Source organism: Crinia signifera, chromosome 7 (genome assembly GCF_055691185.1).
Source record: "Crinia signifera chromosome 7, ASM5569118v1, whole genome shotgun sequence".
NCBI classification, from domain to species: domain Eukaryota; kingdom Metazoa; phylum Chordata; class Amphibia; order Anura; family Myobatrachidae; genus Crinia; species Crinia signifera.
Window position 1 is genome coordinate 18,162,295 of NC_139223.1, and position 140,352 is coordinate 18,302,646.

A 140,352-nucleotide genomic window follows, 5' to 3' on the forward strand; every position below is an offset into this window, starting at 1 on the left:
TAGCGCAGCAGATTCCGTTACAGCGTCTTATATAGCGCAGCAGATTCCGTTACAGCGTCTTATATAGCGCAGCAGATTCCGTTACAGCGTCTTATATAGCGCAGCAGATTCCGTTACAGCGTCTTATATAGCGCAGCAGATTCCGTTACAGCGTCTTATATAGCGCAGCAGATTCCGTTACAGCGTCTTATATAGCGCAGCAGATTCCGTTACAGCGTCTTATATAGCGCAGCAGATTCCGTTACAGTGTCTTATATAGTGCAGCAGATTCCGTTACAGTGTCTTATATAGCGCAGCAGATTCCGTTACAGTGTCTTATATAGCGCAGCAGATTCCGTTACAGTGTCTTATATAGCGCAGCAGATTCCGTTACAATGTCTTATATAGCGCAGCAGACTCCGTTACAGCGTCTTATATAGCGCAGCAGATTCCGTTACAGTGTCTTATATAGCGCAGCAGACTCCGTTACAGCGTCTTATATAGCGCAGCAGATTCCGTTACAGTGTCTTATATAGCGCAGCAGATTCTGTTACAGTGTCTTATATAGCGCAGCAGATTCCGTTACAGTGTCTTATATAGTGCAGCAGATTCCGTTACAGCGTCTTATATAGCGCAGCAGATTCCGTTACAATGTCTTATATAGCGCAGCAGATTCCGTTACAGTTTCTTATATAGCGCAGCAGATTCCGTTACAGCGTCTTATATAGCGCAGCAGATTCCGTTACAGTGTCTTATATAGCGCAGCAGATTCCGTTACAGTGTCTTATATAGCGCAGCAGATTCCGTTACAGTATTTTATATAGCGCAGCAGATTCCGTTACAGCGTCTTATATAGCGGCAGCAGATTCCGTTACAGTTTCTTATAAAGTGCAGCAGATTCCGTTGCGCTTTACAATTGGAAACAACAGTGATTAAACAAACTGGGTAGAAACAAACCGACATGGAGGTAGGAGGGCCCTGCTCACAAGCTTACAATCTATAGGGATAATAGGAGGGATACATAAGGATAGAATTCCATAGCATGGCAGTCCCACCAGGTTACAGGACAGTCCTGATGGGATGCAGGTAGATATGAATGTTACTGGAGGGTTTGTGGGGGTCCTGAATATAATATGCTTGCCTGAGGAGGTGAGTTTTCAGGGAACGCTTGAAACTTTGGAGGCTAGAGGACAGTCTTAGTGTGCGTGGAAGGGCATTCCACACTGTGGGAGCTGCCCAACAAAAATCCTGCAAGTGTAAGTGGGAGCGAGTAATGAGTTATGTGTATATCCACATCGGCCGCATCCCCCCTCCCAGACTAGGGAGGTGGAGGACCATGGTTGCCTACCCTCCCACCTTCATGAGAGGTGCCGGTACCATACAGGGAGATGTCAGCCAGGATGGACGGAGCCCCACACTAACCCCCGTGCTGTTCTCAGCATACACAGGAAGTGCGTTTATTCTCACTGACTGCCAGAGTTTGAGCTGCTGGAGACAGACAGAGCAGCAGCTGCAGGAACTGCCCCAGCCAGCACACACACAGCAACACGGTAAGTGTTGGGGGAGGTGGCAGAGAAACATGGGGAGTGGTGACTCTGAGGACTAATAACACTGCTATAGGGGGCACAGAGACTTGGGGGGGGGGGGGGACCATGGGGGCTGATAAGGGGACTGCCCCATGTTCTCACTGGCCCAATCCGCCTTTTTTCTTCTTTGATATTTTTTTTTTCTAATAGGACACCTTATCTGTGATGGTGCGTACACACTTGACGCAGTCTGATCGCAGTTTGATTGACAGGAGACAGTTTTTGGGTGGAAACTTGCTGTTTTCTGGGTGTGTTTGAAAAAAAAATGCAGGTGTGCTCTGGCAATTTAAGGGTGGGTTTGTTACATCTGCAGTGACCACTTCCACCCTGCCTCAGTCACAGATTAGTGGAAGGGTCAGACTTAAGGCCCATACACACGAGTCGATTTTGAGCTCAAATTACCTGCTTAATGTTATTCCTGACGACTGTTATTGAAGATCCTGGAATGGGAAAAGAAGAAAGATTTGTGAGTTGTATCTATATATGTTAATTAATGTTTAATTGCATTATTGTCACATATATATATACATTTCCCGTTACAGTTCTTGCCCCATTCCTGGTCTTTCAGTGTTCCCATCAGTATCCTGCAGCCCAGTGTACTGTACATACCTACTTTGTACGTCCCCAGGAGAAGCCCAGAGAGGACACACTGCAGTGCACTTCAAGGGGCGGGGCCAAATAGTCTCATGATCAGGCCCCACCCCCAACATAGGGTAACACCCTTGATTTATTGGGCTGCAGGGAGGGGTGGAGCTAAATGACATAATGAAGTCTTTATCACTGCCCCCTTCTCATGGCTACTGCGATTGCTGGTGAGTAACATACAATCCTGCCCACTTCTCTTCTGGGGTTGCGGGGGGACTATCCCCAAAACCGGGAGCCTCACACAGATTCCGGGAGGGTAGGCAAGTATGTTCCTTCAGTATTCCATGCAGGCATATTCCACTTTCTGCTCCAGTGCATACCAACCCCCAGACAGCTTGCCATGACCTGTGTGTTGAGTACAGCTTGTGCTGTATTTCCCACTAGGCCCATGAGCAGGGATGGACTGCACTGAATCGGTCCTGACATTTGTGCACGCTATGAAGGAGTGAAGAGAATAGCTGTATGTGATGCCCCCTCTCTACTGGACCCGATCGGCACACAGAGAGAGAGCCACCGGACCAGCCACAAGTCTGTGTGCCAATTGGGAGGCGGTGCTACCTTCCTGGATTATCACATCGGCCCACCTGGTCATTGGCTCCTCTGGCATTTGCCAGATGGCCAGTTCAGCCCTGCATGTGAGGCACCAGCTTATGGGTGGCACCTGCTGGGGGCAGCACAGCATTTACACCATTTGCATGGATGCTGCCTCACATGGCATCTTCTGAGCTCTTCTCCTCCACTGTCGGGCTGCCTATTCGGCCTTGCACAGGCTAATATTAGCCAATGGAAAAAGGCAGGGCGATGACATGGTGAGCCATGATTGGTTCGCTGCAGCGCCAGTTCTGAAAATCTAAGATTGCTCCTGAAGATACAAGACGCCATGGAAGTCCCCGATTTGCAGCGCCATGCAAAAGAGCTTATAGGCCACTGCCCACCAGATGAAAAACAAAGAATATGCTGTGGAAGTCTCGTACGAGGTGGCACCCCCCAATTATTAACCATTATTTATTATCTCCTCATATGAACAGACTCATGGTTAGGAGGCGTCGGCTACAATGGAGAGATCCAGGACATATACAGGATTCCTTCTGCTTCTGTCACTGCACCACACATGTAAGTATTGTGTCTATGTGGACTCGGAGGGGCTGTGTATATAACTAGACATACAGGGGGACATGTATCAAGTCTTCAGTAGAGATAGAGATAGAAGTTCCAACCTATCAGCTCCTAGCTTATCTAGCACAGCCTGCAAAATGACAGCCAACGTCACCACTAAAGGGGGCGGGCCCGACCAGCACCATCACGAAAGGAGGCGAGCCTGGCCCCGCCAAAGTCACTGCTGGGGAAGCGCAGGGAATTAACGGCGACACTGGGCTGCCCCATGCACACCAGCGGGGACAGGCAGCAGGCTGCTTTAGAGAGGCAGGGCGTATTTTGCCCTTTAAAAATCGGGCAGGGTACAGCGCCCCGCTAAAACAGCCTAGCGGGAACACGCTATTCTCTGCAAATCCATATGCAATTCACTCATCATAGAATGATTTTCCCATGTGAGGGTTAATGACCGTGCATACAGGATTTTTCTGAACCCGGACTGGAGCTTATGGTATCAGCTGTATTAGAGGCTCTAAATTTTAATTGGAGGAGCCCATGCAATGGAGCCTGCAGGTTTTAGGGTGGAAAATGTCAGCATATCATGCCGGAGGAGGCAGCGGACACCAGGAACTCGGCAAAAGCCAGGAGAGACAGTGTAGAGGTACTGTAAGTATAAGGGAATGGAACCCCAGAGCGTGATATATAAACATGGACATATTATAAACAAGAGCATTAGATTATAAATAATGACATCAGAACTCATTAGAAACTCATTAGTTACATTAGAAACAATTAACTCACAAATTCTAAGAAGTTTTAGGTACTTGTTTCCTAGCACGGCGCCACCGATTTTGATCGGGTCGGAAAAATCGGGTCGGTCGCATCGCATGACCGACCTGATTTTTACATTGGATCCAATGTGAAATGGTCCCTGGGACCCTATTTTACATTGGATTCAATGTAAAATTGTCCCCAGACCCCAATTTGAACCCCCCTGATGGGTCAAATGCCCCCATTGTGAACGGCACCCCACGATTGACGCCAACCTGAAGTGTGGCGAGCGTAGCGAGCGTAGCGAGCCCGTGAGGTGCGGCGGTACGCGTCCTCCGACCTTTTCATACCCCCACTATCCACGTCGGCGTGGAGTTGAGAATAGATTAGTGTGGTGAGCGCAGCGAGCCACCGAGCCCGAAGCGTGGCGAGCGCACACGCATAACTTCACAGGTATACGCGTGCGCTCGCCACGCTTCAGGCTCGGTGGCTCGCTGCGCTCGCCACACTAATCTATTCTCAACTCCACGCCGACGTGGATAGTGGGGGTATGAAAAGGTCGGAGGACGCGTACCGCCGCCGCTCGCCACGCTTTGGGTTGGCGTCAATAGTGGGGTGGCGTTCACAATGGGGGGCATTAATTAATACCCATGATGGGGGCATATACAATGAGAAATGGGCCATATTGGCCCATTTCCCATTGTTTCCTATGTAAAATATGGTTAATCGCGTCCATCGCATCTTGTGCCATTATAATGGCACACGATCAACGCGATTACAACGTTAAAAATAATTTAACATTGAACCCTATGGCAAAATCGCGTTGATCGCGTCTTGTACCATGTTAATGCACGCGACCAACGCGATCAACGCGATTTTGCCTTTGCCGGCAAAATGGACCTGATTTCAAAGGAAATCGGGTCCATCGCGTTGGTCGTGTACCTTAACTTAAGGTACACGACCTGTAACGACGGGCGCCGTGCTAGGAAACAAGTACCAAGTTTTACTATATTATAACTTTCTGTTTATGTATATATTATTTACAGCAGTTTATACTTCCATTGTCAATTATATAGTGATACGAGAGTCAAAAATGATCCGCACTCCGGCTGTAGAATTTAATTAATTAATTTTCAGAAAAGACCAAGACATTATTTAGCGACATAATCTCCCTGCTTTTCAATATACTTTGTCCATCTACCAACAAGCTTTTGTATTCCCTCACTAAAACATGTTTTGGGCTGAGCTGCGAGCCACGAATGCATCCAAGTCTGTCATGGATTATTGCATAGTCAGAGCCGTAGCTGATTGGCAAATGATTTGCAACATAATCAACTGTCAATCGTGTTTCCAACAGAATCGTTTCATGAGCATGCTCAGTGTTCTCATCAGTTGTGGATGTGGATGGGCATCCGGCTCCTTCTTTATGGCTGACACTTGTGCAACCTTCTTTGAACTTCACCATTCATTGATATACACTTCTTCCTGACAAAAAACTTTTTCCATACTGTGCACACAGTCTTTGATAAAAATTGGCACCGGGCACACCACCAGACCACAAAAAAATGTCACTGCACACAGTGGCGTAACAATAGCCCCGCAGATGGCGGGGAGGCACTGTGTAGGTGTGGACGCCAGGGCTATTGTAAATGCTGCTGCAGGGACCTCACCTGCCGCTAAGTAGCAGGTTCCCGCACCTTGCCTGCGGTCCCGGCTCCCCTGTCCCCTCCTGGCTTCTGCTTCGTTGTAATGTAAACAGACCATCGCAAAATGTCCGCCCCCATACAGCAGACGGTTTTTCAGTATGTCTCAAAAACTGTCTGCTGTATGGGGGTGGACATTTTATGGTGGTCCGTTTTTATTAGAGGCTGGAGTCGGGACCGCAGCCAAGGTGCGGGAACCTACAGAATCGGTGCTTTTGGAGGGGTAAGGCGGGGGGGGGGGGGGGGGGGGTTAACTTTACTAGGGGGGGGGAGCAAAACCTGTAGTTACGCCACTGACTGCACACTGCTATTGTTTTGTGCAAATCACAAGTGGGGCAGACATATATTATTGTATGCATTCACAAATGAACTGATGTAACATGTTCAAACCTGCACAGCAGTGACTGGGGAGACAGCAGCCTAGTACGGGAAGTGTTGATAAAACACGGCCAACAGAAGTTTTAATATAACTGGAGTTAATTTAATTTAATTTTGACTCACCTACATATTTTGACTCTTTTAGCTGCTCCAGTGCTAAGAGGACTCTGCTTGAAAGTAACAAAACTAGTTTGCTGTGTTGTGTATACATTTTATATTAATATTTATATACTGGTTATTATTATTATTATAATTTTATTTATAAGGCGCCACAAGTGTTTTGCAGCGCCGTACAAAGGAAAAGTACAGGGAGACAAAACTTGGCATAACATTGAATAACTAACAAAAAGAGAAGTTGGACTTGGCATATGCTGGGTCACCCCAGCCTTAACCTCCTTTCTCCATCCCACCCTGTGTCTGGCCCCATCTTACGCCCCAGGCCCCCACAGCTCTGTTCCTCCTGCTCCCATGCTTACCACATTTCCAGCAGCTGATCCTCATCTTACAGTATCTCCATTGCTGTAGTAGTCATGTGGTGTATGTGCCATGGTATCCACTGCCCTGGCATTCACACGCATTGAGAAGACAAGGACGGTTCTTATGCAATTATTATATAGATTTCAAATCACTACAGATATTATATCTTTGGTTCTTGTACTTTAATACATAATATATATTTTCAGCTGGAAAATGACTGTAAAGTGACCTCTTCTCTCTGTCTAGTGGCACCTACGTTTAAACTCCGCTCTTATCACCATGGTGACGAACAAACATTTGTATGTGAAGCTCTGGGTTTTGCACCTAATGCAGTGAAAATCAGCTGGTTACTGGATGGGAAAGAGGCGGGGCCATCCAGGAGGAATACAGATGGCAGTCACGATAATTGGCAGTGTTACGGGATAGATGGAGATCAGGTGGAAGTAGGAAAAAATATCTCCTGTTCTCTTATTGAGACACAGGCCGTGAATGGAACAGTGGATTGTAAGTAATGCTCATTAAAATCATTATTATCGATAAATGTAAATGTATATATGTATCACAGCCAACCATTTATCTGACACAGCTAAGAGTTAATATGAAAAAATAAAAAGAGCACTAATTAATGTGTAATGAGTAGACACCTGAAAATAAAATATGGGTTAAATAAAAATGTGCATTTTAAAAAAACAATGTTTACACTCCTTTTAGGAGATCAGTATGAAAAGTTCCCGTTTCCAGCACTGTCCCTAGTCTTACCCTATGCAGGCAGCGGTATTCCTCAGCCAGGAGGCGGCTGTTCGCTGTGCCGATCTTGAGTTCTGAGTGGCTAACGGGAATTGCCCTGAATCGGCTTGATGATGTCACAGCTAGATCCATGGAGCAGGCGGGTGCAGAGACTGACGGGCAGCTGTGTCCTTGAAAAAATGGGGGGGGGGGGGGACAGGTGTCACTCATTATCATACCAATATGTGTTTATGAAGAATAAAATAAATTTTTTGTATAAAAATTAAAGTTTATATCTTTAATTCTATGTCTATATTCAGACCCAGTTGTTCCAATGTTTTCAGTTCAAATATCCATCTTCATAAACACATATTAGTATGAAAATGGGTGACACCTGCCCCCCCCCCCCTTTTTTTTGTTTTGATAATATTTGTATCAGTCTCTGTACCTGCCCACTCCCCGGATTTAGCGGTGATGTCATCAAGCCGATTCGCAGCAATTCCCGCTAGCCGCTCAGAGCTCAAGATTGGCACAGAGGACAGCCGTCTCTTGGAGGAATACAGCTGCCTGCATAGGGTAAGACTAGGGACAGTGCTGTAAATGGGAACTTTTCATACTAATCTTCTAAAAGGAGTGTAAACATTGGTGATTTTTTTTTAAACACATTTATTTAACCCATATTTTATTTTCAGGTGTCTACTCATTACACATTAATTAGAGGGTATGCTCTTTTTACTTTTTCATAGTAACCCTTTACTATGAGCTGCATACCCTCCTAGCATGGAGCATATACATTTTAACAGCTGAGAATTAGCTATTGTTAGTTTTTCAACTGATGCATTATGTTTAGAAAACAACCATAAATTCCACCCAAATACATTTTGTAAATTTTGGCAAAGTGGGACCGTAATGGGCTCCTGTCATATGCCACAATGTAATAAAATAAAAGGAAAAATTTAGTGTTTTCCGATCTGCGCAGAGAGCAGCCTGGTTGCCCCTGTCAAATATGAGATTAACACCTAAACCTCTACAAATTGAATACACAACAGCAGTTTAGCAATAGAGAAAATGGAACTCTATGGAGGTCATTCTAGTTGATTCACCCCATTGTGAATTCCTGGGCATACCCACGAAAATGCTGGGTGCACCCAGGAAAATGCTGGGTGCGAACGGGTGCAGCTTCCTGCCTTCCGTGGGTGGGCAGCTGACGTCGCCGGATGTCAGCTGACTACCCTGTTCACGTAGCAGGGCGATGCAAATCTGAGTCACCGGAGAGTGATTTATATTTGCAAGTGCTACAGAAATCAGTGAATGATTTCGGGCCCACATGCAAGGCTGCGAATGGATGTTTATGCAAAAAAATCCATACACATGCTTGCGGGGACATATGCCCTTCAGCGGGGGAACAGGCGTTTGTGCAGGCAGCGGGGGCGACATTAGTTGGCTCACAAAGCAGCAAAATTTGCTGTAACGTGCGCCGGTGTGAGCATGCAGTGGTGGTGGGCAGAGCCCTCAGCCGGGACCAATGTTTAGAATGGCCACGGATAAACCCTACTCTCACTCTATTGGCCGCCCCGGGCTGGTGACCATAGGCTGCAAGGTGCTAGGCTTCTCCTTTAGTCGCCACGTTCGAAGGAGCGAGTTAAGCCCTCTCCAACCCCAATGCAACCAGGTTTTAGGATGGGACAAACCTACGGCGACCATCAGGGACAGGACCAAGAGGACGATCTAACTAACAGGGCCAATCTGGAAAGAACACCCTGGCTAACGGCACCGGGCCAAGGACGGGGAGTGTGACCGAGTCACAGGCACAGGAACCAGAAATATAATCTTCAGCTCTTCTCCATACTTCTTTCTGGACAATTTATTCACGTCTTCTCCATAAACTTGAATTGAATTCAGTTATCTCTACATCACCACCATTCTTCTACCAGGATCCATTCACCTCCCATCATCACCATTCTTCCAGTTACAACCATCTACTCGTCATCTTCATTCCCTAAACAAAGTCAATCATCTTCGCTAGAACTTTATGCAAGACATTATTGCTGTCCTATTTAATTTAAAGAATTTCCTCAAAGATGTTATTTCAGATCATCCTATTGTTTCCTATTTATGAAACCATCTATCATTAAACCTGCTCGTTTTAATCCTGCAACCTCTGATCCAAGTGTAGTTCCTGAACACCACACCTACGCCTGTGAAAATTTGCACTGACCCCATGGATTGAAGTGGAAATCAGGGAATACCGATGGATCTGCTGCAGGGAATCATGAACCTTTTAAAACAACTAGAGACATCCCAGTGACAAGTGACCCAATATGTACAGAACCAATCACCTCCTCAACCTAATGTCTCTGCACCACCACCCTAATTAGGGGGAGACCTCTACCTCGGTCCCATCAGTTTCTGCTCCACCCCAGCAGTACCGGGGCATCTTAATTTACCCACGCCAAATCAATTTGACGGTTCACCCAAGGCCTGTCATGGGTTTCTAAACCACTGTGATGTACACTTTACCCTCCAACCATTCAACTTTCCCACTCCTAAATCACAAGTCCCCTATATTGTATCTCTCCTTGCTGCCCTAGATTGGGTGTCTCCATTGTGGGAACAATCTGACCCTTTGCTGTCTGACTATCTGGCTTTGATCACCACCTTCCAACAGATCTTCGATGACTGGGGAAAGTCTCTTCCGCTGCTTCTGAAATTCTAAGAATTTGTCAAGGCAGTCATCCAGTGAGCCATTATATCATACAATTCCAGATGTTGGCCTCAGAATTGAGATGGAACGAGGAAACTCTCCTATCGGCCTTCTGGAATGGTCTCTCTAGTCATTTGAAAGACGAGCTTGCCACGCAGCATATGCATTACACCTTGGATGAGCTTATATCATTGTGCAATAAAGTGGATCTCCGATACCAAGAACAGCAATTGAAGAGAAATAGGGCAGACCATCTCAAGTCTTGAACCCTTGTTAATCCAACTCCAGCTCCAAAACCAAATTCCTCACTAAGTCTTCCACCAGAGGAACCTATGTAGGTTAACCGATTCTGATTATCTCCAGAGGAGAGAGTCCAGAGAAAGAAGAAGAACTTGCACTTACTGTGGGGCTCCTTCCCACCTAGCATCCTCTTGCCCTCGTCGACCAGGAAATTATCTCTCCTAATCAGCGAGGGAGAGGCCAGATTGGGAGTTCTATCCACCTCTCCTACCCCTCCTGAATCTTTAATGTAAGTCACTCTCACCGTCTCTGAAGGCCCAGTCTGGTTAAAAGCCTTGTTGGACTCGGGGGCAACTTGGAACTTTCTGTCTTCTAAATTTGTCACCCAATTTTCACTCACGTTTTCACCCTTGGGCCAACTGTTATATTATCAGTCGATGGCAGCCATATTCCTTATGGTCAAGTCTACTTATGGAAGTGTCCTCTGGAACTTCAAATTGAAGCTCCTCACCAAGAGACTATTGAGATCCTGATCATCTCAAGATCCTCTCACGACTTAGTTTTAGGAATGCCCTGGTTGACTAAGCATAATCCTCATATCAATTGGTTCACCATGGAGATCAAGGCCTGGGGCACAAACTGCTTTTCTACTTGTCTGCCCTGAGTAATCTCTCCCTGATGATCCTGCTTCATCTCTGCCTCCTCAATTTTCTTCATTCACAGACGTCTTCAGCAAAGGGGTGTGGATGTTCTCCCTCCTCATCGTAAATGGGACTATCCCATCGAGCTAATTCACTGGCAAGACTCCTCCCCAAGGCTGCATGTACCCGAAGTCCATCCAGGAGACAGAGGCCATGACCAGTTATATCCAAGAGAACTTAAAGAATGGGTTCATCTGACCTTCAACCACCCCCGGAAGTGCAGCCTTCTTTTTTGTAAAGAAGAAGGATGTTTTACTTCGACCCTGCATAGACTATCGGGATCTGATGACATCACGATAAAAAAAAAAAGTTACCCACTTCCATTAATCACGGAGATGTTCAATAAAGTTTAAAGTTAAAGGTGCTACAGTGTTGTCCAAACTAGATCTGCAGGGAGCCAACAATCTGATTCACATTAGACCCGGGGACGAGTGGAAGATGGCATTTAATACCCGTGACGGACACTACGAGTATCTAGTAATGCCATTAGGGTTATGTAATGCTCCAGCTGTCTTTCAACAATTCATCAGTGATATCTTCGGGGGCATGATTTACAACTCTATCGTAGTCTATTTAGATTACATTCTTTTCCCCCGAACTTCTGACCCACCGGCAGACGTTAAGGGACACACAGGGATTTGGGTAGTGGTCGACAGATTCTCCAAGATGGCCCACATCTTTCCATTAAAGACCCTTCCATCCACTTCCGTACTAGCGCATCTCTTCATCTCCACTATCTTGAAGCTACACGATCTACCATCTGAAATAGTGTCAGATCGGGGAGTTCAATTCTTAGCCAAGTTCTGGAGATGTTCCACGATGCAGATCAAACTTCAAAGTTCTCTTCAGCATACCATCCACAAACGAATGGCCAGACGGAGCGGGTCAACCAGGACTTAGAAGCCTTCTTACGTCTTTTTATCTCTTTTTCACAATTGGGTGGACTAACTGGTGTGGAAATTGTATCTTACCATTTGTTATGTATTTCCCATTACTATTTTGATTGTGTGTGGGGAGGGGGGGGCGGGATAAGTTTACTAAGAGCCTGATTTAGACCTGATCACTGGGCAGCAATCAGTTAGCTGCGGCCCCACCACTGTGAAATTCCTCCCATGTGAGCAGCTGTGAATGTCATCGCAGCATGAATACCCCCCCCCCCCATGTGCAGCACCGAATAATTCAAGACTTACTCAGCACTGCAATGGCTGTGGGGAGATCGGGGCTACTGCTTATGCCAGCGCCCTTCCCTCCTAATGGCCGGGATCCACCTGCGTTTTTCAGTGGCACGCCCAGAGAATGCTGGGGTGCCGCCCACAATCATCTTGCGAACTGCCAGCTTTGTTTGCAGGGGGACCCCGAGCATGTGCACAGCTTACTGTGTGTATGCGCGGTCTATCCATAATCGACACGGCTGTTGTGTTCTAACCTGAATCGGCCCTTAAGCTCTGTGTTTGGTCAAGAGAGAAGTTTCATCTCTTGGTCTACCGAAGGCTAGCACGAGTTTTACATTTACAAACCCAAATGAAAAATGACGACCAAATACACTATTGGCCAAACTCACGAGTACTTTTCACTAAAAACTTACAACACAGAGATTTACTCAGAATTGTGATTTCTTTTTCACGGGTGTAAAATCACAACATCCGGGAATAAATTGACCCTTTTATATTGATGAAAATCAGAAGTAAATAGAGCTGTCTAAAGTCAACACTTTAAAGAGGAAAATCACTCCCCGAACTGTAATGTTTTCTCCTACTCACATAGATTCCTACTGTATTTCCAGGTGATAAAGACTCCAGAGCAGGCAGCCTGGCGACGGCCATAATTCTCACCATGTTACTAACACTTGGTGCGGCTGCCGCAACATTGTGGTTCCTCGTCTATAAGAGAAAATGTAAGTAACAAATCATTGTCTTCTACTGATATATTTAGCACTGGAAAGCCATTAGAGTACAGAAATGGACTGGTTTATACAAAAAAAAACATTTAGAGAACAACAATGACTTTATCATTGCCTACTACTGTAGCCCTCACTCTCTATGCACCTTGTGATCACAGACAAGGTTCTGGCCAATAGGTGTTTCCCTCTTATTGTCAATAACAGCTTGTTACTGACTCCACCCACTGCGCAGTGGGTGGGTATAATGCTACCACCACCGGGCTCCTCCCACATGTGACCTGGAACCACATTTATCGATCGGCCGCCTACCCCGCCTGGCAATACCGCTTGGTGCTTTGTATGCATCGACATGCTGATGACACACCTCCTTCGCAGCTTACCGAGCAGATCAGAAGTTGTTGCGCCGCCCCATTACCCTGCCGAATCTTCCCTGCGAGCAGTTGCTGCGCCGCCCCGAGCAGTTGTTGCACCGCCCCGTTACCCTGCTGAATCTCCCCCCGCTGCCATATCCCCTCTGCTGGAGAAATCATTCGATGGTTCTTGATCATCGAATGATTTCGCCAGGGCTCGCAAATATAAGTCAGTGGAGACTGACTTATATTTGCGTGCTTTGGACCGAAGACAGGGCGGGCAGCTGACGTCATGTGACATTAGCCACCCGCCCCCGGCACACCATGTCACTTCCATATTTACATGGGAATGCCCAGACTTTGTATAGGAATGTCCATGAAACTCTGGGCATTCCCATGTCGGAACCCCGCCATTGCCCCTGTCTGCACCCATCCGCCATACCCCCACACCCCCTGTGCAAGTGCAACACTGACAGTGCAGGTCGACGAGGGTGCACGCGCAGTAGCCATGCACTTGCGCATTACTGATTATGCACATGGCACAACCATCGGTCCCCCGTGCGAACGCGCGATTAATCGAAAGGATTCGAATCAGGGCCTAAGTGTATGATGAAGACAAGGTGAGAGTGGGCTGGAAAGACACAGAGAGGTGGGGAAGCTGCTGGAGTGACAGAGACAGATATGTGTATATGGGCACTACTATGGGCATTATGTGTATAAGGGGCACTAATTATGTGGGCATTATACCTGTAAGGGGCACTACTGTGGGCTGTATGTGTAAGGACCACAATTACTGTGGACATTGTGTAAGAGGTGTCATGCTGGGCTTGGTTTGGGGAACTGGCAGAAGATGTGTAGCTGAGGGAGCGGTAGCTAAACTAGGCTGGAATCTAGGTGGACGTATATAATGATTTCTCATGGAGTGGTAGAATGAGGTATTCCAAAGGAAGTATCACTTGTAAGAAGATGGAGGACACTAAAATTGTTTAGTAGATTTAATGAAGATTTGGAAATACAGTTCATTCAAGGAATGCAATACGGGATCAAGCATATATGGAATACGGAATGAACATAGGCACTTGGTAACTGTAAAGACTAGATATAACAGAAAGTCCAAACTGAGAATAACTGTAGTTAACTGATGAACCTGAAGAAGACTGAAGAGCAGTTGAAGACTGTAGCTGGGGACTGTAACTTTGATACTGGAAAAAGTAGAACTGTAGTTAAATATTATAGGAATGAAGATGGTAGCTTTAGGGTTGAGGAAACAAGAGCTGTAGCTTTTAAGACTGTAGAAACAGGAACTGTGGCTTTAAGGCAGGGGTGGGGAACCTTTTTTGAGCCAAGGGCCGTTTGTAAAAAATCCTTTCGGGCCATTTGTAAAAATGTCTTACAAATTGTCCTGCTGCAGCCGTCACACGCTCCGGCGGCTGCCGCTGAATAGGACTGACAGTATCCGGCTGCTGTTTACTAAGAGGAATCTTGCGAGAGCTACTGACCTCTCGCGAGAATTCCCCTGTACTTGACTCCCGGCAAAGCCACCGGGCGGGTGGATGGGCCACTCAGACGGCCATGGAGAACTGCCCTGAGCAGCAATTGGACAATCCTGGTCTCCAACATGACAGCTCAATGTACCACCATACTACCCAGCCTCCCAGTGTAGCGCTCCCCTGCTCAACCAGACTCCACAATGGCAGCTGCGACATGCTGAAACCCGGCACCTGGAATCTGCCTCCTAGCAAGCATCGTACCCCGGCACCACAACCACACCACGGGGAGACCACCGGACCCAGATACGGAGGTAAGCCTCCTTATACTGACAAGAGGTACTACTGCTGTGGGCATTATGTAAAAGGGGCTCTACTGTGGGCATTGTGTATAAGCAACACTACTGTATGGCATACGTGTATAAGGAGTACTATTCTGTAGTGTAATAACAATAAGGGGCACTACTGAGGGATGTAATTTGAATAATGGGCACTACTGTGTGTCATAACGTAAATAAGGGGCACTACTTAACAGTTTCATATATAGCACAGCATATTCCATTACGCTTTATATGAATCATGGACAATAAATGTGGGGGAAATATGAAATTGGGTACTTGTGAGTTATCCGGGCGTCCGATTTTTAAATCGGGTCGGATCGGGACATCGCATCGCATCGCATGCGACCATCGGATGCGATGCGATGCGATGCGATGACCCGATTTTTCCATAGGAATCAATGTTAAAATGGACTGAGTCCATTTTAACATGGAATTCAATGGGAAAAAGGGTCCTTTTCATACCCCTACTATCCAAGTGGGCATGGAGTTGGATATAAACCTGTGGCGAGCGTAGCGAGCCACCGAGCCCGAAGCGTGGCGAGCGTAGCGAGCCCCGCGAGGGGACACAGAATACCGTCCCCTCGCGGGGCTCGCTTCGCTCGCCACGCTTCGGGCTCGGTGGCTCGCTACGCTCGCCACAGGTTTATATCCAACTCCATGCCCACTTGGATAGTAGGGGTATGAAAAGGACCCCTTTTTCCATAGGAATCATTTTAACATTGATTCCTATGGAAAAATCGGGTCATCGCATCCGATGATCGCATGCGATGCGATGCGATGCGATATCGCATCGCATCGCATCTGATTGTATGCCTTAACTTAAGGCATACAATGCTACTGTGTTAAGTTATTTGAATTGGGTGATCTATTGTGTAACCATTGTACCTTTATAAAGTATGGGAGAATTTTATAGTTTGCAGGGGTTGCCAATACCCTGGAACTAGCCCAGTCCCGTCTGATGGGTTGGGGGCGGGGCCTGGTAGAATGGAGTTCCACCGCCTCTCCAGCACTAGTTTAAGCCCTGGCTCTCCCTCGGGTGAGTTAACAGTGCTGTTGGGGCTGGAGCTGCGCATAGTATGCACAGAGTGACACCATCGGCCGCAGGGGAGGGTTACCGCTTTTCTCTTAGTGCAGCCTGCCCATAATGAGATAATTATCTACAGAAAAGAGAATTTCTGGTCATTGCACATTAGAGGTCACCAAGAGCCACAAATTTTCATTGTCTCCGTAGAAGCATTTTCATCTCCTTGTCCCCACAGATTTCCAGGAGTTCCATGTGAGCCCCATCTACAGGACACAGAGGTGGATTAATGACGAAAAGCTGACCCTGTGTTGTGTGGCCTCCAACTGCAGGAAGGAGGTCCATTCGACCTGGTGGAGAGTGGTAGAGAATGATGGCAGTGTGTGGTTCCCAGTCCAGAACAATAAGATATTCAATGATGGAGAAAGTGGGCAGTTCCTCAATGCTTACACTGTGATAACCGACCAATCACAGGAGGACGGGTTACACAACACTATCAGCAGACTGAGCTTCATGCCGACCCGATCCAAACACAAGAGTATGGAGATCACCTGCACGTTCCGCTGCGATGGGAGGTCCAAGGAGAGACGTATACAGTGGGGATTTTTCCCATGTAAGTGTACATACAGGTCAGGTATACATGCTATTTATTCACAAGTCCACCGTCCTATAAGCTATGGAGAGAGGGAGAAATAGGCATCTTTCATGCTGCTTAGGGATAATGGACCCTGGCTCTGGGTCGGATGCAATGGAGAGATGTTTTTGCCTGCGCACGTGTTTGAGTTGCCCCACCTCTCAGTTTTGTATGTTCAGTCGCAGTACATATTTGGGGACAGGAAGTAAAATGCATGGTCCTTTCCTGGCCGGCGACTTGAAGGTAGCAGGGTGCTGGCTAAAAAAAGAGATGTTGGGGTAAATTTACTAAGATGGGATGTTGCCCATAGAAACCACGTATCCATGGTGCGACAGATGGTGGCAGTCTAAAGACGCACCAAGTGGCATATATATGTCAAAGTCTCTTCCAGCCAAGAGGACAGACAAGAGGAGTTCTGTCCTATGCAATGTACAGTAGGAGCCCTAAACAATCAGATGGGTCAGGGTTGGGTGCACGTAACAGATGATACTGGTGACCGTTGAATCTGCCCCCCCCCCCCCCCCCCCGTGACCTCACATGCCGTTTCATCTTTTCAACTGCAAATCTAATGTATACGAATTCTTTGTGGGGATAAATAGTTACTAGAACATGTCATTATTTTTTCCCCACTTTTTATTTTATACTACTTCACTAATACTGTAAGTGTAAAGTGTTTTCTCGGTACTTGTTTCCTAGCACGGAGCCCCCGATATAGATCGTATGGCATCGGGTCGTCAAAATCGACCCGATTTTTAATTGTATACCCCAGGGAGCCCCAGGCGAGTCGGGGTGGGGGCAACCCGGTGCCGGGGGGAGGGAGGGGGCAGGGGGGGTGGTACCTGTATAAAAAATTGCTGCCCCGGCGTCCCTGCAGTGCTGAGGCGGTCAGGGGTGTCCGTGCCATAGGGGTACCTGCAGCGCCGTCATGTGTATAAAGCTGGCTGCGGCCGGCAGGGTCCCTGTAGTGAATAGCAAATAACTAGCGCTTCCGGCGCCGCCGCGTGCATAGCGCTAGTTATTTGCTATTCACTACAGGGACCCCGCCGGCCGCAGCCAGCTTTATACACATGACGGCGCCGCAGGTACCCCTACGGCACGGACACCCCTGACCACCCCAGCACTGCAGGGACGCCGGGGGCAGCAATTTTTTTACACAGTTCGCTGGGGGTGAGGGGTGAACTGCCGCCCTCCAGGTGCCGGCGCCCTAGGCAAATGCCTAGAGCTGCCTAGTGGTGGCGCCGGCCCTGGTATACCCACCCTGATGGGTAATTAATATGTAAAATGCCCCCCCATACTTAACGCCACCCCAATATCAACGCCAACCCGAAGCGTGGCGAGGTGCGGCGGTACGCGTCCTCCGCCCTTTTCATACCCCCACTATCCACGTCGGCGTGGAATTGATCTTACATAGTGTGGCGAGCCCCGCGAGGGGACGCGCATTACTTCACATGTATTCCGCGTCCGCTCGCCACGCTTCGGGCTCGGTGGCTTGCTGCACTGCAGTGTAAGAACACTGATGAAGTCCGTCAGTAATATATTGTATAGATGGTGGAGAAAGGCTGGTGCAGTGTCATGACACTGAGGAAGTCCAGAGCAATATATATATATATATATATATATATATATATATACACATATACAGTTATATATATATATATATATATATATATATATATACTCACCAAGCAGCAGTAAGGCAATGCTTTTTTATTCCATTCCAAACAGATAAGCCAACGTTTCGGACCTAACAAGGCCCTTAATCATGGCGTCCTGAGTCCCACAACAGAGCAACTGATCTCATGCTACATGCTGCTCACTTTTATATGGTCTTAATCAAATTAACCCACCTCACCTGTGTGGGCAGGAAGTCACCGAGTTTTATATACATATTATGTCTGTAACCAAACTCCCATATGGGATCCCATTCAAAATCCCAACGCCGGAATCCTGACAAGGGGGGGGGGGGGCGTGGATTGCCCTCACCACGCAGCGGGCCCGGTGCCTCGCTATGCTCAGCACACTAATTTATTCTCCCTCTATGGGTGTCGTGGACACCCATAGAGGGAGAAAAAGTGTTGGGATTTCGGCGGTCGGGATTCCGGCGTTGGGATTTTGAACGCTGGGATTCCGAACTCCGGGATTATAACTGCATCCCTATTGATCATACCATAAAACTGGAGAAGTTGCCCAAAGCAACCAATGTACATCACACTTTTTGATGCAGAATACGCACATTTTGACCTGTCGGGTTTTTTTTTATCACACTCCAATTAGCATCCAGATGTTTTCCAATTATAAAGTATACAATTCGCGGTACTTGTGTAGTTTCACGGCGCCAGCATGGCTACTTCCGGGTTCTACGCTCGCCACGAAATATGTCAAAAATAGTAACTTAACTCCATGCCAACATGGATAGTTCATATCCCCACTATCCATGTTGGCATGGAGTTGATTTTAAATAGCGTGGCGAGCGTAGCGAGCCACCGAGCCCGCAGCGCGGGCGAGCGAAGCGAGCCCCGCAAGGGGACTCAGACGCACGGCGCCAAACTTGCGCCGTGAAACTACACAAGTACCCAATTCGCAAATGTAATAGGGTTTGATTTGTGTAAAACGTTACCAAAATGTGCACATTCAATAGACCAAGTTCAGTCTGCGAATATGACTGAGATCTGCGCATGGTTCTGTCCCAAAAAATGTGTTAAAGTACAAAAACATTTAAAAAAAAACTGCGTGGGGTCCCCACCCTGAGCATAAACAGCCCTGGGCTCATTGAACCGGTCCTGGTTTCATAAATTTAGGGGATAAAAAACATAGGGGATCCCTGTCATTTCTCAGAACCAGCATCAGGCTTAAGGGCTGTTCCTGGTTACCAAAATACGGGGGACAAAATGAGTAGGGGTCCCCCATTTTTGGCAACCAGCACCGAGCCCAAACAGCCAGCAGTGTAATGCTATAGCCGGTGGAAACTTTATATGCAAGTTCCCCCGGCCAAAGCATTAATCCCTGTGATTTCTGTTTCTACCCGAAAATACTCATTCTATTACATTTGCAAATTATTAAAAAAATTGCGAATTTTTTAAAATGCGATATGATGCGATTTCGGAACCTTAATAAAAATCTCATCCTATTAGATCTCTTCCCCTGCTTTTTATGTGTCATTGTGATTGGCTAATATAAGCAACTAAATCCCTCTAAATGTTCTATTATTTTCAGCGAAACCACAGCTGTCACCTGGTATAAAGTTGTCCCTGTGTGACTCCGGGGAAATTCTGTTCTCTGTCACTCTACAGAAGTTTTATCCAAGAGATATCCAGATAACATGGAGCTGCGGAGTTGGAGATTACCAGCAGCTGGAGAAGACTGCAGAAAAAATGATTAAATCGTTTGGCGACTACACGTATAATTGTGTTAGCGAATGCAGAGTTGCCGCACATCGTTTCAGTGATCCAGGATTCAGAATCCGTGTGACGTGGAGACATGAATCTATGGATGAGGCAAAGTTCTGGGAAATGTCTGGAACACGTAAGATCACTGAGTGTTTGACATTGGGCCTATTGTAATTCATTTTTGCACACAATGGCCGATGTTCAAGCGATAATCATCATACTGCACAAGTGTTGCGATCACAATTCTTATGTGTCAAAGTGCAGCTGCGATCCTGCTCACAATGAGAGTTTCCTGGAAATGCGATTGACAGTAAGTGGCCGTTTGGAGGTGGTAATGGGGAGTTATCGGGGAGTGGTTGGGAAAATGTAGGGTATCATGGCCACTTTCGGTGTGGGAATCTGAGATCGGCTTCGAGCTTGTACAAACATATACATGGCTGCTGCTTTGCTACTGCTGTATCCAGACTATATAGCCATAGGGCAACCCTTAACCTTGATGTTCCCCGGCATTGCGAATAGGCTGCCAATGTGTACGCAATTGTGAATGAGTTTGTGATGGATCCAGTGGACATCTTTTTTCATCATCAGCATCAGCTTCCCTTGCTAACATTAGCAGCATTGTAGCCTAGAAAATCACAATTGCAGCATACTTACCTACTTTTTCTGTCTCCTCTCTGGGAAAAGCCTGGAAAGGAGACTGTCGGCTGCACTTCAGGGGGCTGGGACTGATCTCAATGTCAAGCACCACGCCCAGTACAGCACATAGCCTTATTCGTGGTTCTGTGATGAGGGGCAGAGCTAAAATGATGCAATTTGTGTAATTTTTGCCCTGCACCCTCCCGCGAATGATGGAAATTTGAACAGCTCAGCAGGGGAGATACGCAGGGTTTCAGGGAGCATTCGGGAGGCTTGCCCGCTTTTCCAGGAGGGTAGGCAAGTATGAATTGCATTTGCATGTAAACCTAGGTCAGTGTGGCAGAATTGAATGAAGTCCGAGTTCAGGGGGCCGAACTCAGATGTTTTTTTAAAAGGGGCAATACTTTATAAGGCAAAACCATGTCTTGCAAATGATTGCCCCTTTAAAAAAATTCTGAGGTAGTTCAGCATCTCGGACAGTCACCAAACTCAGACTTCATTACATCCTGCCCAATGTCTTCCATTATACTACTTTGTTTTACAGGCCTTGTTTGGGGCCCATTGATGGGTGATATCATAATACCACCATTAGTAAATGGTACAGAGGCCAAACTGCAGTGCACAATCTCGAAGTTCTACCCAGGTGACCTGGGGGTGACGTGGATGAGGAGAGAAGCTGGGAAGCAGGAACTGTACGAGGTGTCTCCCAGTGACAGATACAAGATCCCAGTAATGGAGATCACACAGCAGCCTGATCACACGTACACCTGCATAGCCAGCCTGATCGTAGGTGTGTCTGCGGTAACAGAGCATGGGTCAGAGTTCATCTGCCGGGTGACGCACCTCACTCAGGAGACCCAGGAGATGAGGACGGGAGAGCTCAGGGTGACAGTTGAGGGTGAGTGGGACATAGTAACTTTATAAGACAATTTCTGCAGTACTGTATACTTAATTTGAAACATTCCAACCCCATAATGTTTCTGTATTTAATTATGATAATTTCATTTTATAATTTCTTGTTCTGGTATATATTCTTAGACAGCTCAACTTTATTGGTATGTTATAAGAGATACATATCTATGTTATGGAGTCTTCAATTTAAAATACCGAACAATATTAAGTAAAGCAAAAAATATCAAATCAAATCTATAAGATCATGGAATAATAATAGTAATAAGAATAATAATACTAATCATCATTTATCATCATAATAATACTAATAATAACAACAACAACACAAATCCTAATAATACTACTACTACAATAATAATAATAATAATAAGAATAATAATAAGAATAATAATAATTTTAAGATAAAAAAGCAAGTTGAAGTAGGAAAAAAAGCAATTGAAATATTATTTTACTTACTTTATTTGATTTACTTACTAGGTTTACTCCATACATTATCTACAAGATCAGGGAATAATAATAATAATAATAATAATAATAATAATAATTATTATTATAATAATAATACTAATCATCATTATCATCAACAATCATAACAACAACAATAATAATAATAATAAGGTACTTGTTTCCTATCTGGGCGCCCGTCGCGGGCATCGCGGGTACATTTATGTATGGCCGCGACGCGACCGACGCGATGCCCGCGATTTCCCATTGAAACCAATGTTAAACTTGGAAATCGTGTCGGTCGCGTCGCGGCCGGCCATAAATGTACCCGCGATGCCCGCGACGCGATGCTCCCGATTTCCCATAGGAATCAATGTTAAAAGCCGCGATGGACCCGATTTTACTGTTAAATGCCTCAACCCACCCGATTTGGCCATAGGAATCAATGTTAAATGGGCCACAGAGCCCATTAACCCTTAAATGTCCCCCCCAATTTTTGACGCCACCCCACGATCGACGCCAACCCGAAGCGTGGCGAGCGCAGCGAGCCCGCGAGGGGCGGCGGTACGCGTCCTCCGACCTTTTCATGCCCTACTATCCACTAGGGCGTGGTGTGAGAATATAATAGTGTGGCGAGCGCAGCGAGCCACCGAGCCCGAAGCGTGGCGAGCGCAGCGAGCCCCGCGAGGGGACGCGGATACCTTCACAGTTATGCGCGTCCCCTCGCGGGCTTCACAGTGAAGGTATCCGCGTCCCCTCGCGGGGCTCGCTGCGCTCGCCACGCTTCGGGCTCGGTGGCTCGCTGCGCTCGCCACACTATTATATTCTCACACCACGCCCTAGTGGATAGTAGGGCATGAAAAGGTCGGAGGACGCGTACCGCCGCCCCTCGCGGGCTCGCTGCGCTCGCCACGCTTCGGGTTGGCGTCGATCGTGGGGTGGCGTCAAAAATTGGGGGGGACATTTAAGGGTTAATTTGCCCTATTTTGCCCCAAATCGGGTCCATTGAGGCATTTAACAGTAAAATCGCGGTCAATCAGGATTTTTAACATTGTTCCCTATGGGAAAATCGCGGTCATCGCGGGCATCGCGGCCATCCCAATTTACCCGCGATGCCCGCGATGCCCGCGATGACCGCGATTTTTACCCCCGATGACCGCGATTTTGATCGTGGGCGCCCAGATAGGAAACAAGTACCAATAATAATAACAACAACAAAAACACTAATACTAATCATCAATCATAATAATATTATTAATAATAATAATAATAATCATTATCAAAAATCATAATAATGATAATAATAAGTAATCATTATCAATCATAATATTAATAATAATATTATTGTTATTATTATTAACAACAATAATAATAATAATAATAATAACACTAATGCTAATCAACAATCATATTAATAACAATTGTAATACCTAATCATTATCATCAATCATAATATTAATAATACTATTATTGTTATTATTATTAACAACAACAACAACAATAATAATAATAATAATAATAATAATAATAATAATAATAATAATAACAACACTAATGCTAATCAACAATCATATTAATAACAATTATAATACCTAATCATTATCATCAATCATAATATTAATAATAATAATATTATTGTTATTATTATTAACAACAACAACAACGATAACACTAATACTAATCATCATCAATCATAATCATTTTAATACTAATAATAATTTTAAGATAAAAAAGCAAGTTGAAGTAGGAAAAAAAGCAATTGAAATATTATTTTACTTACTTTATTTGATTTACTTACTAGGTTTACTCCATACATTATCTACAAGATCAGGGAATAATTATAATAATAATAACAATAACTACTCTAACACTAATCATCATTATCATCAACAATCATAATAATAATAATAATAATAATAATAATAAATCATCAATCCTAATAATAATATTAATAATAATATTCATAATAATAATAATAAAAATAACAATAAAAATAATATTAATAATAATAAAAACACTAATACTAAACATCAATCATAATATTACTACTAATATTAATAATAATAATAATAATAATAATAATAATAATAATAATAATAATAATAATTTTAAGATAAAAAGCAAGTAGGTAAAATAGCAATTGAAATATTTTACTTGCTTTACATGCTAAGTTTACTCCATACATTATTATAATGATTTGTTGCCACATTGTAAAACATTTTTAACACAAATTAATAGTTAATTCACCAATACATAGTAATACAATTGATATAACTTTAATGATAATTAATACAATGAATATAATTTATTAATATGACAAATTATTTTGTAATATATTCATTGGAGCATGGTGGGAGTGACGGTGCAGCCCCTGTATATTCACATTTGGAAGAACACACAGCAGTAATCTAATAAATGATTCTAGTCAGTTGTATATCACAATCATACGTGAAACCTCCCACAGCCTAAGTGTGGGATGTATCATGTATGGCAATTGTTGTGTAACTGGTATGCATGAATACATACCTGCCATGGCAGCTGGTAGGGTATAGAGCTTTCCAGGATTTCTGGTTTATAACCCAGCAGTCAGACAGTCATTTGTGGGAATAAGCCCATTGGTTTCAATAGGTAACTGCATACACAAATGGCAGAAGCTCTGGAAAGTTACACTTTCCTCACATTTATTATGAGGTAAAGTAACGCCAGTGACCACTAGAGGCCAATTAATGGTATACATTACTTCTTTGTGTGCTAAAAAAATTCATAACAGAAAGGCAAAGCATGCTTTGCAGGGACACTGATCTGTTTCAAACTTCCTGGATATGTAGAGAGGGAGCTGTGAAGACAGAGATTGGAGGTAGGAGCAGATAGGGACTGGGGGAGGGGTGGAGAGTTTTAGGGCTAAAAACTGTCGCAGCTCAAAGTGAAAGAAAAACTGTCACAGTTCAGAGTGAAAGTACATTGAATGAGCCATCATTTTGATGGGCTTTTAACGATTATATTAATAACTAACACAAACATTTCAGGGGTTCCGGCTGTGGGGAACGTTCTCCAGGATGACAGATGCATTATACTGGAAGTTGACAGTTATTACCCAGAAGACCTTGGAGTGACCTGGGAGATATATAACCATGAATCACGTGTATTTACAAGGATCCCAGATTCTGATATTGAAAATAGTTCATGTGAAAACAGCGACGGCACGTTCCGGCTCATCAGCACCTGTGAGGCCGTCAAGCTGGCTGATAAGAGGGATCCAAGTGGCTGGTTATACAGGGCCACTGTGGAACACGGAGGCCTGAATTCTCCGGAAGTGCTCGTCTTCCTGCGCTACGGAGGTACAGTAGTGTATTGTTTGCTGTATGTTACACTCATACACTGAAATACCCCAGATTTATAGGGTTCCAATGTTTAACTCAACCCTTTCTGGCTAGACAGTCAATAGCTCAGCACCATAAGGAAGACTTCAGGTCAACAGGTTAACTTGACAATGGTCAACATACATATGGTCGACACATGTTTTTTCATGTTTTTGTTTTTTTACTTTGATTTGATTTACTATTACACATGGACTACCATTGGAAACAGTAACCTGTGGCAACGGACCTTGACCAAAGACCTTGGGGAAAAAACCCACACCTGTGTTGACCATTTCCATGTCAACACTTTGTGGGTGGGATGTACCAAACTTGCCCTGTACATACCACCAGTTACCCTTCCCGATACTAATTGCTGTGGAATTCTATGATTTAGCAAACCGATAGACGATAAGTCAGTCACACGGTTTACATAGTGCTACGTAAACCTATTACCCTTTTTTCTATAGTTATGCTATAGTCAGGGCCGGCGCCACCACTAGGCAGCTTTAGGCATTTGCCTAGGGCGCCGGCCACTAGAGGGCGGCACTGAGTTGCAGGAAACAAAGAAGCCACCCTCTGCGCGAGGAGCAGGAAAACAGCTGCCAGCGCACTATCTTCAATAATTTGGAAGGTCTCCTGCCCCCAGCCAAGTAGAATCCCCCCACCCACATGGAGCATGTCATTGACGGCAACAAAATAGGTCAGTGTCGGCAGCTTGTAACACCCTCCCCCCTTGGTGGAGCAGGTCGTTGCCAACTGTTTGCTTGCAGCACCCCCCCCCCTACAGTCAACGGTGGCCGCGGGTAGTACCTGCACCCCCATTGGTGGAGCATGTCAGTGGTGGCCGCTTGCAGCACCCCTTTCCCCCCGGACAGTATGTCAGCAAAGGACGCAGGTAGCGCCCGCATTCCCCGCCCGCATGGAGCAGGTCGGCGGCGGACACTTGTAACACACACACACACACCCCCTGGGTGGAGCAGGTCGGCGGCACCCCCCTTCCCCGTACAGCATGTCAGCGGTGGCCGCTGGTGGGGCAGGTCGGCGGCAGAGCGGCTTGTAGCCCCCCGTGGAGCAGGTCAGTTACGGCCGCTGGTAGCACCCCCTCCCCTACACTACAGCAGTGGCAGTAGTAATGTACATGTCCCAGCATGGGTTCCCCGATTCAGCTCCTGGGCAGAGCCTGTAAGATCAGACCTGGCCTAAATGGGAAAGGAGACTGCTGAAAAGGAGAATTATGGCAGCCAGAAAACGTGTATGTATGCTGTAGACTGTGATGTCACAGCTACACTTAAGCACTTGTCCCCACTCTGTACATAAGGTTCTTGATGATATAGTCATATTAACCTGCATCCTGCAATATTGTTTAAAATAGATTATAGTGTGCACGCACCTTGAGTATGCAGGAGATTGGTGAAACGGCTACTGTAACTCATTTATCAGGCAATGGAGGGGGAACTTATAGAATGCAGCATCTGCCCTTGTTCTCCTGAGGTGCTGGGTATGGGGTATGGGGGGGAGTTAAGCTGAAAATTTGCCTAGGGCCCTGAGAGCCCTTGCACCGGCCCTGGCTATAGTAATGCCCTTATTGCAGTATCTTTATCAATAATAATGTGCTCACACAGACCTTAGTATATACTTTCTGGGAGCATCTCCAATGCTCCGTCAGCTCTCAGTAATAACTTAGACCAGGCATTCCCAACCACGGTCCTCAAGGCACACCAACATTGCAGGATTTAGTGATATCCAGGCTTCAGCACAGATGGTTTAATCAATCACTCAGGTACTAATTAAGTCACCTGTGCTCAAGCCTGGATATCTACAAAACCTGCACTGTTGGTGTGCCTTGAGGACCGTGGTTGGGAAAGCCTGACTTAGATGTTCAATTTAGATTAAGGGTCCAAACCCCTAACCATATGTATTTGTCCCTAGCGGACACAAAGAGATAAATTAAATCACAAAATATACATTACAGATACAGGGCGAGATGCACAAACCAAAAAAATGCAGTAAAAAACCCTGTTTTATGAGTTTTTACTACATTTTCATATGCAGGAAAGCCCCACCGCTGGAACTTTGCCGCGGGGGGGTGGGGTGGTGGGTGTTACACCAGTTCTAGCTGATGTAACCCCATAGAAGCCTATGGGCTTCCCTGTGCGTCCCCCCGCGACTCGCACCACCCCCCTGACTTCTGTCCAGGCAGCCTCCTGCTGTGCAACCTGGAGGAGGCGGAGCCCTGGCCGAGCAGCAGCAGCTGGGTAAGGATCCAGGGAGGGAGGAGGGACCCGCCGCACAGCGGTGTAGCTAGGTGCCATGGTGCCCGGAGCAAGGGCATATTTTGCGCCCCCCCGGGAATTAATTGGGGGAGTGGCTAACATGTGTTGGCATGTTACATTTGAAATATATAAGACACTGTAACGGAATCTGCTGTTCTATATAAGACACTGTAACAGAATCTGCTGCACTATATAAGACGCTGTAACGGAATCTGCTGTGCTATATAAGACCCTGTAACGGAATCTGCTGCGCTATATAAGACCCTGTAACGGAATCTGCTGCGCTATATAAGACAGTGTGACGGAATCTTCTGCGCTATATAAGACACTGTAACGGAATCTGCTGCGCTATATAAGACACTAATGGAATCTGCTGCACTATATAAGACACTGTAACGGAATCTGCTGCGCTATATAAGACACTGTAACGGAATCTGCCGCGCTATATAAGACACTGTAACGGAATCTGCTGCGCTATATAATACACTGTAACGGAATCTGCTGCGCTATATAAGACACTGTAACGGAATCTGCTGCGCTATATAAGACACTGTAACGGAATCTGCTGCGCTATATAAGACACTGTAACGGAATCTGCTGCACTATATAAGACACTGTAACGGAATCTGCCGCGCTATATAAGACACTGTAACGGAATCTGCTGCGCTATATAAGACGCTGTAACAAAATCGGCTGCGCTATATAAGACACTGTAACGGAATCTGCTGCGCTATATAAGACGCTGTAACTGAATCTGCTGCGCTATATAAGACGCTGTAACGGAATCTGCTGCGCTATATAAGACACTGTTATGGAATCTGCTGCACTATATAAGACACTGTAACGGAATCTGCTGCGCTATATAAGACGCTGTAACGGAATCTGCTGCGCTATATCAGTAACTGTAATGGAATCTGATGCACTATATAAGACACTGTAACGGAATCTGCTGCGCTATATAAGACACTGTAATGGAATCTGCTGCACTATATAAGACACTGTAACGGAATCTGCTGCGCTATATAAGACACTGTAACGGAATCTGCTGCGCTATATAAGACACTGTAATGGAATCTGCTGCACTATATAAGACACTGTGACGGAATCTGCTGCGCTATATAAGACACTGTAACGGAATCTGCTGCGCTATATAAGACACTGTAACGGAATCTGCTGCGCTATATAAGACACTGTAACGGAATCTGCTGCGCTATATAAGACACTGTAATGGAATCTGCTGCACTATATAAGACACTGTAACGGAATCTGCTGCGCTATATAAGACGATGTAACGGAATCTGCTGCGCTATATAAGACACTGACGAAACCTGCTGCGCTATATAAGATGCTGACAGCTGTAAATAAATAAATATATATACAGATAAAAATATATACAGCACAGCAGGGCAGCAGCAGAAGCCAGAGAGATTCACCCTCTCCCCCCCCCCTCCCATGTGCCCCACGAATCCCCCAAACCCCAAGTTTATTACTATGTTCATTATTAACAACATTTAGCTGTAAAAAAAAAAATAATAACACCTTGAATAATGGGTTAACAGGGCGTCACGCAGTGGCGTAAATTCGTCCCAGGCACCCGGAGGCAAGATCAACGTTGGTGCCCCCCACTTTAATATGTAGGGTTGCCCCCCTTTCCGAGGGGCCGGCCATTCCGGGAGGGTTGGCAACCCTGTTTAATTTCCTGCAGTGACAGAATGGGAATGAGCTGGGTTTTGGGTTACTCACACTGCTGTGTGCCCCCCAGTCCAGTGCACTGTAGCTTGGCTGTGAGTCTCCAATCAGGGAAAAGCTGCTGGTGTTGAGCCTCAGTTCCATTCTGATGAGGAGCGGGGTGTGCTGCTAGCGTAACATCCAGCACAGCAGATGCCCGGCACAGTAGCCAGCCACAGCACAGCCAGGATCCTGCATGGCTGACTGCTCGTGCGGCACTGTGTGTAACGTAAACACACAGCGCTGGAGCCGGCATTTGAGCAGCAGCAGAGAGAGATGAGATGAGGAGCGGGGCGTGCTGCAATGTAACATCCAGCGCAGCAGAAACGACCCGGCTATAGGTACTACAGTGGTGAGCTTGTTGGATTGGGGCACTGGGCTGGCGGCACATTAAGTACGTTCCCTAAGCCACCCATCAGCCGGGATGTTCCGCCACTGGCGTCACGGGCGGCAGCAGCACAACTTCTAGCAGACTCAGGCAGGTGACTCTGGGAGGAGTCAATAGAGCTACTACGCTGCGCTGCCCGGAAGCCGGACCGAGCAGCAGCAGCAAGGAGAGAGGACATAGCAGTGTCAGCCCACCGCCCGGCCTCACCGTCCGTGATGCTTGGCGGCAGGGACCGGGCGAGCAGGGCAGGAGGCAGGCGCCGGCGCACGCTGCCCGTTAGTAGTGATACTTTAACTTACTTGTTAAGGGATCATTTGCGGAGGGGGGGCGGGCCGGCGGCGCCAGTCGACCGATCTGCGCCCGGAGCATGAGCTCCGGTGGCTCCGCCCTCCCTACGCCTCTGCCGCCGCACATCGCCGGCCACAATGCAAAGGACAGCTCTTAACGCAAGAGCTGTCCTTTGCAATAATTATCGCATATGTTAGTGCGGGTTGGGATCATTTGGTCTATTGCATTATGGTAGAAAGTCATTAGGTCGAATCCATTAGGTCGACATGCTAAAAGGTCGACATGATTCTAGGTCGACATGGGAAAAGGTCGACATGATTCTAGGTCGAAAGGTCATTAGTTCGACAGGTCATTAGTTCGACAAGGTCATTAGTTCGACATTGTCTATGTCGACATTCACAAGGTCGACATGGGTTTTTCACTGTTTTTTTACCTGAATGTCAACACAGTCGACATGGACACAGTTTAAAGTGCACTGCATCCCCTCGCATCGCTCGCTGCGCTCGCTATGCGTCGGGCACGGTGCCTCGCTACGCTCGGCACACTATTTTATTCTCCCACCACGCCCTAGTGGATGGTAGGGCATGAAATACCGCCTGTCGGCACATGTTGGCTCAAAAAACAGTGAAAAACTCCATGTCGACCTTGTGAATAGACAATGTCGAACTAATGACCTTGTCGAACTAATGACCTGTCGAACTAATGACCTTTCGAACTAGAATCATGTCGACCTTTTCCCATGTCGACCTAGAGTCATGTCGACCTTTTAGCATGTCGACCTAATGGATTCGACCTAATGACTTTCTACCATAATGCAGTAGACCAAATGACCGCATCCCGTTAGTGCATATGCAATAATTATTGCTGTGGTAGCCGGTGATGTGCGGTAGAAAGGGGCCGCGGATGTTAGTGCATCACGCCAATTATATTATATTATCAACTAACAAGGGAATTCGAATGTAAGTACAAACAGCTACAATACAACCACACTAATACAAAGCATAGCAGTTCCTTTGCAGCGCCGTCCTGGACCAGGAAACTTTAGTCAAAGATTGAACACAGACCACTGAGCTCCTGGCCCAAGGAACAGCAATTTAAAGGGACTAAATAATAGGTTCCGGAAGGTCTTCCATTGGTCAGGAAGTCAGTTTTCACTTCTTCTGGCTCCAGCTGGGTCTTTTTTCAACGCTCGTCATCATGTCCTAGGGTCCCGCTTTGCAGCTGGAACTGGTCACCATATGTCCCCTTTCCACGTGGCAATATCTTTATTTGTTATATCTAAAGTTCATAACTTGTGAATGATACATGTTGCGGTTTCCAATCAAACACCGGAGCGCTGCGAGTGAGACGCTAATCACACAGATGCCAAACACGATGGGGAAAGAATGTGTAGTGCATTAAATTATGTGTAGTGCATCTTTAAGCTAAATGACTATATCTTATTATTATGTGGGTATGGGCATGAAACTATGGCCCTTATTCTGGTCCACTCGCAAAGGCAGATTGCTTCTCAAATGGACGAAACCATGTGCACTGGGGGGGGGGGCAGATGTAAAATGTGCAGAGAGAATTAGATTTGGGTGAGTTATTTTGTTTCTGTGCAGGGAAAATACTGGCTGCTTTATTTTTACACTGCAATGTAGATCTCACTTTGCCGTAAACCCCCCCCCCCCAGTTCTATTTCTCTCTGCACAAGTTACATCTGCCCCCCTGCAGTGCACATGTTTTGTCCATTTCAGAAGGAATTTGCCTTTGTGAGTGAACCAGAATAAGGGCCTATGTGTAACTTTATGACTGCAATTAGCAATTGCATATTCTCTTGCACTCCTCAGTGCGCAAATGGCAGCCATAATGCGCCAATATTTTGTATATGTGATTCAACTTCAACATTGCATAACATGTGATAAGCATCTCAATTGCCGGCTATATTGATACGAGCTGCCCTTTGCGATGGCCGCTGGACTTAAGGGTTCATGACCCAGAAGTTGACCTGCACATGTGCAAAAGGACAGAGGCCGCGGGGGATGCTGGGAGGAATCCAAACAGATCCCGCTGACCGCACCAATGTAGAAAGAAACCCATAGGCTTCTATAGGGTAACTTTTCCTGGCATTATCCTCCAAATTGGAAGCCAGCGTCAGGGGTTTTACCGAATGTTAGAACATCCCGCTCTGTCTGGTTCATTTATATCTTCTATACTACACTGTCATGGCTATGAGTTTTGTGATGTCTGTGCGAGAGGGTGGAACAGGTGAGGACAGAGAACAATCCCTGACCGGGAATCGAACCAGGGCTTCAGCAGAGAGCTGTATCCTGACCACTGGATCACCAGGGCTTCGGCAGAGAGAGCCGTATACTGACCACTGGATCACCAGGGCTTTGTTAGCAGGGTGGAAAAGTAAAGCTGAATGTCTGAGGTGATCAGGTTGTCAGGTCGCTGTGGATAAGACCGTGTTGATGCTATCACCCGGAGCTGGATACTGAATACTAAAGGAGCAGACTAAGTTCTGGGTGCTACTGGTGTAGACTGGATGCAGGATATGACTGACATAGGATACAAGATGTGACTGAATACCAGATATGGCTGTACCGGACAGTACTGGTGGATACTGGAAGCAACTGCTGTAGACTGGATACTGAAGCTGGGCTGGTCTGCGCTGGCGGACCCTGGAACCAAACTGCAGCGGTGGACTCTGAGGCTGGGCTGCGTCGGCGGACACTGGACCAAACTGCACCGGCGAACACTGGAGCTGGATACCGGATAGAGGCTTTGGAACAGCTGGATAACCAAAGCAGGAATTCACAAGAGCTAGGGTAGCCAATATATTCACCTAGAACAGGCATGTCCATACTATGGCCCTCTAGCTGTTGTGAAACTACACATCCCAGCATGCCTTGCCATAGTTTTAGCATTTCCTAATAGCAAAACTGTGGCAAAGAATGATGGGACTTGTAGTTCCACAACAGCTGGAGGGCCACAGTTTGGACATGCCTGACCTAGAAGATCAGATGCTAAGCTCACACTTAGCTGTGTGACTAGAGGAATGGACAGCCTTGGAGTCCCAGGTCTCTATTTATAGCTATGTGATTGATGACTGGAGACAGGTGATTCTGAGAGACCCAGGCTGACACATGATTGGATGATTCATGGTCAGATGATCAGACCCTGTGATGTCAGTACTCCAGGCAGGCTTGAATTGGAGAGAGGCCTAGTAGGCCGTAAAACATTGAAGCCTAACTCCTAATATACACAGGGAATGCTGGCTTTCAGATCTGGATACTACTGTAAGTGCTGATTTGCAGAGGTTTATCAAGGGCTGCACCAAGGCTGTAATAGTTACTTATAGAGAGCTCAGCCAATCAGGAGAGCACTACTACATGGTGTTCCCGGATTGGCTCATGGAATCCAAGTAACTCAAGTCACTTGGTGGCCCTAGAAGCCATGTGCACACATGGATTCTCATTGTCTTTAGTCCATTGGCTTCAGAATTATTATTTTTTAATAATGCCAACTTGGACCGAAGAGGACCGATCTACACTGGATAACGTGAGTTATTTTTTACAGGTACCTTATGTATTGCTGCAAAAGAGGACGAATTGGGATGTACTGTTGGTAAGTTTTTATGTGGTTCACCAAGTACCAGCATGTGGGAGAGGTTTGCTGGGACTTGTAGTTCCACATGTGAAACAATATTAATTCTTACTTTTACACTTAATGCTATAAACTCTACCCCCACCGCCCAGGGGTGCCAGGCATAGCACCAAGCTTCAGCCCTTTGGTGCCCTGGAGGGGACGGGGTTGGGGGGCCTTTATTGGTAGGATCCTCTCTTCAGTAACCAGTACATTTCCAAGATGCAATCTCGAGTGCACACAATGAAAGTTCATTCACCTCTTAGAGAACACAATAAAGATGATAACGCTGAAAAATGTTTTTAAAAAACCCCATTAATCTCGCTGTTTGTTCAGTATATGTTGTTATTCTGTATTAAATTATACTATCAGTAATAAGTAATAATGACTCCTGTGTATGAGTGCTCTATAAGGGACAGTTAATTGGCAACATTAAAGGTATAATATATAAAAACCATCTGTAAGACATGTAGACTTTTCAAACCCAATGTAAGCACTGTTTGATACTAATAAGTTAAGTAAATGTATCTTTTAAACTTAATCTTTATTCTAAGCCTGCAATATGTTTTCTAACTCATTTTGGAACTACAGGAAAGGCCCATACACACTGGGTGCATGGGTGAATTTAGGGGTCAGGCCACCCCTAGGAACAACATTTTTGTGTCCCCCCTGTTTCAGATGTAATCATATATGTATATACATTGTTATTTTTATATTTCATTAAAATTTAACTGTAGCCCACCTTAATATTTTTTTAAGCACTCTGGGCTGCTCACTGTACAGATGACCCGGAGGGAGGCACTTATCAGTACAGAGTGATTATCAGTGTCTCCGTCAGTCTCTCTCACACTGTGACTGACTGAGTGCAGGGAGGATCTGCGCGCCGCTCAGCTGCTGGATACGCGACCAATAGACTGTGTGTGTGTAGAGTAGCCAATGGGCGGGCGCCGGCAGCAGTGAGCCTGAGCCATTTCCGGATACACAGGGGGACCGTAGGACCCAGCCACTAAGCGGTGATGTAATGTGTATGGCAGAATGGGTGGGCAGTGACGGGTGATGAGCGGCGCTGTTGCCAACATATAATAATTCATGTCTGCGGCGGCGCTCGCCGCTGCCCACCCGCTGTGCCATGCTGCTATTTAACAGAATGTCAGCCTGCCTGCCGCCCTTAAATGGTGCTGCCCTGAGGCCGGTGCCTCATGGGCCTAGGCACAAATCCGGCCCTGACTGGGTGACTATCACCTGAAAGCAGATCCGTTTACTTGTTTGAGCTGCTTTCAGCTGGAAAGCCGCCCAGCGTGTACGGGGCAGCGATGAGCGGTGATCGCTGATATGGGCTCCCGCATCATCGATGGCCTGGCCGTTCATTTGCTGGTATTACCAGCAGATGAGCGGTGGAGTGGGACAGCTTCCCATAGCGTCCTGTAATGGAAAGTCATCCACCCCTGTAGAAAATTGCTAAAATGGGCGAAAAACTTGCACTTAACTTTTTTTTTTTTTTTTTTATACAGGAACATTTTATTTAACATCAAAAGAAAAACCAAGAGAATTGCAGAGAGTTAATGGAAAGTCGGTGGTCTATGCCACCTCCAACCAGCCTCACAAATCAGGGGAAGGCACTGAAGAAGAGGAGTCTAATAAGAACTCAGTCTGATATATTACTACATTATTACTAATACAGGACTAATAATGGATACTCACAACATATACGAGGGGAGCTGTTTATAACTATCCAGCCACTGCTGTCCCTGTGTGTAGGGTATTAGCGGGATGTAGGGTGCTGCACTGGACAGAAGACTGGCTCTGGAAATACTGACCCGGCTACATTTTAATTGAAGAGCTCTTCAAAAAAACCTTGTTGATGGGGAGATTATGGGCACACATGGGGAGGTAAGAAGCAGAGGCACTCATGGGGAGAGGGGCAGAGGCATGCTGGGTCAGGCAGGGGGAAGAGGCACTCATCTATATTACCGCTGAGCCATGGAAGGAGGAGCATTGGAGAGGGCTGGGGATGGTAAAAATATTTGATGGATGAGCTGTGATGTGTCCAGAAGCCTGAAGCCTTTTATGAGAGCACAGCTACTGCAATACCACTCTTGGCCACTGTGTGCACTGTAGAGCACAACCATTTACTGTTACGGAAATTGTCACTATGAAGTCCAGCCCAATTTCGGGCATAAGAGGCAAAACGCGTTGAAGCACTTTACACTGCACCAGCACTTCTTCTATCTGCATATCGGATGTAAGCTGCTTTTTACTTTACTCTTGTTTGTTTTGTTTCACATAATAAAGTATTGATATATTATTTTATATTGGAGTAATTGCCTTCTTATGCCTACATAGTGGATCATATCACTAAGCGATTGACCAATGGGAAGTGCCTTATTCAGAGCTGATCGCTGTTGTACAAATTTGCAGATCGAGTGGTTATCAAATGACTGTGTATGCATGAGGCCCAATAACGACAACAATAGCGTATGCATCCTAATCGCAATACCCTCGCAGACTGACAGGAAGTTGGTGTATAGGGATGGTAACTGGAATTTTTGGGGAAAAGTCAGGCATTCTGTGACGTCAGCGTTGGCCGCAATCGACCTGTCCCTGTCGCAGATGACCAGTAGGATCAGACATAAGGCCCATACACACTGGGAGATTTTCATTTCAAAAGACTTTGCCAAAATCTCTACTAGATATATCTGTCACCAGTGTAGTGCGTACACACTGAGCTATCTCCGCTAGATATATCTGTCGCCAGTGTAGTGCGTACACACTGAGCTATCTCCGCTAGATATATCTGTCAGCAGTGTAGTGCATACACACTGAGCTATCTCCGCTAGATATATCTGTCAGCAGTGTAGTGCATACACACTGAGCTATCTCCTGCTAGATATATCGGTCACCAGTGTAGTGTGTACACACTGAGCTATCTCCGCTAGATATATCGGTCACCAGTGTAGTGCGTCCACACTGAGCTATCTCCGCTAGATATATCTGTCTCCAGTGTGGTTCGTACACACTGAGCTATCTCCGCTAGATATAACTGTCACCAGTGTGGTGCGCACACACTGAGCTATCTCCGCTAGATATATCGGTCACCAGTGTAGTGCATCCACACTGAGCTATCTCCGCTAGATATAACTGTAACCAGTGTAGTGCGCACACACTGAGCTATCTCCGCTAGATATAACTGTCACCAGTGTGGTGCGCACACACTGAGCTATCTCCGCTAGATATATCTGTCAGCAGTGTAGTGTGTACACACTAAGCTATCTCCGATAGATATATCTGTCAGCAGTGTAGTGCATACACACTGAGCTATCTCCGCTAGATATATCGGTCACCAGTGTAGTGCGTACACACTGAGCTATCTCCGCTAGATATATCGGTCACCAGTGTAGTGAGTACACACAGAGCTATCTCTGCTAGATATATCTGTCACCAGTGTAGTGCGTACACACTGAGCTATCTCCGCTAGATATATCTGTCACCAATGTAGTGCACACACACTGAGCTATATCTGATAGATATATCTGTGGCCTGCTCCTTGACCCGCCCCAAGCCTATTGTGCTTTCAGAAGGGTTGCTTTGTTGTTAAAGGCGTTTGTGTGGTAAAGGGGATTATTCCATTGGGTGCAAGGAGCTGCCCGCATTAAATATGCAGACATCACAACCATTTTACCGTGGGTAAGTGCACTTGGTCACAGGATGTTTCATGGGACCAAGCACCTGCGAAACGTACGTCGGGATTCTGCCGGTTCACGTGGTGCACACATGTAACCGGCGTCTACAGGCAGGGACAGACTAGGAGACAGCACAGCGAGGACGGCGGCTCACAGCAACGAGTCCTCACACCACACCCAGCCTGGTTACAAGGATCCCCTGTACTTTGCAATACTAGTTGTGCTGTGACTATTTGGCCGCAAGCCTCCTTCTGATATGGTAATAAACCATCCTTGCTCTCACTATCCAGCGTCTCCCTGAAAAGTGCTCACACACAATTAGTTTGATTTTTTATAAGTATATTAGCATAATGTTATTTCTAATATCACTTGCAGCACCTGTCCTTGGAGATCAAAAAAGCTTTTATATACAAAAAAGTGACCTATGATTAAATCCTTATACTATTATCCGCATCCTGGGATAAATTAGGACTAATGAGGATCACACTTCAACCACACTTTAATAAAACTCTCTCCGAAGCCTTTTCCACTCACAAGATGCCTGATACCATTATTTCGCATATTTATGCTATACATAATTTGTGTGTTGTGACAAGGTAGCTATCTCATGGGGGGATGTTCTAACATCCGCCCCCTAGCTCCCCCTATCACTGCCCATCGCATTCATAATTATAGCATATGCACTAACATATGCGATAATTATGGGAAAGGACAGCTCTTGCATTAAGAGCTGTCCTTTGCGATAGAGTCAGTGGGTCCCAGTGGCGGAACTCCCGGAGTCAATGGAGTCATCTGCCGCCGGGCGCCAGCCTTAAAGGGGGCACTGGCTCCATTGCCTCCTGGGAGTCCGGCCAGAGATTCCACAGCCCCTGTGAGGAAAAGTGCCCCACTCAATAGGTATGATGGTGGGTTGAACTGAAGTCGGAGACGCGGCCGTCAGGCAGTGTTACACGGAGCTAGCCCCGGCGCTAGAATAAGAATTTCAGGGGGTGGGAGGGGGCGGCTACAGCGGCGGGGAGTGTGTGACAGCCGAGTGCCTATACCTGCTGAGGGGAGAGGGATGGATGGATGGTTAGTAGCGCTGCGGAGGACCCGCTCATTCATTATGCACTTCTCCGGTCCCCATCCCCCGCAGCGCTACTAACCATCCGTCCATCCCTCTCCCCTCAGCAGGTATCGGCACTCGGCTGTCACACACTCCCCGCCGCTGTAGCCGCCCCCCCCCCCCCCCACCCCCTGAAATTCTTATTCTAGCGCCGGGGCTAGCTCAGTGTAACACTGCCCCACGTTCGCGTCTCCGACTTCAGTGCGTGGCGGCAGCGGGAGCAGGGGAACGCTGCAGGGAGAGGGTGCCCAGAAGCAGCCCAGCATCTGTGGGTGTTCAGCCCCTGAAGGCCGTGCTATATCTGCAGCGCCGGCAGCTGTCTATCACCGCCTAAGCGGACTGCAGCTTGGCTCCATGATGGGACGGCGTGCAGGCCATGAGGCCTTGAAGGCAGCAGAGGCACGGGAGGTCATGCAAATTCCGGCAACGCGGCTCTAGCGGTGTCACTAAGGTCAGGGGGCTGCTGGTGGCCGGGAGCTATACATGCATGTTACCTAACTGACCCGCCTCTCTCACCCCCCTTGTTCTCTGCCTCACCACCCTCTCTATATGCCTGACCCCTCATCCCTCTCTCTCTACCTTAACCCCCTCTCTTTCTCTCTCTGTCTCTGCCTGACTCCCCTCTCTCTACCTTACACCCCTCTGTCTCTGCCTGAACCCTCTCTGCCTGACACCCCTCTCTCTGCCTGAACCCCCTCTCTCAACTCCCTCTCTCTGCCTGACCCCCTTCATTCTTTGCCTCACCCCCTCGCTATATATATCACCCTCTGTCACCCCTCTTTATTTAACCATTTCTCTCCTCCCATGCTCTCACCCACCAATTTCTCTATCCATGACGCTGTATCTCACCACCCTCTTCTCTTTCCCTCTCAAACTCAGGCACCCTCTCCTCTGACCCACTCTCTTTCTAGCCCTGACACTCTCTCGCTTTACCCTTTCATTTCCTCACTTTCCCTGACTCCCCCTCCCTCCCTGACATTCTCTCTCTCACTCTGACACTTGTTTCAATCTTTCTCCATGATTCCCTATCTATCATTCTCCTCCTCTCTCTCTCCATTGCTCTCCCTCTCTATATGGGGGGGGCACCAGCTTATATCTTGCCTCCGGGCTATATGGATGAACTTACGCCACTGGTGGGTCCCATGGGGACCCGGCGGCTCTCCCCTCCCTCTCTTACCCGGCACTGCTGCTGCACCGGGCTCTCCTCCTCCCTGTACCCGGAAGAGGATTAGTGCAGGGAGGAGGAGGTCACAGGTCCGGGAAGCACTGCTGGCACACAGGTGAGGGGGGGCGGTGCGGCGGGGGTCCGTGCGGGGCGGTGGGGGATCGGTTTGGGGGGCGGCAGAGGGTTGTGGTAGAAGCCCATAGGCTTCTATGGGGCATCGCCAAAATGTGGTAAAAACCCAGATAACAGGGTTTTTACTGCATTTTTAGCTTAGAGAATCTCCCCCCCAATCCATTTTAAATATACCCAATAAAAATAAATAAAAAATTCGAAACTGCATTAAGAAGCTTTATATTCATTGTCTGCACTCAGCTCACCATTTGAACCCTCAACGGCGGGTAATGCCCAGCAACCGCCTCAAGGGGACGATGCTCCCCTTACACTGGGACTGATGAAGCAACTACTGGCTTTGTTTAAAACGGACATGTCAGCAGAATTCAAATCCGACTTCACTCTTGCCAGCAAGATATAGAGGCGGTCGGACATCGCACAGACCAACTTGAAAATAAGATGGATGAAGTAGTCAAATCACATAATGAACTACTTGTTCTCCACGAGGGCGTTCAGGCTGAAGTGAAGGTCTTGCAGGCTAAGATTTGCCATTTGGAGGACAGATCAAGACGCAATAACATTAAAATAAGAGGAATTCCGGAAACCGTTACCAACTCGGACCTAACGAAATATGTGACTGATCTCTTTACAAAATTGATGCCGACCACACAGATCACAGATTTCCTTATAGACCGTATCCACCGCTTACCAAAGGCACGGAATGCTCCACAAGACGCTCCTCGAGACACACTAATGCGTCTCCACTATTTCCACATCAAGGACTCGATCCTCAAGGCCGCTAGACCACCAAGCCGCTCCGCCTCTATCCTGGGAGACCTCCAGATTTTTGGTGATTTATCTGCAGCTACCCTCGCTCTCCGCAGGTCATTCTACCCGGTTACGAAGGCTCTCCGAGAAGCCGATATTCCATACAGATGGGGATTCCCTACAAAACTGCTCATCCGGAAAAACGGCTCCACACTGGTGGCTTCTACACCTGCTGTGGGCTCAAGACTCTTGGCCTCCTGGAAGTTGGAGGGAGCCACTTCGAGGAGCACGGATGAGTTGCACCTTTCCCGGGATTGGTTGGTGGCAGGCAAGCCCGATTAAGGCTTTGCCGTTTTCGAGGCTCTGGACTTTATCTCTCAACGCATATTCAGGTCCCACTCATAATCCATTGTTCGTTGTGTTCTTTATAGTTCCTCATGTTCCATTTTACTTAGAATTGCATTATACTAATTTAGCACTGCAACCATTTACAGGGCCTTTACAGTCCAATTGGCATGTTCTCTACTCTCCCACACGCGAGTGCCCTATGGTAACTTTTACTATATCCTGTGTTCAAATTTAGTTTATAATATAGTACAGGTTAATTTTAGTGTGGATGTTCATTATTGTTACCCTGTAATAATAATAGCTGTAATTTCCCCTGATTAATGGGGACTATGAGGACCACAAGTTATGTCCTTTTTTTATATAGCCCTTTTTTCTTTCAGCCCTCTCAGGAGTGAGGGTGTTTTCAGCTATTCCCCCACGCTCTCATTGTGTCACCTAGGTCAGTGGCCCACAGTAGCCCCTTTATGGAGCTATTCCTTTCTCTTTTTTCCTTTTATTTTTCTTCAGGCCCCTACGTTCTCCTGTATATTTTGCTGTATTCTATTTCCTTTTTTCTGTTGTTTTTACTCCCCTTTAGTTTTATTTTGGATGATAATGGCACGCACACATTTATTTTTATATGCATGTTTAGAATTAACTATGAAGCTTTGAGCTTCACCAACTGTTTAGATGGTTAAATTGTTATCACTGAATGTCAAAGGCCTTAATTCACCTAATAAGAGACGTTTAGCACTGAGATATTTTGGTAAGCTGAAAGCCCAAATAGTTGCTCTACAAGAAACTCATTTCCTCCAGTCCTCTCCTCCCCAATTTTCCAACCCCTCATACCCTCATTGTTACCAATCCAATGGCCCCAGTAAGAAGGCGGGTGTCGCCCTATTATTTTCCAGGTCTTGCAACTTCGCATTAGTACAACAGATCTCCGATCGGGAGGGAAGATACCTAATTTTAATTGGAAAATTAGAAGGCAAACAAGTAGTAACGCTGGCAATCCTCTATGCCCCAAACTCTAAGCAGCTTCCCTTTATAAGGAAATTCTGTAACGCCCTCAATACATGCCGTAAGGGCTTAATTATGGTACTGGGAGATTTTAATTTGGTATTGGACCCTTCTTTAGACAAAACCGTTAAACCCAATAGTAATGGTAATAGCTATGCTCCTACCCAGTCCTCCGCTTTCCGGAGAATCACTCATGAATATGAACTTAACGATGTCTAGAGGGCTAAAAATCTTCTCCCCAGTCCACGGAACTTACTCCCGCATTGACCTCGCCTTTTCTGATAAATGGGCTTTGCAGCAAATTACAAAGGCCTCCATCCTGCCAGTAACTTGGTCCGATCACGCTACACTATGCATCCATTGGAACCTATCTTCCATTCAGACTCCCCCTAGCCCCTGGCGCCTAGGCGAGTACCTTCTATCTTACCTGGAAGCACAGCAATCGATCTCTGAGACTCTGTCTCTATATCTAGAAACTTACTCACCAGAGGATACATCACCATTTACCTTCTGGTGTGCGTTAAAAGCAGTCATTTGGGGCTCCGCAATTCAGGCGGCTGCACGCATCCACAAAAGAGCAGTAGCTCACCAAGCGGATATTGAATCTCGTATGGTAGATTTAGAAGCTAGTCATAAACAGTCCCCATCCGATTGTAAGATTTATCGCAACCTCTTACGGGTCCGAGAGGAATGGAATGCCTTAGCTCTACAAGATGTTCATAGATCCTTAGCTAAGCTGAAACAGAAATTCTATATACAAGGAGATAGAGCGGGTAGACTCCTCGCTAGAAAGCTGAGAGGTAAACTCTCAAAAGATCGTATATGATCAATTGCGAACGCCCGAGGCATTAAGGTGTCTAACCCTGCAGATATTGCAAACGCCTTTGCTGCATACTATTCTAATCTTTACAACCTGGCGGATGACCCAGCAACCACACAGCCCTCAGATTCTGCCATAGACCAATTTCTGAATCAGATTAACTTACCCTCTCTTAGCGAGACTGCCCTTCACATGCTACCGCAGGCCTGGTCTCCAGAGGAGATTATCTCAATTATTGACTCACTTCCAGCCGAAAAAGCTCCCGGCCCAGATGGCTATATTAACAGGTTTTATTCCTGCTTTAAAGATGCCCTTGCCCCTATTCTGTCTCAAATGTTCAATGAAGCATCTACTTTAGGGAGTTTTCCAAAAGAAATGCTAGAAGCTAGGATAGTTGCTTTACCTAAACCAGGGAAGAACCCTACCATCATAACGAACTACCGTCCCATAGCATTGCTTAACTCGGATGTTAAAATATACGCAAAACTAATAGCTAACAGACTCAACCCTCTGCTCCCCACTCTCATTAATCATGACCAAGTAGGATTTGTGCAGGGTAGACAGTCGCTGTCACAGATCTGCTTAGTCAAGCTTACCTGACTGGTGATTCTGCTCTGTGTCTCAGTCTGACTCAGTTCTGTCTCCATTTATGCTGCCAGACAGTCTGTGCATTGCTGGTTCATTGATTGGTGCACCTGATAGAAATCCAGGCTGAAGCTGGAATCACCTGTAACCCTTTGCTCTCCTGTTCCATGTGGCTCACCTGTTTAGTTCAGACTGAAGTATTCTGGATTCATGCTTCAGATTGCAGATTGCCCTCTGTCATTTCCTCCAATCAATACAAGGCAGGGGGGATAAATATCTTGCTCACAGAGGCAGAACTGGCTTCAGCAACTTGTCTTCCTGCTGCTTGCTGGGGCGTTCTCGCATGTCACCCAGCGTCCTGTGTCCTGAAGTCCTGTCCTCTGGGCCAGCGTCCAGGAACCTTCCAGGATATTTCTGTGTCCACTACAAGCCAAGTCGGCATCCTGAGTTCCATTATTCCTGTGTCCACTACAAGCCAAGTCGGCATCCTGAGTTTAAGTTATTCCTGTGTTCACTACAAGCCAAGTCGGCATCCTGAGTTCCATTATTCCCGTGTCCACTACAAGCCAAGTCGGCATCCTGAGTTTAAGTTATTCCTGTGTTCATTACAAGTCAAGTCGGCATCCTGAGTTCTGTTATTCCTGTGATCACTACAAGCCAAGTCGGCATCCTGAGTTCAGCTATTCCTGTGTCCATTGCAAGCCAAGTCAGCATCCTGAGTTACAGTTGTCATTCAGTCCTCCTGCATCTGCCAAGGCTGCTACCAAGGTTTGCTGTTATTCAGTTCCTGTGAGTGCACAGTCGCTCTACCCGTACGCCTGCTTCAGGAACCCTAACCTCCAGGGAAACTTCCATCGGAGGGCCGCGACCTGCTGGGTAGAAGCAGCGAAATCCAAATTCCCTTGCGGGAATCCCTGGCGAAGACCGCTGCCCAGTTAGACTCCGCGCCTCCGTTCGGAAGTCTAGCCAACTTCCCTGGGGTGTCACTTAACGTGAAGGCAGTGTACCCGGCCAGCTATCCTCTCTCCTCCCAGTCCTGTCGTGTGGGTCCACGGTATCCGAGAGTGACAGTTAGCACCAGCCACCAGACCACCAAGGTCACGACTGAGTCCACAAACTCCTAGTCGTGACAGTCGCCTGATAACACTAGGAGAATAATCAACCTGGTTGAAGCCTTCTCTGGGTCGGGGGAACCGTTACTGCTGCTGTCCTTAGATGCAGAGAAGGCTTTTGATCGGCTCCACTGGGGCTACTTATACGCAGTCCTAGCAAATTTCTGATAACGGGCCGTGCACTGATGTCCATATCTGCCTTGTATTCTTCTCCATCAGCCAGAGTATTTGTGAGTGGTCTACTTTCCTCCTCCTTTACGATCTCCAATGGAACTCGCCAGGGCTGTCCCTTGTCCCCCTTAGTTTTTGCACTGGCCATCGAACCATTGGCCGAAACTATAAGATCCTCTGATGCTGTTGTGGGCCCGAGGATATCGGACGTGGCTTACAAAATTTGCCTATTTGCGGATGACGTTTTGCTATCTCTCACTGACTCAGAGGGTTCCCTTCCTAACTTGCATAGGATATTAGATGATTACTCAGCAGTGTCTTACTATAAATTAAATGGGGCCAAGACTGAAGCTCTCCCCATTAATTTCCACACTGCCCTTCTCCAATCGCTACAAACTAAATATCAATACTCCTGGCAAATTAATAGTCTTAAATATCTGGGAATTCACATTACCCCCACCATTGACTAACTAATCCTAATTAACTATGTCCCTCTTCTCCTCAAGATCTCACTGCTGTCCACTGATTGGATGATGTTGCAAACCTCATGGCTTGGCAGAATTGCAGCTTTGAAGATGATGATACTACCTAAGATTTTATACCTATTTAGAACCATCCCCCTTTTACTCCCTACATACATGTTAAATAAATTCCATTCAGCATTTATTAAATACGTGTGGAAAGGAGCTAAACCTAGATTAGCCCAGAAGATCCTTTCATTATCAAAACAGGAGGGGGGGGGGGGATGGGGGTGTGGCGTTCCCAGACCTGCACAATTACCAAATTGCGAGTATTCTCGCCCAGGTTGGGGCTTGGTTTGAGATAGATGTTCCTAAAGTGTGGGTGACCTTGGAACGTAATTTAATCTCCCCATTCCCAATCACGGACAGTCTGTGGCTCCCCATATCGATTGATATACGCCCATTGATTCCGGTCTCCTTGGTCCTACATACCCGTAAGGCTTGGCTGGAGGTGGTAAGGACATCTTCAGATATTTCATTACCCTGTACACAGCTGTCACTCTTAGCCATTGCCTCCCTGATACCAAATCTTCCTTTCACATCATGGGTCTCACAAGGGGTGTTATCACTCACAGAAGTTACATCCTCAGGCTCTTTATTAATATATTCACAACTCCATTCTCAATACTCCCTCTCCCACAAGGACTTCTTTAAGTTCCTACAACTTAGACATTGGTTGTTTGATGTAACCCCAACACCTCATGCTGTGTCCATACTCCCTTTATATTTACTCAATAAAGTGACCAGAGCTAATAGTAGAGGTGGTATCACCTGGTGGTACAACCTATTGATAGAACCATCGGCCTTTATTAAATTCCCCACCTTACTGAAATGGGAACAGGACTTGTCCGAAACTATCAGTGAAGAAGAGTGGCATCAAATCTTCCAAATCTGCTTCTAGTGTCTAAATGTATTTCCCATACCGAACAATACTTTAAATTACTCCACCGTCTTTATATAACTCCAGTATTACTGCATTAATTCAGCCCAGCCAACCCTGATCTATGTTGGTGAGGATGCGGGTATGTTGGCTCCCTATTCCACATATTCTGGGATTGTCCATATATTTCCGGGTTCTGGAAAGCGGTGTTTGTATTAATATCCACAGTCTTGAAAATCCCTATTTCCCGACTCCAAAATTGGCTATTTTTCATTTATATAATGGAGGCCTTTCTAGTAATGACAGATATGTTATAGGTCACATCCTGATCGCATCTAAAACCCTGATCGCACAGTATTGGCGCTCCACCCGAATCCCAACCATCCCTCAAATTGAACAAGCAGTTCACCACCACTGCGAATTTGAACTGGAGTGCGTTACTCTTCTTCGACCTCCAACCCATTAATAAGATGGCTTGGCTGGACTGAATATTGGACCACTAAATCTTAACTCATACTCAACTGTTCTGGAATGGGCGGTCGATCTCACCCAATAGACCAGTCTCTCCATGCCACATTCTCTTCCTAAGCGCCTTCTGACTGACGTTTATATACGTAATTATGGTTGTTTCATATATATGTACTTGTGACAGTACCAATGTGTGCCTTTCTTTGTGTTGTTTTTTCCCCTGTTTTGCCTTGCCTTTCTGTATCTTATTATTTTGTTTGCTATTATATAAAACCAATAAAAACTAATGTTTAAAATAAGTGGCTCTAGAGCCCTAAATATACACAATGCTTAATATCCCCACTATCCACGTCATACCCCCAGTATCCACGTCGGCATGGAGTTGATTTTATAAAGTGTGGCGAGTGCAGCGTTCAACCGAGCCCGAAGCCCGACCTCACCAGGCGCACTGGAAAAGACTATGGCAGCCCGGGATGGTATCCGCCAGATGAGCAGAGTGAGTGCGGTTGTGTGCACCTCTCTACTGCCTGCACTGCACATCTCTATCTGTGCCGTGCCCCGGGATAGTGCGGATGGCACTGTTCGCATGTGGGGGCGGGGGGAGGATGTTGGGGACATCCGAGGCAGCCGGTGGCACTTATTGATCTGTGTGAGCCCGGCATTTGCGCTCCGCAGGCAGGAGGTTGTCACATTCAGGGATGTGGGAAGATGGTGCGGCTGGCCCGGCACTGTTTGCAGAGGGGGCATTTGACAGGCAGTGACGCCTGGCGATCCTTGGGTCCCCTGGAGAGATTAGTTCACTATGATTCACCTGGAAGAAGCGGCCACTGTACAGTCCTGGCGATCCACAAGGGCCTTGCTGCGCACCATATGGGAGTCTCAGGTAGCAGAGCAGAACCCATCGCCTAGTACTGGTGGTCTATGTAAATATTTGTTATTATTTGTATATCAGTGTGTTGTAGTTTTTGTATGTCAGGGGTGTACAGTGCTATGTGTGTATCGGCATGCTTCTGGAAATTTCCTGTGTCGCTTTTCTATTTTTATCTGTCCCTGTATCCATCTAGATAAGATAAGATAATATTTATTGTCATTGCAACACAATAAAAAAATTGTAAAACAACAAAATTATAATCTTGGACACAACAAGAGCAAATTAACAATTTTGGTTAAAATCGGTAACTGCAGCTGAGAAAAAGCTTTTTTTCAAACGTGAGATTCTGGACCTAATGCACCTTAACCGTTTATTAGATGGTAAGAAAGAGAAAGTATGATTGTAAGGGTGGTGGCTATCCTGCATTATACTGTTCCTTTTACGCCTAATATTCTTTTACGCCTAATATTAGGCACCATGCACCAATGTTTCTCTTTAGATCAGGGTTGCCTACCCTCCCGGAATGGCCGGGAGGGTCCCGGAAATCTGGTCCCCCTCCCGGTCCCCCGGAAAGGGTGGCAATCCTCCCGCATATCCCCCCAGCTCCCGCGATGTGTCCCTCGGCGGGGTGTCCAAAGGTAAAATGCCGCGATCGCGGCATTTTAGCCCCGCCCCCCGCAGTGCAATGACTGAAATGCCATGACGCTGTAGACATGCCCCCAACAGGGCATCATCTTTGTGGCCACGCCCCGGACCGCCTCTTTTTCCAGTCCTGGAAATGGCCCCGCCCCCCTGCCTGACAGAGCTGGCTGCCCTCTCCCGGAGAGGGCAGCTCAAAAGTCGGCAACTATGCTTTAGATACCAAACCCACTTTTAGAATAGGCCACACCCACTTTATGAGACTACGCCCACTTCTCCGGGAGCGTGCGCATTAGGGTGAGTGGGGGTGGGGGAGGGATTCTCCAGGAATCGATTCTGAGTGAGGTGGCAACCCTATATGTGCCCCCCTCCCCTCATGAAATTCAGTCCTGACGTGGACTATTTCCTCTTGTAGCCACGCCCCCATCTCTGTAACAGGCTCAGCTACTCCTTCCTTCTCCACCCTTCAGTTACAGTTACTGCATTGTGTAATAGCACTTCTTAATTATCCCAGCTAGTTCCTCCACCTTGCTGATCAGATACTAAAGCTGAAGTGGATTTAGCCAATTTAATATAATGTGTCTAGAATCACTTCTGTTTATGTAAATTTTAGCCCCCCTGCTGGTCAGATACTAAATTTGAAAGGTATTTAGCTCAATTTATATAATGGTCGACATGGGGTTTTCACTGTTTTTTTTTTTACCCGAATGTCGACACCGTCGACATGGACACAGGATTAAGTGCTGCACTCACCATGGTTCGGGCACACTATTTTATTATCCCACCATGCCCTAGTGGATGGTAGGGCATGACATGCCGCCTGTCGGCACATGTTGTGTCAACATAGCCACCGAAACGTACCACTGCGTGCGCTCGCCATTCTTCGGGCACACTATTTTATTCTCCCACCACGCCCTAGTGGATGGTAGGGCATCAAAAAAGGCCTGTCAGCACATGTCGGCTCAACAAACAGCGGAAAACCCCATTGTGACGAAACCAGGCCACGCCCCTTTCCGTCATATGTTGTTCTCCCGCCTCTTTCTGCGCTTCAGCAAAGAGAATTGCCGGCGATAACCGGATATTATCACTGACTGTATTCATATCTGAGCTGTGTTCCCCAGACTGCTGTATACAGGGGACATCACAGGGCGGTATGTCGGACAATAATAGGATGTTATACTGAATAATCCAAACAGGTTATTCCATTAGGCTGAGTATGTGTGCCACTGGAGGGAAATATTCCCTCATGTTATGTAAATGACTGTAATATGTTCCCAAATCTTTGTGTACTGTATCCCATACTGTTACATATGCATATGAAAGCAAGAAGATAGTTTTCTGGGCACATGAGAAACTGGTAGGGAGGATCAGCGTTGCACGTGGTTACGTCACTGCCTCCAGGTAATGTTCTTAGTAAACTGCGATGGTATCATGAATAAGGGATTTGTGACTATGAAGTTAATTATGGCAGTCTTCCCAAATGTGTATTACTTAAATAATGTAACTGTATATGTGGAGACAAATGGTCTGGCTAGAATGGACCAAATGCTTAGATTAGAATCTGGTCAGTTTGTGTATAGTTTTTGGTTCAGGGATCAAAGGGCCTCTTTATAGGCTGTTTAGTAACAGAGACAACAGGTAGTGGCAGAGACATACACTTCCCCCCCAAATAACAAGAAGCTAAAGGATGGATAACACCAGGGTCAGTCTCCAGAGAAGAGATCTGTTTACATGAAGGTGTAAAATCCCTCACATACACAAGCTTCAAAGCCAGATGAAGGGAGCGAGTTAATCAGCCCCTGGACAGGTAATAGGAGACCCTGTTACATTCATGCAACTGCACCCAGCATAGGAAGGGTTAAGAATTCCTGAGGGAGGGGGAGAGGGGTGCCTTTGGGATGTATGTGGGTGTTTGCAGGGAGAGAGAGGAGAGAAGTGACTGAGCGTCAGCGCTGGGAGTCGTGGACTAGCGTGTCCTGTCCATCTGAGCTTAATCTGAAGGTAACGTGGTAAGGTTCTGATAACGTGACTAATACTGATGGCCTTTCTGTATATAATGTATATAGACTGTAATTGCTGATTTTACATGTATAACCCGTGTGTAAAATAAAGGTAATACTTTTGTACCTTTGCTATTGTGTATTCCTGTGCGATCTCTGGAACTCGGAGTGACCCTGGGGCTCTGCGTGAGGCATAAGTCGCGCTGCACTGCTGCATGACCCCGGGATCTTCACACCCATGTCAACCTAGACCATGTCGACCTAATGCTTGTGTCGAGCTAATGACCTGTCGACCTTGTCCCCATGTGCCCCCCCACTGTGTAGCCTCCTCCCCATGTGCACCCTGCTCCCCATGTGCTCCCCCCCTGCAGCCTGCTCCCCATGTGCTCCCCCTGCAGCCGGCTCCCCATGTGCTCCCCCCTGCAGCCGGCTCCCCATGTGCTCTCCCCTGCAGCCGGCTCCCCATGTGCCCCCCACTGTGCAGCCTGCTCCCCATGTGCTCCCCCCTGTGCAGCCTGCTCCCCATGTGCTCCCCCCTGTGAAGCCCTGCTCCCCATGTGCCCCCCACTGTGCAGCCTGCTCCCCATGTGCTCCCCCCTGTGCAGCCCTGCTCCCCATGTGCCCCCCCCTGTGCAGCCTGCTCCCCATGTGCTCCCCCCTGTGCAGCCCTGCTCCCCATGTGCTATCTCCTGCAGCCTGCTCCCCATGTGCTATCCCGCTGCCACGGGAAGAAGTCAGCAGCAGAATGGCAGATCAGCTAGCAAACTGACTTCGTGGCTCAAAATGATGGTCACTAGAGATGGCTAGTGAATCGCTGCCTCGACTCAGTGACTCGAACCATTAAACTGAATACATGATTCGAGTTAAAAGACACTTTGTAATGGCAGGCAAAACAAAGTAATGTGAAAATAGCTATGTCCAGCGTTCAGCAGGTATAAACCAAGCCTCACTAGTAACAAAGCAGAAATACACTGGTTTAAAATGGCTGCTGCTATTCCTATCCCCCTCTGCTAGTCCAGCCCCTTCATTTAAATTTCAAAGGCCAATCTGACGACGGTCGCACGTGTTCTTGCAAAAAAACAAAAACCAGCGATCCGACCGTCTTAACGACCATCGCGGGCGCATCGGTATCGGATCGAGATCGTTCCGCAAAAAAAACACAATTTTTGCTAATCGTTTGCTGGGGACTGCCTGGGAGCTCCCGGGAAGTCCAAGGGAAAACGTTCCATGGTCGTCTATTGGTCGTGGACGACGGTGGTCGTCCTGGTGTGTACCCTACATTAGTCACTGTGGCAAGAGCTGAGACAGCAGCAGCAGCATTATAGCATAGTAAGCTCAGCCCCTCCTCTCTGAATCGTCAGGCTCTGCAGGAGAAAGGAGAGTGCAGTAACAGCTGAGTCCAAGTAAAGTCTATGCTGGGAGCCGTGCACTGTCTCCCTGTGCCTGCAATTCCACACTACTCATGAGCCCAGCCACTGACTAACTTCCTGTCTGCCGGCACACAGCACACACTGAGGGACAGAGCCTCTGCTACTCCCTGAGTGTGCTGTGAGCCGTGCACGGTCTCCCTGTGCCTGCAATTCCACACTACTCATGAGCTCAGCCACTGACTAACTTCCTGTCTGCCGGCACACAGCACACACTGAGGGACAGAGCCTCTGCTACTCCCTGAGTGTGCTGTGAGCCGTGCACGGTCTCCCTGTGCCTGCAATTCCACACTACTCATGAGCTCAGCCACTGACTAACTTCCTGTCTGCCGACACACAGCACACACTGAGGGACAGAGCCTCTGCTACTCCCTGAGTGTGCTGTGAGCCGTGCACGGTCTCCCTGTGCCTGCAATTCCACACTACTCATGAGCCCAGCCACTGACTAACTTCCTGTCTGCCGGCACACAGCACACACTGAGGGACAGAGCCTCTGCTACTCCCTGAGTGTGCTGTGAGCCGTGCACGGTCTCCCTGTGCCTGTAATTCCACACTACTCATGAGCTCAGCCACTGACTAACTTCCTGTCTGCCGGCACACAGCACACACTGAGGGACAGAGCCTCTGCTACTCCCTGAGTGTGCTGTGAGCCGTGCACGGTCTCCCTGTGCCTGCAATTCCACACTACTCATGAGCTCAGCCACTGACTAACTTCCTGTCTGCCGGCACACAGCACACACTGAGGGACAGCCTCTGCTACTCCCTGAGTGTGCTGTGAGCCGTGCACTGTCTCCCTGTGCCTGTAATTACATATGAGTAGTGACTCGAGAGCCGAGCTGATCCATGCGGCTCAACTCATTCCAATGAATCGTCTTGCCCATAACTAATGGTCACATGGTGTGGTCACATGGCATGTGATATCTATTGTTAGGAGTAAAGAGAAGGAAGTGGAAGTACAGTAGACACTACCCATGGGCCGACAGTGACTGAGAGGTACAGTACGAGTCAGAACTTTAGAAGGCAGGCTTCGCCTGTGCCTTTGTTCATTACCCCCACCCTCTGGCAGCCCCTTACCCTTCATTTCATGTCTAATATGAGTATATAATGTATATTTGTGTTTTTTGTGTGTGTGTATACATTGTGAAAATAAGCTACAGTCCTAGAGTGTGTGTGTATATATATATATATATCCATAGCTATGTATGGTACTTGTATGGACCACATCGCATGCAAATCGTATGCAAATATCGCATACAATTTGCGTACAATTCGATCCGCGATGTGATTTAGCACACCCCCACTATCCACGTCAGCCTAAAGCGTGGCGAGCGAATGTGTAAAACGAGCCTCGTGAGGGGACAGGGATTACTTCACGTGTATTCTGCGTCCCCTTGCGGGACTCGCTGCGCTCGCCACACTTTATAATATCAACTCCACACTGAAGTGGATAGTGGGGGTATAAACAGGTCAGGAGGACGCGTACTGCATCCCCTCGTGGGGCTCGCCACGCTTCGGGCTGACGTGGATAGTGGGGGTGTGCTAAATCGCATCACAGATCGAATCGTATGCATATATTGCATGTGATTTGCATATGATCCGCTGTGAAGTGCTGCCGTGAAACTACACAAGTACCCCTATGTATAAATCCCCTTTTTTTTCCTCTCATATATTTTTGATTGATATTTCCCTATCATCTACTTTTATTTCTTTAACCAGTCCTAACATTGTTCTAGAGAGCCTTTCACTCCCGTTCACCCTATCATCCATATTAATTTCATATAAAACATGTATGTATATAATTAGGCATCAAACCTATACAATATTTATGCCAAGATTTGATAAAATACTTCCTATGGATTCAATAGGATACGAGAGTGATGTAACTCTCCCGGAACCCCGGCTTCCCTGTTTCATTCTCATATGTTATAAATTATTATTACACCTTTGACTTAATGTCCACATAATTTAGATTTTCGTCTCCAGACATTGTAACACGCAGAGACCCACTTCCGGGTTCTCATGCGTGTCAGATGCGGTTCACCGAGGCACGGACTTCCTGTCCACATATATCTGCGTCTCCAGACACTGAAACACGCTGTGACCCACTTCTGGGTTCCCATGCGTGTCGGATGCGGCTTACTGAGGCACGGACTTCCTGTCTCCAAAACAGGAAGTCCGACGCTGACGTGCATGTCAGATGCGGCCCATGACTACCGGAACTTCCGGCTTTTTGAAATCGGAAGTCCAACGCAGACGCTCGTGGCGGGAGAAATCCCGTGCCACATGACCAATTAGTGTACACACACAGGGTATATAAGCCGGGCCCGGGCAGGTATGTCTATGCTGTCCTCCTGTCCAAGGAGGTATCTTCATCACTTCCATGTTGCCACGCTGTATATCCCTATGAGTTCATTTGACCTATGTAAGTGATTTTTTGTGTATATATCTTATTGTGTATTATGTATTTAAGGGGGATTGTGCACTCACTATATGTTTGCATGTTTGCCCCTTATATTGCAGGCTCCTTGATAAAGGTCCGATACTGATGGACCGAAACGTCGGGGCTATAATGAACACAATCTATTTATGAATTTGATGATCTGAAATAAATGATGAATTGAATTTTAAACACATATCTTTATGATTACAAAGGAGAGTGCTTACTTCTCTTTGGAGAATTCTGGACTACAATTTGGTGTTCATTCCTGAGGGCATGAACTCTATGTAAGCACCCCAATATCTGTCTCCACATACCAGTGAGAGTGCGGTCCTCCACAAAATATATATATATATATATATATATATATATATATATATATATATATATATGTGTGTGTGTGTATCTCTTATATATTTAGCCAGATCTGTCACTCATCCCCTGTGTAGCTAACGTTCCTGTGTTTAACATTTTCATGTGTATAACGTTCCACCCCCTTGACATCACCTCCCCCCCGCCCAGCCAGGCCTACAGTACACGCCCACCATCCACCATTACTCCACAGCCACCATCCACCATTACTCCAGCACCCCCCTACCCTCTGCTAGCACCCCCCCTGATCCCCCCTCCTGTGATTTGCGGGACCCCCGTGGCCCCTCCTGCGATTCGCGGGACCCCGCGACCCCCCCCCTCCCGCGATTCGTGGGACTGCCGCGACCTCCCGCGATTCGCGGGACCCCTGTGCCCCCGCGCAATTCGCGGGACTCCCGCGATTCACGGGACCCCCGCGACCCCCCCTCCTGCGATTTGCGTGACCCCCCTCCCGCGATTCGCGGGCCCCCTGCGACCCCCCCCTCCCGTGATTTGCGGACCACCGCCCCCTCCCGCGATTCACGGCACCCCCCCTACTGCGATTTGCGACCCCCCCTCCCACAATTCGCGCCCCCCCTCCCCACGATTTGCGGACCCCCCCATACCGCCCCCCCCTCCCGCAATTTGCGGACCCCCTCGGCACCTCCCGCGCCCCCTCCTGCGATTCGCGGACCCCCCCGCGATTCACACCCCACCTCCAGCGCCCCCTCCCGCAAATTGCAGACCCCCTCCCGCGATTCACGCCCCCCCTCACGCAATTCACGGCACCCCCCACACCCCCCTCCTGCGATTCGCAGCCCCCCACGACCCCCCCTCCCGCGATTCATGCCCCCTCCCGCGATTCACGGACCGCCGCACCACCCCCCCTGTGCCCCCACCTCCCTTGATTCACGGCATCCCCCGCGCCCCTCCCGCAATTCACGGACCTCTACAACCCCCCCTCCCGCAATTCACTAGCCCGACAACCCCCCTCCCGCAATTTGCGGACCCCCCTTCCCACGATTCCAGCCCCCCTGCGCCCCCTACCACGATTTGCTGACCTCCTCCCGCTAATCGCGGATCCCCGCACCCCCCCCCTCCCGCAATTTGCAGACCCCCTGACCCCCTTCCGGCAATTCCACCCCCCAGCGGACCCCCGCTACCCCGCTCCCGCATTTCACGTACCCCAGTGACAATGGGGGATCCTGTACCGCCACAAGCAGGTGCCGACCCTAGGTGGGAAATCCGGCCCTGGCTGCCGCACTGCAGGTGCACTGCCAGAAGTGTCCCCACAGTCCTCTGCACCAGCGCCACAACTTTTATCAATGTCCTGCTCTCATGCACGCTCACTCCCTCCCAGTGGGAGGAGACGCTCACCCACTGCTGGGAGCTGCATACTGTCCCCCACCCTCCTCCAGTTCTAGGGATGCCCATCGACCATCAATGATTTCAAATAATCGATGGTTTATGGCCGATGTTGAATACTTTTGCCATCAATGTGGGAGGACCAGATGGTTTCCCTACAACGATGGCAAAGGAGAACCGATCAAGTTTCAAATTTTTTGAAGGTGCCGGGACACGGAGCATAGCTACACACTATCCACACCCGGAAGTCCCGCCACCAAGTCCTGCTCTCCTGAACTGTAACTTCCACCACTGGGGAGTCGCTGACGCTGTGTTGCCCACATACCCCTATCATGCCTCATAGCCCAGCCTCCTGCTCTCATGCACCCTAACTCCCACCCATTAGGAGGAGACACTGGGCGGTATTCAATGAGGCTGATTCGCCATGTTTTTATGGCGATTTTGTGCTGTAAGGCGAATTTTTGACTAAAACGGTGAATCACCCTATTCAATGACCAGATGGCGAATACATTTCAAGGTTTTTTTCGCCATGATTCACCGAGTAGCAATCGCTATCTTTTTATGGTGAAGTGGAATGTGAACTTTTAAAATAAAGTATTTTGTTTTTTACATTTGGTGTAAAAAAATCAGGAATTTTATTCTGAGGAGGGGCATGCTATTTTTATTCATGTGCTGTAAGGGGGCCGGGAGCCGAGCCGCTCATTAGATATTCATATATTCACTGCACCCGATCCTTACATATGCATGATCGGGTGTAGTGAATATACCCGTCCCCTGCTGGCACCCCGGGGGGGGCAGCCTGTGCTGCCTGGCACCCGGGGAGCCCACCTCTCCCCCACAAACGTTCTGGGGCAGGCAGGGAGACTTCCATCTCCCTGCCTGCCGCCGTCCACAGGCTCGCCACGCAGGACCCTCACCAACTGGCAGAAGCTGCACAGTGTCCCCCACCCTCCTCTTTAGTCCCCCTTATGCCCACACACCCCTATCACATACCTCCCAACTGTCCCACTAAACGCGGGAACGTCCTGATTTTTGGGGACGTTCCCGCGTCCCTCCCACAGCCGGCAGTGTCCCGCTGCGGGGGGGGGGGCAGTTGGGATTCCCCCCCAATCTCACAGAATAGACGCTGTGTCTAATAGCGGCCGAAAACGAGGGTGCGGCTAATTTGCCTAAGCCGTGCCCTCATTTGCATACACCACGCCCCCTTTTCGCCGCGTGAGTGTCCCTATTCTGAACGTCAGAACGTTGGGAGGTATGCTATCACTATCACTATCCAGCCTCCTGTTTTCCTGTGTCGTGACCTCCGCAAGTGTGGAGCCGCTGACTCAAAACCACCCTACTATACTATTGCACACACACACACACACACACACCTAAACAACACGCACACACAGCCCCCCCACACCCACAAATGTCACTGTACCATCCACACTATCAATGTACATCTTACTCTGTAACCACTTTTTAATTAAACAAAACAATACACGCCCCCTTCCACATCATATGCTCTCTATATAACACATTTCACCTATAACTCAAGTTGCAATACAGGCATCTTACATACAATTCTAACCATATTTCTCACAATACAAAAGTTCACAAATTAAGGGGGCGCAGCCCCTTACGCCGGTGTGAAGGGCGCGATGAATCACCTAGTATATATATATATATATATATATATATATATATATATATATATAGATAGATAGATAGATAGATAGATAGATATAACATAATTCTACAATTTTAAATAAATGAATTGTGACTGTGCCACCCTTGTCAGACCCAGCATGTCTAGTGCCCCAGCTCCCACAGCACATGCACATTATTTGTGATGTACAGGCAGTGGTGGTTATTATCTAAGGGCTGAAGCCCCCCCAGGTAAAATCTATCACTGTTCTCTGCCTAAGTGAAGCCAGATTAGGGATAACCATCGACCATTGATGATTGGAAAACATCGATGGTTCATGGCCGATGTTGAATACTTTTGCCATCGATGGGTAGAACCAGATGGTTTCCCTCCATCAATGGAACAGCATGTTTTGCTGGTTTTTTTTTCTTTAACCCCTTACCGCCGCAGCCTGTTTTTGCCTTCCTGACAGAGCCCTTTTTTTCAAATCTGACAGGTATCACTTTATGTGGGGATAACTTTTTATTGCTTTTACTTATCCCAGTGATTTTGAGATTGTTTTCTCGTGACACATTGTACTTTAAGTTAGTGGTAAATTTTGGTCGATACAGTCTGTGTTTATTTGTGAAAAATACCAAAATGTCGTAAAAAAATTGAAAATTTGCAAAATGTTAAATTTTCTGCTTGTGAGACACATAATCATACCACTCAAAATAGTTAATAACTAACAAAGACCATATGTCTACTTTATGTTGCCATCATTATTTCAACCTCCTTTTAATTTTTTTGGACACTAGGAGGCTTAAAATATGAATAGCAAATTCAAAAATTTTCAAGAAAATTTCAAACACTGATTTTTTTAGGGACCAGTTCAGTTCTGATGTGACTTTGAGGGACTTGTATGTGAGACACCCCCATAAATGATGCCATTTCAAAAACTGCACCCCTCACAGTATTCAAAACAGCATTTTGGAAGTTTGTTAACCCTTTAGGTGTTTCACAGGAATTAAAACAAAGTGTAGGTGAAATTTCAAAATTTCATTTTTTTAGCAGATTTTCAATTTGAATACATTTTTCTAAAGAACACAGTAGATTTTACTAGAGAAATGTGACTAAAAATTGATTCCCCCAATTCTTTTGTTTTCATAAATATCCTATATGTGGCCCTAGTGTGCACGTTGACCAAACCACAGGCTTCATAATAGAAGGAGCACCTACTTGATTTTGGAGCCTCCTTTTTATGAGATTATTCTTTAGGCACCATGTAGGTTTCTAGGCACCATAAGATGCTAAAAGTTAGGAACCTCCCCCACAAGTGACCCCATTTTGCAAACTACACCCCTCAGGGAATTCATCTAGGGGTATAGTGTACATTTCAAACCCCCAGGGGTTTCACCAATTTTGGTACAACTGGGCTGTGAAAATGATGCAGTTCTGGCTCAAAATTTTTCATTTTCACAAGAAATGAAGGAGACAAAGCACCCCAAAATCTGTGCCGCAATTTCTCCTGAGTACGGCAATGCCTCATATGTGACCAAAAATACCATTTGGGTGCATGGCAGGACTCAGAAGGGAAGGAGTGATATTTGGATTTTGCAGCACAGATTCTGGTGGAATGAATGGTGGGTGCTATGTCGCATTAGCAAGACCCCCGAAGCACCAATACAGTGGAACCCCCCCACAAGTGACACCATTTTGCAAACTACACCCCTCAGGGAATTCATCTAGGGGTATAGTGTACATTTCAAACCCCCAGGGGTGTCACCAATTTTGGTACAACTGGGCTGTGAAAATGAAAAATTACATTTTTTTACACAAAAATGCAGTTCTGGCTCAAAATTTTTCATTTTCACAAGGAATGAAGGAGACAAAGCACCCCAAAATCTGTGCCGCAATTTCTCCCGAGTACGGCAATGCCTCATATGTGACCAAAAAATACCATTTGGGTGCATGGCAGGACTCAGAAGGGAAGGAGTGATATTTGGATTTTGCAGCACAGATTCTGGTGGAATGAATGGTGGGTGCTATGTCGCATTAGCAAGACCCCCGAAGCACCAATACAGTGGAACCCCCCCACAAGTGACCCCATTTTGCAAACTACACCCCTCAGGGAATTCATCTAGGGGTATAGTGTACATTTCAAACCCCCAGGGGTTTCACCAATTTTGGTACAACTGGGCTGTGAAAATGAAAAATTACATTTTTTTACACAAAAATGCAGTTCTGGCTCAAAATTTTTCATTTTCACAAGGAATGAAGGAAACAAAGCACCCCAACATCTGTGCCGCAATTTCTCCTGAGTACGGCAATGCCTCATATGTGACCAAAAAATACCATTTGGGTGCATGGCAGGACTCAGAAGGGAAGGAGTGATATTTGGATTTTGCAGCACAGATTCTGGTGGAATGAATGGTGGGTGCTATGTCGCATTAGCAAGACCCCCGAAGCACGGTGAAATGATGAACCTAATAATCCATAGATGTGTGGTATATTTTAAAACACTCCTTCATACATAGGCCGGGTTTGTCGGGGCAAGTTTCACAGTGGAAAATAGTTTGCTTTCTTATTCCCTTTTTATAGCAAACTTTGCACCTTTTTTGTGTCCTGCCCTTTTTTCCAGTGGAGGGGATTTCGTTAGGAAAATGCTGCCCTGATACAATACGGGGGCCAGTACTAGAAGTACTGGGGCCAGTACTAGAAGTACTGGGGCCCTCTGCCTGCTGGTTCCCAAATATTAGGCCCTTTATGACTTCCTCTTGAAAGTGCATAAATGTCCCCGTCTGGCTGGTAGAACGGAATAGTACGTAAGCGTTATACAGTGCCATCTGGATGATATACACGGCCAGCTTCTTATACCATATTTTTGTTTTCCGCAGGGCACTGTACGGCTTCAGTACCTGATCTGAAAGATCCACTCCGCCCATGTACTTATTGTAATCTAGGATACAAATAGGTTTTGAGGTGTGGGTACTGGTACCTCGTACAGGGACGGAGGTGGTACTGTCTCCGTGAATTGTTGTCAGTATAAGGACATCCCTCTTGTCCTTATATTTGACCAACAACATATTTTCGGTGGATTGTGCCCTGCTTTCACCCTTTCTCAGTAATTGGGCAACGTGCGTTTTTGGGAGGCCTCTTTGGTTCTTGCGCACAGTACCGCAAGCTGCTGTACCTCTTGAACCAAGGGCCTTAAACAGGGGGATGCTGGTGTAAAAGTTATCCACATAGAGGTGATAACCCTTATCCAGGAAGGGGTGCACTAAATCCCAGACAATCTTTCCACTAACACCTACGAGGGAGGGGGGGCATTCTGGCGGTTCAATTCTTGTGTCCTTCCCTTCATATACCCTAAACCTGTGGGTGTACCCTGAGGTACTTTCGCACAGCTTATACATTTTTATGCCATACCTTGCCCTCTTATTGGGAAGGTACTGGCGGAATTTAACACTTCCTTTAAAATGTATAAGTGACTCGTCTACACAAATGAATTTTTCAGGGATGTACATCTCAGCAAATTTGGCGCTGAAATGATCAATGACCGGCCTGACTTTGAATAGCCGGTCGAAGGTGGGATCATCTCTGGGTGGGCACTGTGCATTATCGTTGTAATGCAAAAATTTAAGGATCGTCTCAAAACGAGTCCGGGTCATGGCCATACGATGAAGTGGGGTGCTGTACAGAACATCTGTACTCCAATATTGTCTAATTTCTGGCTTTTTAACTATGCCCATATGTAACACCAGACCCCAAAACGTCATCATCTCTACTGCATCTACAGGGGTCCACCTAGCAAATGATGACGTGGGGTTTTGAGCAATAAACTGCTGGGCATATAAATTACTTTGGTCCACCATTAAATTTATAAAATCATCAGAGAAAAATACGTTGAAAAAGTCAATTTCTTTGAGGCCTGTAGTATCAAATTGGATTCCTGGGTTGGCCAAAAACTCAGGAACCTGGGGCTCAAAATTGTCTGGTGGTGGGGTCCATACGGGATCAATCATTTGGGAGGGGGGTCTCCGCTGCTCTACGGGGGCGTCTTTGAGGGGGTCCCTCATCACTAGAGGAGGAAGAGGAGCTTAAGACGAATGCAAATTCATCGCTTACATCACTGGCTGTGTCAGTGTCAGAGGCAATAAGGGCATATGCCTCCTCCACTGAAAACAGTCTTTGGGATGATTGGGACATTTTTATTATTTTTGTGTTTGTGTAAGTGTAGTGTTTCAACACGTGTATAGTGTAGGGGGGGTACAAACTTTATTTCAACACGGGGGGTATGTAGTGTGTATGTAGTGCAGCAGCTTCAAGGCAGCTTTTGGTACTACCTTGAAGGGGTTAAAAGAAAAAAAAATGCTCCTGCGCCAAAAATTGAGCACAGATGTTGGTCAGTAACGTCCGTCACTGATCAGCACCCAAAGGCAACAGGAATTTGATCCCAAAAAAAAAAAAATTAAAAAAATTGCTGATCAGTGATGCGACACTGATTAGCAGTGAGGGGCAGCAGGCGCACAACTTTTGGTGCAACCTGACATGGTATAAATATGAAAAAAAAAACCTGCACCCCCAAAAAGTTGCTGATCAGTTAATTTATACTGATCAGCACAAAAGGGGGGCAGCAGGGGGCAGCAGAGACAAAATTATATTACACAATGACGCTGCAGCAGCAGCAGCACAACAACCGGGAAGCACCAACAACCAGGAAGCACCAGCAGCAGGCAGCACGGATGCCACCACACCACCAACGCTGATCAGGTCAGTATAAGAGGACAGATGGGCACGGAGACCGCTCTGCACGCTGTTCCTGACCGGAATGGCGGCTGCATGGCTGTCTCCGTTATTTTCTCTGAGGTGTAATGGCTGTGATTGGTCCGTCGGTCCGACGGACCAATCACAGCCTTGGGGGCAGGTGGGGTGAGGTGGGGTGACCACCAGTGACCCCTTTACACCCGGTGGTGATTGGTGCTGTACTTAACAGCACCAATCACCACCGATCCTTGTGTTACCGAGCGCCGTTATTCGCCGGTACACAGAAAACGCTGCAATTGGCTGTTCACATTTGAACAGCCAATCGCAGCGATCGCCGATGGGGGGGGGGCATCGCTGCCCCCCCTGGGCAATGAGGGAAGATGTCTGCTGTCAGGGACAGCAGCCATCTCCCCTCTGTCACCGCGTCTATAGACGCGGTGACACTTTAAATGCATGACGTACATTTACGCCATGCGTCGGGAAGTACATCCCGACCATGACGTAAATGTACGTCAAATGTCGGGAAGGGGTTAAAGTGCCAGGACACGGAGCATAGCTCTGCCCCTGACACCCGCGAAGCCCCGCCCCCGTGTAAGCCCGATCAATCAAACACAATGGATGACCATCAATATGTAAAAATATCGATGGTCATCCATTGCATAGTTAAGCACTATCGATGGCCAGTTGCAGAATTGCTATTGATGGCAACGGCAACGATGGCCATCCCTAAGCCAGATGTAGTCCGTGAGACTGCTCTGGCTTCACTGTGACCGGCAGTGACTTCCTATTGGAAGTCCGACCTGCCAGTCACCCAAGGCAGTCCCATTGAGAGGTGTTCCCTCCTTCCAAGACGCCCTTACATGGGCTACTGTGCGGCAGCCCATAAAAACCGGGTCCTGCGCATGCGCCGTATGAGGACGATACTGCGCATGCCCCGGACCCGGGACCCTGAATATACCTATGTGGGCTGCTGCAAAAATGCAGCCCATAGAGGTTGATGACCAGCGCATGCGTAGTACCAAAGCAGCTACTGTGCCATGTGCTGGCCCCACAGCGGGGATCAAGACCGGTGGTGAGGACTGGGACCAGGAGCACTGCACCGTGGCAGCCCCCCTCCTCCGCAGAGGGGACAGTTGGGTACTTGTTTCCTAGCATGGCCACATCGATTTGCATCGGGGTGATTGTGTCGGAAAAATCGCGTCGGTCGCATCGATTTTTACATTGAATCAAATGTGAATAGGGCCCCTGGGACCCTATTTTACATTGGATTCAATGTAAAGTATTCCCCAGACCCCCAATTTTACCCCCTCAACGCCACCCCACGATTGACGCCAACCCGAAGCGTGGCGAGCGTAGCGAGCCCGCGAGGGGCGGCGGTGCGCGTCCTCCGACCTTTTCATACCCCTACTATCCATGTCGGTGTGGAGTTGAGAAAATAAATAAATAACTTCACAGGTATACGCGTCCCCTCGCGGGGCTCGTTGCGCTCGCCACGCTTCGGACTCGGTGGCTCGCTGCGCTCGCCACACTTTATATTCTCGACTCCACGCCGACGTGGATAGTAGGGGTATGAAAAGGTCGGAGGACGCGCACCGCCGCCCCTCGCGGGCTTGCTGCGCTCGCCACACTTCAGGTTGGCTTCAATCGTGGGGTGACTCTCACAATGGGGTTGCGTAACCCATGACGGGGCCATATACAATGTGAAATTATTGGCCCATTTCACATTGTTTCCTATGTAAAATGGACTTAATCAAGTCCATCTCATCTTGTGCCATTATAATGGCTATACAGGGGTGGGGTCCTGGGGTGCACACCAATTGAGAGGACCCCACCCCTGTATATCTAATGCCGTGTATTTCCATACACATTAGAAGGCCAGAGACCCCTTCTGTGCCTGGTGGTAGCACCCACGCCCACCTGTCCTATATATTGGTTTTAATTAGGTTCCTGACATTTCTTAGACTGCATGCAGAGCAAGGTGAGACCTGCACAAATGTTTAATGGATTATCAGATGGGGGGGTGCATTTCTGGGTTGTGGGCCCCCCTGGACTGGTGTGGCTGTTTGGCCTCAGGAGCAACACAAATTAACACTTATTTTCATTTTCACTTTCATCCCTATTGTGTGTTTTATTTCAATGTAATTCATTTCTAACCTTTACCTCTCACTACTTCACCTCTCACTACTTTGTAATAACTCATAATTTATGTTGTACATAAGGTGTAATAAGTAGGCAAATGTACTGTGATCCCTCATAGAGGGAATATGATATCACATAGGAGACTTTTCACAGAAAAGTATTGAAGCTTTGACAGATACTGTTAAGGCAATGATAAACCCCTCAGATGGGGCATATTGAACTAGCCCAACTGGAAAAGCCAGTGCAGAAGGGCTCCGGACTACACCAATCCCCCTTCACTGCAGGGGGAAACCTCAAAGGGACGTTATGAAGGTTTTTCAAGTGTAAATAAAGTTGGGGTGCTCGAGCCCCAGATCCGGGTGCCCTTCATATAGCTGGTGGGCGCGTGGAAAAGATAATAAAAACAGCAGCCGTTAGGCGGGTGGGGGGTTAAACTGACACCGGGGAGGAAGAGAAAAGCTGCGCAGCAAGACAGGAAGGTTTAGGGTGGCGAGAGACGGCTCTGACGGGGTACCTCAGTGCGGAGGGAGCCAGGTCCCGGGGCGTCATCGTCGGCAGAGCCCGCCAGTGTTAACGGTGGCGATAGGATCCAGAGGTGTCGGATCCAGCAGGCTGTTCCCGGTGACCGAGTGTCCAGGCTGAGACATTTCGGTCCGCCTGGAGGCGTGACCCCGCTTGTCGGGCGATCCCGGGACTAGCCAGCAACAAGCATACAGAGGCGGCGCCAAGCTACTGAGGTACAGCTGCAGGAACTCCCATCAAGGCGGCGCCGAGTAGAGGAGGTGCAGTCTGCATACAATTCGCCCTACGGTAGGACAGCCCTGTTGAAGGGACCTAGCGGTGACGCACTTAGGCCCTCCCCCCTGATGATAGACGGCTGGGTACAATCACATAGTGAGAGACAAGCTGTTGGAGAGCGGGGAGGCGAGACTGAAACGCCGTCAGTATATTAGGTACAGCTGCACAGCAAGAGGGTGTCACGGAGGCGTGGCCTAACTCATCAGAGAGGAGAGACTGCTGAAGCCATTAACCCCTAGTAAACCCTGAGGATACTCTAGCTGATTAGAAAGGAAATTAGAGACGATGCTGCAGATGAGAAAGGACCCTTAGTCAGAGGGATAATGCAATGAGTCTAACAAAGTAACCTTTTACTAATTGCAGGGAGTAAGGGAGCCAGTTTACATACTGAAGTGGATACAAAGACTTGTTACTAGCACAGCTTATATACTTAAGTGGATATAAAGACTTGTTATCAGCACATTACACTTACCTAGAAAGGGAATGCCATTATTCTTCAGGAATCACCACGGTAGTTTCTACGGTTAAAAAACAGACAGGATCAAGCAAATCCTCTTCATGGTTACAGAGATTAGGTACAGCAAGGGATCGTTATTACCAGTGGCATTAATAAAGTCGAGACGTCTAATCCACTAAAACACAGGATTACACCTTGTAGTAAAAGTGTTGATACCTCGAAAGAGAAAGTTGCTGTCAGAAATAGACAGTTTATTACAAGGAAACAGTGAAAGGCGCTGTGGGTGATGAAGCGCAGTGTATATTCAGGATTTTGTAGCTCAACAAGACAATCCGTAGATTGACGGGAAATCCTTTGGGACATAAATTGAGCTGTCAGTATAAAAGTTAAACGTGCATTTAAAAGGGTAAAGTTGTCGTTAATCTATGCATGGTATATGAGTATAGTAGTTGAATTGTTAGAAGAACAACGCTGAATTTTGTCGTTTGTACTGCAATTTAGCTAATTGAAATAGGCAAGTTTATTGCATTGTTGACAAATTGATATTGTTTTGCTGTTATATCTGCTATACGTTGTTATACATTGTCTCATATCCTGTGAAAAGTGAGAAGTTATATACATATTTAATATAATATCAAAAAGTATAAATAAACACCTTATTATAAAAGAAATTGCTTATACTTACCGACAAGAGAAGATCCTTGGCATCGGAGAGGAGAAGTGTACAGAACCTACAAAAGATAAAAGTAGAAGAAAATTGAAGTAAAAATTCCGGTACATTACAAGGAATTTTCGTTGCCTCCCCCCTAGAACTTTGCGTGTCCCCACGCACTCTTACATAAAACATTACACCTCAGAAAACACGTATATAACGATTTTATACTAAGCTACTCTCGATAACGTAAAGGCAATTTACCTCTATTACTTCTCTCTGACCTTCTTAACTCTGGTACAGACATGTCTATCTTTGACAAAGCAATACTATTCACATCATCAATTACAATTTCATGACGACTATCACATGAACTTTGTGAGCGTGGGCAACCAGTCCCCATAATAACAGGCCCAGTCATAAGCATTAACATTGCCATGGGATCAGTAAGAGGATTGCCCCTTCCTTCTTCAGGGAATCGGATCCCCCTTTCAATTTCCTCTTTCATAGTAGACGGCAACAGCTCAGTTGTGCACAATTTTAGTTGATTCCGATGCACCACACTAGTGTATCCATCAGTTTGTCTCTCTATCCGATACGTGAATACATTGTCATCCGGAACCCCTACAATTTGATAGGGCTCTTCTTCCCATCTGTCGTCTAACTTTCCAGAACGGTGATTTTTCCTTTTCCACACGCGACTTCCCAGCGGTAAGGGAATCGCTCGGGCGTCTAAGTTATAATTTTGCTCTTGTCGCTGATGCACTGTCTCCATCTTTTGTAGCACAATTTCTTTAGCAAGTTTCATCCGATTTTGGTGCTCTTGTACCCAATCTGTTTCGGGGGGAAAAGAGTCATTTAATGCAGGTAACAGTTCCACATCTTTAGGGAGCTTGCCCCTTCTGCCAAACAGTAGATAATACGGTGTGAATCCCGTGGAGCAGTGTTCGATGTTATTATATAAATAGGTAAGCTCTGGAAGAATGCTTGGCCATCGGGATCTCTTTTCAACCGGAAGACTTCTGATCATCCCAATCAGGGTCTGATTAACCCTCTCACACAATCCGTTAGTTTGAGGATGGTAGGCAGTGGTCCTTAACTTCTTGCACTCATACAGCTGACAGAGTTCCTTGAACAATTGTGACTCAAAAGCAGCACCTTGATCTGTTAGGATGCGGTCTGGATATCCGTAAGGGCGAACAAACTTATTTAGAAAGACCGTTGCTGTGGTCTTTGCGGTCATGTCTTTCACTGGGACAGCCACTATAAACTTGCTGTAATGGTCGGTTATAGTGAGCATGTATTGGTATCCTTGCGAACTCGTATCCAACTTTACGTGATCCAGAGCCACTAGTTCAAGAGGATATTGGCTGGTGATAGGATGTAAAGGGGCCTTCTGTGTGGGACCAGTACTTCTTTTTCTGGAACAGACAGCACAATTCTGACACCATTTTTCTACGTCTGATTTTAACCCTATCCAGAAATATCGATTTCTCAACACAGCCTCAGTCTTTTGCATCCCAAAATGTCCAGATTCATTATGATATGCTGTCAACAGATGTTCGACTTGTGCTCTGGGCACGACTATCTGCTGGAGGCTTTGATGCGTTCCGGGGTCAACAATGCTCCTAACCATTACCCCTTTTCTAAAAAGGATCTTATCACGATGCCTCAACAATTTTATTAACTCTGGGTCGGCGGTTTTCCTCTGTTCCTTGGTCAACCAGACGTCATTCTGTATCATACGCCAGACCTCTTGTAAGATAGGGCTTTGAGTTTGAACTTTACTCCAGTCTATTCCTGGAATCTCCTGATCCTCCTCTGTCGTGTTGACTTGAATGACATTCTGCCTGACTCTAGAACGACTAAATGGCGGAGTCTCTATATCTTCCAATTCATCCTCTTTCTCCGTTAACTCATCCGTGGGTAAGCGGGATAAAGCATCTGCAGCGTTGTTGGTTTTACCGCTACCATACTGGATAGTATAATTAAAGTTTGCCAACCTCGATACCCATCTCTGTTCCAAGGCATTCAGGTGGGCTGACGGAAGGTGGGCCAAAGGGTTGTTATCGGTGGTTATTATTACTTTGGCTGCGGCTAAATAATTTTTAAACTTTTCTGTGATTGCCCACACTACAGCGAGGAATTCCAATTTAAAGGTACTGTAATTTTCACCGTTCCTCTCAGTTTTCCTTAAACCTCTACTGGCGTAGGCGATTACTCTATTATTTCCATTTTCTTTCTGGTACAGGACGGCCCCCAGTCCCTGATGGCTAGCGTCTGTACTGACATAAAAGGGCTGTTCATAGTCTGGGTAAGCCAATAACGGGGCTCTCAGTAATGAAGATTTCAGTTGTTCAAACGCTTCTTGATGCACTTCAACCCATCGCACAGGGATATTGCTTTTCTTATCCGCACCTGACTTTCCGCGTAAAAGTTCATGTAGTGGCGTGGCGATTTTGGCAAACCCTTGGATGAATCGTCTGTAGTATCCTACAAACCCTAGGAAACTCCTAACTTCTTTAAGGGTTTTAGGAATCGGCCAATCTTCCACAACACGGGTCTTTTCAGGATCTGTTTCAATTCCATTGGCGCTAACTATATGGCCCAGATACTGTACACGAGGCTTTAGCAGATGGCATTTCGCTGGTTTTAACTTGAGTCCGTACTTTGTCAACTGGGAGAGGACGTCATCAAGATGTTGCAGATGATCAGAATATGATTTAGAAAAAATGATGATGTCATCTAAATATAAGAGGACCATATCATAATTCCGGTGCCCAAGACAGTGCTCCATTACGCGTTGGAATGTCGCAGGTGCATTACACAGCCCAAATGGCATTCTGTCCCATTCGAAAAGACCCATCGGGGTGGTGAATGCGGTCTTTTCTTGATCCTCGATGGCCATTGGGATTTGCCAGTATCCGCTTGTTAAGTCTAACGTAGAGAAAAACTTGGCAGTTTTTAATGCGGTTAACGTTTCTTCAATACGCGGTAAAGGATAGGCATCCTTATGGGTTACCGCATTGAGCTTTCTATAGTCGACACAACACCGGAGACTTCCATCTTTTTTCTTCACTATCACTAACGGTGCTGCCCATGGACTACAGCTATCCCTGATCACTCCGGACTCTTTCATTTCCTCCAACATTGTGCGTACTGGCTGGTACAGAGCAGGGGGCAAAGGACGATGCCGTTCTTTAATAGGATGAGCTGTTCCAGTAGGAATATGGTGACAAGCTCCTAGAGCCCTGCCGAAATCGGATGCATGTTTACTAAATGCGGCACTATTTTTCAACACAACCTGGATTACTCCTTGTCTTCGTTCTTCTGAAGTGCCCTCATCACCAATCTTTACATCTTTCAACCAGGAACATTCAGTTGAGTGAGATTCCTGCTCCTCGGAGGTTGCCCCCTGTTGTGCTACCGTTAATACTTCTCCTAATACTTCTTGAAACGTTACTTGTGAGATCTTGGCAACAGGACAATACCGAAACATCCGCACCGGATAAGACTGGGGATTTAGTATCCGAACTGGCACTCTCCCTTGATGTACTGAGACTAGAGACCGGGCAGCCACAAATGGATTCTGGCCTTCATTGTCACATGGTTCAATCAATGCTTCATAGTCGAGCCCTCCTGGTCCCATTCGAGCCTTGCACCATACAACCGTTTCAGAATTTGGTTGAAGGATAACAGGATTCCGGTCCGCAATTCGGGCTTTTCCTATTTCCCCAAGCTTGTTAGCGAAATTCCTTTGGCCTTGTAGAAAACGAATGGTCTGTTGTAAGATTCTCCTTTCACCTGGTGGGACTAAAGATATCTTGGTCCTCAGGGCGTAAATAATCTCGTCCGGACAGTTGCGTAGAACATTCATCCCAATGATGACAGGTGGGAAATACTCGTTCTTATCAGTGGAGATTAGACAGCCCTGCGCCGGTAACTTGGTGTTTCCAATTTCTATCTCTGCTTCCCAATAACCACTACATGGGATGGGTTGGCCGTTACTTGCCACTAAATTCATCCAGTTAGTAGGGGGTGTGTTGATTTCATCTTTCTTCCAGTGTTTCATAAATTCGTCTAATTGAATTGTTGTCACTTGGGAGCCCGTGTCCAATAACGCAGGGACTTTCACTCCCCTTATCGAAATCTCCAATGAAAGACACTCTCCCACGTAGTGTGGCCACCATTCCTCTGACGATGGACCTATTGCCTGGTCTCCTCCCGAGGGTTGGTCCCCTGCCTCGGGACCTCCGTGTTTAAAGCTTCCTGTTGACAATTGCGAGCAATATGTCCGCTCCTCTGGCACTTCCTGCAAATGGGCCTACCTTGAGAGTCAAACTGATCCGTAGGTAGCCTTCCTGTAAATCTAGGAACATCCCATCTTCGAGGCGGCATCCTTCGATCTGAACGCCACTCTTGCGGTCTGTTAGGCATCTGGTGTTGCTTAAGTTCTCTCAATTCTTGACAGACCAGGTCAAGGCTCCTGGTAAGCTGTGTCATTTGTCCCTCTAAGACCCCTACTCTGTCGGGTTGAACAGGGGCTTGCACTTGTTGGAGGACAGGAAACTCTTTGGTCTTTGGCAAGTCGGTTTTATATACGGAGTGTTTTTTGTGTGGAACATCTGGCTCACTCATATCGTCTGAATCGGAACTCTCATCCTCATCCGGCTGTTCGTCCTCCAAAATTTTCAGTACCGCTTCCTTAAACTCCAAAAATGAAGCATCTGGATTCTGTGATCGATACATCCGAAGCTGTTTTCTCACATCTTTACACCTGGCCCCCTCTACAAACACATTTATCAGTGTCTCGTTCTCTTGTTGCTTTTCACGAGGGTCCAAAGCCTGTAACGTCTTGAGTGACTCTTGGAGACTCAACGCAAAATCTCTTAGTGTTTCATTGGGTAGTTGCTGTCTTGCATAAAGTCGTTTCTTCAATGCCGCCACGGTTCGAGATTCAAACATGGCGACTAATTTTTCGAAAATCCCATCGACGGTCTTAATTTGTTGGTCTGGCCATGACTTGACCTCCCTCTTGGCCGCACCCCTTAACTGTCCAATAAGCATTTGGACTTTCTGCTCCTCCTTCAATGGGTGGATGGTAAACATCGCTTGTAATTGTGATTTGAAGTCCTTAAAGGTGGTGGTGCCAGATAGTCGCACTTTGCCTGAATATGTGGGCATCCACGGAGCTCCATAATAGTAGGGCTTTGTGATGGGTGAAGTTATCATCGTCGGGCCAGCCACATTTTCATTAGGTACGCCTTCTCCTTGTGCTCCAGAAGCTGACGCTTGTTCCTGAGACATTTTTTTTTTCTTTTTTGTTTTCCCCTCGCGCACAATTAACTATTCGAATCCTGTTCGTGACGCCACGAAAATTCCTTGTAATGTACCGGAATTTTTACTTCAATTTTCTTCTACTTTTATCTTTTGTAGGTTCTGTACACTTCTCCTCTCCGATGCCAAGGATCTTCTCTTGTCGGTAAGTATAAGCAATTTCTTTTATAATAAGGTGTTTATTTATACTTTTTGATATTATATTAAATATGTATATAACTTCTCACTTTTCACAGGATATGAGACAATGTATAACAACGTATAGCAGATATAACAGCAAAACAATATCAATTTGTCAACAATGCAATAAACTTGCCTATTTCAATTAGCTAAATTGCAGTACAAACGACAAAATTCAGCGTTGTTCTTCTAACAATTCAACTACTATACTCATATACCATGCATAGATTAACGACAACTTTACCCTTTTAAATGCACGTTTAACTTTTATACTGACAGCTCAATTTATGTCCCAAAGGATTTCCCGTCAATCTACGGATTGTCTTGTTGAGCTACAAAATCCTGAATATACACTGCGCTTCATCACCCACAGCGCCTTTCACTGTTTCCTTGTAATAAACTGTCTATTTCTGACAGCAACTTTCTCTTTCGAGGTATCAACACTTTTACTACAAGGTGTAATCCTGTGTTTTAGTGGATTAGACGTCTCGACTTTATTAATGCCACTGGTAATAACGATCCCTTGCTGTACCTAATCTCTGTAACCATGAAGAGGATTTGCTTGATCCTGTCTGTTTTTTAACCGTAGAAACTACCGTGGTGATTCCTGAAGAATAATGGCATTCCCTTTCTAGGTAAGTGTAATGTGCTGATAACAAGTCTTTATATCCACTTAAGTATATAAGCTGTGCTAGTAACAAGTCTTTGTATCCACTTCAGTATGTAAACTGGCTCCCTTACTCCCTGCAATTAGTAAAAGGTTACTTTGTTAGACTCATTGCATTATCCCTCTGACTAAGGGTCCTTTCTCATCTGCAGCATCGTCTCTAATTTCCTTTCTAATCAGCTAGAGTATCCTCAGGGTTTACTAGGGGTTAATGGCTTCAGCAGTCTCTCCTCTCTGATGAGTTAGGCCACGCCTCCGTGACACCCTCTTGCTGTGCAGCTGTACCTAATATACTGACGGCGTTTCAGTCTCGCCTCCCCGCTCTCCAACAGCTTGTCTCTCACTATGTGATTGTACCCAGCCGTCTATCATCAGGGGGGAGGGCCTAAGTGCGTCACCGCTAGGTCCCTTCAACAGGGCTGTCCTACCGTAGGGCGAATTGTATGCAGACCGCACCTCCTCTACTCGGCGCCGCCTTGATGGGAGTTCCTGCAGCTGTACCTCAGTAGCTTGGCGCCGCCTCTGTATGCTTGTTGCTGGCTAGTCCCGGGATCGCCCGACAAGCGGGGTCACGCCTCCAGGCGGACCGAAATGTCTCAGCCTGGACACTCGGTCACCGGGAACAGCCTGCTGGATCCGACACCTCTGGATCCTATCGCCACCGTTAACACTGGCGGGCTCTGCCGACGATGAAGCCCCGGGACCTGGCTCCCTCCGCACTGAGGTACCCCGTCAGAGCCGTCTCTCGCCACCCTAAACCTTCCTGTCTTGCTGCGCAGCTTTTCTCTTCCTCCCCGGTGTCAGTTTAACCCCCCACCCGCCTAACGGCTGCTGTTTTTATTATCTTTTCCACGCGCCCACCAGCTATATGAAGGGCACCCGGATCTGGGGCTCGAGCACCCCAACTTTATTTACACTTGAAAAACCTTCATAACGTCCCTTTGAGGTTTCCCCCTGCAGTGAAGGGGGATTGGTGTAGTCCGGAGCCCTTCTGCACTGGCTTTTCCAGTTGGGCTAGTTCAATATGCCCCATCTGAGGGGTTTATCATTGCCTTAACAGTATCTGTCAAAGCTTCAATACTTTTCTGTGAAAAGTCTCCTATGTGATATCATATTCCCTCTATGAGGGATCACAGTACATTTGCCTACTTATTACACCTTATGTACAACATAAATTATGAGTTATTACAACTTTATCTCTCATTTTTTTACCTCTCACTTACTTACCCCTGCTATCTTTTAGCAGCCTCTCTCACTAACCTATCCTCACTTTGTTTCACTATATATTTCTTTCAGTCTTGTGTTGCCCTGGGGTCACTCAGCTGCACCATTTTGGGGTGCCCTGAGCCCTAGATTTGTACCCCCCAAAATGTTAGGGACTTGCCCGACTAATGAGGTCACCTGGTCGCGGTGGGCAAGCCGTTACTTATGGCCATAACTAAGCGAAGAACCTCGCTAAAAATGCAAAATTTTATTGCAAAAATTTTGAAATTGGGAGTTTAATTTGTGCACCTGCACCTTTGACTTTGTATGCCATTATAATGGCACAAGACCGACGCAATGCTCCCGATTTCAATGTTAAAAATATTTTAACATTGAAGCATATGGCAAAATCGCATCTGTCGCGTCGGGGGCCATGTTAATGCACGCGACCGACACGATGCCCCCGATTTTGCCTTTGATTGGACCTGATTTCAAAGGAAATCCATTAACTTTAAGGTACACGATGCCCGCGATTGTGGCCGTGCTAGGAAACAAGTACCGACAGTTGTTCCCCATAGCAACAGAAATGAAGAGGACAGGGGGAATGAGGGGGGTAAGTATAACAGGACAGGAGGGAGCAGGGAAGAGGAAGCAGGGAGTGGACTTGCAGACACTTGGTCCATTTAAAAACACACACAGTAGGTATATCTGTGATATATAAAGGCCTAATTGAGTGCATATGTGAAGGTCAGACATGCATGCAAAGGACATGTGTGATGTCTGGGGAGAATCTGGTGCATGCCAGGGCCCCAAGGAATGCTGTAGCATTCACTGGGTGAGTGGCAAGGAGTGAGGTGGTCTTGGAGTGGGGCCCTGTCTTTCATTTGTCCTGGGTGCAAGGATACCATTGCTATTCGACGCCAGCCTACTGCCAGGGCTCTGTATTCCCGGCACTCCTGTCATGTCACTGAGCAGTGAAAATCTAGAGACGGAACCCAGCAGAGATGAAACTTACGTGTGTTAGCATGACAGCAGGAGACCTGTCACTAGATACTGAGCGGGTACCACAGAAAGCGCTCGGCAATTACACAATGTAACGCTGCCCCTTGGTTTCAAAATTGCTGCATCCTGGAAGCTACATAGGATAATAGTATCGGAGGGTCTCTGTAGTTCAATGAAAAAGTTGATTAGGTGTGTGGAGCACTACTTTAAAAAGTTAAGGTCCATACACACTGGGCGATTATACCCAGCGTGTATGGACAGCGATGACCGCTGTCATCGCTGGGGGGGAAAGCCGCTCAGTGCATACACAGTGCATTTCCCTGCCCAACGCTGTCAGTGGGGGGGCGAACGGCTTTGCGTGCATAACTGCTCATTGCCGGACCATACACACTGGGCGGCTTTGAGCTGAAAGCCACTCAAACTTGCCGTTTTGAACGGCTTTCAGCTCAAAGTCGCCCAGTGTGTATGGGCCTTTAGTCAGTTGGAGGAAAGTTTTGGGGTATGGTCACCTTAAGCCTTCTCTATCACCAATGTCCCCAGGTAAATCGATGTACTAATCCAATCCTGGCTATTTGGCCCCAAAGTAACCGGGATTGGAGTTTCCAATCACGGGTGTATGGCATTAGACCAGGGGTGCTCAAACTGTTTTGCTCTGGGTCTCTGTCAGAATATAAAAATGATTACAGGACCCCAGCAAGTTACTACTGAATGGGCCGCCACATGTGTAGTGTCAGTGTAGGAGTCAAATCCTAATAGTGTGCTGAGCGCAGCGAGGCACCGTGCCCGAAGCATGGTGAGCGCAGGGAGGCACCGCACCCAAAGCATGGTGAGCGCAGGGAGGCACCGTGCCCGAAGCATGGTGAGCGCAGGGAGGCACCGCGCCCAAAGCATGGTGAGCGCAGTGAGGCACCATGTCCGAAGCATGGTGAGCGCAGTGAGGCACCGTGCCCGAAGCATGGTGAGCGCAGGGAGGCACCGCGTCCAAAGCATGGTGAGCGCAGGGAGGCACCGCGCCCAAAGCATGGCAAGCGCAGCGAGGCACCGTGCCCGAAGCATGGCGAGCGCAGGGAGGCACCGCACCCAAAGCATGGTGAGCGCAGCGAGGCACCGTGCCCGAAGCATGGTGAGCGCAGGGAGGCACCGCGCCCAAAGCATGGTGAGCGCAGTGAGGCACCATGCCCGAAGCATGGTGAGCGCAGTGAGGCACCGTGCCCGAAGCATGGCGAGCGCAGGGAGGCACCGCGTCCAAAGCATGGTGAGCGCAGGGAGGCACCGCGCCCAAAGCATGGCAAGCGCAGCGAGGCACCGTGCTTGAAGCATGGTGAGCGCAGGGAGGCACCGTGCTTGAAGCATGGTGAGCGCAGCGAGGCACCGTGCCCGAAGCATGGTGAGCGCAGGGAGGCACCGCGCCTGAAGCATGGTGAGCGCAGCGAGGCACCGTGCCCGAAGCATGGTGAGCGCAGGGAGGCACCGCGCCCAAAGCATGGTGAGCGCAGTGAGGCACCGTGCCCGAAGCATGGTGAGCGCAGTGAGGCACCGTGCCCGAAGCATGGCGAGCGCAGGGAGGCACCGCGTCCAAAGCATGGTGAGCGCAGGGAGGCACCGCGCCCAAAGCATGGTGAGCGCAGTGAGGCACCGCGCCCAAAGCATGGCGAGCACAGCGAGGCACAGCGCCAGAAGCATGGTGAGCGCAGCGAGGCACAGCGCCAGAAGCATGGTGAGCGCAGCGAGGCACAGCGCCAGAAGCATGGTGAGCGCAGCGAGGCACATCGCCCGAAGCATGGTGAGCGCAGCGGTACACTTATACAGGGTCCATGTGTACATAGACACCCCAAAAATGTTTCGACGTTTTTCATATCAAACTTTTGATTGGGCCGACCTTTTGTCCATGTCGACCTACTATGTGTTGACTTTCTGAATGTCAGCCTTTTGGCCTAGAAGCTGTAGACATTATAGAGCATAGCCCTGTACTGTGCTGTACTTTGTATGGGATACATGCTGATGACTGGTGGTGGGGATGCCGGCAGTCAGATTACCGACATTGGCATCCCGTATCCCGACAGGGGTCAAGTATGTATACCCCCTCCCAAGTTCCTAACTTTCCCTTCCTACAGCCTAACCCTAAACACCCCCACCCCCCCAAGAGCCTAACCCTAATCTTCCCCCACCCCCCAAGAGCCTAACCATAAACACCCCCCACCCCCCCAAGAGCCTAACCCTAATCTTCCCCCACCCCCCCAAGAGCTTAACCCTAATCTTCCCCCACCGCCCCAAGGGCCTAACCCTAATCTTCCCTCACCCCCCCAAGAGCCTAACCATAAACACCCCCACCCCCCAAGAGCCTAACCCTAATCTTCCCCCACCCCCCAAGAGCCTAACCCTAATCTTCCCCCACCCCCCAAGAGCCTAACCCTAATCTTCCCCCACCACCCAAGAGCCTAACCATAAACACCCCCACCCCCCCAAGAGCCTAACCCTAATCTTCCCCCACCCCCCAAGAGCCTAACCATAAACACCCCCCACCCCCCCAAGAGCCTAACCCTAATCTTCCCCCACCCCCCCAAGAGCTTAACCCTAATCTTCCCCCACCGCCCCAAGGGCCTAACCCTAATCTTCCCTCACCCCCCCAAGAGCCTAACCATAAACACCCCCACCCCCCAAGAGCCTAACCCTAATCTTCCCCCACCCCCCAAGAGCCTAACCCTAATCTTCCCCCACCCCCCAAGAGCCTAACCCTAATCTTCCCCCACCTCCCCAAGAGCTTAACCCTAATCTTCCCCCACCCCCCCAAGAGCCTAACCCTAATCTTCCCCCACCCCCCCAAGAGCTTAACCCTAATCTTCCCCCACCCCCCAAGAGCCTAACCATAAACACCCCCCACCCCCCCAAGAGCCTAACCCTAATCTTCCCCCACCCCCCCAAGAGCCTAACCCTAATCTTCCCCCACCCCCCCAAGAGCCTAACTGTAAACAACCCCACCCCCCCAAGAGCCTAACCCTAATCTTCCCCCACCCCCCCAAGAGCCTAACCCTAATCTTCCCCCACCCCCCAAGAGCCTAACCCTAATCTTCCCCCACCCCCCAAGAGCCTAACCCTAATCTTCCCCCACCCCCCAAGAGCCTAACTGTAAACAACCCCACCCCCCCAAGAGCCTAATCCTAATCTTCCCCCACCCCCCAAGAGCATAACCCTAATCTTCCCCCACCCCCCCAAGAGCCTAACCGTAAACACCCCCACCCCCGGCATTATTACATTCGGTGACCAGGCAGTTGGGATACTAGGCATCCTCACTTATGTCTGGAATCTCGTGCTGTCTATGGTGGTAGCTATGATGCCAGTGTCGTTATACTGAGTGCCGACCTAATGACATAAGCCGACATGGACACTATCATTATGGTTGATCTATCAACCACATGCCCCTCCCAGACTAGGGAGGTGGAGGACTATAGTTGCCTACCCTCCTGCCTTTATGAGAGGTGCCGGCTGACTAGGGCAGGCGTCAAGGGGGACAAGTGTGATGGGCCCCAGCATGGCCACTGCCTGTACTAGCTGGCCTGTCAGTGACCCTCGCGACCCGGCCGTCTACTGTGCACCATCTGTGTGTGGCTGAGTCTGACTGACTCACTGTCCGACTGACTGACTGACTCACTGTCCGACTGACTGACTGACTCGCTGTCTGGCTGACTCACTGTGTGCCACTGCCGTCTACTGTGTGTGCGCCCTGCCGCTTGTCGCTCAGAGACGTCTACTCTGTGTGTGCGCAGGGCCTGGGGCCGCAGGCTCACAGCCGTACCATGCTGGTACTGTGGCCTCAGTCTCTGGCTCATGTACTTTTACTGCGCATGTGCGGGTCATCTGTTCTGCGCTCTGCGAATGACCTACCCTGCCTGCTCATTGTGCTTGGTGTTCTATTGTGAAAGTGACAGGCCAGCAGGAAGCAGCAGCCGGGAGCCAGGCCAGCAGGAAGCAGCAGCCGGGAGCCAGCAGGAAGCAGCACCCGGGAGCCAGGCCAGCAGGAAGCAGCAGCCGGGAGCCAGCAGGAAGCAGCAGCTGGGAGCCAGGCCAGCAGGAAGCAGCAGCCGGGAGCCAGGCCAGCAGGAAGCAGCAGCCGGGAGCCAGCAGGAAGCAGCAGCCAGGAGCCAGGCCAGCAGGAAGCAGCAGCCAGGAGCCAGCAGGAAGCAGCAGCCGGGAGCCAGGCCAGCAGGACTTAAGCCCTGTACACAAGGGGGAGATACTATTGCTCAGTGTCTCCATTTCATCACCGACCAGAGATGGTCACTGATGAAACGGCGGTGCCGCAGAGGTAATCAGCTGGTCGCAGGAGCTTGCAATTAGAATGGGGCAGAAAACGGGAGCGCGATTCCCCGGGGCACACTCCCATCGCTGGCAATATGGTCGCCAGCGACCATATTGCCAGCGATTTCAGCCCCTATCGCCCCCGTGTGTACACAGCTTTAGAAAGAGAGAAGTCCACACCTGATGGATTTGGGATTGTACAGGGCCCCAAGATTTCTGTTGCCGGCCTTGGATATGACAGGGAGATGTCTAGGGTGACCACCTCATCCCTTTAATTCTGGACACATATTAATTACACAGGATCTGTGGCTGGCTGCCTTCAAATCTCCATTTCACCTGGTTTTAAACTGCCACAGATCCTGTGTAATTAATACGTGTCCAGAATTAAAGGGATGAGGTGGTAACCCTAGAGATGTCAGCCAGGATGAACGGATCCCCACACTAACCCCCATGCTGTCAGCAGCCTAGTCATGACGTGCGTTTATTCTCACTGAGTGCCAGAGGCTGAGATGCTGGAGACAGACAGAGCTGCCCTGGCCCCAGCCAGCTCACATAAATGTAATGCCTAATCAGGGGGTTCGGGAGAGAACCAGGTTGGGAACCACTGATTTAAAAGCATTAGATGTGTTCTATTGGGGGATATTCAGACCTGATCAGCCGACCTGTGAATTCAGCTCCGCCCCCGATCAGCCTGATTCTATCACAGCCGCTGAGTAAGTCCTGGGCTACGCACAGACTGTACACACTGGGGAATCATTACATGGTGAGCGGCTGTTATCTGGGAGTGTCAGGTAATATCAATAGTGGGGAGAGGACGGGTAGGGAAATTGTCTGCACACTCTAGATGGGTCACTAGTATTATTTGGACCCGTATTGCCCGCTATTTTAGTATCACTTGCGGGGGTGCCACTCAAGGTAACTGGGGTATACAGAAAAACTGTGGTAGCACAAGAAGTTGTGCAGAAAAAGATGTTACGCTGTATGAGTGCACACTGTAACGAGATTTTTGTTTTTGTTCAATGTATTGAAATAATGAATTCAATAAAATTTACCTTTTAATAAACATTCTTTAAAAAATTCCCCTTTGTCTTGATTCCTTTTTATTCTTATAGGAACAAAAGAGGATTGATTCTTTATAGGTGAAATAAAGGGTTTAAAATCATATACATATAGACATGGTGCTCATACAAGGAAATGAGAGAGTGTAAAGAATAAAGTGTTAAAAAAGATGTCAGAGCCCGTTGTCTGCTGCACTGTATTTGATTATTTTGAAGTGTCTCTTGGGTCTGTTGTGTCTATGCACTGTTGCCTAAGTTGGCTTGCAGCCCAAATTTCCACCTTCAGTGTATCTTATGTAGGGATAGATGCTAGTTAACAATTTTTAATTTTCAATAATTGGCATCCAACATAGCATTATCCTCTCTTAGGGCCTTATTTTGGTTCACTCTTTCTGACAAAATCCTTCTTAGATGGACAAAACCATGTGCACTGCAGGGGAGCATATGCAAAATGTGCAGAGAGAGTTAGATTTGGGTGGGGTTTTATTTCAAAGTGAGATCTATATTGAAGTGTAAAAATAAAGCAGTCAGTATTTTCCCTGCACAGAAACAAAATTACTCACCAAAATCTAATTCTCTCTGCACATGTTACATCTGCCCCCCTGCAGTGCACATGGTTTTGTCCATCTAAGAAGTATTTTGTCAGAAAGAGTGAACCAAAATAAGGCCCAGAGAGGTGTGTGTTGGATTCTAATTTCAATTTTAGCTCGCTCAGAGCTTGAAATTGTGTTGCCCAAGTTGGTGATTTTTAGGGGAGGAGATTCTAATAGTTTACAATTTCTGTGTGTAGTTTTTACTAGCACATGTCACTTTAAGAATTCCTTTGTATTTACTTTAAAGGTTTCTTGCCAGTAGTGACTTACACTCCCCCGTCTGGGTGGGTGCTAGTGTTGACTTTGCTTAGGTACTTTAGTTGCAGGTTTTATATATGACAACCTGTATTGTTGGATATTTTCCCTTGTTTATTTTAGGGTTATTTTTCCTTTAAGCAGAGATTTGCACTTCCCTGTCTGGGTAAATGCAGACACCGATCTCCTATATATACACACTGATTTATGTTTTCATCATATTCCAAAAGTATGTTTTTATTTTCACACTTATTTGTATATGGGTTCACAGGTTGATTCTCTCACCTTGATTAGTTCACAACGTATATATTTGTGTCATTTTTGTAACTAGGATGCAATTCTGATATTTTTCCGTTTCTGTGTGTAGTTTTTACTAGTACATGTCACTTATTTGGGGATGGGGGGGGGGTTCAGTGTTTTTGCCCGTAATGGCTTGCACTCCCCTGTCTGCGTGAGTGCTAATGCTTAAATAGCTTTTATTGCAAGCTTGTTTCTATGTAGTTTATATATTATGACCTGTGCGGCTGGATATATTTTCCCTTATTTATTTTAGGGTTTTTTTCCAGCAAAAGTTTGCACTTCCCTATTTGGGTAAATGCTGACACTGATTCCCTATATGTGCACACAGATTTGATTTTTTTCAATAACACACTAATTTATATATACGTTCACTAATTGATTCTCCCAGCTCAAGTGAGCATCAACACTATTTTCCTCCACACACACCTTAAATACTCTCTTAATTTACATTGTATACATTTGTATCATTTTTAGCAGCTAGAGGTCGGGCTCTGATAGCTCGATGCGCGTTTCACCTAATGAGGCTTTTTCAAGACCAACCTTGTCTGTGCCATGGGGGGAACTGGCAGCCTTCAAATGATACCAGGCTGGTCCATATCGGTCAATCGGTTCCAGAGATATTGCGTGTAAACCGATTTTTTTATTTTTGAAATGTAATTTCATGGCTGTTCATGTTCTTTGAGGGAATATTACTCTGGAACCAAACGTTCCAGTTTCATTGGACCAAAAACATTCAAAGCCCACTCAAAAGTTCTTCAATATGACACTTGTTTCATGTAAATGGGTCAGTTGGTTCCGAAGATATGGCCGGTTAAATGAGATAACTGGTTAAGGGGGGGGGGGGGGGTGGTTTTCTCTCCCCCTCACACCAGAAAATGCAGGGACTAGGCTGGTGTAAAAGGGGCCAACCTGGGAATGCATTTTCTGGTGTGAAAGGGGTATTATTTCAAATAGCCGGGACCTGCAGTGCTCTGAATACAGCCAGGCTCTGCCATTGTCAGTGGCTATCCCTTCTGCCTGGCGGCGGCTGTCCCCCATTTACCGCGATCATGTATTCCCCCTTGGCAATGAGCATGGAACCTCTGGCAATGAGCATGGAACCCTTGGCAATGAGCATGTAGATAAGCAGCACTTATGTAGCATAATTTTTTATAGGCATTATGGTGTTTGGCATAATACATAATGGACATAATGGCGTGTAACTTAACGTGTAATGGACATTATGGTGTAAATGTTTAATGCACGCCTTTGGTGGACAATGTCCCTGTTTATGAAGCGTATTGTGAATTTTGGCTTAATCTGTGTGGCATTATGTGAATTCTGGCTCAATCCGTGTGGCATTATGTAAATTTTGGCTCAATCCATGTGGCAATATGTGAATTCTGGCTCAATCTGTGTGGCATTATGTGAATTTTGGGTCGATCCGTGTGGCATTATGTGTATTTTGTCTCAATCCATGTGGCATTATGTGAATTTTGACTCTTTCCATTGGGCATCATGTGTAAGGGGCAAGTATATTGGGGTCTAGTATTTTGTTGCATAATGTGTAGAAGTTGTATATGGTGTTGTACACTACACTCAAAGACACGCCCCCTGTTGAGTGGCCCCTTTTCCGGAGCGTGCCTTCGGCGTGCACACAACTACATCCTTCACTTTTCTCGCCATGGTGGGCCTGCATACTTTAAATGCCAGGGCCTATTTTTAATCCCATTCCCACCCTCTCTCTGCCGCTCTCTTAGTATGTACACTGGCACCACTAACACCGCCCCTCCCCCACCTAAACCCTCTTTTATCATGGTGCCCCCCTGTCATTTTATCCTGGATCCGCCCCTGGGTGTGGCCAGGTGTATGAGGGGAAGTCATGTGGGGTCAGCTCCGCCCCCGATCAGCCTGATTCTATCGCAGCCGCTGAGTAAGTCCTGGGCTACGCACAGACTGCACACACTGGGGAATCATTACATGGTAAGCGGCTTGCATACAGTCAAAATTGAGCTGCATGTACAGGCACATATTGATTACAACACCTGTCAGGTTAGCCGTTATCAGCCTGTGTACAGATTAACTATAGTTTATTATCTCCTCAGACTCGTGGTTAGGAGGTGTCGGCTACAATGGAGAGATCCGGGACATATACAGGATTACTTCTGCTTCTGTCACTGCACCATACATGTAAGTGTTGTGTCTATGTGGACTCGGAGGGGCTGTTTATATAACTGGACCTACAGGGGGACATGTACAGTATCAAGTCCTCAGTAGGGACAGAGTGGAGATGTTCCAACCTATCAGCTCCTATCTATAATTTATCCGGCACAGCCTGCAAAATGACAGCTAGAAGCTGATTGGGTTAGGCTGTGAGGCTGACGGTGGTTAGGGTCAGGCTGACGGTGGTCAATTAGAGTTAGTATGCAGGTGACGGTGGTTAGGGTGTGGCTGCGGGAGAGGAGGTGTTATGATTACGGGTAGCAGTATGGTTTGAATACTTACCGGGATCCGTTGAGACTTTAACTGTCGGCATCCTGATTGTCAGGATTCTCACTGCCAGGATTTTGTACCAAACCCATACACGGAGCACAATGCAACAGGTATTTGATAATGGCTGCAGCTGTTACATTGTAGCACTTTGTGTAAAGATTTTGGGGCCCATTTACCATGATCGCATTTATAATGCGATCTGGGCGGAATATCACTGCACAGGATCGCATTGTAAAATGCGATCACACAGGCTGGATGTATCAAGCTTAAGGGGATAGGGCTTCGAAAGGAGCCCATCCCTGCGATGCGCTCAGCTGGAAGCCGGGGGTTCTGCGCATTCCCCAGCAGCAGAACCCCCGGCAGCAGTGCGATCCCTGAGCCATATGCTACAATGGGCTGTCGCCATCTGAGAATGGCGGTAGACCAGGGATCCAAAACCATTATTATGGAATCTTATTAACCCCTTCATTGGCAATCCCGATAATTTTCCGGGCTGTGCCTCAGTGCCCAGTCTGGCAAGCCCAGAAAATTCTCGGGATTGCCACTGTTTACAGCCGGGCAGCATGAACTCAGGCAGCTTCAGCGCTGCTGCCTTCCTCCCCTCCACCGCACCTCCTCCTCCCCCCCTCCCCTCCACCGCACCTCCTCCTCCCCCCTCCCCTCCACCGCACCTCCTCCTCCCCCCCTCCCCTCCACCGCACCTCCTCCTCCCCCCCTCCCCTCCAGCCTTTCTATTGAACTTTCCGGCACCGGCTTATGACAAGCTGGCTGCGGGGGGCAGGGACGGGGCACAGGGGCGCAGGGCCGGGCAGCGGCTGATTGACAGTTTAGCGGTGCTGCCCCGACCCAGGGAGGCAGTGGCAGGGTTTTTTTAGGGAGCACTCCCCATAAAAACTCGCCCAGTGAGGAACGCTCCCTAAAAAAAAAACACCACTGAAGAGTTAAACTGCCTCAGCCCTATGATATAAGAATGATACTGAAGTCAACGGATTTCCATTTTCCAATTCATTTGTGAGCTTTGCATTAGTAACTGGGATACTATAGAACTATCTAAGAACAGAAACGCAGAATTTGAAACTTTGTTTTTTATTTTAGTTCAAATTTTTTTTATTTTATTTTTGTGTGTGTGTGTGCAGGTGCGACTGTGGTGGTGGTGGTCCCATCTTCTCACACGGCTTTGATTGGATCACCTGCTCTCCTCCCATGCACCTTCACTGTAGACAAGTCCACCCTGCAGCTTACATTTCTCGCCATCTTGTGGTACCATGGAGACCAGATGCTGCTGAAGTATGACAACAAAGGCATGCTTCCTGGTGCCAGAGTGTCCTTGGATGAGCAGGAGGTCACGCGCGGCAACGCCTCGCTGTCCATTCACAATTTGACCATCTCTGACCAGGGGACGTACAAGTGTATAGTCATTTACAGCCCGGACAGACAGGAGAAGGAGATCGTACTAAAGGCTCAAGGTGAATTAATAACTTCTAATTATCTATTTACGCAACACTAAAGAATATCATCAACACTCACAGATCATAGGCAGTGACATCAGAGCTCTCTGATTATAATGTCAGAATGGTGGATCTTTCCTAACCCAGACAGGAGCTTACCGTAGGAACTTGCGAATTCGCAGCCTTGCGAATCAACCAGAATATCCCCCGATATACTGTACAAACACTGACATCAACACCCTTCAATTACAAACAATAGCATCAGAACATTCAGATTATAAAGAATGACATCAGAGCTCTCAGATTTGGACAAATTACACTCTCTGGTGATAAAACAGTGACATCATAAATTACCTATTAGACATAATTACATTCTAGCTCGCAAAATACGCTGTATCATAACTTTCTGTTTATGCATATATTATTTACAGCGGTTTATGCGTGCATTGTCCATTATATAGTAATATGAGGGTGAGTCAAAAATTATCCGCACTCCGGCTGTAGAATTTAATTTCATCAGATTTCAGAAATAACCAATACATTGTTCAGCGACATAACCTCCCAGTTTTCCAATGCACTTCATCCATTCATCAGCAAGCCTTTGTATTCCCTTATTAAACAATGTTTTAGGCTGAGCCGTGAGCCACGAATGTGCCACTGTTTTCCCCTATTATTATACCATAAGCGGAGCCATGGCTGATTTGTAAATGATTTACAACATAATCCACAGTCACTCTTCTATCCAACAAAACCAGTTCACACGCACGCTCAATGTTCTGATTAGTTGTAGACATTTCCGGGCATCTGGCTCCTTCTTCATGGCTGACACTTGTGTAAACTTCATACATTCATACACACTTCTCTGCAACAAAATAATTTCTCCAGACTCACCCTCACCAAATCAAAATCCGTGAATCACTGCGCAGTGATCCCCTTTTGTGCAAATTGCACTGCTGTCACAAATGAAATAACATCACACAGTCAGACCGTACAGCAGTGACTGGGAAGACAGCCCACCTAGTTTGACTCGTCCTCTTATTTTTCATCATTTTGTGTATAATTCCAGCTGCTCCGGTGGTAAAGATACATAAGAGGACTCTGCTTAAAAATAATACCACCAGATTGCAGTGCTCGATCATGGATTTCTACCCTAGAGATGTTAACGTGACCTGGCTCTTGAACAGCCGGACTCTGACAGGATCAGTAATGGAAAAATATCAGGAGAATGCAGATGGAACCTACAATGTAAACAGCTCAGTGTCCATTAGTTCCACTGAGACTCCTGACAATACTGTTATAGTCTGTCAGGTGGAACACGAGTCTCTCCGCGAGCCTGTCCAAGATGATCTGAAAGTGGAGTACGGAAGTGAGTGCAGTTTAATGTTGTTTTTACATATCATATTTATATTTTAGCTTATTGGACCTGTCATATGTTGGGATATCTCAGCTCTTCCTCCCCGGTTCTCAACCATTCCTGTGTCTGGCCCAGATCCCACCCCCACAGCTCTGTTGCCACCTGTAGTGCCTTCTGCTCCCATACCTACCCCCATTTCCGGCAGGTGGATCTCCTCTTGTAAGTCTATCTTATCTCCCTTGCTGTAGGAACCATCGGGGAGTGTGCGCTGATGTCCACTGCGCACACATTGTGTATATGTATATATCTATGTGTGTGTATGTGTGTGTGTGTATATATATATATATATATATATATATATATATATATATATATATATGTATATATATATATATATATGTATATATATATATATGTATGGTGTCTGGCACTCCTCGGCTGAATGAGGAATTTCTGACCCAATGCCTTCCAAATAGGATTTTGCAGCTCTTTGTAGAGATGTGTATATAAGGTGGCAGTCACAGAATTCATATGAAAAAACTTGTGCAAACTTTTATTGATAAAAGATCAATCAAACATGTTTTGGGCTTGTGCCCGTCCTCAGCGCCGATTCCCGAGGACAGACACAAGCCCGAAACATGTTGGATTGAAAATCTGTGAATGCTGCCTTCTCTCTCTCTCTCTCTCTCTCTCTCTCTCTCTCTCTCTCTCTCTCTCTCTCTCTCTCTCTCTTTACAGGATATATATTATATATTTATTTCTATTTCTTTTATAGTGCAGCAAATTCCGTTGCACTTTACAATACAATATATATATATTTTCAGCTGGAAAATTATTGAAAAGTGACTTCTTATCCCGGTCTAGTGGCACCTACAGTTAAACTCAGCTCTTTTCACAATGACGATGAAAAGACATTTGTGTGTGAAGCTCTGGGTTTTGACCCTGAAACAGTGAAACTCAGCTGGCTGCTGGATGGGAAAGAGGCTGGGCCATCCAGGAGGAATGCAGATGGCAGTTATGATAATTGCCAATGTTACCGGATCAATGGAAATCAGTTGAAAGGAAGAAAAAATATCTCCTGTTCGGTGGAGCATGAGACTCTACAATATCGTCTTATTGAGACACAGGCTGTGAATGCAAGAGTGGATAGTAAGTAATGCTCATTTTTTAAATCATTACTGATAAATGTAAATGTATGTAACACAATCAACCATTCATCTGACACAGCTGAGAGTTAGTTATTGTTAGTTTAGATAAATAGCACAATAAGTTTCACCAAAAGTGGGACCGCAATGGGCTCCTCTCTTATGCAACTCTGTAATAATATAGTTGATTGTTATTTTTTTACCTTGGCATTCATTCTTTTACATGCCCTCTCCAAAATAGAGGATGTTTTCTCACCAGCTCCCAGCTATGTATTTAAATAATTTGTCAGAGTTATTTCATTTCATCATCCTGGAGTACCATGGGTGGGAGGTAATGAGGTTCAAGTTCGATGGCTGTGCTGGATGCTGTACAAAAATTGGATGTTTTTTTTTTAAAGGGGCAATCATTTATAAGTCAAGGTATTGCCTTGTAAATGATTGCCCCTTTAAAAAAAAAAGAGTTCGGCTGGCATCCTGCATGTTCCCTAAAATTGCGTTGCACTTGACCTGGCTCCTTAAAAATCAATTTAAGGTTGTGTATAGAAGAAAGTAATCTGTCACCTTTCTATGGGGTAGGTTAATCTTATGGTGTTGTTCCAGAGGCAATGCACTAATGTTTCAGTCTGATCTTTGAGATTTATTGCACAAAAACATCATCAGCGAAACTCGCAAGCACTTTTCTCTAAAAACATACAACCAGTGGCGGATCCAGAGGAGGAGCTGCAGCACAGTCCAACATTCAAAAAGGGGAGCAACACCAACTGCCAGTAAGTTAGTTTGGATTGGCACTTGGTGACAGTTGATGGGCTGCCCCTATCTGAATTTTTAACTGCAGACACCCCCCCCCCCTACCTTCCTTGGAGCATCCCCTGCATATAATGCAGATATTTACCAAGGACTGTGATTTTGATCATGGGTGTAAAATCACAACAGGCATAAATCTCTCGGATCAAACATTCTCCTCTGTGAGATCCGTGCAGTACTGCTGAGCGTAAATGTGTAGAAAGTTTTTAAAAAAAGAAAAAAAAAGTTAGGGTAGCCCCCCCACCTAAGCAAAACCAGCCCCGGGCTCTTGGCCCTGGTTCAAAAAATACAGGGGGGAAATGTGGGAGGACTCCCTGTATTTAAAGAACCAACAAAAATATGGAGCAAAAAAGACTGGGGGTCCCCTGTATTTTTAAATCCGCATTGGTCACCACTAGCCAGGTATAGTGCCACAGCTAGGGGACATGTTTATATTGGTCCCTGTGCCTGTAGCACTATCCCCCCCAACTGCCAGAACCTGTGCTGTTGGCTTCTGCATTTGATCGAATTGCCTCATAGTACTACTGTATATACTGTAAGTATTAGTGGCCAAGATGGGCAGCCTCTTCAAATACTGTAGGATATTCGAGGTAGTGCAGTAAGTTGCATATGTTGTTCTCTCCTCCTGGCTGTTGTTATGGGTAACTTTAATATATGAAAAAATTCCAGTTATGTTTTCAACAGATATTTATCTGTATACAATTCCCAGGGGACAAAAGGGAGAAGAAAAGACTCTATTTTTTGTTGGGGCACTCTTGATTAGAGATTAATTTCAGTAATCTCAATGATGACAATTTATAGGACATATGGGTGGTAAATAAGGAAAAAGCCAAACAGGGATATTCAGGAGACACCCCTAATATAACAATTGATTCTAGTAAGACAAGTAAAAAGGAGAGGAGGTGTAGAAATTGTCAATAACGTGTTTAAAAATTAACCTTTATTAAAGAATTTTCTAAAATAAATACTAGACACACATATACCTGTAGGGTTTAACACACCAAACAATTCGGAATGTGGCACGTTTTATAATTCGGATGAGTCACATATATGGGAGTACTCACAGTTGTGGTAACTTGCCGTCCCCTGCTCACTATTTTTAGCCAGCGAATGGAACCACGGTCTGAGATAGAATCTTCTGGAAAATCTGTGACAAATTACATTTAAACTGTCCTATAAATTGTCATAATTGAGATTACTGAAATTAATCTCCAATCAAGAGTGCCCCAACAAAAAAGAGTCTTTTCCTCTCCCTTTTCACTCTATTTTACTCTCTAGGGCGCACCTCCACTACTCTAAATTATTTAAGAGAACATCACTCTCTTATCTTTTACACTTGTGGACTCAAGAATACATTACTGATACTCCATTCGTATCTACCTGTGCACTGGTCTACCTTCCCATTCCCTTTACAACCATCATTTCACAGGGGACGTCTGTCCTACTATTCAATCTCATTCATAATTTTTCACCCATGTGAACTTTTAGCCATTTAACTTTTCAAAGTATCATACAGTATTTTAGGAGATGTGTTTGCTGACATTGTGGAAAGCATTGTCCTATGTTTTCATGTCAAAGAGCTGCATGTGACAGGGGCAGTGATATGATGTGATGAGGGGAATGGAGGCAGCAGGAAGCCAGACTGAGAGTTATATAGTGGGAGGAGCAGGGTCCACAGGAGCACAGAGTATATCAGGAGAGGATTGATGTGTCAGTGAGGACAGGGCGGCATGTGACAGGGGCAGTGACATGATGTAAGGAGGGGAATGGAGGCAGCAGGAAGCCACAGACTGAGTGTTATATAGTGGGAGGAGAAGGGTCCCCAGCAGCACAGAGTATATCAGGAGATGAGTGATGTGTCAGTGAGGACAGGGCTGCATGTGACAGGGGCAGTGATATGATGTGATGAGGGGAATGGAGGCAGCAGGAAGCCAGACTGAGAGTTATATAGTGGGAGGAGCAGGGCCCCCAGCAGCACAGAGTATATCAGGAGAGGAGTGATGTGTCAGTGAGGACAGGGCTGCATGTGACAGGGGCAGTGATATGATGTGATGAGGGGAATGGAGGCAGCAGGAAGCCAGACTGAGAGTTATATAGTGGGAGGAGCAGGGCCCCCAGCAGCACAGAGTATATCAGGAGAGGAGTGATGTGTCAGTGAGGACAGGGCTGCATGTGACAGGGGCAGTAACATGATGTGAGGAGGGAAATGGAGGCAGCAGGAAGCCACAGACTGAGAGTTATATAGTGGGAGGAGCAGATCACCCAGCAGCACAGAGTATATCAGGAGATGAGTGATGTGTCAGTGAGGGCAGGGCTGCATGTGACAGGAGCAGTGATATGATGTGATGAGGGGAATGGAGGCAGCAGGAAGCCAGACTGAGAGTTATATAGTGGGAGGAGCAGGGCCCCCAGCAGCACAGAGTATATCAGGAGAGGAGTGATGTGTCAGTGAGGACAGGGCTGCATGTGACAGGGGCAGTAACATGATGTGAGGAGGGAAATGGAGGCAGCAGGAAGCCACAGACTGAGAGTTATATAGTGGGAGGAGCAGATCACCCAGCAGCACAGAGTATATCAGGAGATGAGTGATGTGTCAGTGAGGGCAGGGCTGCATGTGACAGGAGCAGTGACATGATGTGAGGAGGGGAATGGAGGCAGCAGGAAGCCACAGACTGAGAGTTATATAGTGGGAGGAGAAGGGTCCCCAGCAGCACAGAGTATATCAGGAGATTAGTGATGTGTCAGTGAGGACAGGGCTGCATGTGACAGGGGCAGTGACATGATGTGAGGAGGGGAATGGGGGCAGCAGGAAGCCACAGACTTAGTGTTATATAGTGGGAGGAGCAGGGTCCCCAGCAGCACAGAGTATATCAGGAGATGGGGGATGTGTCAGTGAGGACAGGGCTGCATGTGACAGGGGCAGTGACATGATGTGAGGGGGGAATAGAGGAAGCTGCAAGCCACAGATTGCGAGTTATATAGTGGGAGAAGCAGGGTCCCCAGCAGCACAGAGTATATCAGGAGATGAGTGATATGTCAGTGAGGACATGGCTGCATGTGACAGGGGCAGTGACATGATGTGAGGAGAGGAATGGAGGCAGCAGGAAGCCACAGACTGAGAGTTATATAGTGGGAGGAGCAGGGTCCCCAGCAGCACAGAGTATATCAGGAGATGAGTGATATGTCTGTGAGGACATGGCTGCATGTGACAGGGGCAGTGACATGATGTGAGGAGGGGAATGGAGGCAGCTGGAAGCCTCAGACTGAGAGTTATATAGTGGGAGGAGCACGGTCCCAGCAGCACAGAGTATATCAGGAGATGAGTGATGTGTCAGTGAGGACAGGGCTGCATGTGACAGGGGCAGTGACATGATGTGAGGAGGGGAATGGGGGCAGCAGGAAGCCACAGGCTGAGAGTTATATAGTGGGAGGAGCAGAGTCCCCAGCAGCACGGAGTATATCAGGAGATGAGTGATGTGTCAGTGAGGACAGGGCTGCATGTGACAGGGGCAGTGACATGACGTGAGGAGGGGAATGGAGGCAGCAGGAAGCCTCAGACTGAGAGTTAAATAGTGGGAGGAGCACGGTCCCAGCAGCACAGAGTATATCAGGAGATGAGTGATATGTCTGTGAGGACATGGCTGCATGTGACAGGGGCAGTGACATGATGTGAGGAGGGGAATGGAGGCAGCTGGAAGCCTCAGACTGAGAGTTATATAGTGGGAGGAGCACGGTCCCAGCAGCACAGAGTATATCAGGAGATGAGTGATGTGTCAGTGAGGACAGGGCTGCATGTGACAGGGGCAGTGACATGATGTGAGGAGGGGAATGGGGGCAGCAGGAAGCCACAGGCTGAGAGTTATATAGTGGGAGGAGCAGAGTCCCCAGCAGCACGGAGTATATCAGGAGATGAGTGATGTGTCAGTGAGGACAGGGCTGCATGTGACAGGGGCAGTGACATGATGTGAGGAGGGGAATGGAGGCAGCAGGAAGCCACAGACTGAGAGTTATATAGTGGGAGGAGCAGGGTCCCCAGCAGCACAGAGTATATCAGGAGATGAGTGATATGTCTGTGAGGACATGGCTGCATGTGACAGGGGCAGTGACATGATGTGAGGAGGGGAATGGAGGCAGCAGGAAGCCACAGATTGAGAGTTATATAGTGGGAGGAGCAGGGTCCTCAGCAGCACAGAGTATATCAGGAGATGAGTTATGTGTCAGTGAGGACAGGGCTGCATGTGACAGGGGCAGTGACATAATGTGAGGAGGGGAATGGGGGCAGCAGGAAGCCACAGATAGAGTTATTTAGTGGGAGGAGCAGAGTCCCCAGCAGCACGGAGTATATCAGGAGATGAGTGATGTGTCAGTGAGGACAGGGCTGCATGTGACAGGGGCAGTGACATGATGTGAGGAGGGGAATGGAGGCAGCAGGAAGCCACAGACTGAGAGTTATATAGTGGGAGGAGCAGGGTCCCCAGCAGCACAGAGTATATCAGGAGATGAGGGATGTGTCAGTGAGGACAGGGCTGCATGTGACAGGGGCAGTGACATGATGTGAGGAGGGGAATGGAGGCAGCAGGAAGCCGCAGACTGAGAGTTCTATAGTGGGAGGAGCAGGGTCCCCCAGCAGCACAGAGTATATCAGGAGATGAGTTATGTGTCAGTGAGGACAGGGCTGCATGTGACAGGGGCAGTGACATAATGTGAGGAGGGGAATGGGGGCAGCAGGAAGCCACAGACAAAGTTATATAGTGGGAGGAGCACGGTCCCAGCAGCACAGAGTATATCAGGAGATGAGTGAGGTGTCAGTGAGGACAGGGCTGCATGTGACAGGGGCAGTGACATGATGTGAGGAGGGGAATGGAGGCAGCTGGAAGCCTCAGACTGAGAGTTAAATAGTGGGAGGAGCACGGTCCCAGCAGCACAGAGTATATCAGGAGATGAGTGAGGTGTCAGTGAGGACAGGGCTGCATGTGACAGGGGCAGTGACATGATGTGAGGAGGGGAATGGAGGCAGCAGGAAGCCACAGACTGAGAGTTATATAGTGAGAGGAGCAGGGTCCCCAGCAGCACAGAGTATCTCAGGAGATGAGTAAGGTGTCAGTGAGGACAGGGCTGCATGTGACAGGGGCAGTGACATGATGTGAGGAGGGGAATAGAGGAAGCTGCAAGCCACATACTGTAAATAATATCGTAAAAGGGGCAAAGTTCAGGCCAATCCCTACTCTAACCCAATACTTGTAAGGCACAAAACAAATACAGTGTTATAATAAAACAGATAACACCTTTAGTATACTGTATGTATTATGCTCCTTTTCCTTGCAGAAAGTGCACATTTATACATTAAAGGGCTATTTAGCAGTAGCCTACAGTAAAGCACACAGTAACCAACAGTGAACGTGGCAGATTCAAGCCCCCATGGGCCAAATGTAATAGGGTGTGAGTGATTTGGGGAGAAATATTGCTGCTTTAAAGAAATGGGAAAACCCTCCCAAAATCTCTCACTGATTCTCGCACCCTATTACCTTTGGCCCCATATTTCTTAATGGGAACTGTAATCTTACCCTATTTTTAAGCTCTAATGGTTGTACAGGAGATGGCATCGGCCACTTTCTCCCTATCTCAGAGCCGGCCTTAGGCATAGGCCAACTAGGCAATTGCCTAGGGCATTTGGAATGCCTAGGGGCATCAGCAGCTTCTGCTGATTAAAATGATATGCAGCATGCCTATTTTGTGTGTGTGAGTGAGGCTGTTAGCGGCTGTGCGAGTCCTGTCTGCGGGTGGGTGGGTTGTGCAATAGTGTTCGGCATATGTGTAAGGGGCATTATGTGTGTCATGTATAAATGCATTAATAATGTGTGACATGTGTAAGGGGCATAATGTGTGTCATGTGTATAAGGGCATTAATAATGTGTGACATATGTGTAAGGGCCATTATTTGTGTCATTATGTGTATGAAGGGCATTAATAAAGGTTGGCATAATGTGTAAGGGGCATTATGGTTATAAGGACATTAATAATGTGTGTCATGTGTAAGGGGCATTACTGTGTGGTATTATCAGGGGTGCCTAGAGAATGGGGTAGGGGGTACAAATTACCCAGGCCAAAGTCTGATGAAAGGGCCCAGTGGGGGCCCCGTCCCCTTAAGTGACAGCAGCAGCTGCAGCTCTTCTCCTCTATCCAGCACACACAGGGCCTTATTTTGGTTCATTCTTTCTGACAAAATCCTTCTTAGATGGAAAAAACCATGTGCACTGCAGGGGGGCAGATGTAACATGTGCAGAGAGAATTAGATTTGGGTGAGTAATTTTGTTTCTGTGCAGGGAAAATACTGACTGCTTTATTTTTACACTGCAATATAGATCTCACTTTGAAGTAAAACCCCAACCAAATCTAATTCTCTCTGCACAAGTAACACCTGCCCCACCTGCAGTGGACATGGTTTTGCCCATCTAAGAAGGATTTTGTCAGAAAGAATGAACCAAAATAAGGCCCACTGTTTTATGCTGGGTTGCAGTGTGGCCATGGAGGTGCTTAAAATACAATATTTTCTCAGGATTTTTTTCGAAGGGTATAATGTGAATAATATGAGGAGTAATGTACATAAGGTAAAGTGGTGCTACTGTGTGATGTAACGTGAATTAGGGACACCATCGCATGATATAATGTGAATAAAGTTGCACTACTGTGTGGCATAATTTGAATTGGGGGTACTATTGTGTGGCCATGCCCCTTCCCAGCAAGAACACACCCCTGTTTGGGCCGTGCACCGAATGTGTGCGCTGTTTCTATTTAAAATATTGCGGGTAGGAGCACCAAAATGATGACTGCAATGATGAGGGTTGATGATGCTGGGAAAGGGGAGCAGGATCAGAGACGGAACTAGTGGCGGTGCTAGGGGGCAACAGTCAAAATCTTGCCTAGGGCATAATTTAGGCTAGGGCCGGCTCTGCCCTATCTGTCGATCCGTCCCCAGCAGCCTCTGCCCACGACCGTGGCACAAAGCAGAGCTGCAGGTGTCTGACCCTATGGCTGCCCAGGTGCATTGTCAGGAAATGCAGGGAAGTTCTGCGTTAATGTGGAGCTCTACCTGGCTCCCGTAGCCAATAGTCCCATGTACATGGACTGAGACATGAGGAGTAAGCAGAGCTGTCCCTGGGGAATATTACACCCTGACCTGCAATGTGCCACATGTGTTCTCTCCTACTCACAGTCTACTCTCATTGGCAGGTGGGAACGACTCCTCCGGAGCAGGCAGCATGGTGGCGGCCATATTTCTCACCATGCTACTAACACTTGGTGCGGCCGCTGCAATATTGTGGTTCCTCGTCTATAAGAAAAAATGTAAGTGACCAAAATGATTTTCTTATACTGATGTATTAGTGAGAACCCAGGCATGCAGGGCCGCCGAGAGGGGGTGGGGGGGGCGAGTACTAATTACCTAGGCTTGGGCTTGCTGGAGGGGCATGGAAGGGGCCCTGGTCCGTCCCCCTCCCCATACTATCCCCCTCAGTCCCTCCTGGGCAGCAGCAGCACACACTTACAGCATGTGCTGTGCTGACTGCGTGAGACACTCTGTGTGTGCTGCTGCTGGGGGGGGGGGGGGGGACAATAACACTCCCCCCCCCTCGACTTTAGAGGTTTTTTTTCACCCACCTGAAACAAGTTGGGGGTGTGGCCTAATCGCAGGAAGTAGCCATGCCTCCCGCAGTTAGACCACTCCTCCAAAAGGCCCTGCAGGCATGGACTTTGTTATACAACCTACCAGGAACCTGGGTATTCTTCCCTAAGTACAAACGTTATTCCAAGAATACTGAATGACTTCTACATATTACCCATGTCATACAGCCCAACTGGCGCGATATTTGTGGGACTGTCCCACTCACGTGCAGTGAGGGGCAGTTGGGAGACCCCCTGTCAATCAGCTGCTCTGCGCATGACCCCTAGTGAGGGTAAACCACGCCCTATTTTACAGAGGTCACGCCCCTTTCTGGACTCAATTCAAATGTTGGGAGTATGCCCATCTCATATGCCCCTCTACCTACTCTTCTTTAGTGTGTTTAGCAGTGCTCCTCGCAGTGACTGCATTATGATTATATAGGTATCTATGACCTTTTCACCTATAATGGATCATTGCTTTATATTAGTTTTATACTGAACTTGGGTGTAATGTTGTTTCATTTCTACAACGCTCTTATTCCTTATTAACCCTTTAAGTGCCAGCTTTTCTGTGAGAAATGTGCAAAATATCTGCTGAAAATTCCTGGGGTCGAAGTCGAGGAATATGAATCACTTTAGTTATTGCCGGCAAATGACCTGAAGTCAAATAATTGACGTTTTGTTAAACATTGCAGCAAAAAAAGAACCTGTGAGCGACCCTGGCATTTTTAGCGGATGTTTCGCACAGCTCTCCGCAACGTTGGCGCGCAAAGGGTTAATACTATAGACAAGATGGAGAATGTCTACCTCAATCAGTAAGGTGTCAGTCTCCAGTGTGACAGGTCCTGGGTTCTAATACCGGAGTCACACTTGCAAAATGAATGTTTATAATAAAAAGGGTATGCGCAGGGACTAGAGGGGGAGCCACATGAATGCAATAGCCCCTATCAATTCACTAATAGAATCAGTCAATTAAATGGTGGAGGAGAGGTGCCCACTTTGGAGCAGGAGCCCAGCGGTTGGTGACTCTGTTGCCTCCCAGACTTCCGCCCCTCTGTGTGTACCGAGGGATAGTGTGGTGAAAGGGGGCTTCTGTATGTATACTGTGTCATTTGGGGGCTGTGTGTACTGATGGGTAGATTGGGGGGCATATACTGTATATGGCACTGTAATATGGCTGTGCTGTGTGTACTGAGGGGTATTATTATGAAGGGGGGGGGCTTCTGCAACGGGCATGGGGCAGAGACTGGACGCATTTCCGCGGCATACCCCATAACCTGTGTGTTTTCACACAGTTTTAACTTTTTTTTACTTCTGGAGATCTAATTGGATACCTAGTAGAAAAAAATATAGGTGAACCATTATAAAATCATGAAGAACTTTCCATTTATCGCATTAAACTGGCTACCCCCTTGGTGTCCATTCTCTGTACTCTCATTATGAGCAATCAGTGGTGACCGCCTGTGAAGGACGTACAGTATAGTGCACATGTATCAATATTTACTGTACAATTGAATCTGAAACTTTCTAACCAGCAACATTACTCTCCTTGTGAGCTGGTGGATTTGCTGTTTTATAACGGAATATTGGTAGGATAACTATAATGTATGCACGATACATAGACGGAGACGGCATATTGGAAGAGTATATTTCAGGCATGTCCAAACTGTGGCCCTCCAGCTGTTGTGAAACTACAAGTCCCATCATGCCTTGCCACAGTTTTGCTATTAGAGAATGCTAAAACTATGGCAAGGCATGCTGGGGTGTCTAGTTCCACAACAGGTGGAGGGCCACAGTTTGGACATGCCTGGTATATTTAATAAAAATCCATTGTAATAATAGAACAATAAAAACCACCACCACAGCCTAACAATGCTATTATACTGTCAGTCGCTGATGTGTGAGGCACAGGTTTATTGTTAAGTTTACATCTTCCCTACCTCCATGGAGAGAACACACAAACTAAACACAGATAGTGCCTTCATCTGGATTTGATCTCCAGGCCATCATATTTATGATGCAGTGCTATAGTATTTTTATTGTGTCAATCTCTGGGACAAATTCCGTGGATGGCTCCTAGGGTTTTTTATAGGAACAGGGGGAAGAAAAAAAGGGGCTAACCGGGCCTGGGCTGCGATATCACCAAAGTGGGCATCCCCTGATGCTGATGTCACCAAAGGGGGCAGGCCTGGGCTGCGACGTCACCAAAGTGAGTGGGCCAGCCCACCACGTCACCAAAGGGGGTGGGGGCCGGCCCACCACGTCACCAAAGGGGGCGGGCCAGGCCTGGATGAAGTAACTGCTGGGGAAGCGCGGGCTTCAACATGGGCTCTGGGCTGTTCTAGCAGGGTGCTGCTAGAGGGGAAGGGTGCATTTTGCCTTTAAAAATTGGGCAAGCACGACGCCCTGCTAAAGCAGCCTAGCAGGAACACTAGTTCTACCAATGGTGAAATAGAAGAATGCACCAATCAGTATTACTAAAGGTGATGCCTCAGCCCCGCACCTTCAGCTGCCCGCCAATAGACGCTCCTGTGCGCTCTTTTGCCTGTGATCCAGAATTAGGTCCAATAAAGACAATATTTACAAATGATTATTTGCTCATTAGACACTTTCACATCACCTTATTCCCACAGATTTCCAGGAGTTCCAGGTGAGTCCCATCCACAAGACACAGAGGTGGACGGATGATGACAAGGAGACGATGTGTTGTATGGCCACCAACTGCAGGAAAGACATTGAGGTGACGTGGATGGTGACAGAGGATGGTGGAGAGGTGGTCACAGTCCGGGACAGTCAGACACAGAGTGATGGAGAAAGTGGGAAGTTACTCAGCCCTTACACTGTGATAACCGACCAATCACAGGAGGACGGGTTACACAGCGCTATCAGCAGACTGAGCTTTACACCGACGCTATCCAAGCACAAGAGGATGGAGATCGCCTGCAGGTTCCTCTGCGATGGGAGGTCCAAGGAGAGTCGTATGAAATGGGGATTTATTATATGTAAGTGTACATATAGGTATGCATGCTCTTATCTGGGAATCCAGTATCCAGTAAGCTATAGAGATACATGCATGTGTACATTCCATTTTGAAGTTTGTTTTCTAATCATGGCAGAACACACAAGTACAAATCAATAGACCATCGGCCAAACTGGGCAGGACTTTCCATAAGCACCACTACAACAGCCGCCATTACTACCATTCATATAAGCAAATTCTGCTTCCGAGTTCAGCTGACAAATAACTTCTTTTGGCTGCCAAGTTTACACAGACCAGATCCAGGGTTACATTTGTTTTTTTTAATTTGTTTAAAAAAAACCCACAAAATATCATTTTTTAATATTACTTTACTGCTTAACTGTGAAGTGTATTTTATTTACTATAATAATGACCTTAAAGTGTCCAGCTCCTGTCTGTTCTTTCACTGCTAAAGGAGAGATTTCTCAAAACTTGGACTGCGATAAAGTTGTCCATAGCAACCAGTCAATGTCTGATTATTTTTTTAGTCATTTATGAAATATTTTTGCTCCCTACTTTTATCTCTTTACAAAGTTTGCTACATCTCCACTGAATGTTCCCTTATTTCCTACCAGTGTGACCGCGACTGTCAGCCCCTATAGCGCTGTCCCTGTGTGTTCTATAACTGCTAAATGTTCCCTTATTTCCTACCAGTGAGACCCCAGCTGTCAGACCCTATAGCGCCGTCCATGTGTGTTCTATAACTGCTAAATGTTCCCTTATTTTCTACCAGTCAGTCCCCGGCTGTCAGCCCCTATAGCGCTGTCCCTGTGTGTTCTATAACTGCTAAATGTTCCCTTATTTCCTACCAGTGAGACCCCGGCTGTCAGCCCCTATAGCGCTGTCCCTGTGTGTTCTATAACTGCTAAATGTTCCCGTATTTCCTACCAGTGAGACCCTGGCTGTCAGCCCTTATAGCGCTGTCCCTGTGTGTTATATAACTGCTAAATGTTCCCTTTTTTCCTACCAGTAAGACCCCGGCTGTCAGCCCCTATAGCGCTGTCCCTGTGTGTTCTATAACTGCTAAATGTTCTCTTATTTCCTACCAGTCAGACCCCGGCTGTCAGCCCCTATAGCGGTGTCCCTGTGTGTTCTATAACTGCTAAATGTTCCCTTATTTCCTACCAGTCAGACCCCGGCTGTCAGCCCCTATAGTGCTGTCCCTGTGTGTTCTATAACTGCTAAATGTTCCCTTATTTCCTACCAGTGAGACCCCGGCTGTCAGCCCCTATAGCGCTGTCCCTGTGTTGTCTATAACTGCTAAATGTTCCCTTATTTCCTACCAGTGAGACCCTGGCTGTCAGCCCCTATAGCGCTGTCCCTGTGTGTTCTATAACTGCTAAATGTTCTCTTATTTCCTACCAGTGAGACCCCGGCTGTCAGCCCCTATAGCGCTGTCCCTGTGTGTTCTATAACTGCTAAATGTACCCTTATTTCCTACCAGTCAGACCCCGGCTGTCAGCCCCTATAGTGCTGTCCCTGTGTGTTCTATAACTGCTAAATGTTCCCTTATTTCCTACCAGTCAGACCCCGGCTGTCAGCCCCTATAGCGATGTCAGTGTGTTCTATAACTGCTAAATGTTCCCTTATTTCCTACCAGTGAGACCCTGGATGTCAGCCCCTATAGCGCTGTCCCTGTGTGTTCTATAACTGCTAAATGTTCTCTTATTTCCTACCAGTGAGACCCCGGCTGTCAGCCCCTATAGCGCTGTCCCTGTGTGTTCTATAACTGCTAAATGTTCCCTTATTTCCTACCAGTCAGACCCCGGCTGTCAGCCCCTATCGTGCTGTCCCTGTGTGTTCTATAACTGCTAAATGTTCCCTTATTTCCTACCAGCGAGACCCCGGCTGTCAGCCCCTATAGTGCTGTCGCTGTGTGTTCTATAACTGCTAAATGTTCTCTTATTTCCTACCAGTCAGACCCCGGGTGTCAGCCCCTATAGTGCTGTCCCTGTGTGCTCTATAACTGCTAAATGTTCCCTTATTTAATACCAGTGAGACTCCAGCTGTCAGCCCCTATAGCGCTGTCCCTGTGTGTTCTATAACTGCTAAATGTTCCATTATTTCCTACCAGTCAGACCCCAGCTGTCAGCCCCTATAGCGCTGTCCCTGTGTGTTCTATAACTGCTAAATGTTCCCTTATTTCCTACTAGTGAGACCCCGGCTGTCAGCCCCTATAGTGCTGTCCCTGTGTGTTCTATAACTGCTAAATGTTCTCTTATTTCCTACCAGTCAGACCCCGGCTGTCAGCCCCTATAGCGCTGTCCCTCTGTGTTCTATAACTGCTAAATGTTCCCTTATTTCCTGCCAGTGAGACCCCGGCTGTCAGCCCCTATAGCGCTGTCCCTGTGTGCTCTATAACTGCTAAATGTTCCCTTATTTCCTACCAGTCAGACCCCGGCTGTCAGCCCCTATAGCACTGTCCCTGTGTGTTCTATAACTGCTAAATGTTCCCTTATTTCCTACCAGTCAGACCCCGGCTGTCAGCCCCTATAGCGCTGTCCCTGTGTGTTCTATAACTGCTAAATGTTCCCTTATTACCTACCAGTCAGACCCCGGCTGTCAGCCCCGATAGTGCTGTCCCTGTGTGTTCTATAACTGCTAAATGTTCCCTTATTTCCTACCAGTGAAACTCCGGCTGTCAGCCCCTATAGCGATGTCCCTGTGTGTTCTATAACTGCTAAATGTTCCCTTATTTCCTACCAGTGAGACCCCGGCTGTCAGCCCCTATAGCGCTGTTCCTGTGTGCTCTATAACTGCTAAATGTTCCCTTATTTCCTACCAGTGAGACCCCGGCTGTCAGCCCCTATAGCGCTGTCCCTGTGTGTTCTATAACTGCTAAATGTTCCCTTATTTCCTACCAGTCAGACCCCAGCTGTCAGCCCCTATAGCGCTGTCCCTGTGTGTTCTATAACTGCTAAATGTTCCCTTATTTCCTACCAGTGAGACCCCGGCTGTCAGCCCCTATAGTGCTGTCCCTGTGTGTTCTATAACTGCTAAATGTTCTCTTATTTCCTACCAGTCAGACCCCGGCTGTCAGCCCCTATAGCGCTGTCCCTGTGTGCTCTATAACTGCTAAATGTTCCCTTATTTCCTACCAGTCAGACCCTGGCTGTCAGCCCCTATAGCGCTGTCCCTGTGTGTTCTATAACTGCTAAATGTTCCCTTATTTCCTACCAGTCAGAACCCGGCTGTCAGCCCCTATAGCGCTGTCCCTGTGTGTTCTATAACTGCTAAATGTTCCCTTATTACCTACCAGTCAGACCCCGGCTGTCAGCCCCGATAGTGCTGTCCCTGTGTGTTCTATAACTGCTAAATGTTCCCTTATTTCCTACCAGTGAAACCCCGGCTGTCAGCCCCTATAGCGATGTCCCTGTGTGTTCTATAACTGCTAAATGTTCCCTTATTTCCTACCAGTGAGACCCCGGCTGTCAGCCCCTATAGCGCTGTTCCTGTGTGCTCTATAACTGCTAAATGTTCCCTTATTTCCTACCAGTGAGACCCCGGCTGTCAGCCCCTATAGCGCTGTCCCTGTGTGTTCTATAACTGCTAAATGTTCCCTTATTTCCAACCAGTCAGACCCCGGCTGTCAGCCCCTATAGCGCTGTCCTGTGTGTTCTATAACAGCTAAATGTTCCCTTATTTCCTACCAGTGAGACCCCGGCTGTCAGCCCCTATAGCGCTGTCCTGTGTGTTCTCTAACTGCTAAATGTTCCCTTATTTCCTACCAGTGAGATCCCGGCTGCCAGTCCCTATAGCGCTGTCCCTCTGTGCTCTATAACTGCTAAATGTTCCCTTATTTCCTACCAGTCAGACCCCGGCTGTCAGCCGCTATAGCGCTGTCCCTGTGTGCTCTATAACTGCTAAATGTTCCCTTATTTCCTACCAGTGAGACCCCGGCTGTCAGCCCCTATTGCGCTGTCCCTGTGTGTTCTATAACTGCTAAATGTTCCCTTATTTCCAACCAGTCAGACCCCGGCTGTCAGCCTTTATAGCGCTGTCCCTGTGTGTTCTATAACTGCTAAATGTTCCCGTATTTCCTACCAGTGAGACCCTGGCTGTCAGCCCCTATAGCGCTGTCCCTGTGTGTTCTATAACTGCTAAATGTTCCCTTATTTCCTACCAATTAGACCCCGGCTGTCAGCCCCTATAGCGATGTCAGTGTGTTCTATAACTGTTAAATGTTCCCTTATTTCCTACCAGTGAGACCCCGGCTGTCAGCCCCTATAGCGCTGTCCCTGTGTGTTCTATAACTGCTAAATGTTCCCTTATTTCCTACCAGTGAGACCCCGGTTGTCAGCCCCTATAGCGCTGTCTCTGTGTGTTCTATAACTGCTAAACGTTCCCTTATTTCCTACCAGTCAGACCCTGGCTGTCAGCCCCTATAGCGCTGTCCCTGTGTGTTCTATAACTGCTAAATGTTCCCTTATTTCCTACCAGTCAGACCACGGCTGTCAGCCCCTATAGCGCTGTCCCTGTGTGTTCTATAACTGGTAAATGTTCCCTTATTTCCTACCAGTGAGACCCCGGCTGTCATCCCCTTTAGCGCCGTCCCTGTGTGTTCTATAACTGCTAAATGTTCCCTTATTTCCTACCAGTCAGACCCCGGCTGTCAGCCCCTATTGCGCTGTCTCTGTTTGTTCTATAACTGCTAAATGTTCCCTTATTTCCTACCAGTCAGACCCCGGCTGTCAGCCCCTATAGCGCTCTCCCTGTGTGTTCTGTAACTGCTAAATGTTCCCTTATTTCCTACCAGTGAGACCCCGGCTGTCAGCCCCTATAGTGCTGTCCCTGTGTGTTCTGTAACTGGTAAATGTTCCCTTATTTCCTACCAGTGAGACCCCGGCTGTCAGCCGCTATAGCGCCATCCCTGTGTGTTCTATAACTGCTAAATGTTCCCTTATTTCCTACAGTTGAGACCCCGGCTTTCAGCCCCTATAGCGCTGTCCCTGTGTGTTCTGTAACTGCTAAATGTTCCCTTATTTCCTACCAGTGAAACCTCAGCTGTCAGCCCCTATAGCGCTGTCCCTGTGTGTTCTATAACTGCTAAATGTTCCCTTATTTCCTACCAGTCAGACCCCGGCTGTCAGCCCCTATAGCGTTGTCCCCGTGTGTTCTATAACTGCTAAATGTTCCCTTATTTCCTACCAGTGAAACCTCAGCTGTCAGCCCCTATAGCGCTGTCCCTGTGTGTTCTATAACTGCTAAATGTTCCCTTATTTCCTACCAGTGAGACCCCAGCTGTCAGCCCCTATAGCGCTGTCCCTGTGTGTTCTATAACTGCTAAATGTTCCCTTATTTCCTACCAGTGAGACCCCAGCTGTCAGCCCCTATAGCGCTGTCCCTGTGTGTTCTATAACTGCTAAATGTTCCCTTATTTCCTACCAGTGAGACCCCAGCTGTCAGCCCCTATAGCGCTGTCCCTGTGTGTTCTATAACTGCTAAATGTTCCCTTATTTCCTTCCAGTGAGACCCCGGCTGTCAGCCCCTATAGCGCCGTCCCTGTGTGTTCTATAACTGCTAAATGTTCCCTTATTTCCTAATAGTGAGGCCCCGGCTGTCAGCCCCTATAGCGCTGTCCCTGTGTGTTCTGTAACTGCTAAATGTTCCCTTATTTCCTACCAGTGAGGCCCCGGCTGTCAGTCCCTATAGCGCTGTCCCTGTGTGTTCTATAACTGCTAAATGTTCCCTTATTTCCTACCAGTGAGACCCCGGCTGTCAGCCCCTATAGCGCTGTCCCTGTGTGTTCTATAACTGCTAAATGTTCCCTTATTTCCTACCAGTGAGACCCCAGCTGTCAGCCCTTATAGCACTGTCCCTGTGTGTTCTATAACTGCTAAATGTTCCCTTATTTTCTACCAGTGAGACCCCGGCTGTCAGCCCCTATAGCGCTGTCCCTGTGTGTTCTATAACTTCTAAATGTTCCCTTACATCCTACCGGTGAGACCCCGGCTGTCAGCCCCTATAGCGCCGTCCCTGTGTGCTCTATAACTGGTAAATGTTCCCTTACATCCTACCAGTCAGAACCTGGCTGTCAGCCCCTATAGCGCTGTCCCTGTGTGTTCTATAACTGCTAAATGTTCCCTTATTTCCTATCAGTGAGACCCCGGCTGTCAGCCCCTATAGCGCTGTCCCTGTGTGTTCTGTAACTGCTAAATGTTCCCTTATTTCCTACCAGTGAGACCCCGGCTGTCAGCCCCTATAGCGCTGTCCCTGTGTGTTCTATAACTTCTAAATGTTCCCTTACATCCTACCGGTGAGACCCCGGCTGTCAGCCCCTATAGCGCCGTCCCTGTGTGCTCTATAACTGGTAAATGTTCCCTTACATCCTACCAGTCAGAACCTGGCTGTCAGCCCCTATAGCGCTGTCCCTGTGTGTTCTATAACTGCTAAATGTTCCCTTATTTCCTATCAGTGAGACCCCGGCTGTCAGCCCCTATAGCGCTGTCCCTGTGTGTTCTGTAACTGCTAAATGTTCCCTTATTTCCTACCAGTGAGACCCCGGCTGTCAGCCCCTATAGCGCTGTCCCTGTGTGTTCTATAACTGGTAAATGTTCCCTTATTTCCTACCAGTGAAACCTCAGCTGTCAGCCCCTATAGCGCTGTCCTGTGTGTTCTATAACTGCTAAATGTTCCCTTATTACCTACCAGTCAGACCCCGGCTGTCAGCCCCTATAGCGCTGTCCCTGTGTGTTCTATAACTGCTAAATGTTCCCTTATTACCTACCAGTCAGACCCCGGCTGTCAGCCCCTATAGCGCTGTCCCTGTGTGTTCTATTACTGCTAAATGTTCCCTTATTTCCTACCTGTGAGACCCCGGCTGTCAGCCCCTATAGCGCTGTCCCTGTGTGTTCTATAACTGCTAAATGTTCCCTTATTTCCTACCAGTGAGACCCCGGCTGTCAGCCCCTATATCGCTGTCCCTGTGTGTTCTATAACTGCTAAATGTTCCCTTATTTCCTACCAGTGAGACCCCGGCTGTCAGCCCCTATAGCGCTGTCCCTGTGTGTTCTATAACTTCTAAATGTTCCCTTACATCCTACCGGTGAGACCCCGGCTGTCAGCCCCTATAGCGCTGTCCCTGTGTGTTCAATACCTGCTAAATGTTCCCTTATTTCCTACCAGTGAGGCCCCGGCTGTCAGTCCCTATAGCGCTGTCCCTGTGTGTTCTATAACTGCTAAATGTTCCCTTATTTCCTACCAGTCAGACCCCGGCTGTCAGCCCCTATAGCGCTGTCCCTGTGTGTTCTATAACTGCTAAATGTTCCCTTATTTCCTACCAGTCAGACCCCGGCTGTCAGCCCCTATAGCGCCGTCCCTGTGTGCTCTGTAACTGCTAAATGTTCCCTTATTTCCTACCAGTGAGACCCCGGCTGTCAGCCCCTATAGCGCCGTCCCTGTGTGCTCTATAACTGGTAAATGTTCCCTTACATCCTACCAGTCAGACCCTGGCTGTCAGCCCCTATAGCGCTGTCCCTGTGTGTTCTATAACTGCTAAATGTCCCCTTATTTCCTACCAGTGAGACCCCGGCTGTCAGCCCCTATAGCGCTGTCCCTGTGTGTTCAGTAACTGCTAAATGTTCCCTTATTTCCTACCAGTGAGACCCCGGCAGTCAGCCCCTATAGCACTGTCCCTGTGTGTTCTATAACTGCTAAATGTTTCCTTATTTCCTACCAGTGAGACCCCGTCTGTCAGCCCCTATAGCGCTGTCCCTGTGTGTTCTATAACTGCTAAATGTTTCCTTATTTCCTACCAGTCAGACCCCGGCTGTCAGCCCCTATAGCGCTGTCCCTGTGTGTTCTATAACTGCTAAATGTTCCCTTATTTCCTACCAGTCAGACCCCGGCTGTCAGCCCCTATAGCGCTGTCCCTGTGTGTTCTATAACTGCTAAATGTTTCCTTATTTCCTACCAGTCAGACCCCGGCTGTCAGCCCCTATAGCGCTGTCCCCGTGTGCTCTATAACTGGTAAATGTTCCCTTACATCCTACCAGTCAGACCCCGGCTGTCAGCCCCTATAGCGCTGTCCCTGTGTGTTCTATAACTGCTTAATGTTCCCTTATTTCCTACCAGTGAGACCCCGGCTGTCAGCCCCTATAGCGCTGTCCCTGTGTGCTCTATAACTGCTAAATGTTTCCTTATTTCCTACCAGTGAGACCCCGTCTGTCAGCCCCTATAGCGCTGTCCCTGTGTGTTCTATAACTGCTAAATGTTTCCTTATTTCCTACCAGTCAGACCCCGGCTGTCAGCCCCTATAGCGCTGTCCCTGTGTGTTCTATAACTGCTAAATGTTCCCTTATTTCCTACCAGTCAGACCCCGGCTGTCAGCCCCTATAGCGCTGTCCCTGTGTGTTCTATAACTGCTAAATGTTTCCTTATTTCCTACCAGTCAGACCCCGGCTGTCAGCCCCTATAGCGCTGTCCCCGTGTGCTCTATAACTGGTAAATGTTCCCTTACATCCTACCAGTCAGACCCCGGCTGTCAGCCCCTATAGCGCTGTCCCTGTGTGTTCTATAACTGCTTAATGTTCCCTTATTTCCTACCAGTGAGACCCCGGCTGTCAGCCCCTATAGCGCTGTCCCTGTGTGCTCTATAACTGCTAAATGTTCCCTTATTTCCTACCAGTGAGACCCCGGCTGTCAGCCCCTATAGCGCTGTCCCTGTGTGACTCCGGGGATATCCTGTGCTCTGCGGCTCTGGAGAAGTTTTATCCGAGGGATATCCAGATAACATGGAGCTGCGGGGTTGGACATTACCAGGAGCTGGATACAGCTAAGCACATTATTATAAAACATACTGACTACACCTTCAATGCTGGGAGTAAATGCAGAGTCCCCGGACAACTCTTCAGAGACCCAGGATTCAGAGTCCGTGTGACGTGGAGACTTGAGTCTATGGAGGAGGCAGATTCCCGGGAAGTGTCAGTAACAGGTAACGTCACTGAGTGTTGAATTCTGCTTTATTACTATTTAGGATGGAATCCAATACGTGACAACATTTTTGCCACTTGAAAAATCATCAATTTTCACCTGATTTTAGACAAATTAGATTCACCGTATTCAATCGTGCCGATCTTACTTCTGGGGTAAAAATCTGTCACCGGTAATAACCACATGGATCGGCAAATCTGCCACCGATCCACTTGTTTTGTCAGATTCGTCAGCATTTTTTGCCCAATTTTGGGTCCATTTTTAGCCATGCCAATCCGACCCCAAAAAAAGCTAAAAGGTATTGGTGAAATGTACTAAAAAATGGGCAAAAAATGCCTTTGGTTAAATTCGGGTCGGCGAGTCATTTGCCTGTTTTTTTCTCCTAACGAAAAATTTGCACGGATTCTATACACTCTTCATAGCTACACAAATGCATGGCATTGGGCCTGATTCAGTATTCGCAGCCCAAGTGGTTATCAAATGACCGTGAGCGGTCCATCCGAACACAGCTGGTGAAGGTGGCCTTCGCTGGCTGCTCGCAGGGTGTTTGACTGGCTGTTTGGTGTCGGTAACCATGAGTTTCCTCAGAGTGCCCCAGAGAATGCAGGTATTCCCTGCTGACATCACCAGTGGCCTCCTTCTCCCCATGGCCATCGCAGCACTTAGTCTGGACTTAACGCTTGCGAGCAGGGGAATAATCATTTCAGTGATCTTTCCCCCCTGTGTTCGCAGCCATGCACGGGGGTGGGGGGGTTGAGGGACATGGAAGGGCGTGGTTTACCTGCTCGCGGGGCTCTGAATACTAGCAGCCGAGGAGTTCTGAATCAGGCCCCTTGTCTCCCATTATACCACTCTGTGTTACAGACCTTCCTTGGCGCCCAGTGATGGAAGATATCATAACACCCCCATTACGACACAGCACAGAGGCCAAACTGCAGTGCACAATCTCGGGGTTCTACCCGCCGGGTGACCTGGGGGTTACATGGATGAGGAGAGAAGCTGGGAAGCAGGAACTGTACGAGGTGTCTCCCAGTGACAGATACAAGATCCCAGTATTGGATATCACACAGCAGCCTGATCACACGTACACCTGCACAGCCAGCCTGATCGTAGCTGTGTCTGCGGTCACAGACCAAGGGTCAGAGTTCATCTGCCGGGTGACGCACCCCACTCAGGAGACCCCACTGGAGAAGAGGACGGGAGAGCTCAGGGTGACAGGTGAGTGACATACAGTAACCATATAACAAGACAGCACCCGTTATCTAATCATGATAATGTAATATATATTCTGGGTACACACCTATAGATATACCTGATTGGGCAGCGGGTGCTGTATACACACCGCCGTATCAGTCATGACTGACATCACAACTGGGCGGGCATTTACATGTGCCGGCCCATGTGCGCTGTCAATCACTGCCAGCTTGTGCAGTAGGGATGGGACATCGAAAGAAAACATTGGTCAAATGATGTTTTTCAACATTGGTTGCAAAACATCATTTAGACCTAAGCATTGCATTGCATCGGTGAACCCGATGTTAACCGATGTTTCGATATTTTTATAAATAAACTGGTTACCAAAGCATATAATACACTAATAAGCTTCTGAAATGATAAATAATCCCTCTATTAAGTTTATCTTGTTGGAGGCTTACAGTTTATACACACACAATGGATATATGATTCATGTTTTGTGGTAAATCAAATTTGTTACGAAAGGAAAAAAACATGAAGCATTAACTAGCCAAACTTTATTGCAACAACTCACAATAAAAAAACATGACAATGCTGGCATTTGTAATAGCAAGCTATTGCTAATTCATAAAAAAAAATACTTTAATTTAAATACATTTATCACGATTGTTTAAATATGGAAAAACATTGGGCCTAATTCAGAGGTGCATGCAGTTGCACTTTAAAATCCACCACTTAAGTATAAAAGATGCAACATTGCCAACATCAAACATCTGAGCAACCCTATTGTTGCTTAGAATAACCATCAGAACAAAGACGCTGGAGCCAGTGCAACTGCAAATTAATGTTTGAAACACGTCTGCATTTGACAAACCAGCCCCCATCCCCTCCCTCAAATAGAAACTACTGTACCTGTCACTCAGTATCTGCAGCCGCTGTTACTAATAAATCACTGCACAGAAATAAACTGTGCAAATGTCTGCATCCACAACTGAATCAGGCCCTTTGTAAGGTGCTGTGATATGCTTGCTGCATAATAATAAATCAATTGATAGATTGTAAGCTTGCGAGCAGGGCCCTCATACCTTTGACTGACTGTAAATACCCAGTTTGTTGTATCACTGTCTCCTATTGTAAAGCACAAGTGAATATGCTGCGCTATATAAGAAACTATTAATAAATAAATATGAAGGGAGTTCACCACAATGTCACTACTAGTGACTATCGTATTATACTGTTCATTCTAGCACCCGCTATCTTTGAAAACCCATGCAGTTCCTCTTCCCTGCCTGGAGTGTCGCTGTCTGCTGTAGTGCTTCTAGCACAGTGTGGTCTGTATATCAGCACTGATATGCAAACCAGACCTTTGCGACAGTGACTCACTAACAGCACCAGTTGCAGTGAGGCAGGGGTGGGGCTGTCCTGTGTGCTGCTGCTGAATGGCTGGCCAGACTGTCTTTCACTGTCAGCTACCACCCACAGCAGCAGCACACAGCCACACACACATATGAAAGCCCAGCCAGCAGTGATACTGTCATGTTTGTTAATGTTTTTTTTTATCAGTCTCTTAAGTTTTTAATGAATATAAATCAAGGAGAGAGTGAGCTGGCTGCAAAGCATTGAAAGCAGCACACATTGACACACAAAACAAAAAACATTGGAAGATTGAGAAAAACATCGGGGGAGAAATCTAGCGATGTAGATGAAACATTGGATCCTCAACATTGCAGGGTTAAACATCGAACATTGGAACCATAAATCCGATGTTACCGATGAAACATCATATGATTACCCATCCCTATTGTGCAGATCATACGTCCACACAGTGCGCTGCATGATGTGCCGATATATCTATATCAGTCAGCGGCTGTGCTACTACAGCCCACGCGATATGTCCGTGACTTACGTCATTTACAGACATACCTGGTACACTCCAACATGGGGCACAACATGAGCAGCACACACACGTGGAGCATACCTCCCAACTGTCACGATTCCGTCGGGACAGTCACGATTTTCGGGTCCTGTCCCGACGTCCCACCCGCGGCAGGCATTGTCCCGCTGCGGGGGGTGGCAGTTGGGAGACCCCCCAATCTAGTAGAATAGACGCTGTGCGCATGCGCACAGCGTTTATTCTCGTATGAAAATGAGGCCGCGGCTAATTAGCATAAGCCGCGCCCTCATTTGCATACGCCCCGCCCCCTTTTCGGACGCTCGTGCGGCTTCGCCGCGCGAGTGTCCCTATTTCCTCCGGCCAGAAGTTGGGAGGTATGCGTGGAGCCATAAGTAGTGCGTACGTTTCAGGCCTGGTGCCTCACTCCGTTACTGATCCATCCATTATTACCGCTCACAATCCGCTTGGATGGTAAAGCTTGGGAAAAATATTTAAATTTGTCAACCTCTATAACATGTCGACGTGTGGTGTGTCGACCTTTAGTCGCCATTGTCCTAAGGCATGTTGACTTTTTGGTGTTGGTGTTTGCCTGGTGATTTATTATTGACAAACTGCGCATGTGTACGGCCGTAGTACATATGGATTCAGTACTGAATCCCGGCGTTCAGAATCCCGCCGCCGGAATCGCGACAGCCGAAATGCCGACAGGGGGGGGACGTGGATCGCCCCCCCTTGCGTGCTTGCTGTGCTCGCCACGCAGCGGGCCCGGTGCCTCGCTACGCTCGCCACACTAATTTATTCTCCCTCCAGGGGTGTCGTGGACACCCACGGAGGGAGAATGTGTCGGCATTTCGGTGGTCGGGATTCAGGCGTCGGGATTCTGAACGCCGGGATCCCGACCGCCGGGATTTTAACTGCATCCCGTACGTACGCATGCGTGAAGTCATCCTGTGATAAAATCCCACTACTTATTTAAGTGCTGGCTGTATGCATGGTGATTGACGTGAAGCCGGCATTTGAGGGTGGTAAACGGACGTTTTCTGGGAGTGTCACGGAAAATGCAGGCGTGGCCAGAGGGGAAGTCATGTGACATCAGCTCCGCCCCAGTCAGCCTGTTTCACACACTGCGCACACTGGGGAATCATTACATGGTGCGCGGCTGTATAGGCCCTTATTATTCTCTGCCACTGAAATGACAATAACATTTCCTCAGCTTATAGGGGAGTATTCAATGCCATGGCGAGCGCATGGCAGCGAATCCTGTTTTTGATTCGCAGTGCGCTCGCCATGATTTTTCACTCCCCTTCACTTCGCTGCCAGACGCCAGCCCACACTATTCAATGCGTCAGGGAGTGACGAATCCCCCTGCGCAGATGCTCCATGCCTGTCTGGAGTCTGCAGGGGGATGGGAGGGACGTGTGTCGCGGCGGGGGGGGGGCGCGCTGATGCAGGCGGGAGCCTCCGCACAGCCTGGGGACAGGTCCAGCAGCAGCAGAGCCTCCGGCTCAAGCAGTCCCAGCGCTGACATCACCGTGCTGTGGCTGCCGGAGTCAGAGGTCTGCTACTGCTGGAGCCGTCCCTGTCAGCTTGTCCCCCGCATATCTCTCCCCCCTCCCGTCCCCTCACCCCCAGCAGAAGGGCTTGCAGGGTGCTGCTGGGGTCGGAGCCGCTGCACTCACTGGTCCCGATCGATCGGGATCAGTGTGCAGTGAATATATGAATATTAATGAGCGGCTCCGGCTCCCAGCCCCCTGCTGGCGAATGTGTAAAAAAAAAATATATATATTGTTTCAAAAAAAATATATATATATTAAAAATATATTCATGTGCTGCAAGTATATGAATAAAAATAGCATGCCCCTTCATAGGAAAAATATTCTGATTTTTTAACACCCAAAAAAAAATTAAACACGCTTTAATTTAAAAGATCACATTACAGTTCACCTAAAAAAGATGACGAATGCTAAACGGAGAATCATGGCGAAAATCAATGGAGAAAGCAGTTTTCCATTTGAGCATTGAATACACTGTCGGCGAATTCCACTAAAAACCCCATTGAAAATCACAGGCGAATTGTGGAGAATAATTTACGGCGAATCGGCAGACATTCGCTGTTCATTTGTGGCGAATTGCCTCCATTGAATAGGGAGAATTGTTTTTTCTAACAGAAAATTTGCCGTAAACCCAGCGAATTGCCAGATTCACTGAAAAAAAACGGCGAATCTGAGGCATTGAATACTGGCCATAGTGTGTAAGATGATTTCCTGTAAGGTTTCCTCATATTCTCATCACATTTTATATATATATTGCCAAAATGAACCATTTCAGGGGTTCCAGCTGTGAGGAACGTTCTCCAGGATGATGGATATATTATACTGGAAGTTGACGGTTATTACCCAGAAGACCTTGGAGTAAAATGGGGACGAGCTGACCGTGAATCAGGCCCATATAAAAGGATCCCAGACTATGATATTGACAATAGTTCATGTGAAAGCAGCGACGGCACGTTCCGGATCATCAGCACCTGTGAGGCCATGATGCTGGCTGATAAGTTGGATCCGACTGACCGGTATTTCAAGGCCTTTGTGGAACATGGAGCGCTGAAGTCTCCGGAAGAGCTCTTCTTCTTACGCCACAAAGGTAATAGAGTTTTTCTACATTTATTAACACACTCATCCATCGCATACACACAGAAGCACATTATTATATATAACATATGGTGTAATCAGCTGCAACACTGGTGGTCTGTATATCCGTGTTCTCACAGCACAAACTATGGTGTAATATAGAGTTCATTCTAGCACCCACTATCTTCGAAAGCCCATGCAGTTCCTCTTCCCTGCCTGGGGTGTCGCTGTTTGCTGTGGTGTTTCTAGCACAGGTCTGGTTTGCATATCAGTGCTGATATACAGACCACACTGTGCTAGAAGCACTACAGCAGACAGCGACACTCCAGGCAGGGAAGTGGAACTGCATGTGCTTTAAAAGATAGCGGGTGCTAGAATGAACTCTATATTACACAGCTGCTCAGGCTGGTCTGCAGGAGACTTAGTAACACTACACTGTGTGTACAGGTGTTTAGGTTGTGTCTACACACTGGTGTCCCAGTCTCTGATGTTAGACAATCTGTGCATGCACGGGACCCTTACTGCACATGTGCCAATCCATGGATCGCAGTACCCCCGAAGCTGCAGCTTGACTGGTATACTTCGGCTGTTTGGAGCAGGGTGGCACCAGTAGGCGTTCGCTTACCATACAACAGCAGCCAATGCACCTGTCTCTGAATCAGGCCCATTGTAGATATTACTTCTGTGTGCATGTAATATGTGTATAACATGAGAACGTATCAAATCCTTACAAACAGGGGTCTATGACATCACACTGTACGTGGCTTGGCAGCTAGCTTATAACAAGTAGCATTCCCCCAGAATGGAACGGCAGCTCACAGGCTATTGGCTGGTAGTGGGACAGGGCCTTGAGGAAAGTCTACACTAGTTGTATTTATCATCTATATATGTCTAGTGTCTGTGTGACTCTGAAACACTGCCATCTGTTGGCAGCAAGTGAAACTACATCTGCTTCGAGCGGGCTTACTAGTTGTTAATGTGTGTACAGGCTGAGGACGTCGCAGAGTTACTGTACACACCAGCAGATGCCTTACACCTAGCAACAGCCCAAATACTTAACCCATGGAGTGGTTTCATTGAAGATAAAGCAGATACAGCCGTACTCACTGTTATATACACTGGTAGATGAAGCAGCTGCGTAAAGCTAATGTGCACAATGTAAAATGTCCCGACTGAGCGCTCAGATGGGTCACTTTCCGCTAATTACAGCTTACCACCCCCGGGGATAGCGCACTGAAATGCTGATGTGATAACAATTCCCCCCATTAACCCTTTGGGTGCCAACATTGCTGGGAGAGATTCTCAAAATATCTGCTAAAAATGCCAGCGCCGTTCACAGCGACTGTTCATTTAGTATAAATACAGATACAGCAGAGTAAGTAATGCACCCAAAAAAGAGCAGTCGCTGTGAGCGGCGCTGGCATATTTAACAATTATTATGACGATCTCTCATCAAGATGAATCTGCAGTTACAGTAGACTAGATGACGTTCCCTGTGGTCACGGCTGGTGCACCAGTAGAATGCTGGGATTCGGGGTGATAGCTGGATGTGTCTATCATATACAGTAGCGCACCTCGCCGATGGAAGGACGGAAGGATCCTGTAGGCTCCCACTTACTGGGAATCTCCTTCATCCTCTCTGTGGTATTATCCTGTTTGTGACTTTCTACTTTTCTTTTCTTTTTTAAACAGGAACATTTTATCTACTATCAGAACTATTAGAACAAGGACGAAGGCCATTAGACAAGGGAGATAGGAAGAAAATGGCCAATGTCCCCTCCAGCCTCCATCACAACTCAGTGAAAGATACTGAAGCAGAGGATCAGAGAAACCAGCCTGACTGATCGTCATTATAACTACATCGTTATTACTACAGTACTAATATGACACAACATATGTACGCAGGCTGCCGGTACCAGGCATCCAGCCGCCGGCCACTGTCCCCGGTGTGCAAAGAGTATACCTGACGGACCATGCCACACATGTGCTGTACTTTACTGACTGGACGCCAGTTACCACTATATGGAATAAATAAAAGAACCAGGAATTACTCTCAGATGTACAAACAGCACCACTACAATACAGCGCGGTTCTGATTGGGTAACCACTGTAACGGCCCAGACCCTGGACGCCAGCTCATAGTGCACGTCCCCATCCCAGGGGGTATCTTGTCCTGGGGGGCAGGAGGGTAGGGGCGGGGGGGAGCTGTGACATCTGTCATTGGGCTGACAGGGAAGTAAATATTATGGTTATGGTATAAAAAGTCAACTGTGCATTCAACAGCCAATAGGTTGACACTAAGGGCCTTATTCTGGTTCACTCTCACAGACAAATTCCTTCTCAAATGGACAAAACCATGTGCACTGCAGGTGGGGCAGATGTTATTTGTGCAGAGAGAGTTAGATTTGGGTGGGGGTTTTACTTCAAAGTGAGATCTATATTGCAGTGTAAAAATAAAGCAGCCAGTATTTACCCTGCACAGAAACAAAATAACTCACCCAAATCTAATTCTCTCTGCACATGTTACATCTGTCCCACTGCAATGCACATGGTTGAGAAGGAATTTGCTACTGAGAGTGAACCAGAATAAGGCCCCCAGTGGGTGGTCGACACGTGAAAAAGTCAACATGCTATTTCCCCCAAAAAATGATCAGAGATTACAGCCTCCCTATATTGTGAGGACATTCCAATTTTTACCCCATCCCCGGACCATAGGGGTAGGTAGAATAATCTCTCCCTCCCTGCTGACAGCTGTTACACACACACACACACATATACACATGCGCGCACACACACTGGGGCAGAATACCCACTACAAGCTCCACATTGGCAGAGGTGACTGCACGGAGCCGGTCAGGCATTCTGGAGTCCAAACATTTCCAATTTTTACCCAATCCCCGAACCATAGGGGTAGGATAATCTCTCCCTCCCTGGTGACAGCTGTCACACACACACACACACGCACACACACTCGGATGGGGCAGAATACCCCCGGACAGAGTCATGCACTAGAAGCTCCGCAGTGGCAGAGGTGACCGCAGGGATCCGGTCAGGCATTCTGGAGTCCAAACATTTCCAATTTTTACCCAATCCCGGCCGGCAGTGTGTCTCCATCCCATGGATTCCAGAATCCCCCCTCCCCAACACACACACACACACCTAATGCTGTGTACACATGGTACAATCAGCATGAGATTTTGACTATATAGTCAAAATTGCATCGGGATCGTATGCAGATTGCACAGGTTTTTTACCTTGCGCTCCCGATGCGTGCTCCCGGGACAGCACAAATCGAAACCCAGATAGACAGGGCAGCAATGACTGTATAGTGCAAATCTAATGCAGATTGTATGAATTGTATGTAAATAGTACAGAGATAGCAAAGATTGCATAGTAAGTATAATAGCAAAGGAATCTCACCGTGTGTACACACCATAAGCCGGGTACGCACAGTCCGATCCGGCCGTGTGTACCCGCTATGTCCCTGACGATATGCGTTTCCACATGTTCTCAGAGATATCCTTCATCTGCATGAGGGCCACCAGAAGACCTCACTAACGAGGGCGGTGCAGCCGAATGGAGCATGTCCCCCCAATGTTGTTTCAATGCTGCCGGCACTGGCAAGTGTGTATCACAAGAGATGTCGTGCTGGATACGCATCGGATATTGTGGACAGTGTACCCAACTTTACTGCCAGAACCTGCAGAAAACCTGGTGGCAGAATGTCCACAAACGGACTGTGCCTTCACCACCACCAGTGTACAGACTGTGCCTTCTCCACTACCAGTGTACAGACTGTGCCTTCACCACCACCAGTGTACAGACTGTGCCTTCACCACCACCAGTGTGCAGACTGTGCCTTCACCACCACCAGTGTACAGACTGTGCCTTCACACCACCAGTGTGCAGTCTGTGCCTTCACCACCACCAGTGTGCAGACTGTGCCTTCACCACCACCAGTGTACAGACTGTGCCTTCTCCACCACCAGTGTGCAGACTGTGCCTTCACCACCACCAGTGTGTAGACTGTGCCTTCACCACCACCAGTGTACAGACTGTGCCTTCTCCACCACCAGTGTGCAGACTGTGCCTTCACCACCACCAGTGTGCAGACTGTGCCTTCACCACCACCAGTGTGCAGACTGTGCCTTCACCACCACTGTACAGACTGTGCCTTCACCACCACCAGTGTGCAGACTGTGCCTTCACACACCACTGTACAGACTATGCCTTCTCCACCACCAGTGTACAGACTGTGCCTTCTCCACCACCAGTGTACAGACTGTGCCTTCACCACCACCAATGTGCAGACTGTGCCTTCACCACCACCAGTGTACACACTGTGCCTTCACCACCACCAGTGTACAGAGACTGTGCCTTCACCACCACGTGTACAGACTGTGCCTTCACCACCACCAGCGTGCAGACTGTGCCTTCACCACCACCAGTGTGCAGACTGTGCCTTCACCACCACCAGTGTGCAGACTGTGCCTTCACCACCACCAGTGTGCAGACTGTGCCTTCACCACCACCAGTGTGCAGACTGTGCCTTCACCACCACCAGTGTGCAGACTGTGCCTTTACCACCACCAGTGTGCAGACTGTGCCTTCACCACCACTGTACAGACTGTGCCTTCTCCACCACCAGTGTACAGACTGTGCCTTCTCCACCACCAGTGTACAGACTGTGCCTTCACCACCACCAGCGTACAGACTCAACCGAGCGCATGCGAGCCAGGTTTATCCCAATTCTTTGTAGGTCACAGTTTGGGGTACAGAGGTCAGTGGGGTGACACAGACTGCGTCATAATAAATCAAGCTGTATCTCTCCTGTATTTATTTGCTGCACCCAACTGCATCTGTACAAATGAAGAAACTAGGAATTACAGATAAGGTATTACTGGGATCTTGATCTTCTTCACCAGCACCAGTGTAACAATGAAGAGACCCTCCTGGCATCTGTGACTGGGGACTCGTTCTTCCCCAATCAGGATATTTATTTCCCTCACGCCCAGATGACTACCCAACTGCATGTTAGAGAAATGAGAGGCTGCACATCAATCCCCTGGGCCAGGGCTGTGGTCTGCTGATGATCTAAAGCTGGGTACAAGATGGACGACATTTAAACGATTTTGCCAATTCAAAACATATCGCCCAGTCTGTCCATCCAGGGCGTCGGAGCTGTCGCTCGTCCTGTGTGTCCGGCTAGTTGGCATCTTACCAGTGACAAAAGGACTGACCTGCTCATTTAATGACATGACAGTGGTCATAAGACCTGATGACAGAATAGGGACGGACCTAGTGGGGGCACCAGAACTATCCTCAGAAAAGAGGGTCATGTTATTTTGGTTACTGTGGATTACATATAACAATCTCCTGAGGAATTCCTGATACAGCCGGTCAAAGTTGTTGGTTTCAAGGGTTGGAGTTGGCTAATCCATACTAATACTATTGCCAGGATTTCCAAAGCTGTTCTTGTCTAATCTGTTCCTAGTTCTGTCCACCATCCTCATCCTCCCACTTGCTGGTTTGTTATAAAGTTCTTATAAATTACCTGAGGGGTAACATGACTAAAACTGACGTCCTTTCTGTATATATTGTATATACAGTAGACTGTTTTTACATATATAACTGGTGTTTTTAAAATAAAGGTAATACATTGCACATTTGGTAATGTGTATTCCTGTGCGATCTTTGGCACTCTAAAGGAACCAGGGTGCTATGCGAGAGGCATAAGGCGCAGCTGCATAGATCTTGGGGTCCTCACAAGTTGACTGTAAATGAAAGAATTTATAGCTTGATATTGGGAAGTTATTCAGAGTACAGAGATGCGGGAGGAGCCGGGTGCGTTACTACAGAGTGCAGAGGTAGGGGAGGAGCGGGGTGCGTTACTACAGAGTGCAGAGGTAAGGGAGGAGCGGGGTGCGTTGCTACAGAGTACAGAGATGCGGGAGGAGCCGGGTGCATTGCTACAGAGTACAGAGGTAAGGGAAGAGCGGGGTGCGTTACTACAGAGTGCAGAGGTAGGGGAGAAGCGGGGTGCGTTACTACAGAGTGCAGAGGTGAGGGAGGAGCGGGGTGCGTTACTACAGAGTACAGAGGTAAGGGAGGAGCGGGGTGCGTTACTACAGAGTACAGAGGTAAGGGAGGAGCGGGGTGCGTTACTACAAAGAACAAAGATAAGGGAGGAGCGGGGTGCATTCCTACAGAGTACAGATGTAAGGGAGGAGTGGAGTGCGTTACTACAGAGTACAGAGGTAAGGGATGAGCGGGGTGCATTACTACAGAGTGCAGAGGTAAAGGAGGAGCGGGGTGAGTTACTTCAGAGTGCAGAGGTGAGGGAGGAGCGGGGGCCATTACTACAGAGTACAGAGGTAAGGGAGGAGCGGGTTGCGTTACTACAGAGTACAGAGGTAAGGGAGGAGCCGGGTGCGTTACTACAAAGAACAAAGATAAGGGAGGAGCTGGGTGCATTCCTACAGAGTACAGATGTAAGGGAGGAGTGGAGTGCGTTACTACAGAGTACAGAGGTAAGGGAGGAGCGGGGTGCGTTACTGCAGAGTACAGAGGTGAGGGAGGAGCGAGGTGCCTTACTACAGAGTACAGAGGTAAGTGAGGAGCGGGGTGTGTTACTACAGAGCACAGAGGTATGAGAGGAGTGGGGAGCGTTACTACAGAGGTAAGGGAGGAGCGAGGTGCGTTACTACAGAGTGCAGAGGTAAGGGAAGAGCGGGGTGCATTACTACATAGTGCAGAGGTAAGGGAGGAGCGAGGTGCCTTACTACAAAGTGAAGAGGTAAGCGAGGAACTGGGTGCGTTACTACAGAGGGCAGAGGTAAGCGAGGAACTGGGTGCGTTACTACAGAGGGCAGAGGTAAGGGAGGAACTGTGTCAGGAACCCCGGTTCTCATACCGCTGCGCCCCTTACCGGCACGCTGGGGTAATATACTCCGCAGATCATCTGCCGGTACAGTCTGTAATCCCTGGCGTGATGTCTCCTACTTCCAAGTCATCCCCTGCGTCACTTAGAGCTATAGGTGTATTCCCTGATCAGACTGCGGGTCACATGATCCAGGTAAGCTCCAACTCACTTCCTGGTCTGTGTGCTGCTGCTGCGGCTGATTCTCACACCTGCGTCTGATTCCCTAATCACCTGGAGGGATAAAAGCCTGTCTCACAGTCTCCTCCCCGTCTTGAACAACTCGTCAGTTTCCCCTGAGAGTTCTCCAGCGTCAGCTCCTGTCAAGACTCCCCACTTGCTCCAGAGGACCGGTTTCCTGAGTCCGCTGTTACCTGTGTCATTCTCAGCGTCCTGGTTATTCCACTCCTGCCAGAAGCTTCCACGAGTTCCATCTGCCGTGTGATCCAGTCTTCTCTGTGCAGCCCAGGTTATCTCCTCAGAGTCCGGATACCAGTGGGTTCCCATGCCCGTCTCCACTCGGCTCCCAGGCCGCTCCAGCGATCCCCAGTGATCTCCAGTATTCTCCAGTGATCCCCAGCGATCCCCAGTGATCTCCAGCGACCCCCAGTGTTCACCATCGAGTTCCCTCCGGCTCCCAGGCCGCATCTCACGGTACTCAGTCCCCAATACTGTGTACTTCCTGCCATACATATTCCTCCGTGCCCTCCGTGTTGCTATCAAGCATTCAGTGCCATCGATCACCATCGATGGTTTAAGTACCCCTCAAACATCTCTTGCTCTAGAGACTCCAGAGTATCAACCCCTGCCAAAGCCACAGTGGAACCTGGGCAGAGGGCCGCGACCTGGTCAGCAGTTGCAGCAAAGTCCATATCCCCTTGCGGGGGTCCCTGGTGAATACCACTGTTGGCTTAGACCACCGGTACCCAATCAGCTTGCCACTCGTGCCCCAGCATATGTCTCTCGTCTTCAGCTGCCTACTCCTAACAAGTATGATGGCAATCCCAAAGCCTGTAGAGGCTTCCTCAACCAGTGTGACATCCAATTTGAGCTTTTGCTGCAGAAGTTCCCGACAGCCAGGACCAAGATAGCATATATTGTCTCTCTGCTAACTGGTTCTGCCCTAGATTGGATATCACCCCTCTGGGAAAGATCTGATCCAATCCTCACAGACTATGACAGATTCGTCTCTACCTTCCGACGGATATTCGATGAGCCAGGAAGGCCTGCATCAGCCTCTACAGAGATCCTTCGCCTTAAACAGGGTTCTCGTCCCATGGGTCAATTTGTGGTCCAATTCCAGACTCTTGCTTCCGAGTTCAAGTGGAACAATGAGGCGTTAACAGCCGCCTTCTGGTTCGGCATCTCAGAACGCATCAAAGATGAACTGGCCACCCAAGATCTCCCTGAGCAGCTTGAAGAACTGATCTCCTTGTGTGTTAAAATAGACCTGCGCTTGAGAGAGCGAGGTCTAGAAAAGCTAAAGAAAGTAGTCCCCCGAGTTTCGCCTCTGCCTCTGCACCGTCCTGTGATACCCGCTACAGAAGAACCTATGCAGATAGGTAGATCTAGGTTATCTACAGAGGAACGGTCCAGGAGGCAAAGAGAAAAATTTGCCTCCTGGCGAATCCCTGCCGCTCCCGGCCACTTCTTGGGTCCTGTTCCGAGCGTCCAGGAAACGCCAAACCCTAACCTGCAGTGGGGGAGTCAGGTTAGGTTGTTCCAGTAAAACTCCTCCCACCACTGACTTAGTGCTACCTGTTGCCCTTGCGTCCCCAGTGGGTACCCTGCATGTCTCAGCCCTGGCTGACTCCGGGGCTGCAGGGAACTTTATTTCAGCCGAGCTAGTCAACAAGTGCAAAATTCCTGTTCTGCCGTTACTCCAGCCTCACTACTTGGCAGCGGTGGATGGAAGTAGAATCCCCGGAAGTGACATTGTGCATCGGACAATACCTGTCTCTTTCCATGTAGGTATACTTCATCAAGAATGTATGGAGTTCCTGGTCATTCCCAAATCCTCCTACGATATTGTGTTAGGGTTACCGTGATTACAACTTCACAACCCCCGTATCAATTGGAGATCTCTCCAGATTGAAGAATGGAGCGGTTACTGCCAGAAACATTGCTTGAGTGAAGTAACTCCTGTCCGATCTTCTGCAATTAAAAATCTACCTGGTCTTCCCTCAGTGTATCATGAGTTCAGTGATGTCTTCAGTGAACAAGCCGCCGATGTGCTACCTCCACACCGCCGATGGGATTGCCCCATCGATTTTCTCCCCGGGAAGTCCCCTCCTAAGGGGCGCACTTATCCCCTGTCAGTACCTGAAACCAAAGCGATGTCCGAGTATATTCAAGAAAATCTCCAGAAAGGTTTTATCCGGCCCTTATCTTCCCCTGCTGGTGCAAGATTCTTTTTCGTAAAAAAGAGAGATGGAGGGTTACGCCCTTGCATAGACTATAGAGGTCTCAATGAAATAACTATCAAGAACAGTTATCCTCTTCCCCTGATCACCGAGTTATTTGACCGTGTCAAAGGTGCAAAATTTTTTACCAAACTTGACCTCAGAGGGGCGTACAACCTAATCAGGATTCGCAAAGGCGACGAATGGAAGACCGCCTTCAACACCAGAGATGGGCATTACGAGTATCTGGTAATGCCCTTTGGTCTCTGTAATGCACCCGCTGTCTTTCAAGAATTTGTCAACGAAATTTTCAGAGATGTCTTATATAAATATCTTGTTGTGTACCTCGATGATATTTTGATTTTTTCCTCAGATCTCCAGTCTCATCGTTCTCAAGTCAAAGAAGTGCTATCCCGTTTATGTGCTAATAAATTGTACGGTAAACTCTCCAAGTGCACGTTCGAAGTTCCCCAGATACCCTTCCTAGGGTATATCGTGTCTGGCTCAGAGTTGCGAATGGATCCCTCGAAACTTGAAGCCATCAATAGTTGGTCCCAACCAACCACTCTCAAAGCAGTCCAGCTTTTTATTGGCTTTGCCAATTATTACAGAAAATTTGTCAAAGGATTCTCCACACTTATCTCTCCCATCACAGCTCTTACCCAAAAAGGTGCCAATCCAGCCGTCTGGTCTGAAGAAGCTTTGTCCGCATTCCACCTGCTAAAACAAGCTTTCATCTCTGCTCCCATCCTCCAGCAGCCAGATACAGACAGACCCTTCCTTCTCGAAGTGGATGCCTCTAATGTGGGTGTTGGTGCTGTGCTCTCCCAAGTCACTGGCGATGGCAAACAGCACCCCTGTGGGTTTTTCTCTCGGAAATTCCTTCCTGCCGAGAAAAACTATTCCATTGGAGATCAAGAGTTGTTGGCAATTAAACTTGCACTGGAAGAATGGCGATATCTGTTAGAAGGGGCCAAATTCCGGGTCTCCCTCTTTACAGATCACAAGAATTTGCTTTACGTCCAAACAGCTCAGTGCTTAAATTCCCGTCAAGCTTGTTGGTCTTTATTCTTTTCACGATTCAATTTTAAGATCTTTTACCGTCCTGGGTCCCAAAATGCAAAGGCCGATGCACTGTCCCGCTCTATGGAGGATGACACAGTGCTGCAAGAACAGCATCCTATCATCAGTCCTACTGCCTTTGCTGCCACCCATGTGTCCCCTGTGCCACCACGAGGAAAGATGCTTGTTCTACCAGAGCTCCAGCCAAAGATATTATCCTGGGCTCATGCTTCGCCCTTCTCCGGCCATCCGGGAGTTCTCAAAACTCTGGAGATTCTTCGCCGGTCATACTAGTGGCCTCACATGAAAAAAGATGTCCAGGATTTCGTGCCCTTATGTCCTACTTGTGCCCAGCATAAAGTCCATCGTCAATCCCCTGCTGGTGCTCTCCTTCCGTTGCCCGTTCCCATGCGTCCCTGGACGCACATTTCCATGGACTTTATTTCCGAGCTCCCAAAGTCTCAAGAATGTAACACCATCTGGGTGGTGGTAGACCGGTTCTCCAAAATGGCACATTTTATTCCACTGACTGGCCTGCCCTCTGCTCCCAAGCTCGCCCAGATATTTATTCAGCATATCTTCCGAATTCATGGACTCCATGCAGAAATTGTCTCCGATCGTGGAGTGAAATTTGTAGCCCGCTTTTGGAGAGCTCTCTGTTCTGCCCTGAAGGTAAAACTGAACTTTTCCACAGCGTACCACCCGCAGTCCAATGGGCAAACAGAGAGAGTTAATCAGGACCTTGAAGCATTCCTCCGTCTGTATGTCTCCTCGTCCCAAGATAACTGGGTTAGTCTGCTGCCGTGGGCAGAATTTGCCCACAATTTCAGATACCATACAGCTACCGGCTACTCTCCTTTCTACGTAGTATACGGTCAACATCCTCGACCACCTGTCTTTGGGCCCTTACCAGTTTTGGAAGTGCCTGCCGCATCTTCCACACTCAAGCATTTCTCCCAAGTTTGGAAAAATGTCCATGTCTCACTCAAGAAAGCCTCAAAGAGATATAAATTCTTTGCTGACCGTAAAAGGAGGGCAGTTCCTCAGTTGAAACCCGGAGACAAGGTATGGCTCTCTACTAGAAATCTCCGCTTAAGAGTCCCGTCCATGAAGTTCGCCCCATGGTTCATCGAACCATTCTCTGTGATCCAAATGATCAATCCCGTAGCTTATAAACTGAAGCTACCACCGTACCTGAAAATCCCGAATTCCTTCCACATACCTTTATTACGACCTCTTGTCCTCAACCGATTCCAAAGTTCTTCTCCCGAGCTCCCCAGAGTTTATACCCATCGAGGGGTTGAATTCGAGGTCGATAAAGTGGTGGATTCTCGCAGACGATATGGAAGCATCCTGGTCTGTGTGCTGCTGCTGCGGCTGATTCTCACACCTGCGTCTGATTCCCTCATTACCTGGAGGGATAAAAGCCTGTCTCACAGTCTCCTCCCCGTCTTGAACAACTCGTCAGTTTCCCCTGAGAGTTCTCCAGCGTCAGCTCTTGTCAAGACTCCCCACTTGCTCCAGAGGTCCGGTTTCCTGAGTCCGCTGTTACCTGTGTCAATCTCAGCGTCCTGGTTATTCCACTCCTGCCAGAAGCTTCCACGAGTTCCATCTGCCGTGTGATCCAGTCTTCTCTGTGCAGCCCAGGTTATCTCCTCAGCGTCCGGATACCAGTGGGTTCCCATGCCTGTCTCCACTCGGCTCCCAGGCCGCTCCAGCGATCCCCAGTGATCTCCAGTATTCTCCAGTGATCCCCAGCGATCCCCAGTGATCTCCAGCGACCCCCAGTGATCACCATCGTGTCTCCTCCGGCTCCCAGGCCGCATCTCACGGTACTCAGTCCCCAATACTGTGTACTTCCTGCCATACATATTCCTCCGTGCCCTCCGTGTTGCTATCAAGCATTCAGTGCCATCGATCACCATCGATGGTTTAAGTACCCCTCAAACATCTCTTGCTCTAGAGACTCCAGAGTATCAACCCCTGCCAAAGCCACAGTGGAACCTGGGCAGAGGGCCGCGACCTGGTCAGCAGTTGCAGCAAAGTCCATATCCCCTTGCGGGGGTCCCTGGTGAATACCACTGTCGGCTTAGACCACCGGTACCCAATCAACTTGCCACTCATGCCCCAGCATATGTCTCTCGTCTTCAGCTGCCTACTCCTAACAAGTATGATGGCAATCCCAAAGCCTGTAGAGGCTTCCTCAACCAGTGTGACATCCAATTCGAGCTTTTGCCGCAGAACTTCCCGACAGCCAGGACCAAGATAGCATATATTGTCTCTCTGCTAACTGGTTCTGCCCTAGATTGGATATCACCCCTTTGGGAAAGATCTGATCCAATCCTCACCGACTATGACAGATTCGTCTCTACCTTCCGACGGATATTCAATGAGCCAGGAAGGCCTGCATCAGCCTCTACAGAGATCCTTCGCCTTAAACAGGGTTCTCGTCCCATGGGTCAATTTGTGGTCCAATTCCAGACTCTTGCTTCCGAGCTCAATTGGAACAATGAGGCGTTAACAGCCGCCTTCTGTTTGGGCGTCTCAGAACGCATCAAAGATGAACTGGCCACCCAAGATCTCCCTGAGCAGCTTGAAGAACTGATCTCCTTTTGTGTTAAAATAGACCTGCGCTTGAGAGAGCGAGGTCTAGAAAAGCTAAAGAAAGTAGTCCCCCGAGTTTCGCCTCTGCCTCTGCACCGTCCTGTGATACCCGCTACAGAAGAACCTATGCAGATAGGTAGATCTAGGTTATCTACAGAGGAATGGTCCAGGAGGCAAAGAGAAAAATTTGCCTCCTGGCGAATCCCTGCCGCTCCCGGCCACTTCTTGGGTCCTGTTCCGAGCGTCCGGGAAACGCCAAACCCTAACCTGCAGTGGGGGAGTCAGGTTAGGTTGTTCCAGTAAAACTCCTCCCACCACTGACTTAGTGCTACCTGTTGCCCTTGCGTCCCCAGTGGGTACCCTGCATGTCTCAGCCCTGGCTGACTCCGGGGCTGCAGGGAACTTTATTTCAGCCGAGCTAGTCAACAAGTGCAAAATTCCTGTTCTGCCGTTACTCCAGCCTCACTACTTGGCAGCGGTGGATGGAAGTAGAATCCCCGGAAGTGACATTGTGCATCGGACAATACCTGTCTCTTTCCATGTAGGTATACTTCATCAAGAATGTATGGAGTTCCTGGTCATTCCCAAATCCTCCTACGATATTGTGTTAGGGTTACCGTGATTACAACTTCACAACCCCCGTATCAATTGGAGATCTCTCCAGATTGAAGAATGGAGCGGTTACTGCCAGAAACATTGCTTGAGTGAAGTAACTCCTGTCCGATCTTCTGCAATTAAAAATCTACCTGGTCTTCCCTCAGTGTATCATGAGTTCAGTGATGTCTTCAGTGAACAAGCCGCCGATGTGCTACCTCCACACCGCCGATGGGATTGCCCCATCGATCTTCTCCCCGGGAAGTCCCCTCCTAAGGGGCGCACTTATCCCCTGTCAGTACCTGAAACCAAAGCGATGTCCGAGTATATTCAAGAAAATCTCCAGAAAGGTTTTATCCGGCCCTCATCTTCCCCTGCTGGTGCAAGATTCTTTTTCGTAAAAAAGAGAGATGGAGGGTTACGCCCTTGTATAGACTATAGAGGTCTCAATGAAATAACTATCAAGAACAGTTATCCTCTTCCCCTGATCACCGAGTTATTTGACCGTGTCAAAGGTGCAAAATTTTTTACCAAACTTGACCTCAGAGGGGCGTACAACCTAATCAGGATTCGCAAAGGCGACGAAATGAAGACCGCCTTCAACACCAGAGATGGGCATTACGAGTATCTGGTAATGCCCTTTGGTCTCTGTAATGCACCCGCTGTCTTTCAAGAATTTGTCAACGAAATTTTCAGAGATGTCTTATATAAATATCTTGTTGTGTACCTCGATGATATTTTGATTTTTTCCTCAGATCTCCAGTCTCATCGTTCTCAAGTCAAAGAAGTGCTATCCCGTTTATGTGCTAATAAATTGTACGGTAAACTCTCCAAGTGCACGTTCGAAAGTTCCCCAGATACCCTTCCTAGGGTATATCGTGTCTGGCTCAGAGTTGCGAATGGATCCCTCGAAACTTGAAGCCATCAATAGTTGGTCCCAACCAACCACTCTCAAAGCAGTCCAGCTTTTTATTGGCTTTGCCAATTATTACAGAAAATTTGTCAAAGGATTCTCCACACTTATCTCTCCCATCACAGCTCTTACCCAAAAAGGTGCCAATCCAGCCGTCTGGTCTGAAGAAGCTTTGTCCGCATTCCACCTGCTAAAACAAGCTTTCATCTCTGCTCCCATCCTCCAGCAGCCAGATACAGACAGACCCTTCCTTCTCGAAGTGGATGCCTCTAATGTGGGTGTTGGTGCTGTGCTCTCCCAAGTCACTGACGATGGCAAACAGCACCCCTGTGGGTTTTTCTCTCGGAAATTCCTTCCTGCCGAAAAAAAATATTCCATTGGAGATCAACAGTTGTTGGCAATTAAACTTGCACTGGAAGAATGGCGATATCTGTTAGAAGGGGCCAAATTCCGGGTCTCCCTCTTTACAGATCACAAGAATTTGCTTTACGTCCAAACAGCTCAGTGCTTAAATTCCCGTCAAGCTTGTTGGTCTTTATTCTTTTCACGATTCAATTTTAAGATCTTTTACCGTCCTGGGTCCCAAAATGCAAAGGCCGATGCACTGTCCCGCTCTATGGAGGATGACACAGTGCTGCAAGAACAGCATCCTATCATCAGTCCTACTGCCTTTGCTGCCACCCATGTGTCCCCTGTGCCGCCACGAGGAAAGATGCTCGTTCTACCAGAGCTCCAGCCAAAGATAATATCCTGGGCTCATGCTTCGCCCTTCTCCGGCCATCCGGGAGTTCTCAAAACTCTGGAGATTCTTCGCCGGTCATACTAGTGGCCTCACATGAAAAAAGATGTCCAGGATTTCGTGCCCTCATGTCCTACTTGTGCCCAGCATAAAGTCCATCGTCAATCCCCTGCTGGTGCTCTCCTTCCGTTGCCCGTTCCCATGCGTCCCTGGACGCACATTTCCATGGACTTTATTTCCGAGCTCCCAAAGTCTCAAGAATGTAATACCATCTGGGTGGTGGTAGACCGGTTCTCCAAAATGGCACATTTTATTGCACTGACTGGCCTGCCCTCTGCTCCCAAGCTCGCCCAAATATTCATCCAGCATATCTTCCGAATTCATGGACTCCCTGTAGAAATTGTCTCCGATCGTGGAGTGCAATTTGTAGCCCGCTTTTGGAGAGCTCTCTGTTCTGCCCTGAAGGTAAAACTGAACTTATCCACAGCGTACCACCCGCAGTCCAACGGGCAAACAGAGAGAGTTAATCAGGACCTTGAAGCATTCCTCCGCCTGTATGTCTCCTCGTCCCAAGATAACTGGGTTAGTCTGCTGCCGTGGGCAGAATTTGCCCACAATTTCAGATACCATACAGCTACCGGCTACTCTCCTTTCTACGTAGTATACGGTCAACATCCTCAACCACCTGTCTTTGAGCCCTTACCAGTTTTGGAAGTGCCTGCCACATCTTCCACACTCAAGCATTTCTCCCAAGTTTGGAAAAATGTCCATGTCTCACTCAAGAAAGCCTCAAAGAGATATAAATTGTTTGCTGACCGTAAAAGGAGGGCAGTTCCTCAGTTGAAACCCGGAGACAAGGTATGTCTCTCTACTAGAAATCTCCGCTTAATAGTCCCGTCCATGAAGTTCGCCCCACGGTTCATCGGACCATTCTCTGTGATCCAAATGATCAATCCCGTAGCTTATAAACTGAAGCTACCACCGTACCTGAAAATCCCGAATTCCTTCCACAAATCTTTATTACGACCTCTTGCCCTCAACCAATTCCAAAGTTCTTCTCCCGAGATCCCCAGAGTTTATACCCATCGAGGGGTTGAATTCGAGGTCGATAAAGTGGTGGATTCTCGCAGACGATATGGAAGCATCCAATATCTCATCGATTGGAAAGGCTATGGTCCAGAATAAAGAAGCTGGATCAATGCTGCCAATGTGCATGCCCCTCGTTTGATCGCAGCTTTCCACAGAGACAATCCGAGCAAGCCCAAAGGGTGTTCGGTGCCCACCCTTAAAGGGGGGGTACTGTCAGGAACCCCGGTTCTCATACCGCTCGCGTGCGCCCCTTACCGGCATGCTGGGGTAATATACTCCGCAGATCAGTTGCCGGTACAGTCTGTAATCCCTGGCGTGATGTCTCCTGCTTCCAAGTCATCCCCTGCGTCACTTAGAGCTCCAGGTGTATTCCCTGATCAGACTGCGGGTCACATGATCCAGGTAAGCTCCAACTCACTTCCTGGTCTGTGTGCTGCTGCTGCGGCTGATTCTCACACCAGTGTCTGATTCCCTAATCACCTGGAGGGATAAAAGCCTGTCTCACAGTCTCCTCCCCGTCTTGAACAACTTGTCAGTTTCCCCTGAGAGTTCTCCAGCGTCAGCTCTTGTCAAGACTCCCCACTTGCTCCAGAGGTCCGGTTTCCTGAGTCCGCTGTTACCTGTGTCATTCTCAGCGTCCTGGTTATTCCACTCCTGCCAGAAGCTTCCACGAGTTCCATCTGCCATGTGATCCAGTCTTCTCTGTGCAGTACAGGTTGTCTCCTCAGCGTCCGGATACCAGTGGGTTCCCATGCCCGTCTCCTCTCGGCTCCCAGGCCGCTCCAGCGATCCCCAGTGATCTCCAGTGATCCCCAGCGATCCCCAGCGACCCCCAGTGTTCACCATCGTGTCTCCTCCGGCTCCCAGGCCGCATCTCACGGTACTCAGTCCCCAATACTGTGTACTTCCTGCCATACATTTTCCTCCGTGCCCTCCGTGTTGCTATCAAGCATTCAGTGCCATTGATCACCATCGATGCCTTAAGTACCCCTCAAACATCTCTTGCTCTAGAGCAGGGGTGTCAAACACAAGGCCCGCGGGCCAAATCCGGCCCGCCAGACCTCTTCATGTGGCCCGCGCAGCCGCCGCCACCAGCCTTCACCTTTTATTCTCGATTTTTTTTTTTTTTTAAACAAGAAAACCGCCTCTTCAGAGCATGTGCGGCAGCCTACAAGCCAGAGAACGTCTGCCCTCTAGCGCAGTGCCGCCGGTCATCAACCCCTCCTCCGCTCCCACCTGCTGTATAGGAGCCAGAGAGAGGAAAGAGCAGGTCCGTCGTGGTGAATGGTGCTGCTGCTGCTGTGCGCTCCAGGTCACTTACTGCTGAGTGTGCACTGCACAGTGACCGGGAGCACGCTGCCCCCCACTCCTGGATAGATAGTGCGAGGAGCGCTAATCACAGGAGGGAGGGGGAAATGCGCCTGTGTGAGAGCGCAGCTGTGTCCTTGGTGGTGGAGCAGCTCAGACTGGAGTGGACGCATCAGAGCGGGTAAGTGTCAAACTCTCTGCCTATGTGTGTGTGTGTGCACTGGCACATTGCAGCCCATCATTAATTGCTGTGTCCCATGATAATAAGCAGGACATATGCCCTAAGACTGAGTGCTGCCCCCCGTGCAGGCAGCGTGTGCCCTAATGCACTGCAGTTCACAGCAATAGCAGGAGGGAAATGCTACTGCTGAGTATACAGTAATTGAATGCAGTGACAATAAGAGTGGACACATAGTCCTACAGATACAACCGGCCCTTTGAGGGTGACCAAACTGCTGATGCGGCCCCCGATGAATTTGAGTTTGACACCCCTGCTCTAGAGAATCCAGAGTATCAACCCCTGCCAAAGCCACAGTGGAACCTGGGCAGAGGGCCGCGACCTGGTCGGCAGTTGCAGCGAAGTCCATATCCCTTGCGGGGGTCCCTGGTGAATACCACTGTCAGCGGGGTGCGTTACTACAGAGTGCAGAGGTAAGGGAGGAGCGGGGTGCGTTACTGCAGAGTACAGAGGTAAGGGAGGAGCAAGGTGCATTACTACAGAGTGCAGAGGTAAGGGAAGAGCGGGGTCATACTTGCCTACCTGACCATCTCCATGAGGGAGACAATGCTCTGTTCCTGGGCTTCCCGGGTAATGTATGATTACCATCACCTGTGAGGAGCAAGGTAATTGATAAGAAAGGTGTCACCACAGGTGATGGCAATCATACATTACCAGGGATGTCCAGGAACAGAGCATTGTGTGCCTCATGTAGAGGGTCAGGTAGGCAAGTATGATCAGGGTGAATTAATTAATACAAAGCACATAGGAACACCTGTCCACTGACCAGCTTAGACACATAATCCAGGTAAATCCAGATATTCATTTCAGCCAATCAGCAGCCATCTGTAGGATTATAAACCAACCTTATAGAATGCTCCTTGCTTTGAACAACCTGTCAGTACCCCTGCAAGTTCTAAAGGGTCAGCTTTCAAGGTTCCAGGCTTTCTCCAGAGACCCAGATACCTGTGTCCAGTTATTTTGCCTACCTGGTTACTCAGATGCTGCCAGAGACTCCTACTGTCACCATATCCAGTGTGCTCCAGTCTTCTGTGCCCAGCCCAGGATTCTCTACACAGGCTCTGTATACCATTTCGCTCGCAAACTGCACCACATTTCCCAGACCGACCCTACCATCGGCTCCCACACTGCACCACTGCTTCCCAGACTGACCCTACCATCAGCTCCCACACGGCACCATCGCTTCCCAGACTGACCCTACCATCGGCTCCCAGGCCGCACAATAACATCTTAGACTGACCCTACCATCAGCTCCCACACGGCACCATCGCTTCCCAGGCTGACCCTACCATCAGCTCCCACACGGCACCATCGCTTCCCAGGCTGACCCTACCATTGGCTCCCAGGCCGCACCATTGTTACCCAGACTGACCCTACCATCGGCTCCCAGGCCGCACCATCATTTCCCAGACTGACCCTACCATCGGCTACCATCTTTAATAGAACTCCCATCTCAGTAATAGACCCCTCTTTGTGTGCTTCCTCCTCACACAAGTGCATACTCTGGCACTTTAGTTACCTATATTAAGTAATAGGTGCCTACCCTCCTGCATTCTGCAGGAGAATCCCTGAAATAGCAGCAATCTCCCTCTCTCCCTCATTAGTCTAGCAATCTCCCTTGTGTCACCTAGCCCACATTACACTGTTACATCATTGTTATCTCCCCTCCTGCATTCTGCAAGAGACTCCCTGAAATAACAGCAATCTCCCTCATTAGTCTAGCAATCTCCCTCATGTCACCTAGCCCACATTACACTGTTACATCATAGTTACCTCCCCTCCAGCATTCTGCAGGAGACTCCCTGAAATAGCAGCAATCTCCCTCTCTCCCTCATTAGTCTAGCAATCTCCCTTGTGTCACCTAGCCCACATTACACTGTTACATCATTGTTACCTCCCCTCCTGCATTCTACAGGAGACTCCCTGACATAGCAGAAATCTCCCTCTCTCCCTCATTAGTCTAGCAATCTCCCTCATGTCACCTTGCCTACATTACACTGTGAGAACAACAAGAGAAAAGAATTTGTTATGGATGCACTCCTTCAAAGAACAGTAAGACCGAAAATTTATTGGAAAGATTCCTTTTTATACTTTAAAAAGTGGTAGCTCCTCTTATCTTTATTAGTATAGGGTGGATAAGGAGACAGCCACTGTTAGCGAAATAAGAGGTTAAAATTTACAGTGACATACATACATTGAGTGACAATGGAAAAGAAAGAAGTGTTTTCAGATTTTAAAAATGTAGGTAGGGATGACTGTTACTTGTGGTGTTTTAACAGTATTCTGGGGTATATTCCCCACCAGGATATACAGTGTACTCCTTTTTAATGTTTTAACAATATAATTGCCACTTTGATACACTTGCTCAACAGAAAATAACAATAAAGTATATATGTGCCTGAATTGGCTTTCTGTGGTGTAATGGCTAATTATTTTTATCACAAGGAAGACTAATTAACAAGAGGGCAGGTAAGTATTGTTTTGTGGGGTACTTCACATTGACCAGATAATTGGTTTGTATCTGTCTAAAGTCTGGCTCAGTGCCCAGATATTAGAGACAGAGTGTTATAATCTATAAATTCGCTCTTATAAAGACATACAGCAGCAGCGCCACCTGCTGGAGGCCTTTAATATTGGTGCTGTTGTAATAGGTATTTCATGCACCACTCAAGTATATGTCTCAGATTATGGAAGTGTGACACAGCAGTGCCATCTACTGGACAATTTTAATATAGGTGCTGGTTCAATTGAATTATAAGGCACCCCACTGATACCCTTATACTTAATAGTATAGGGAAGATTTTTAAGCAGTGCCTGCTTACAGACCCTTTACATAGGGGGGTAATCCTACCCACAGTCTCTTCCTATTAGGAGACACTGACAACCTGGTTTTAATAATAAAACATGAGGACAATAAATTTCCTACACTGACACCAAACAGACATTGTTTCCCTAGCGCTACATGGACAGAACACGTGTTTCGCTACAAATTGCTTCTTCAAGCTGACCAGCTTGAAGAAGCAATTTGTAGCGAAACACGTGTTCTGTCCATGTAGCGCTAGGGAAACAATGTCTGTTTGGTGTCAGTGTAGGAAATTTATTGTCCTCATGTTTTATTATTAAAACCAGGTTGTCAGTGTCTCCTAATAGGAAGAGACTGTGGGTAGGATTACCCCCCTATGTAAAGGGTCTGTAAGCAGGCACTGCTTAAAAATCTTCCCTATACTATTAAGTATAAGGGTATCAGTGGGGTGCCTTATAATTCAATTGAACCAGCACCTATATTAAAATTGTCCAGTAGATGGCACTGCTGTGTCACACTTCCATAATCTGAGACATATACTTGAGTGGTGCATGAAATACCTATTACAACAGCACCAATATTAAAGGCCTCCAGCAGGTGGCGCTGCTGCTGTATGTCTTTATAAGAGCGAATTTATAGATTATAACACTCTGTCTCTAATATCTGGGCACTGAGCCAGACTTTAGACAGATACAAACCAATTATCTGGTCAATGTGAAGTACCCCACAAAACAATACTTACCTGCCCTCTTGTTAATTAGTCTTCCTTGTGATAAAAATAATTAGCCATTACACCACAGAAAGCCAATTCAGGCACATATATACTTTATTGTTATTTTCTGTTGAGCAAGTGTATCAAAGTGGCAATTATATTGTTAAAACATTAAAAAGGAGTACACTGTATATCCTGGTGGGGAATATACCCCAGAATACTGTTAAAACACCACAAGTAACAGTCATCCCTACCTACATTTTTAAAATCTGAAAACACTTCTTTCTTTTCCATTGTCACTCAATGTATGTATGTCACTGTAAATTTTAACCTCTTATTTCGCTAACAGTGGCTGTCTCCTTATCCACCCTATACTAATAAAGATAAGAGGAGCTACCACTTTTTAAAGTATAAAAAGGAATCTTTCCAATAAATTTTCGGTCTTACTGTTCTTTGAAGGAGTGCATCCATAACAAATTCTTTTCTCTTGTTGTTCTCATCCTGATCTCTAAAATTTGGGATAGCACCCCCACCAGTGTGTACAAACACTGAGTGGACCCCTCACCCACAAAATAAGGGTGTCATCTAATTTGTGTGTGCAGAATTCCCAAACCCATATACCTACATTACACTGTTACATCATAGTTACCTCCCCTCCTGTATTCTGCAGGAGACTCCCTGACATAGCAGCAATCTCCCTCTCTCCCTCATTAGTCTAGCAATCTCCCTCATGTCACCTTGCCTACATTACACTGTTACATCATAGTTACCTCCCCTCCTGCCTTCTGCAGGAGACTCCCTGACATAGCAGCAATCTTTCTCTCTCCCTCATTAGTCTAGCAATCTCCCTCATGTCACCTAGCCCACATTACACTGTTACATCATAGTTACCTCCCCTCCTGCATGAGACTCCCTGACATATCGGCAATTTCCCTCTCTCCCTCATTAGTCTAGCAATCTCCCTCATGTCACCTAACCCACATAACACGGTTACATTTTTGGGAAAAAAGGAATGAAAGAGATACATTTTTACATTAAATCATCTGCACCAAGTATAGTAGCTCTTACTAACTGCTATGGGGCTCGTCTACATTTGGATCTAAGTCATTATAAAAGATTCCTCTCAGATGTAGCAGTACACACCCACGCTTCTAGGTGCCACGTTCACAATCTCTTTTCACAGTCTCTCCATATATGAAACTAGCCATGCCCTTTGGGTGGGGCGCTGTTCAAAATTCTACTACTAACTATAATCTCCCTGAAACTAGCTTTCAAAAGTAGGCAAGTATGAGTAAGTGGTCTATGTACTAAGCCTAGGAGAGAGAGGTAAAATATCAGAAAACCAGTTCCTAGCTGTGACATTGCAATTAATACCTGATTGGCTGCTACTTTATCTCTCTCATTGTTTCTCTCTCTCCAAGGCTTAACCTAGATCCCTTAATTTGCTGGTGCGTAACCTCGTCTGTTATCATGCTAGGGTATGCTGGAACTTGTAGTTCTACATACGCTATCATACCCAAGCATTTTAGGACCAGGTCTTTCTGGGATTAGTAGTGCCACAGGAGATAAAGCAGGGGTTTATATATTTATTCAGCATTAAATGTCAGCCATCAGCAGAAGCTTGATGAAGAGGACTGGTATGAAGAGGAAGGGTATGTAATCAGCAATCGCACCATTGAACCTTGCACCAGTCCTATCACAAGCGCAGGATTTCTGTCCCTCGTGCCCTCCCAGCTGCAACACAAATCACTCAGCAACGTGACCATCAGCATTGCCTGCAGAATATTACTGACTATCAGTGGCAAACCATCGATGGTGTACGGCTATCCTATCTCCACTACAGACAGCCCTGTGTGCGGTGGTGAGATGAAGTCTGTATATACAGACACACTGTGACCTGAGTCAGAGGAGGACGCAGCGCCGATATGTGCGCGATGGTGAGATGAAGTCTATATATACAGACACACTGTGGCCTGAGTCAGAGGAGGACGCAGCGCCGATATGTGCGCGATGGTGAGATGAAGTCTATATATACAGACACACTGTGGCCTGAGTCAGAGGAGGACGCAGCGCCGATATGTGCGCGATGGTGAGATGAAGTCTATATATACAGACACACTGTGGCCTGAGTCAGAGGAGGAAGCAGCGCCGATATGTGCACGGTGGTGAGATGAAGTCTGTATATACAGACACACTGTGGCCTGAGTCAGAGGAGGACGCAGCGCCGATATGTGTGCGATGGTGAGATGAAGTCTGTATATACAGACACACTGTGGCCTGAGTCAGAGGAGGACGCAGCGCCGATATGTGCGCGATGGTGAGATGAAGTCTGTATATACAGACACACTGTGACCTGAGTCAGAGGAGGAAGCAGCGCCGATATGTGTGCGATGGTGAAATGAAGTCTGTATATACAGACACACTGTGGCCAGAGTCAGAGGAGGAAGCAGCGCCGATATGTGCGCGATGGTGAGATGAAGTCTGTATATACAGACACACTGTGGCCTGAGTCAGAGGAGGAAGCAGCGCCGATATGTGCGCAATGGTGAGATGAAGTCTGTATATAGAGACACACTGTGACCTGAGTCAGAGGAGGAAGCAGCGCCGATATGTGTGCGATGGTGAGATGAAGTCTGTATATACAGACACACTGTGACCTGAGTCAGAGCAGGACACAGCGCCGATATGTGCGCGATGGTGATGAAGTCTGTATATACAGACACACTGTGACCTGAGTCAGAGGAGGACGCAGTGCCGATATATGCGCGGTGGTGAGATGAAGTCTGTATACACAGAAACACTGTGACCTGAGTCAGAGGAGGAAGCAGCGCCGATATGTGCGCGATGGTGAGATGAAGTCTGTATATACAGACACACTGTGACCTGAGTCAGAGGAGGACGCAGCGCCGATATGTGTGCGATGGTGAGATGAAGTCTGTATATACAGACACACTGTGACCTGAGTCAGAGGAAGACGCAGCGCCAATATGTGCGTGATGGTGAGATGAAGTCTGTATATACAAACACACTGTGACCTGAGTCAGAGGAGGAAGCAGCGCCAATATGTGTGCGGGTTGGGATCATTTGGTCTATTGCATTATGGTCGAAAGTCATTAGGTCGAATCCATTAGGTCGACATGCTAAAAGGTCGACATGACTCTAGGTCGACATGGGAAAAGGTCGACATGATTCTAGGTCGAAAGGTCATTAGTTCGACAGGTCATTAGTTCGACAAGGTCATTAGTTCGACATTGTCTATGTCGACATTCACAAGGTCGACATGGGGTTTTTCACTGTTTTTTTACCTGAATGTCAACACAGTCGACATGGACACAGTTTAAAGTGCACTGCATCCCCTCGCATCGCTCGCTGCGCTCGCTATGCGTCGGGCACGGTGCCTCGCTACGCTCGGCACACTATTTTATTCTCCCACCACGCCCTAGTGGATGGTAGGGCATGAAATACCGCCTGTCGGCACATGTTGGCTCAAAAAACAGTGAAAAACTCCATGTCGACCTTGTGAATGTCGACATAGACAATGTCGAACTAATGACCTTTTTGAACTAATGACCTTTCGAACTAATGACCTGTCGAACTAGAATCATGTCGACCTTTTCCCATGTCGACCTAGAGTCATGTCGACCTTTTAGCATGTCGACCTAATGGATTCGACCTAATGACTGTCGACCATAATGCAGTAGACCAAATGACCGCATCCCATGTGTGCGATGTTGCGATGAAGTCTGTATAAACAGACACACTGTGGCCTGAGTCAGAGGAGGACGCAGCACCGATATGTGTGCGGTGGTGAAATGAAGTCTGTATATACAGACACACTGTGACCTGAGTCAGAGGAGGACGCAGCGCCGATATGTGTGCGATGGTGAAATGAAGTCTGTATATACAGACACACTGTGGCCTGAGTCAGAGGAGGAAGCAGCGCCGATATGTGCGCGATGGTGAGATGAAGTCTGTATATACAGACACATTGTGGCCTGAGTCAGAGGAGGAAGCAGCGCCGATATGTGCGCAATGGTGAGATGAAGTCTGTATATAGAGACACACTGTGACCTGAGTCAGAGGAGGAAGCAGCGCCGATATGTGTGCGATGGTGAGATGAAGTCTGTATATACAGACACACTGTGACCTGAGTCAGAGGAGGACACAGCGCCGATATGTGCGCGATGGTGATGAAGTCTGTATATACAGACACACTGTGACCTGAGTCAGAGGAGGACGCAGTGCCGATATATGCGCGGTGGTGAGATGAAGTCTGTATACACAGAAACACTGTGACCTGAGTCAGAGGAGGAAGCAGCGCCGATATGTGCGCGATGGTGAGATGAAGTCTGTATATACAGACACACTGTGACCTGAGTCAGAGGAAGACGCAGCGCCAATATGTGCGTGATGGTGAGATGAAGTCTGTATATACAGACACACTGTGACCTGAGTCAGAGGAGGAAGCAGCGCCAATATGTGTGCGATGTTGCGATGAAGTCTGTATATACAGACACACTGTGGCCTGAGTCAGAGGAGGACGCAGCACCGATATGTGTGCGGTGGTGAAATGAAGTCTGTATATACAGACACACTGTGACCTGAGTCAGAGGAGGACGCAGCGCCGATATGTGTGCGATGGTGCGATGAAGTCTGTATATACAGACACACTGTGACCTGAGTCAGAGGAGGACGCAGCACCGATATGTGCGCGGTGGTGAAATGAAGTCTGTATATACAGACACACTGTGACCTGAGTCAGAGGAAGACGCAGCGCCAATATGTGCGCGATGGTGAGATGAAGTCTGTATATACAGACACACTGTGACCTGAGTTAGAGGAGGACGCAGCGCCGATATGTGTGCGATGGTGCGATGAAGTCTGTATATACAGACACACTGTGGCCTGAGTCAGAGGAGGAAGCAGCGCCGATATGTGCGCGATGGTGAGATGAAGTCTGTATATACAGAAACACTGTGGCCTGAGTCAGAGGAGGACGCAGCGCCGATATGTGCGCGATGGTGAGATGAAGTCTGTATATACAGACACACTGTGGCCTGAGTCAGAGGAGGACGCAGCGCCGATATGTGCATGATGGTGAGATGAAGTCTGTATATACAGACACACTGTGGCCTGAGTCAGAGGAGGACGCAGCGCCGATATGTGCGCGATGGTGAGATGAAGTCTGTATATACAGACACACTGTGACCTGAGTCAGAGGAGGATGCAGCGCCGATATGTGCATGATGGTCAGTCTGCAGATGCCGCAAGTGGAGGTCTCAGTTCTAAAAATATTGGACCCCACATTAGCATAAAGACGCACAATCGACATCGGCAAAAGATGCACAATCGACATCGGCAAAAATTATCCATCGTTACACCAAGGGGTCTGATTTACTAAGCCTTGGAGAGAGATAAAGTGCAGAGAGAATGAGATACAGTCCCAGCCAATCAGCTTTTAACTTCCATGTTACAGGCTGTGCTTGAAAAAATGGCAGTTAGGAGCT

General features: G+C 47.7%; 2 protein-coding genes across 2 annotated transcripts; both read left to right on the forward strand.

Annotated features, from left to right (window-relative positions):
* Positions 1-1,307: 1,307 nt before the first annotated feature.
* LOC146019886 (uncharacterized) lies at positions 1,308-36,089 on the forward strand. The gene is made up of 9 exons (XM_083152521.1): positions 1,308-1,529; positions 3,239-3,323; positions 6,878-7,135; positions 12,786-12,896; positions 16,340-16,714; positions 19,949-20,257; positions 21,302-21,655; positions 25,140-25,451; positions 35,291-36,089. Exons 2-9 carry the CDS (start codon positions 3,266-3,268, stop codon positions 35,431-35,433), a joined length of 1,920 nt encoding a protein of 639 aa, XP_083008647.1. The 5' UTR covers positions 1,308-1,529; positions 3,239-3,265; the 3' UTR covers positions 35,434-36,089.
* Positions 36,090-52,319: 16,230 nt separating this feature from the next.
* Positions 52,320-119,126, forward strand: LOC146019888 (uncharacterized). Its single transcript, XM_083152522.1, has 11 exons — positions 52,320-52,442; positions 83,000-83,084; positions 84,524-84,853; positions 85,902-86,201; positions 87,054-87,338; positions 95,369-95,482; positions 98,431-98,799; positions 107,443-107,748; positions 108,612-108,965; positions 113,164-113,475; positions 115,155-119,126. The coding sequence occupies exons 2-11, from the start codon at positions 83,027-83,029 to the stop codon at positions 115,304-115,306; spliced, it is 2,580 nt and encodes an 859-aa protein (XP_083008648.1). The 5' UTR covers positions 52,320-52,442; positions 83,000-83,026; the 3' UTR covers positions 115,307-119,126.
* Positions 119,127-140,352: the final 21,226 nt, after the last annotated feature.

Coding starts and splice junctions, on each gene's coding strand:
- LOC146019888 (XM_083152522.1), top strand. CDS start 83,027: ATGGAGAGATCCGGGACATATACAGGATTACTTCTGCTTCTGTCACTG. Junction 86,202..87,053: donor TCTGAAAGTGGAGTACGGAA/GTGAGTGCAGTT, acceptor ATCCCGGTCTAG/TGGCACCTACAGTTAAACTC. Junction 113,476..115,154: donor CTTCTTCTTACGCCACAAAG/GTAATAGAGTTT, acceptor TTTTTTAAACAG/GAACATTTTATCTACTATCA.
- LOC146019886 (XM_083152521.1), top strand. CDS start 3,266: ATGGAGAGATCCAGGACATATACAGGATTCCTTCTGCTTCTGTCACTG. Junction 3,324..6,877: donor TCTGTCACTGCACCACACAT/GTAAGTATTGTG, acceptor CTCTCTGTCTAG/TGGCACCTACGTTTAAACTC. Junction 21,656..25,139: donor GCTCAGGGTGACAGTTGAGG/GTGAGTGGGACA, acceptor CAAACATTTCAG/GGGTTCCGGCTGTGGGGAAC.